Here is a 144,179-nt window from a genome sequence, read left to right as displayed (position 1 = left end):
AAAGCAAAGAAAAGTCAGTAAAACAGAATACACACACACACACACACACTTTCATAGAGGTCGGAGAGGTCTAAAAATTTTGTAAAGTCTTCTCTAACCACCAGCGTTATCTAAGATATACCTCTTCTGTTCTGGTCTCAGTCTACAGTTTCTCAAAGCAGTGCCAGTATAAGAAGTGTACAAGTGGTATCTATCCTGGCATCTACTGCTCATGGGTCTGGTCTGTTCAGTTCAAGTTTTAAAGCAAAGAGACTTTGAAATAGTTTCTCTTCGACTTACATGCTTACTTGCCAACAATGTCAAGTAAGCAAAGTAGCCATATTCCTGCATTATATTAGTATAGGCGACTTCACTCCCTTGGGCATATAAGTACTTTGGCCTAGTGACTGGCTGCTAGGTCTGAGCAGTGTCACAGGGAAGTCGGTCACCACACCTCCATACCCAGAAGCCCTGGATGGCACTGCCTACAATTTTAGAAATACCATCACTATCCAGAACAAGGATTTATATATCTGACATTTAACTTGGCAAGGTCTTGTGTTAACCGATTTACTTTTAAAAATTGGAAAAAAATATTCAGTTCATTCTAGGACATGAAAGATATGTGCCCTATGCCCAGTTCTTGCGTTCAAATCATATCTTATCAATTGATAAGCAAGGTGACCGTTGATCAATTTAAGGGTCAAACTGAACTTTTTTTTGCTATGACAAACACATTGTAAATTACCCATATTTTAGGTTTTTAAGGGAGCTCCTGCTATAATTTCTAAATCCACAGCTCACAGTACATGCATGTGGTGGTCAGTGGACACAAATTGCTCAAGGATTCATATTTAATGTACAGCGCTGCATAATATGTTGGTGCTATATAAATCCTGTTTATGAAGCAACCTTTGGAGGAACCCTGGGGTACCACAGAATTCTGGTGGGGTAAGCTGGTCTAAAGCAATAGATATTCCTATGTAGGCTGCCACATGTGATGCCGAGCTTCTATCACTGAAACACTTGAAACCAATAAATGAAAAGGGGCGGCCAGTCTGTGAAGGAAAAAAAAATATGATGCTGAACATCTTGCAAGAAATGTGGTGGGCTCTGAGTTGCCACAGCTTCTAATGCACACTAGACGCTCAGAATGAATTTTTTCAGTAAAGGAAAGGAGCCTATAAGACTGAAGGAAAGGCTGCAGAACACTTTAAATATTACATTTCCTATACACACCAATTCTGTGCATTTGCTAAAAAATTAAAAAAAAATCTTGTATGCATTAAAACATTTTTTTTTGTGTAAGGAGGATTCCATGAAGGCCTTAGATTACCTTACAGAGATGTCACGCAGGGACACAAGATGCTGTATACTCCAAGCAGTGAGTAATAAGTGGATTAATTAAGGGTAAAGTAAAGCCTTTTAGGTTTTAGATGATTGTTGCTAGAAACGATCTTCCATGATCATCTCCAGTGACAGATGAATGAATAAGCGCTGTACATACAGCAATGTTCTGTTCAATGGGGAGGGAAGGGGGAAACACGTGGCGCCCCACTGTGCTCTCCTCCATAGTGGTGGATTGATGAACAACATTGTACACGATGATGAGCGCGACCATTCATCTCAGGCAACGATCATCTGACATTCATTTGTAGCTTTAGATCACAGTGCAGATCAGAGAACTCTCTGTAGTAACACAGCATAGTTCCCTTTCTTGCTGTATCTGACAATTGTGCCAAGTTACATTTTTTTTTTTATGTGTAACTAGAAGTTTCCCCATCTTATTTTGTTAAAGCATATTAGATTTAGTCAGGTTAGTATTTAAAAAAGTGTCCTGGCATACAGAAAATATCTGACAGCATGCATCTAGATCTGGTGTGACATTACTGCAAAAACTAACAAAAATGAAAATGTTATGAACTCTATAGGGTCGATTTATACCAAGCAATCCAATCATTGGCGGGAATACAATGTATGTCCTGGGAGATAAGAAAGCCATAGCATTCAGTGATTGTACTGTAATTATAGCAAATCACAAGGGAACAACTTGTCCATTTTAATATTATTTTTCTGTTTTCATCAGATTTAGGTTTTCTTTATATTGGCAAGATTGATGGAGCAAATAGGAATGGTTGGCATTAATCAATGCCATGTCTTGGATTATTATATAATAAACAGTAATGTATAGCGCCAACATATTACATAGCACTGTACATTAAATAAGGATGAGACATTCAAGATGGCTGGGTCTATAAAGGTACAAAAGGAAACTCAGCTATCTTATGCCTGATGTGTACTGGGTACTAGTGGTTTAGAAATTACATTTTAAACCAGATCTCTGTCCCTGGGCTTTCCCATCCACAGCGAATGCTTTTGTTCCCTGCTGCACATTGAAGGTACTTCCACTGACCCCCTACTGTGTCCTTCAGTGACACCGGGGCCAGTGAATGAGACAATTGTGCACAGTGACAGGTGAGTATTATTAATAATGTTGCTAATTATTTTTAAGACTCGAGTACATTGTGCAAATCGTAGGACCCCCATTTATCAGGGCCTAAGTATGACAGAGCTTTCCCACAGAATACTATTTTTCAGCAAGATCTATCTTTGTCCCCTTCTTGCCACTGGTGCTGGGCAACTCCTTGCTGCCACTATTCTGCAGTCCAGAAAAATCACCTCATTTACTGGGTCCCATCTTAATGTCATGCACCCTGGTTCTGCAATGGTGGTGAGATGACAGCAATGAGAGGGGTGGCAACAAGACCACCCAGACAGCAGCTTCTGCAAACCGGTCATCAAAACTGATCAGCATGACAAAGAATTACAGGGACATTTTATCATTACTAAACAGTATTTATATAGCGCCAACATATTACGGAGCGCTGTACATTAAATACACAGAAGGAGAGGACCCTGCCTCGAAGAGCTTACAATCTAGAACATGGATAGGGGTTTTGATTGGGAGCGCTTAGGAGAGGTTTGTGGTGATGAGGACCAACTATGATGTTTTTTGGCTGCAATTTAGCTACAGAGGGTCACTTTCACAAGCAATACACACACACCACAACAACAACAATCAATGAAACATAAAACACTTAAGGGAGATCTAGTTTCCATTGAATATTAAAAGCAATCTGATGGCTGGACACAAATTTGCAAATTATTATTAATAAACAAGATTTATATAGCGCAAACATATTACACAGTGCTGCAAGCAGGACTGCTATTCTCATCTCCCAGCACAGGTGTAGCCACTAATTTTTTTTTTTGAAGCTTGAGTTTTTATTAAACATTTTCTTTTACATGTAACAAGTATAAACATAGCAATACAAATTTGAACTCATAAATAGAAGGAAAGCTGTAGGTTACACAAATAAACAATGGTGGCATTGAAACAAAATATATGTCCATAAGTGGGAACTGCTATATTCGGATGTTTCAGATGTCTGCCAAAAATAATACGGTGAGCAAGAGAACCAAATAAAACTATACATTCTTCTGTACATACCAATGGTGGTAGCCACTATTAAACAGTATTTATATAGTGCCAACATATTACACAGCGCTGTACAATAAATAGGGGTTGCAAATGACAGACAATGACACTGGAGGAGGAGAGGACCCTGCCCCGAAGAGCTTACAATCTAGGAGGGGAGATATGTATTAGTGGGATGGGTAGGCAAGTTTGAAAAGATGGGTTTTGAGTGCTCTTTTAAATGAGCAGAAAGTAGAAAGTCGAATAGGACAAGGAAGACCATTCCAGAGAGTCGGGGCAGCTCTAGAAAAGTCTTGGAGCTGTGCGTGTGATGAGGTTATGAGTGAGGAAGTCATTAGTAGGTCATTGGAGGAGCAAAGAGAGGCTGGGGGAGTCAGTTTAAATATTAGATTATGAAGCGCTGGGATGATTTTAAGAGTTAAAGCTGTACATGTTTTTTTTTTTTTTTTTAATAAGCAACTTTTTGTTTTTAATCTTCTTTGTAACAAAATCAATACATAAAAAGAAGATAAACTTGTATACAGGTTGCCAAGTTATTTATCTTTGCTTTACTCTAGTTATAGGAAATGAAGCCTCAGGTGTTTTTTAGTAATTGCCATTTGGGAATATGGTATTATTTTTGCTCAGTGTATGTGCTTTATACTATGAGATGCTGGTGTTGGTACATCAGGGAGCCGGATCACTCGATGAGAGCAGTCCAGGTCTCTAGGGGTCCAATACTCCCCTGAATAACAATACACATGCTCCCTTGTATTGCACATGCAAAGTAGAGCCAGACCAAATCCTTTAGTTGTTGGTTCTAATTCTGCACTATGCAGTTTTATCTCCAAGTTTAAAACGCAGATCAGCAAATTATCTTCATGTGTAATGGAGCAGGACATAGGACAGTTCAGAAGCTCAGATTTCATTCATGTGGATCCCAGAAAACAGTGTTAACATGAACCCTTAGTGGAATACTAAAGTAAGCCATTTTATTTGGAGTAGGTGGACAGAGAGGGCAGTTGGCATATAAAGTCAGCCAATCATCCCAACCTAATCCAACCATGCTTATTATCAAAAGTTTAGAAAGAACTGTGACCCCATGAAACAGGTACACAATGACAGTTTATTGGATTAAAAGCCGTTGCTTTATCTCTGGTATCTGATCTGTGCCAGAGGGAAAACTAAAATAGGAGTGAAGTTCATGGTTCAGTGTAAAGTCTCCCTGCCTCCATCTGTCACACAGATAAAAAAGCAGCACAAACTCTATAATATCGTATATATAGCAGATAAGAGACTGACCCGTCCATGGTCTTCTGCATTGCTCACACCGACTCTGCCCTTTCACACAAATGTTGGGTGCAAGGTGTGCGTAATATTTGTCACAGCCTGTTTAGGTGATCTCTATAAGGTTTATGTGCTTTTATAGAATCATATCTTCAGGTTAAAGAAAATCAGCATGTCATTCAGATTTATAAAACCACTGTTTATTGAAATGTAGTAAAGTAAAAGATTTGGACCAGGATCTGACACCTGGACAATTCTCTGTGCCCTATTCATTTATTATAAGGAACTATAGGACACCTTGCATGACCTAGAATATGGGAAATCATTATTGTACTTATTTTCATACAATTTGTAGGCATGTGAGCATTATAAAGGCATATAAAAGAGAAAATATTTGTTATATATTTTATGAAGGGGTCATTGTAGATACAATAACATATTGGTCAGCTTTACTGGCCGGCCTGTGACCACATTAATCATACTACACACAGATAAAGCTTGTCAAAAGTTGACTTATCCTATAACATTATTTAAGAACTTGGATTATGTTTATACATGTATTTATTTAGTAATATGCAAGTAATGTTAAGTATTATCTCAATCGTATTACATTTCAGTTAATTGTCTTTTGACCATCTTAAGCTATGTACAGATGTCAAATTTCTATTGCTGGAAATAATCTTTAATTATCTTTTCCAGTGATAGTAAAGTGAATGAACAGTGTTGTTCATTTCTATAGAGAGGAGCAATTAAAAGCAACAGGTTTGAATCTTGGCCAGGACACTATCTGCATGGAGTTTGCAGGTTCTCCTCGTGTTTGTGTGGGTTTCCTCCGGGTACTCCGGTTTCCTCCCACATTCCAAAAACATGCAGTTATGTTAATTGGTTTCCCCCTTAAATTAACCTTGGCCTGTATTAAAGACATATGACTATGGTAGGGACATTAGCTCTCCCTCAAAGGGGCTCACAATATAGTGGCATGACTATGGACTTTGTACAGCGCTGCATAATATGTTGTTGCTACATAAATACAGAAGAAGAAGTGTTACCCACAGCCAATTGTTCAGGGATCTGGTGTGGAAGATTCCAGATGTCCCTTGGCAAGATAAATTTGACACAATATAAAAAGCACCTTTGCATATAAAGTATAATAAAACCTAAAAGATGTACATTTAATGATTTTCAGATCCTGAAGGAATTAATCTTGGTTGATCTTTACAATATAAATAGAGAAAGGTCCAGCACCTGCACATAGCGGTGCTGCCCGTCTCCAGTAGGAGATCCAAACAGTACCAAAATTTATGGCAGTTTATGTTTTAGAATATTATTAGTAGATTAGATCAATCAATGGAACTCTGATGCCAGCCTCAAAGCTCCTGAGGAAGCAGAGTCTGCGAAACGCATTGAAATTGAGAAATTGGATATATTTTGTTTATATTTGTACAAGATAATTAATACGTCTCTCTTTTTAATGTTTAGATAAATTAATATTATTAATAGGATTTATATAGCGCCAACATATTATGCAGCACTGTACAATAAATAGGTTATTCTACTTTGAAGGTGTAATGTGATTTAAAGGTGCCTTCAAATTCCATTTGGATACATGCAAACATCTCTTCTAGGAGTTAGATGAGGACTTGCCCTATATGACTCCTATACCAAAAGCTAAAACTGCCAACTGTGCAGGAGCAAAATCAAGTTAAAGATACTTCTGTAAGCTTATTAGCAGTGGACAAAGACACAACGTGTTCAGTGCTGATGTCTAATGACATGGGAACCTATTAAGGGAGATAAAAGCATGTCATGTAGATACACGAGGGATTACACTATATACTAATACCCTGTGTATATTGGGTATTAAAAAAAAAAGAAAAAAAAGGAAAACACCAAATATAAAGCCTATAAAGAGTTATTAAGGGGACCTCAACTCTTTACTAAACCTAAATTCAGTTGACCCACCTGCTTTCCCAACACTAAAAACCTGCCAGCTGCTATTGCAGACTAAAGTAAAGACGGAGTTACATTGCCTCTTCTTTATACAAGATTTGTGTTAGCGTGCCTATGCCATGCAAAATACAAGTAAAGTGCAATGGATGAGAGCCTGCCTGCCTCCTTTGCCTTAGCATTTGCCATGGAACTTACGAATTGCAATGGTGGGCCAACAAGCATGCACATGAAGCAAGGTCAGGTGGTTTTCTAAAAGAGGAAATTGAAGTTTGCAGAAACATAGGGGGCCAAGGGATCATGGAGGGTCCAACCAGGTAATTTGAAGTGAAAAAGATCTGAAAGTATGTGGTACTAGTTGTGCTTTCATTACCAACCTAAATGCCCCCCTGAACCCCCATAGTACTAGAACTGATCCATAGCAGCTGCTTGCTCCTCAGCAAAAAACATTAGCTGTATTGATAACTCAGAGAATGGGTGATGCCCCCTGTGATGTGACAATGCCTTGAAATCACCATAGGTAAGTATGCTCATCCATATGTACCAGGTATTCTGACCAGTTGTAAAAGAGGAAGAAGCTGCAACCAAAGAACATTGTAAGGCGAATATATGAGGATTGGGGTTCCCCTTTACCATAGTCATGGTGACCGTGTCTCTTTAAGGTCCTATACACCCACATTAAAATAGGGAGCTCAGTGGTTGTACAACATCAGGGCCTAAAACAATAAATTGATCAAAATGCCGGCAGCAAGCAGCCTACACATTCACAGAACTGGTATTTCCAGAACACCAGATTACTGTAAACATGACAGAACAGATTATATAGGAGAAGCCCTCAGCAGAATGTCTGCAATGTACAAATAAAAGATACAAAAGTAAAGTAGATTAAGTTAATTTTTGTAGTGTAAAACTACCCTAGCAATGGAGCGCCCCCCCCTCCCCATTACCTGAACTGCTACACATTCAATGGAAGTTACAGGGAAAAGAGGAAGACTAAGAGCTAAGTAAGGGTAAAACGGCTTGTTATGGGTACATTAGACAAAAATTAGCATAAAAATCTTTAGGGTGAAAAGGGGAAGCTACACAACAAGGGTATCATTAATATTATCATTGTATATTTATATAGCGGTGACATATTGTGCACAGCTCTAGAGAGTCCAAAGGGCAGTTTTAAAATTTTCCCAGTTTTCATATATAAATTCAATCATGCATGATCCTCTTTGGTGATTTATTATGTTGTGCACTGCATTGTAAAGACTAGAAGTTATTGTCTGTTGCCACTCCTGGGTGCATGTAGAGCCCAAACTCGTACAGAACAAGATTGGGTGTCCTGTGTAATATTCTGCAGCCTCCTGGGATATGTGAACAGAAGTCTCCCTGAAGGCTGCGCAACTATCCATCAATTTTTTTTACAACTACTATAACACTGGAAGTGTTAAAAAATGTTTCTATTGACATAAAAAAAAAATACAAATAAATGTTTTTTTTTTTTTTTTTTTTTAAATTAAAGTAAGGAAACAAGTCCGGTTATCTAAAGTTATCTGTACAATGCTCAGCTCACATATTCAGACACAAAAAACTTTTCTACATTCTGATGACGTTTCATATCTGACCTGTTGCTCCCAAAGGATGGCCCTTCGAGATCAATCCTCCACTTGGATTGATGACCCACCGACCACCATATGTGTTGTCTCCTCTGTCAATCAATTCGCCAGCTCGACCTTAAAAAGAAATCACACCATGTTTAATTGAAACTGTCCTTGCATCACATGTCAATTGTAAATATAAACACATGGGGGAAGCCATTATTTTAGCCATCTCTTGCTCTTATATATACTACCTTTGGTTCTAGTTAAATCAGTCTGACGGAGAACACATTACTATAGTTCACATCTAGATTTGTAGATGCCCCCCATAGCACTCCTCCAATGAGCTAATAATGACTTCCTCTCTCATAACTTCATCACACACATGTCTGCAGGACTTTTCTGGAGTTTCCCCAGTTTTCCCCATCCTTTTCGTCCTGCTCCTACTTTCTGCTCATTTAAAACCCATCTTTTCAAACTTGCCTACCCTTCTTCTGTCTCTTTAACCCTCACTATTCCATGTCCCCCCTTCTAATGTGTGCTGCTCCCCCACCTCTTAGATTGTAAGCTCTTATGGGCAGGGTCTCCTCCTATGTCACTGTCTGTAATTTGCAACCCCTATTTAATGTACAGCACTGCATAACATGTTGGTGCTATATAAATCCTGTTTAATAATAATCGTGGCTACACCGGTGTTAGGAAATGAGAATAGCAGCCCTGGTTGTAGTCTGTTAAGAGAAACTCAATAAGCCCCATAAAATGTCTATTTTCATTCAGGTCAGACCTGGCACACTGACTTAACCCTAAGAGCAATGCAGCTTTGCAGGGAGGCAGCCATGGTGTCCTAAATATATTTTATAAAAGTTTGTGAACACCTGACCATCAACTCCTATATCTATCCTGTCCGGCATCCCATTCCAAAACGTTGGATAGCAATAAGGAGTCCCCTGCCCCAGAGCTACAACAACCTGCACTTCTATGGGGAGGATTTCCACAAGATTCTGATGTATGTCTACAGAATCAACCAAATGAACATTAGTGAGGAGAGATGCTGATATTGGACAATGATACCTGACTCGCAACCAACATTCTCCGAAATCAGTAGGGATGAGATCAAGGATTAGAGCAGGAAAGAAGGTTACATACTCACGCATACCTAGATTACTAAGATTTTTAGAGAAATAGAAGGGCGGTGTCAGGGGGAAAAGGGGGACACAGAATCTAAAACCACAGGTTTTTTGAGCTTGCAACAGAATCAATCATTCACTTACACTGAATGATCTAGATCATAACCAGAAAGTTACCCTAAAGTCAATAAAGTCACCCTCTTCAAGCACAATAGGTTATGATAGTGTAACAGTGGTTAGAAAACAGGGCTCACCTATAGGACAGAGTCCCAATGCTTCATATGTAATGAGCTCATTAGCAGAGAAGCAATCATGAAGTTCAATCACATCCACATCGTCTGGCCTTACACCGGTTTTCTCATAACAACGTTGGGCTGCAATCCTAGTCATGTCAAAGCCAACCTGTGAGGAATACAAGGACAAGACAGCAATAAATAGAAGTATATAACAGATGTATAAAGATATGGCTGTCATCAGAATTGTGATACAAGCCCTATGAGTGAACTAGAGTCAAGGAAGTGATATGAACTCTACAGAACCGCTGGCGGTGCAAAGGGCCATTGTTATGCTTACACTAGGGTCTCTCGACCTTCTTAAAGTGGGGGATCCGCTTGAAATAACTTAGGTCTCAGGAAACCCCAGCTATAATTACTATATCTACACCTGACAGTTCATTAGTGTTGGTGGTCAGTATGGAGAATTCCTCTTACATTACTGTCCATTGGGAAGAATGTCACCCCTACTGATAGCCAAAAAAGAGCATTGGGGTCACCTAAACTGACCTAAGAAAAAAAGGTTGCTCAAGGACTTATACATCAAATGCCTATATACAAATTTCAAGTCATCCTTACCACTTTAATGCAGCTCTCCTCCTCAAAAGTAGTGGGGGTGTCAGTGACCATCTCCTGTGCCAGGATCTCTACCGCCTGCTTCTCCAACTTATGTTTATGTACAAAGTCCTCACTAGCTAGAACAGCAGCAGCTGCTCCATCTGAAGTTGGGCTGCAAGACAAACAAGAAAAAATTTATAGTGATACATGATATACAACCTTACTAGCAGATCATTTTAGATGCAGGATAAATATCACTGCAGCAGAAAGCAGTGTCTTTATGTGTTGATCAGGTTATTCCGGGTCTGGAAGTTTTGCATTACATGTTTCAATGTGGAGTCTGCAAGTTATCAGTAGCAAATGTAAGCGTGTGCAGCAGAACAAGAGTTAATTGGTATTTGGGCTTAGTTTTAGTGATTAGGTGGTAAAAGGTAATAAGAGAAATAGAGAAAGTTGTATTTGCTGCAGTGGCAGATTTTATAAAGTGCAACTCTGGGTTGGAGTTTAAATAAGATTGAGAGAAGAGGCAGTAAATCACAACCAATGTCTGCAACTGCAAAGCAGAACCTGCATACGTAATGAGCAAATAGAGATGCCTTCATACACACACACACACACAATCACATATACAAGGTATTTCAAACATTAACAGAGTGATAAGATTTACAACAAGTTGAACTTTTACATAGTTGTAGCAAAACAAAGCTGATCTACAAAATAAGTTCCAGTGATCTGGAAAAGCTCACAGGGATTTAGCACACAAGTATGTGTTCCAAATAAAACTCCCCCCCCCCCACAAAGTTCACACATTTACAATCCACCAAGGTGTTTCAGCCTCTAAATGTTCTAATCATTGCTGGCTGCTAAAACTAAAGATACATAAACAGGTCAAATATGTGTTCCTGGAAATGTATTTTTCGTGATCATTACAAACACAGCACTGTTTAGTTCTATGGAAAGGAGAGGATGAGCAGGAAGCATCTCACTGTGTCCTTACCAAGAGGAAACTATAGAGATCATCCAGAGGTGGTCAAGTGATACACGAAAGGGAATTGCAAAGACATTGGGGGAGCACTTTATACACGCTGCATTTAGACAAATATCTAGCATATGTACAATAACCTGTGCCATGACTAATGGCCAATACCCCTTCTCACACAGGTGGTGGCGGGGGTACAATTAAAACCTAAAAATGCTAAAAAAAAAAAAATAAATAAAAACAATTAACAAAAGATTCCTTTAAACTTCTATGCTGCAAATTAAAGTTACACAAACTGTAAGGTATACATATAAAGAACCTCCAGCAATGACTCAGGTAAGGAGGCATTCTGGTGTATAAAGCAAATATACAGTACACTTCCAGCTCTAATTATTTTATATGGTATTCATAACAATAGTAAAGGCGCTAAATTCCATTTAACACTTTATTATCTTAAACTTTTTACTTACCAGCACTGAAGAACCGTAAGATAATCAAAGACTTTCCGGGATTTTCGCACCTCATCAAGGCTGTATTCCTCTTGGAACTGTGAATTCCTGCAGTAAGAATAAAGTAGGTAACATCTAATCTGAACATTTTGCAGAAGGGTGAAAACCCCATATGAATACTTAGACACAGACTAACAGTGCCCTATAAAGTCAGGTGAGGTTTAGGCTGGAGGGGGTGCCTCTTACTATTAGGGTGCCTCTTTATACAAGCTCTGGGCCTGAACTGTGTGTGCCAAGATTTGTAGACAATCCTTAAGGTGAATATACAAGCTGTAATTAGGTAAAATACTTGTGAGGCAACAGATCTGAAGAAACATCTTAAGCAACTTATGAGAAGCAAGAGAAAAGGTTTGAAGATAATACTCTAAACATTCACTGTTGATGGTACAGTACAGCCCCATAGGTGTGTGGTTCCAGGAACACCACACGATTTACAGACACTCCAGCTGCTGTCTCTATCAGTATAGGACAGGGACTTAAACATATAAAGGAATATTAAGAAAATATATATAGGACTATGGGGAACATCACACCACACTTACGGGTTGTTGATAGAGTGCTTGTGGTTCTTCCATGCAATCTTAGCAAAATGTTCTGGCTTTGTTCCTAAGTGGGGAAAAAAAAAAAAAATTAAGAAATATATAGGAATGACGAAAGACTACGCTCAGCCAATATAAAGAAATCAGTTCACATGCCATCACACAAGCGCAATTTACCAACATATATTCATTTCTGATTAATGCTGGTAGATAAGCAACCCATTCTTTTATTTTATAGTGCTTTAAAGAGACAAACTATTCTAACAAAGTAAGAAATAGTTCAGTACAAGTGGCCTTCTTTAAGCCCAACTGATCACTTTTATTTTCTGCTCTATCAGGCTGCTTAACTCTATATGGAGGGATTCTGGCATCATGACATCACTCTGGGGTAAGTTTTTTGCCCTTTGCGTGACACACGGCTCCCTATGCATGCGCGGCCTGGAGTCTGTCTATTTAGTGGTCCGCGAGCTCCAAAAGATTGGGGACCACTGATCTAAGGCACTGTTGTCTCTTGACAGTTGAAAGGGAGATTTTTGATCTGACTGTTCACCTTGCTGGAGGCTGTGACATGAGGAAGCAGAGCCCTCTTTCTACCAAGATGGTGAAATTCAAACAGAGATACAGCGCAGAACAAGACATGGAAAAAATCATCTGCAGGGAGAACACAGGCAGTGCTGACTATTTAATTGCCCTTCATTTGGCTTCTTGGGTAGGGCTTTCAGAGTTTAGTTCATCTTTAATATAAATGTAGTATATGAAACATATTGGAATGTGTAATGAATTGCCTTCCATTCTAGGGGCTAAATGGAGTGCAGCTACTGCTACAGTTTATTTCATCCCTGCACACAATGAAGTATACACAGCAGTTTAGTAATCAGGGAACAGAAAACAGAAACATTTTCCTGACTTTACCGCCTCCAGCTAAAGCAAACTTCATTAGTTTGTTCTCTGTGGTGTTAAATGAGCTTGGGGTGAAAGTATACTTCAAAATATATCTCAGGTATTTAACATGTTTGATAATATAGTCTATTGTTTCCCATAGTTAACCTGCAGCATCCTCTTCACAAATATTTTCTAGGCTTGGCTGAGTTGAATGTACAACTTTATATGGCATCTTGCTTTGTCTGGGGGGGGTCCAGTTTTACTTGCAAATTTGACCATCCAAAGTCTAAAGACACCTTAACCCAGCAGAAGAACCCTATAGAATCCTACATCCAAAACCACTTTCTATCCTATACTGGCCAATAATGCATTTAATATTTCCACATCTGTACATTATTGTATTTCCAAGCTATTAAAAATACTATTTATGGTTTAAATGCTTTTAAGAAGTTATGGTCAATAAAAATAAAAATACAATTCTCAATTTTCAACCTTGGGCGTCAGTGATCCCCGCTCCATCTTCTCAAAACCCAGGGCTAGAACACAGTCTGCCAGATCTGCAGGGAAATTAAATTTAAAAAGTAATGAACAAATGAGCTTTAGGATGATGTAAAATCAATGCATCTTCTAGGTAAAATGATGATTTGGTTCTATCAGACAATGACACAGGACATTAAATGTGCACCAAAATTTAGGACATAGGAGGACAATGGACCACATTTCCTGGTCTCTACACTATGCTTCTTGGCTTGCAGTATACAGGAATTAGGGCACCAATAACGAATAAACAGTTTAAGGATTCATAACAGATCCCTACCGGTTAAACAGACCCCAACACTTCCTTCCTTGGCCCAAACCCTAACAAACTCTAAAACTTACGCTCCCTTGACCCAAAACCAAAAACTAAACCCTTCCCTGACTCAAACAAACTTTAGTCCATAAGGACCCAACCCAAGTAAATACCTAACTCTCCCCTGTTGTTCTACACTTTTCTGTCCAAACTTTAAAACCAAACCAACTTGATCTATCTAATGCTATATAATGGATATTGATTTACCTACACCTTTACCTCACCTGTAAACATAATCCTTGGCATGTCCCTCAACCTGAACCTTAGTACTTGACCCATACCTAAATCAGAACATCCCTTCTATAATACTTATAACCACAGCCCACAGTACATTAGCTTGATGGTCAGTGGGAATAATGCTTCCTGCATTGATGGCAATTGGGAAGAATGTCACCCTTACAAGTAGCCACAAAATCATTGGGGTCACCTAAATTAACCCGAGAGTCACTCCTAATCTAGATTGGGACATTAAATTAAGCCCTGCTGCAGAATCATTTTAATAACTGGCAGCATAACCATCAGTGTCTAAGGTTGTCCGACGTGCATTAATATCTAACAGTGATGAGATCTCAGTGCTGGAAAGTACCAGTTTGTAAGTAAACTGAATAGTTAATACAAAAACCAGAACAGAATATCTATTTCATTTATCATTCAGGTGAGAATTCGGTTTAGGACTTTGGCAGTTGTGCTCACCTCCCTGCACCAGCTGTCTGGCCATGAAAAGGGCGGTGGAGCCAGTGGAGCAGTTATTGTTGACATTGATGATTGGGATTCCTGTGAGCCCCAGGCTGTGATAGATGGCTCGCTGTCCACAGGTGGAGTCACCTAAAAAACAAAGGATAAGGATGTGGATTTTCATATCAGCACATACACTACAGAGGACTTCTCTAAAGCCTGCAAGTTTGTGGGGGGAGGAGGTCATTAAACAAAGCAGTGCATTATTTGCCATCATTCCACATGGATTGTGTTTCACAAGGAATGTCACAGTTGTAGGGATTGTCCACATTGATGGCATGCAGTGTGTTACTGTGGGGCAATCCTTAACCCTAGCTACCCCTGGCTGCATGTGCTTACCCAACCCTAGTTCCCATAGGGTTAGCCAGAGCTAATTATGGTTATGGTCAGGGATTGCTGCTCAGTAATGCAATGCAAACAATAAAGGCTCTATTTATAAAATAGGGAATACGACATTCCCTGGTGGAAATCAATTACTCCCATTGAAACACATGAATCTGGAAGATTCCAATGAGGGAATGTGCGTTTCTCTGTTTTATAAATAGAACGCTCAATGTGGTTTTCCCTAAATTTCCATCATGGTTACCGTTTATTACACATACCTTTCAGACCTATAAAAAATTCTTGCTGATCTATAAATAAAAAAAAGTCTATTTTTTATCTATATTTTATATCTTTGAAGAGGTTTAGTAGGAAGACAACAGGGAAAACGATTGTAGTCCACTCCCATATCTCTTTATGGATTTCTTCAAACAATGTTCTCACTTTTCATCTCGCAACTACATACCATAGACATAGCCAACACAAGCCTGCTCCACCAAAGAATATGGAATCCCGGCATCCGCAAGAGCTTTCTGACCTGTAAGGGGAAGAGGAACACAAAGCAGATGACAACAATATAAGTGACACAATCTATTTATACATTTTGTAACTTTATCAGCATGTTCTCATATTGCTGTACAATGTCAAAGTATCGGTTTGGAAAGCTGATGATGGTTTGAATCATTTTAAACATTTGAGATATCTGAATTCACTCGGTTTGATAATCATTAACAAAAAAGTGCACAGCAATGCTGATGAACGGGGATTGTTGCTGGAAACAAAAGACCGTCCTGGCGGATCTGTTTGGGCGACGATCGTTTGCCATCTAGTGTGTGTACGGTTGTTCAGTGATCGTAGATTGTACCGGAGAAAGTTTATCACAGAACATGTCACTTCCTGCATCGTTCAAACGATTGTATATAGTGTGTACATTATTGGTGGATTATATTTTGAACATATGTACGCACGTACAGAATCATCCACTATGTGATCATTCAAAATAATTGTTAACAATTTTGATCTGTCATTAGTCGTTCATTTTCTAATGACAATTATTGCACATGTGTACCTGAACCATTATTTGTAAAGTCCAGCACTTTTTATCAGGACCCAGTACGAAAGTACCCCTTGTCCTTCCCCGGATAGCCACCCTGATCACAGGTAATGAATAACCTGTGTATGGAAATCTGAGATCTCCCATTGTATCTGATGGGGTGACTGCAGTGTACAGTGTTCTTATTCACAGTAATCACAATATAAATACAGATCTCTTCTCTTACCAGCTTCCTTCGCCATGTCTGGATAGTCAACGGAATCACGAGGCTTCAGAAACTGCAATAAGAAAATTTTCAGTATTGTTATTTTGTATATTGACATATAGGAGGGTAAACCGAAAGCATCATACACCTCATATCAGCTTTTCCCAACCTCTTTAATATGGGGGAACACTTGAAATAACTTTTAGCTCTTCAGGGAACCCCTCCTATAATTACTATATCCACAGCTCACAGTACATAAGTGTGGTCAGTAAGAATAATCTCCTATATTGCTGGTCATTGGGAATAATTTCACCCTTACAGATAACGAAAACCAATTTATGTAACTTAAACTAACTGGAGACACAAACTGCTCAAGTGACCCCTAGCAACCTCCGGAGGAACCCTGGTTGAGAAACACTTCTTTACAGTGTGTCCCCAGGCTAAACTCTATTCTTAATTTTGGAGTTTGTAAAGTTTGATCCTCTGTCAAGTTTTCAATCCTGTGTCCACATCGTGAAGTCATCCTGCCATACATTATCATCAGTACCAGATAAGGGGAAATATTCCATTGGTAACATCTGACCAGAAAGGATAACTTCCCTTTTTTACTTGGAAGATTCCTTCTACTTTTCTGTAGTATACAGACAGCAAAAATAACCATATAGAGTTAAACTATGTTGAAGCGGGGAAAAAAAATTAAGTTCTTGCTAAACAAACACTCAAAGTACATCCAAATTGACACAAAAAATATTTTGTAACTGACTAATAATTGTTTGGCATAAGTGATGTTGCAAGCAAGAGTTTGGTAAATGTATTACAGGGTGTTTCCACTTACTAGTCTGAGGTGGCTATGTTTCTGGCTGAATCATCCAATGGAGTGTAGCCACCAAAATGCTAAATCCCAGAACAAACTACAGGTAGGTGCCAACACAGCAAGTGCCCAGGTGGCCTACACTATGCAATGGGGGTTTCTCCTTCCTCCCAGTGCCAACAATAATACCGGCCCATACAGGGCAGGGAACTTCTCTCTCTCCCCTTTCTCCTCATTATCACTTCCTTTATGGCTACTGTGCTTTGTTCTCCTGGACACAAACATTATGGGGCAAATAATGCAGAACCAGGACTGAGTGGTGAATAGGAGCAAGGTGAAAAAACAAAAAATGTAAGTTTAGCACTATTATGCAATGCAAAATGATAGAAGCCCCTTGCTGTTCAAGAACAATCTCAGTAGCAAGTACTCTTCCTTTGCAGCACTAGGGCCCTAGGATTGAACCACAGCCAGAATGCTATCTGCATCTGGATTGGTTATTCTTCCTATATACTTTCCCCCACCATCCAAAACACATACTGTAAGATTATTAGCCCCCCATATTGGCTATAGACTATGGTTATGGTATGAACAGGGGCAGACATAGAGAGGTGCAAAGTGTACCACTGCACAAGGGCCCTGGGCCCTCCTTAGCCAACAGGGCCCCAAATGCAGGGTTCTGCACTGGGACCCACTGTTGGCTATGTCCACCACGCATTAGATTGTAAGCTCTTCTGAGGGAGTCAGTTATATGACTATGGACTCTGCACTATATAAATACATGATAATAATATTCTACTGCAGCAGTTTTCTGTTGTAGCTCTAGAATGGAGCAAGCATCCTTAAACAGGGTCTGGGGGCCTGCAAACCCATCTGCCACCCATGTATAATGTGTTACCATCTCACCCCAAGAGGCAATTCACACCTTCAACCTCGTACTGCACCTGTCCCGGCATTCATGGAACAATTACTGGATTAGGAACACAGAACTTGGTGTTTTCACAAAACTCATTAATTATAATATTAGTTCCTGGACCATCAATATCAGCCTGGTCACATTCCATGGGGATTGGTCTGATCTATAACTTTACCCTAAAAATGAAATAAATTGCAGCTTACTTGTCCATAGACGTAATAATGGCTGCATTTGTTTTCAAAATTATTTTCATCAAGTACAGAAGAGGCCTAATAAGAACCTCTCCCCTTTTCTTTATACTACTAGTCTCACCAATCCACCTTGTAAGGGAGGGGAACCAATGCAGACGCCATAGCAATTGTATAGAACCTCATCTGTAAAAAACTGCTGCCCATAAATTGTTGCTTTCCCCATGATGAAGCAGAATATGATGGGTAGCAGAAATTGACACTTTGGGCTCTATAAAAGGGGGAATTCTATCAAACATTCCCTTATGGGAATCTGCTACGTTCATGAGTTTTAATGGCAGCAATTGATTCCCTCCAGGGAATGTTTGGGAGAAAGTCAGATTACCCGTTTTATAAAGAAAGGCCTCTGAGAAGCAGAGTTTGAATAGAGGTAAAAGGTCAACCTTCCCCCACCTCCTAGATTGTAAGCTCTTCGGGGCAGGGTTCTCTCCTCCTCCTGTGTCACTGTCTGTATCTGTCTGTCATTTGCAACCCCTATTTAATGTACAGCGCTGCCTAAAATGTTGGCGCCATATAAATCCTGTTTATTATAATAATAATTATGGTTACAGGGGCACCGATCACCATATTTTACAATGGTATGAAAGAAAGGGTATTCCTTTAATTTATGGGGGAGGACACCTCCTCTTCCGTCTTTACTGCCACGAGCGCTGGAAAGGAGAGGGAAGCTGAGCCAGCGGCGGGATTCACTTTGTGGATAGATCAATGGCTTGTAATCGGTATAACTTTTTTTTTTTTTTTTTATAAATGTTTCAACTTTAAATACCGACTTTAACTTAGGGTGAAGAAATAAGCAGAAATATATCCCTTCTCCCTGCTACAGGCTTTCTCTCCGCCACACAACTGATCCACACATTTTTTTTTCTTTTTGTGCTCAACTGCTTGTGGCCTCTCCATTGGTATTACAAAGAGTGCAGGAGCTGTGGTCCTGCATTGTGCTGAGGAGTAGGGATGAGCGAGAGAAATTTTAAAATTCAATCTTGTGGCGAATCCAGCCGTTCTGGCTTATCGAACATGTAAGCGAGAACAGCCTGTGTAAATTCGGTCGTCAAGATAAAAAATTTTTGGGACCTGCAAGAGCAATCAGGGGTGCAGAGCCGTCAGCTCTGCACCCCTAATTGCTCTTGCAGCTCCGTAGTATGTGTTCTTGGATAGAGATTCTCTATCCAAGAACGCAGAGTCCCGCAGCTGTGCTCATCATGAATGAATGCAGCTGTGGGAACCATCCTGTGCGCGATCACAGGAGGATTCCATGGTGGCATTCATGAATGCATCAGCGGTACTCCTTCTGTAATGATTTCCTCGATCTTCCGATGGGACACATCGGAAGTTCGAGGAAATTTTCGCGAGAATGTCAGAGGCATTTTCGCTCATCCCTACTGAAGAGGTGAAGAGCTCGCAACTTTCAAAGAGTGTTAGATTATGGGAAAGTGCACCACCTGCTGGAGAAGGGAGGAATATGATACATATTACTGTTTATTCCTGTACATATAGACCAGCAGTAGCACACCTTTTGGACCTCACGGAACACTAAATTCCTCATTTTAAATCCCATGGACCATTATTATGAATTTTTATAAAGTAAAATACATTTGTGAAATAATAATCTTCCTAATGGTGCCTGACGAGGACTGCGGAGGCTCTGATTTATTGATCAGCTCACGGTTGTTACTATTATCATTAGTTGCATTAAAATATCTTTGGTATTACTAAAGAAATGCAAAATATTTATTTTCTTTTTCTCACTCACTATGGGTTTATTTCATTCCAATCGAAGACCAAACAAGAAATGATGGTTATCAAGGTCAAACTATTTGCTATTAAATATACCAGTTAAAAAAATACACAGTTAAGGCCATACGTACCTAAAAGAACATCTGAGAAATAAATTTAAAAATAAAACAATCCAATGAGAATCGGTATTGGCGGAGCGGGGTGTAATGGTGGAAACAATACTGAAGCGTACGGCTCGGTAACGGTTGCCTCATACAACTAGAAGTGCCTGGAGTTAACCCCTAGTGGTGCCTGGGTAGGGATTTTAGGGTAAATTGTGGTTACCCCCATATGACACTTATTAGCGTTTTTTCTGATGTTACAGCCTGATAACTGCTCAAGGTTAGGAGATGGACTTGACTAAGGCCAAGGAGGGTCAGATCAGCGTATGATGTATAATCCAACCTTTAGTGATCCTGGGAGTGCTTTGATATGAGCACTTTCAGTTTGCAGCAGTCATTTTCTCACTGTTTAGCCAGGATGAGAAATAATGGTGTACAATGATCTGCTCCAGTTGTATGGCAGCTGTGCAGGGGAGAATCTGGTGCCTACATCACATTCACACTTATGGTCCTGTCAGCCTTTTTTGTAATAGCAAAGAAGTATGAGTACAGATAAAGGTCAATAGAAATTCACCAATACCCAACAAAAGTAATATTCTAATAAATTCCTATATTCTGAATGACAATTTTCACCTTTATATTGCACTAAATTCACAAACTGTACTAGAGATGGAAAAACAAGGAAGGCGCAGCGTGATGTCAGTGTAGTGTTAAGTTGTATGAGGAAGTCGTTGCCGAGCCGTACGCTTCAGTATTGTTTCCACCGTTACAACAGTCACCCCGCTACGCGAATACCGATCCTCATCCTATTATTTTATTTTATTTGGTTATTTCTCAGATGCTCTTTGAGGTAAGTATGACCTTAACTGTGTATTTTCTTTACCTGTTATGTTTAATGCCATCAAATAGTTTGACTTTGATAACTATCATTTCTTTTTTGGACTTAGATCCAAATTAAATAAAACCATAATGAGTGAGAAAAAGCAAACAAATATTTTGCATTTCTTTAGTAATACCAAAGATAATGCAACTAATTATAAAAGTAACAATAGTAATACTTCACTTACCTGATCAATGAATCAGAGTCTCCACAGTCCTTGTCAGGCACCATTAGGAAGATCTTTATTTTACAAATTAATTTATCTTTTTATAAAAATGATATTATTGGTCTATAGACCCCAAGAACTAAAATGTCATCTATTGAAAATATATGTCTATTCACAGATAAGCAGTTTTTAAAAAGAAGTTGGTGAAAGGGGCAGGTTAGTATGTTTTATTGCAGATGGGACATCCCTTGTTCCTTCCTATACAGACTGCCTGCTCACAAACCAGAACCAGGTTAAAACATTTTGGCTGCACCTGGGGAATCATTGCAATAATAAATTAATGGGAAATTCTATTTGCAATGGTTGACAGTCCCCCTCATACAATAACCATCAGCATGCCAACAGTCAGCTTAAAAGGTCTTTGGTTTCATGAAGCCGGCTCTACCAATTGGTGTCGCACCAGATCTATGCAGGCATCATCAAATGGTAGGTCAATCATCCACAGCTCAAAGAACTCTAGTTGAAAATGGCTGCTTTAGATCACTCAATAGGTCTCTGTACATGCAGCTTTTCAATGTATTTATTTATTAGTTAGACTCAATTAGCTAGCGTCATTTTTTTTATCCTGACTACCTATATAGATTGGGTCAGGCACTCCCCATCACTTTAAAACAAGGCAATAACTTGCTTGTCCACATTACTAGGTGACAAAGGTTACTTACTAGAGATAGGAATGCATATATGTGCTGCTTCTCTATACACAAGCTTTTAGCTTTATTGTAAGTGAGTTTTACATTGATTCTAAGGCTTGCACAGGACAATTCATTACAGTTAATAATGTAAAACAGTGTACAGAATGAGACAGCTTGAAATATTGTATGTACAGCATGTACAATGAGGTGGAATAGATTAGGAAATGTGCAACCCATCATACAGAAGGAATACATAATGTAGCATAGGGAATGTACAGTCCTGAGAGCAGGATAAGGCGTTGTAAGGGACATTGGGGTTCCCACATACTTAATTGTCATAGACGTCCTCTAGGCACTTTATTGCTCCCACCTGGGATTGAAAAATCAGATTTAACTCATCTGTTTTTTTAATTATTATTTATATACATTTGCACACAAGTTTTAGGAACCTTGAGTATATACTGTACCACAACACAGACTACATACATTTCTAAGTGTTTTTGTTTTTGTTTTTTTATTACGGAAATGCTATACCCATCACTACTGCAGATTTTACATATTTTCTGTCTGCTTATCACCAAGAAAGCAGGAGGGTAAAGATCTTTTAATATTGCTCTGACATACACTGTACATGTTACAATTATAAAAAAAAGGCATAATTTTTCAGAATGGGTATAAAACTTGTCTGTGTGAACTGGGCTGAGCTTTTGTTTTTAACCGGACCCCATATATAGAAATCTCCATAAAGATGCAGAAAAGAAAAACAAATTCACAGTCAGCCTATTAGTATTTTTTTAATTAAAAATATTTGTAACTATTAACAAATTAGAAAAACATTTTGTTATATTCGAGTCCTGAAGAATGCAGGGTATATATCCAGGTACAGAGCAGCAAGATTCCAGAATAATGGCTCATATCTGTCTGATCAATGGAATTAGCTCAATTATGGATACTATATTAATCTGCTTCAGGCATAATTCAGATCCATTAGTGTTCGTGAGTCGGACAGAAAACAGAGCACAGATAGAGTGATGCCTCCATACAACCCATGTAATTTATAGAGAGGCCGGCAATGCTCATCTCCGGTATCTTGAACAACACACAGGTGTAGTAATATATTACTACAGAGATTCACAGTACTGTGTCTGGTATTGGCCTCTCTAGAAATAAAGGGGAGATGGTTGATCACTTCCCAGCCGCATAATAGCAGCAGTTGTTGTTAATGCCAAATAAGTCCGTCCTATGTTTTCACGACAACCGTTGGACTCCAGCATTGTGGGTTACAGTTGTCCGGTAGTGGCTTGTCACTTTAAAGCTTGGCTTTCACTGGCTGCAGTTGCAGGCTCTGCAGTTTCATGGCCAGTCCCATATTTCCTACCTGAGTCATAGTGCACAGAGCCCTTTCCATTCTTCACATCAACGACCCATGTTGCCTCCTTTCCTCCAGGCCCATGTTTTACCTTGAAGGCAAACACTCCTCCAATCTTCTTCACAAATTGCTCTCCTTCCTGTAGGACAAAAGCAAAGAGAAGTCAGTAAAACAGAATACACACACACACACTTTCATAGAGGTCGGAGAGGTCTAACAATTTTGTAAAGTCTTCTCTAACCACCACTTTTTGTTCCAGCGTTATCTTGAGTACCTCTTCTGTTCTGGTCTCAGTCTACAGTTTCTCAAAGCAGTGCCAGTATAAGAAGTGTACAAGTGGTATCTATCCTGGCATCTACTGCTCATGGGTCTGGTTTGTTCAGTTCAAGTTTTAAAGTAAACAGACTTTGAAATAGTTCTCTTCAACTTACATGCTTACTTGCCAACAATGTCAAGTAAGCAAAGTAGCCATATTCCTGCATTATATTAGTATAGGCGACCTCACTCCCTTGGGCATATAAGTACTTTGGCCTAGTGACTGGCTGCTAGGTCTGAGCAGTGTCACAGGGAAGTCGGTCACCACACCTCCATACCCAGAAGCCCTGGATGGCACTGCCTACTATTTTAGAAATACCATCACTATCCAGAACAAGGATTTATATATCTGTCATTTAACTTGGCAAGGTCTTGTGTTAACAAAACTAATTGACTTTTAAAATTGGAACAAAAAATAAAAACTGTACTAAAAGTTTATTCTAGGGCTTGAAAGGTGTGTGTGCCATATGCCCAGTTCTTGCATTCAAACCATATCTTATCAATTGATGAGCGAGGTGACCATTGATCACAGAATTTAAGGGTCAAACTGAACTTTTACAATGTGTTTGTCATAGCTAAAAAAAAATTACCCTCTACAAATAAATCATTCCCCCTCCCCAGGTTACCTCTTGCAGTTTCTTCTCAATCTCCTTAAAAACATATTGGGCTTTAAACCCATCTTCAGCGCTGGTTGGTGTCAGCTGGATGCGGGTGGATCTGGAAAGACAGACATCGCTTAATCATGCGGCAGTAATAGATTGCATTGCTCAGTGACTGCAACAAGTTCAGCCCCAGACACAGAGCAGGGATTTCTTTAAAGTGACCAGTCAACAATTAAACATTTGAAGTATCTATACCCCAAACTCATACTTTTTTACATTTTGGATGGAGCGAAGGATATGGAAGAATTAGAACTCTGGTTAGGTTTTACTGCAGTCGGAGTGATTAATTTTCTGTCTGGTAAAACTGGTGTCACCACCAGGACAGGAAGCAAAGCAACAGCAACATAAACAGTTGTATTTCTTGTCCTTTATACTATGGGGGAACAAAAAAAATCCAAAACATATTTTAGGGTTTTCAGGGAGTTCCTGCTATAATTTCTAAATCCACAGCTCACAGTACATGCATGTGGTGGTCAGTGGACACAAATTGCTCAAGGATTCCTATTTAATGTACAGCGCTGCGTAATATGTTGCCGCTATATAAATCTGGTTGTTATTATTAATAATCTTTAGCAACCTTTGGAGGAACCCTGGGGTTCTACAGAATTCTGGTGGGGTAAGCTGGTCTAAAGCAATGGATATTCCTATGTAGGTTGCCCTGGGTCAATCCCACATGTGATGCCGAGGTTCTATGACTGAAACTCTTGAACCCAATAAATGGGCAGCCAGGCTGTGAAGGAAAGAAAAATATGATGCTGAACATCTTGCAGGAAATGTGGTGGGCTCTGATCTGCCACAGGTTCTAATGCACACTAGAAGCTCAGAATAAATTTTCAGTAAAGGAAAGGAGCCTAGAAGGCTGAAGGAAAGGCTGCAGAACACTTTCAAATTTTATATTTCATATCCACACCATGAAGGCCTTAGATTACCTTCTAGAAATGTCAGGCAGGGACACAAGATGCTGTATACTCCAAGCAGTGAGTAATAAGTGGATTAATTAAGGGTAAAGTAAAGCCTTGTACAGGTGTCAGATGATTGTTGCTGGAAACGATCTTTTGTGATCATCTCCAGTGACAGATGAATGAATAAGCGCTGTACATACAGCAATGTTCTGTTCAATGGGGAGGGGGAAAGACGTGACACCCCACTGTGCTCTCCTCCATAGTGGAGGATTGATGAACAACACGATGATGAGCGCGACCATTCATCTCAGCCAAAGATCATCTGACATTCATTCGTAGCTTTAGATCACAGTGCAGATTAGAGAACTCTCTGTAGTTAACACAGCATAGTTCCCTTTCTTTTTTTCTTCTTTTTTTTAATGTGTAGCTAGAAGTTTCTCCATTCTATTTTGTTAAAGCATATTAGATTTAGTCAGGTTTGTATTTTAAAAAAGTGTCCTGACATACAGAAAATATCTGATAGCATGCATCTAGATCTGGTGTGACATTACTGCAAAAACTAATAAAAATGAAAACGTTATGAACTCTATAGGGTCGATATATACCAAGCAATCCAATCATTGGTGGGAATACAATGTATGTCCTGGGAGATAAGAAAGCCATAGCAATCAGTGATTGTACTGTAATTATAGCAAATATTAGCGATAGATTTTCTATATATTGGCAAGATTGATGGAATAGGAATGGTTGGCTATAATCAATGCCATGTCTTAGTTTTTTATTAATAAACAGTATTATATAGCGCCAACAGATTGCATAGCGCTGTACATTAAATAAGGATGTTACATTCAAGATGGCTTGGTCTTTAAAGGTACAAAATGGGAACTCCGCTATCATATGCCTGATGTGTACTGGGTACTAGTGGTTTAGAAGTTACATTTTAAACCAGATCTCTGTCCCTGGGCTTTCCCATCCATAGCGAATGCTTTTGTTCCCTGCTGCACATTGAAGGTACTTCCACTGACCCCCTACTGTGTCCTTCAGTGACACCGGGGCCAGTGAATGAGACAATTGTGCACAGTGACAGGTGAGCAATATTAATGTTGACAATCATTTTGAAGTCTGGAGTACATTGTGCAAATCATAGGACCCCCATTTATCAGGGCCTAAGTATGACAGAGCTTTCCCATAGAATACTATTTTTCAGCAAGATCTATCTTTGTCCCCTTCTTCCCACTGGTGCTGAGCAACTCCTTGCTGCCACTATTCTGCAGTCCAGAAATCCAGAAAAATCACCTCCTTGACCTGTAATTGGACAGTGAAGCAGCAGGCTCATAAGGTCATCTCTCTGCTCTATCCTCATGTCAGCATGCTCTTTATACGCAAAATAGGTGATGGAACAGTCAACAGGTGCCTGCAGCTTTGTTACCCGACGCGTTTTGCCTACATTAGGATTCTTCAGGGGTAGCTGTGCGCCTTAGCCAGTATAATCTGAGTGCATTATTAAAATAAGAGAAATTATAAGTCTAACATAACAGTATGCTGCTAGTATATACAGTCAATATAGGTAACATAAAGCATCTTAATCACATAAGAACGTTGGTATAATATATATGAGATACATTGTGAATTTTTTTTAGAAAAAATTGTAAAAAATTACCATAGTCATGATAGCGCAGTTATAAGTGTTAGGAAACGTCACTTACGTTGACCTGGATAAGGATTATTATGAAGTAGGGGAGTTGTGTTGAATGGAGATACAATTGTCATTAGTTGCTCTATATATATTGGAATAGATATATGTTAAATTGGAACTATATTATTATTAGGTAGAAAGGTTTTTTTTTAATGAAATTACAAGGTTACCTGGTCTCAGGAGTATGTCAGAGAAGGAGAGATGAGGGTCACCTATATGGCCTACCCATCCAACGTATTGGGATCCCACAGTAATGGAATGTGACATAAATGGTAATAAATAAGTTGCTAGATAGTATATCATCTAGAGTACTGTAAGTATTGACCCAGTATCATCTATAATGTATTGACTATAATTTCTATTGATGTTTAAATTGGAGTACTAATTGTTGGCTCATATTGGAATAAGGCACATAAAAAAGTAAATAGTAAGTACTGTTGCATTTGCAGTAAGTCTAACAGAGCAAAAGTAGGGGCATTAATGAAGGTAAGGGTACATACCGGATGGATGTCACCACCTTGATAGAGTGCTCTTCAGCAGCAGCGTCCTCCTGAGGATAGGATGCACGCCCCAGGGGATTCCGGAGCTTGCTTTAAAGGCATGCGGGCGTCAGCGTTCCAGATCTCCCAGTGACGTCAGAACGTCTGGGACTCAACAAGAGTCTCGTCGGTTGTCTGGGCAATACATCAACCCTGTCCTGTGAGTGTCATAGTGATGCCCACAGGGCAGGGTTAACTCGGTCGGGTTTTCTGCCTCCGCCAGCCGGCTTGATCGCGGATTAGAAGGCCACTAGTTGCGGCCAATCTGTGACGGGTGCCTGTAAAACAGTGCTGCACCAATGGGGAGATAGCAGAGCCAGACAGTGTGGCTCCACAGGGTATGCATCGGGACATTAGTCACGATGCCCCCGTCCCCATAAGCTGGCTGGTGGGGGAAGAAGCAGTAAAACGAATGGAGGGGGTGGGGAAATGGTCAGGGACATACATGAGGTGTAGACAATTGCGGTTTATAGCAAAAAAGTGAAATGAAAAAGAATGTAAAAATAAAAATTCTGTATCCTAATACAAGAACAAACAGTATTTAAGTCCAGTGGTTTTTAAGTACACTATATCTCATATATAATGTGAATGTAGATTGAAGTAAATGTTGTAATATAAGTGCAGTTTAATACAATACAATTTAGAATTCATCAGTTACATTTGATATATTCAAACATGACAATGTTGTACCCATAGTCCATTGAAACTAAGAACAGAGATTTAATCTTACATTATTGGAGCAATGACAGAAAATCAGGATATGCTGAAAGTTATAATAATGCTTTGAAGCTAAATGCTTTGTTTAATCCAGGTGGGTAGATAGCTTCTAATTAAAAGATCCATTTGCTTTCATGTTGTAATAGAGTTTTGTCTAGGTTACCCCCTCTAGGTTTAGGGGGGATGTGTTCAAGGGCAGCAAATTTGATGCAATGTGCATCAAATTGATGTACGGTGCCTACGTGAACACTAATAGGTGTTAGCATTTTGCCATTTGTGATACCATATACATGTTAGTAAATGCGTTGTCACAAAGTTCTTTGTCTTTCCAACGTAAAAGCGCCCGCATTTATAGGTAATTAAGTGTATAATGCCCATGGATTGGCAAGTAACATGTTCTTGAAGTCTATGTATACTTTCATTAGGTAGTTTTAATGTTTCGTTCTCATGAATCCAGTTGCATTGTCTGCAGTGGCCACACTGGAATGTGCCATTTGTCAAAGTGGTTTTAGATTTTGTATGTTCAGGATCATAAGGACTTTGGACTAAGAAGTCCTTTAAGGATCCTGACTTCCTGCAGGTTATTTGGGGTTTCATGTTGATGTTAGCTGACGCCCGCATGCCTTTAAAGCGGGTTCCGGAATCCCCTGGGGTGCATCCTATCCTCAGGGGGACGCTGCAGAGCACTCTATCAAGTTGGTGACAACCATCGGGTATGTACTCTTACCTTCATTAATGCCCCTACTTATGCTCTCTTGGACTTACTGCAAAAGCAACAGTACTTTTACTTTTTACTATTTGCTTTATTTCAATATGAGCAAACAATTAGTACTCTTATTTAAACATCAATAGAAATTATAGTCAATACATTATAGATGATACTGGGTCAATACTTACTACTCCAGATGATATACTATCTAGCAACTTATTTATTACCATTTATTTTACATTCCATTACTGTGGGATCCCTCAACTTACCAATACCTTGGATGGGTAGGCCATATAGGCGACCCTCATCTCTCCATTTCTGACTACTCTTATGACCAGGTAACCTTCTAATTTCGTTAAAAAAAATCTTTCTACCCAATAATAAAATATATCTATTCCAATATATATAGAACATCTAATGACAATTGTATCTCCATTGGACACAACTCCCCTACTTCATAATACTCCTTATCCAGGTCAACGTAAGTGACGTTTCCTAACACTTATAACTGCGCTATCATGACTATGTTAATTTTTTACTATTTTTTCTAAAAAACTTCACAATGTATCTCATATATATTATACCAACGTTCTTATGTGATTAAGATGCTTTAAGTTACCTAAGGATTTATATTGACTGTGTATACTAGCAGCATACTGTTATGTTAAGACTTTTTCTTATTTTATTAATGCATTCAGAATATACTGGCTAAGGCACACAGCTACCCCTGAAGAAGCCTAATGTAGGCGAAACGTGTCGTGTAATAAAGCTGCGGGCACCTGTTGACTGCTCCATCTCCTATTTTGCGTCGGCGTACAGCCGGTTTTCGCTAAACTTATTTCTGATGACTAAATATCTGTACAATAGGTGATAAATGTCTAGTCTTGCTATTATATAAAAAATTGATGGGACCGAAGATAGGAAGGTCTTGTATAAATTTTCTGCCAATTAGGTGAAAACAAACCGATTATGGTTTGTATATTGATTATTGAATATAACTGAAATTGCCTCAAAAACCCTCTTTTGTCCCCTCTGTTTTGTTCTGTTGATTATACTACCAGGGTTGGCAATCATCCCACTCGAGAGATTGTACATATTTTGCAAGTACGTGACTCCACTGGTCCCCCTTTTTTATACACTTTCATGTTGTGAGATGACAGCAATGAGAGGGGTGGCAACAAGACCACCCAGACAGCAGCTTCTGCCAACCGGTCATCACAACTGATCAGCATGACAAAAAATGACAGGGACATTTTATCATTACTAACCAGTATTTATATAGCAAAAAAAACAACCAATGAAGCATAAAACAGTCAAGGGGGTTCTAGTTTCCTTTTATCATTGAACGCAACCTGATGGCTGCACACAAATTTGCAGATTAATATTAATAAACAGGATTTATATAGTGCAAACATTACACAGCGCTGCAAGCAGGACTGCCAAAAATAATACGGTGAGCAAGAGAACCAAATAAAACTATACATTCTTCTGCACATACCAATGGTAGTAGCCACTATTATTAAACAGTATTTATATAGTGCCAACATATTACACAGAGCTGTACAATAAATAGGGGTTGCAAGTGACAGAAAATGACACAGGAGGAGGAGAGGACCCTGCCCGAAGAGCTTACAATCTAGGAGGTGGGTGATGTAACACACAATAGGAGGGGAGATATAGAATGGTGGGAAGTAGTGAGGGTTTAAGAGACAGAAATAGAAGCCTCAGGTGTTTTTTAGTAATTGCAGTTTGGGAATATGGTATTTTTGCTTAGTGTATGTGCTTTGTACTATGAGATGCTGGTGTTGGAGCCGGATCATTTGCTGAGAGCGGTCCAGGTCTCTAGGGGTCCAATACTCCTCTGAATAACAATACACGTGCTCCCTTGTATTGCACATGGAAAGTAGAGCCAGAGCCAGACCAAATATCCTAGTTGTTGGTTCTAAATCTACACTATGCAATTTTATCTCCAAGTTTAGAATGCAGAACAAATGCAGATCAGCAAAGTATCTTTATGTGTGATGGACCAGGAGATAGGACAGTTCAGAAGCTGCATTTGACCTGCTTTGCATTGTATTTCTTTGGATGCAGCATGTCGTATAGAGGTGCGTTTGACCTGGAGGTCAGATGCAATCTTCTTTGTCAACATTGTTTTCTGGAACCCACATGAATTAAATACATATTCAACATATATCCTTAGTGGAATACTAAAGTAAGCCATTTTATTTGGGGTAGGAGGGCATAGAGAGGGCATTTGGTATATAAAGCCAGCCAGATCTCTGGTACAATCATCCTAATCTACTTATTATCAAAAGTTTAGAAATAAAGAACTGTGACCCATGGAACAGGTACAAAATGACAGTTTATTGGATTAAAAGCCATTGCTTTATCTTTCGTATCTGATCTGTGCCAGTGTGGAAAACTAAGATAGGAATCAAGTTCAAGGTGCGCAGTGTAAAGTCTCCCTGTCTCCATCTGTAACACAGATAAAAAAGCAGCACAAACGCCATAATATCGTATATATAGCAGATAAGAGACTGACCCGTCCATGGTCTTCTGCATTGCTCACACCCACTCCGCCCTTTCACACAAACGTTGGGTGCAAGGTGTGCGCAATATTTGTCACAGCCTGTTTAGGTGAGCTCCAAATGTTTATGTGCTTTTATAGAATCATATCTTCAGGTTAAATAAGGTCAGCCTAATGAAAAATCAGCAAGTTATTCAGATAAGATTTATAAAACCACTGTTTATTGAAATGTAGAAGTAGTAAAACATTTAGGCAAGGATCTGACCCCCGGACAATTCTCTGTGCCCTCTCCCTATTCATCTATTATAGGGAACTATAGGACACGTTGCATGACCTAGAACATGGGAAATCATTATTGTACTTATTTCCATACAATTTGTGGGCATGTGATTATTATAAAGGCATATAAAAGAGAAAGTATCTGTTATATATTTTATGAAGGGGTCATTGTAGATACAATAACATATTGGTCAGCTTTACCGGCCGGCCTGTGACCACATCACTCATAGTACACACACACAGATAAAAAAAACCTATTTTTAAAGGAAAAGCTTGTCAAAAGTTTACTTATCCTTTAACATCTCTTATGTACTATTGGCTCGGCAACCACTCTAGTGGTATTTTCTATCCTTATCACTGCGGGATAGGCTTCCTCTCCTTTAACATTATTTACAAACTTGGATTATGTATATAGATGTATTTATTTAGTAATATGCAAGTATTGTTAAGTATGATCTCTATTGTATTACATTTCAGTTGACTATGGACCATCTTAAGCTATGTAAATGTCTGCTAGAAAATAATATAGTGATACTCAGCATGGCTTCAAGAAAGACAGAAGTTATCAAACAAATTTACTCTCTTTTTATGAGGAAGTAAGTAGACAGGTAGATAGTGGAATAGCAGTTGATATAGTGTACTTGGACATTGCTAAAGCATTTGACACAGTACCACACAGATGGTTATTGTGCAAGTTAGGGTCGATAGGTTTAGAAAAGTCGATCTGTAAATGGATAGAGAACTGGCCTAATGATCACATTCATTCAGTAAAATTAATGATTCATACTCTGAATGGTCTAAGGTTATTAGTGGTGTACCCCAGGGATCAGTGTTGGGACTTTTACTGTTTTTTAACACAGGGGTTGGCAAACTTTTTGAACTACTAGGCCATTTTAGGTCAAGAAGACACACTAGGCCAGAAGAAACAAGGTGTCCAAGGAAAGTTTTTTTCCCCAACTGTGACTGCAAGCAAGCAGCCCCAGTATTCTGCGGTGTAGTCTCTGTAGGCGTGCGCGTGCTTGGTATTGAAATGCCCCTTGAGATTTGACCACTTGAAAGTGCTGTTGGTGTCACTGCACACTAATTACAGGGCTTTGTTGCTGCGTTGGACAAAGTATAATTCGTCAGTCAATTCCGGGTTGAAGACACAACATTCGAGGTCAGCCTTCCGGAGACTGCTAGCTGCGCATTGCTTCTGCTCTTTAGGCATTGTAATTGGGGTTACTGTGTGGGAACTCGATGATATCGATATTGTGGGAACTCGCAATAACGCAACAATTCAATTAGGCTGGATCCAACAATAAATACCTAGGGGGGCCTTAGGCCGGACTGCAATACTGGCTAGGTCGTATTCGGCCTAAAGGATGTCTGTAATCTACAAGCAGACCTGGATGTACTGTTTGATTGGGCAGCCAAGTGGCAAATGACATTTATTATAAATAAATGTAAAGTTATGCACTTGGGGGCTAACAACATGCATGCTTCATACTGTTTAGGGGGAATACATTTGCGGGAGTCAGAAATGGAAAAGTATCTGGGGGTTCTGGTAGATTATAGACTTAATAACAGCATGCAATGCCAAGCTGCAATATCTAAAGCTAGTAAAGTACTTTCTTGTATTAAAAGAGGAATAGACTGCAGAGATAGAGACATAATCCTGTCCTTGTACAAAGCATTGGTCAGACCACATCTGGAATATGCAGTCCAGTTTTGGGCACTAGTGGTATTGGAGAGAGTGCAGAGAAGGACAACTAAACTAATAAAAGGAATGGAGGAGCTCAGCTATGAGGAGAGATTAGCTGAACTGAATCTATTCTCCCTTGAGAAGAGATGTATAAGGGGAGATATGATCACCCTGTAAAAATATAAACGCTCCATATAGAGAACTCTCTTCCCAATTATTCACTTTGAGATAGTTGAGGTTTTAGAACGTTATTATTAGATGAGATCCATCAATGGAACTCTGATGCCAGCCTTAAAGCACCTGAGGAAGCAGAGTCTGCGAAACGCAATGAAATTGAGACTGGATATATTTTGTTTTATATTTGTACAAGCTAATTGATAGGTCTCTTTTTAATGTTTAGATAAATTAATGTTTTTCAACTTTGAAGGTGTAATGTGATTGAAAGGTGCCTTTAAAGTCAATTTGGATACATGCAAACATCTCTTCTAGGAGTTAGATGAGGACTTGCCCTATATGACCCTTTTAACAAAAACTAAAACTGCAGGACGTACAGGAGCAAAATCAAGTTAAAGATACTTCTGTAAGCTTATTAGCAGTGGACAAAGACACAAAGTGTTCAGTGCTGATGTCTAATAAGATAGGAACCTATTAATAGGGAGATAAAAGCATGTCATGTAGATACACGAGGGATTACACTATATACTAATACCCTTTGAAAAAAAAAAAGAAAAACACAGCTGATTATAAGGAATATAAGTAATGCCAGGTAGTAACCTAGTACAGTTATTAAGGGGACCTCAACTCTTTACTAAACCTAAATTCAGTTCACCCACCTACTTTCCCAACACTAAAAACCTGCCAGCTGCTATTGCAGACTAAAGTAAAGACAGGGAGTTACATTGCCTCTTCTTTATACAAGATTTGTGTTAGAGAGTGCCTATGCCATGCAAAATACAAGTAAAGTGCAATGGATGAGAGCCTGCCTGCCTCCTTTGCCTTAGCATTTGCCATGGAACTTACGAATTGCAACGGTGGGCCAACAAGCATGCACATGAAGCAAGGTCAAGTGGTTTTCTAAAAGAGGAAGTTGAAGTTTGCAGAAACATAGGGGGCCAAGGGATCATGGAGGGTCCAACCAGGTAATTTGAAGTGAAAAAGATCTGAAAGTATGTGGTACTAGTTGTGCTTTCATTATCAATCTAAACTCCCCCCGAACCCCCATAGTACTAGAACTGATCCATAGCAGCTGCTTGCTCCTCAGCAAAAAACATTAGCTGTATTGATAATTCAGAGAATGGGTGATGCCCCCTGTGATGTGACAATGCCTTGCAATCACCATAGGTAAGTATGCTCATCCATATGTACCAGGTATTCTGACCAGTTGTAAAAGAGGAAGAAGCTGCAACCAAAGAACATTGTAAGGCGAATATATGAGGATTGGGGTTCCCCTTTACCATAGTCATGGTGACCATGCCACCTTAAGGTTCTATACACCCACATTAAAATGGGGAGCTCAGTGGTTGTATAACATCAGGGACTAAAACAGTAAATTGATCAAAATGCCGGCAGCAAGAAGCCTACACATTCACAGAACTGGTATTTTCAGATCGCCAGTATGTAAACATGACAGAACAGAATATATAGCAGAAGCCCTCAGCAGAATGTCTGCAATGTACAAATAAAAGATACAAAAGTAAAGTAAATTTAGTTAATTTGTGTAGTGTAAAACTACCCTAGCAGTGGAGCCTTCCCCATTACCTGAACTGCTACACATTCAATGGAAGTTACAGGGACAAGAGGAAGACTAAGAACAAAGTATAAGTAAACAGCTTGTTATGGGTACATTAGACAAAAATGAGCATAAAAATCTTTAGGTGAAAAGGGGAAGCTACACAACAAGGGTATCAATTATTATTATCATTGTGTATTTATATAGCGGTGACATATTGTGCACAGCTCTAGAGAGTCCAAAGGGCAGTTTTTAAATTTTCCCAGTTTTCATATATAAATTTAATCATGCGTGATCCTCTTCGGTGATTTATTATGTTGTGCACTGCCTTATAAAGACTATAAAGTTATTGTCTGTTGCCACTCCTGGGTGCCTAGCAGTTCTAGTAAATGCTACAATTATGTAGAGCCCAAACTCATACAGAACAAGATTGGGTGTCCTGTGCAATATTCTGCAGCCTCCTGGGATATTTGAACAGAAGTCTCCCTGGAGGCTGCGCAAATATCCATTAATTTTTTTTTTTACAACTACAATAACGCTGGAAGTGTTTAAACTTTTCTATAGGAAAAAAAAAAAATAAAAAAAATAAATACAAATAATGTTTTTTTTAAATTGAGGTGAGGAAACAGTCGTATCCAAAGTCATCTGTACAATGCTCAGCTCACATATTCTGGCACAGAACTTTTTTACATTCTGATGACATTTCATATCTGACCTGTTGCTCCCAGAGGATGTCCCCTAGAGATCAATCCTCCACTTGGATTGATGACCCACCGACCACCATATGTGTTGTCTCCTCTGTCAATCAATTCGCCAGCTCGACCTTAAAAAGAAATCACACCATGTTTAATTGAAACTGTCCTTGCATCACATGTCAATTGTAAATATATACACATGGGAAAAAAAACACTACAAATACTATTGCTTGCTGGTCTCCACAATCTTGTTCCTTTATTTTGTATCCATTATTTTAGCCATCTCTTGCTCTTATATATACTACTTTTGGTTCTAGTTAAATTGACAGTTTGACAGAGAACACATTACTATAGTTCACATCTAGATTTGTAGATGCCCCCCATAGTGCTCTCTTTGCTCCTCCAATGAGCTCATAATGACATCCTCTCTCATAACTTCATCACACGCATGGCTTCAGGACTTTTCTGGAGTTTCCCCAGTCTTCCCCTTCCTATTCGTTCTGCTCATTTAAAAAAAGCTTTTAAAACCTCTCTTTTCAAACTTACCTACCCTTCTTCTGTCTCTTTAGTCCTCACTACTTACCCACCATTCTATATCTCCCCTCCTATTGTGTGCTGCTTCCCCCGTCTCAGAGTGTAAGCTCTTCTGGGTGGGTCCTCTCCTCCTCCTATGTCACTGTCTGTATCTGTCTGTCATTTGCAACCCCTATTTATTGTACAGCACTGTGGAATATGCTGGCAATAAATAAATCCTGTTAAACAGAAATAGTGGCTACAGCGGTGTTAGGAAATGAGAATAGCAGCCCTACTTGTAGTCTGTTGAGAGAAGCTCAAAAAGTCCCATAAAATGTCTATTTTCATTCAGGTCAGACCTGGCACACTGACCTAACCCTAAGAGCAATGCAGCTTTGCAAGAAGGCAGCCATGATGTCCTAAAAACATTTTATGAACAAAGGTTTGTGCACACCTGACCATCACTCCTATATCTATCCTGTTGGGCATCCCATTCCAAAACTGTGGATATCAATAAGGAGTCCCCTTCCCCAGAGCTATACCCACCTGTATTCTTCTGGAAAGGGATTTCCACAAGATTCTGATATGTCTACAGAATCAACTAAAGGAACATTAGTGAGGCCAGATGCTGAATTTGGACAATGATACCTGGCTCGCAACCAATATTCTCTAGATTATTAGGTACAGGATTTCTAGAGAAATAGAGGGGGTGTCAGGGGAAAGGGGGACACAGAAGCTGAAACAGCAGGTTTGTTGTCCTCGCAACAGGATCAATCATTCACAAAAACCTTTCCACCATGACTGATGATAGTTTGGAAGACTGTTTGAGGCTGGCTACCAGCAACTACTGTCAGGACTATGCAACTTTGGCTGATTCCAGTCAATTAAAGATGTCATCAGAGTAAGGTAATAACCAAAAATGTACAGAATTGTATTGTGCCATACATGGTAATGCTGTTATGCAAGGTAAACAGTATTTAATTTAAATATAAAGTATACTCAGTATAAAAAAGTTATAAGTTTAGCATTTTTATTTTTGGTAGATCATTTTGACTTGGTCATTTTAAAAGTAGCTTGCAAGCCAAAAAAAGCGTGGGCACCCCTGATCTAGATCATACCCAGAAAATTACCCTCAGTCAATAAAGTCATCTTTTCCAAGCACAATAGGTTATGATAGTGTAACAGTGGTTAGAAAACAGGGCTCACCTATAGGACAGAGTCCCAAGGCTTCATATGTAATGAGCTCATTAGCAGAGAAGCAATCATGAAGTTCAATCACATCCACATCGTCTGGCCTTACACCAATTTCCTCATAACAACGCTGGGCTGCAATCCTAGTCATGTCAAAGCCAACCTGTGAGGAATACAAGGACAAGACAGCAATAAATAGAAGTATATAACAGATGTATAAAGATATGACTGTCATCAGAATTGTGATACGAGCCCAATGAGCAAACTAGGGTCAAGAAAGGGATATGAACTCTACAGAACCGCTGGTGGTGCAAAGTGCCATTATTCTGCTTACGCCAGGGTTTCTCAACCTTCCTAAAGTGGGGGATCCGTTTGAAATAACTTTTAGGTCTTAAGGAAACCCCAGCTATAATTACTATATCTACACCTCACAGTTCATTAGTGTTGGTGGTCAGTATGGAGCATTCCTCTTACATTACTGTCCATTGGGAAGAATGTCATCCTTAGAGATAGTCATAAGATTATGGTGTCACCCAAACTGACCTAAGAGGCACACATTGCTCGAGGAGCCCTCAGCAGCCTCTGGAGGAACACTGGCTGAGAAACACCAGCTTACAGTATATCATATAAAAACAGAGGTGTATTACATTTACATGATCACATTACAAATCGCTAATAAAGCAAATGCCTATATACACATTTCAAGTCATCCTTACCACTTTAATGCAGCTCTCCTCCTCAAAAGAAGTGGGGGTGTCAGTGACCATCTCCTGTGCCAGGATCTCTACCGCCTGCTTCTCCAACTTATGTTTATGTACAAAGTCCTCACTAGCTAGAACAGCAGCAGCTGCTCCATCTGAAGTTGGGCTGCAAGACAAAAAAGAAAAATTTTATAGTGATACATGATATACAAGATTTGTACAACCTTACTAGCAGATCATTTTAGATTGAGGATAAATATCACTGCAGCAGAAAGCATACATCACCTACGCAGTGCAGGCAGATATATTAGTATTTTGCAGATCCAATACTAATAACAGTCCATGTATTTAGGGCGCTCCAAATTATAAAGTCAATTATGATTTGGATATTTATAAATGATTATAATTGTGTTTTATGAATGTTGTCAGAGTGTTTCCTCTTAACACAACATTCTCCATTTTCCCAGTGTAAGGTCAAAAAGTTGACAGGGTAGTGTCAAGCTGGCCCCTGAGCCACTAAAAGAAGCTGAAAAGTCAGACTCAAAAGTAAATAAAGATAAATAAGAGGGGCAGCCTAAATATTTTATTATGTAAACGTGCGGATATGTAGACTATAAGCCTAAGTAATCAAACAATTGCATATTTATTGTAGTGACTGGCTTTCTTCAAGTGTTGAGTGTGAACAATAAAAGGTTATATTACTGGAAGGTAGAGAAAAAAGGAATAAAATCAATTTATAGAACAGCAATGTCTTTATAGAAAAGAAGATCTTTATGTGTTGATCAGGTTATTCTGGGTCTGGAAGTTTGGCGTTACATGTTTCAATGTAGAGTCTCTGCAAGGTATCAGTAGAGAATGAAAGTGTGTGCAGCAAAAAAAGGTTAAGATGATAAGAATTAGATAGGGTGAAGTTTGAGACAGTTGTAGCAAAACAAAGCTAATATACTTAATGGCAACAGAATAAATGGATTTAGCAAGTATCTATTCACCCCCTAAAGTTCACACATTTACAAACCACCAAGGTGATTCACCTTTAAATGTTCTAATCATTGCTGGATGCCAAAACTAAAGATACATACACACATCAAATATGTGTTCCTGGAAATGTATTTTTCGTGATCATTTCAAACACAGCAAAGTTTTAGTTTTATGGAAAGGGGAGGATGAGCAGGAAGCATCCAGCCATGTCCATCCCAAAAGGAAATTATAGAGATCCACAGGTGGTCAAGTGATGCACCGAAATGAATTGCAAAGACATTGAGGGGACTACTTAATACACGCTGCATTTAGACAAATATCTAGCATGTGTACAGTAGCCCAAACCATGACTAATGGCCAATACCCCCTCTTCGCACACAGGTGGTGACAGGGGTACAATTTAAAACCAACTGCTAAAAAAAATAAAATAAAAAAAATAACTAACAAAAAAATTCTTTTAACCTTCTATGCTGCAAATTAAAGTTATACAAACTGTAAGGTATACATACAAAGATCCTTCTGATTCCGGATATACATTCCAGCAATGACTCAGGTAAGGAGGCATCCTGGTGTATAAAGCAAGTATGCAGTACACCTCCAGCTCCAGAATTATTTTATATGGTTTACGTAACAATAGGAAAGACTCTATATTCTATTTAATGCTTTTTTATCTTAAAACTTAGATTTTACTTACCAGCATTGAAGAAGTGTAAGATAATCAAAGACTTTCCGGGATTTTTGCACCTCATCAAGGCTGTATTCCTGTTGGAACTGTGAATGCCTGCAATAAGATTAAAGTAGATAATAACTAATCTGAACATTTTACAGAAGGGTGAAAACCCCACATGAACACCTGGACACAGACTGACAGTGCCCTATAAAGTCAGGTGAGGGTTAGGCTTTTAACATGTCAAAACTTTTAGGGTGGGGGGGTCTCTTATTAAGGTGCTCCTTTATACAGGGAAAGCCCTGGGTTTGAAATGTTTATGTTAAAAATTTCTGACAATCCCCAAGGTGAATACAAGCTGTAATTGCTAACCTCCTTCTGAAAAGTACTTTAGCACTTTTTGGGACACTAACCTAAAATAAGCTTGCAGCGAATCGATTCAGAATAAAAGCATCACTTCTGACGGACATGCCTGTTCCAAGCCAGTGCAAATGTACTAAACTAGCATATCAGCATAACAGCCAGGCAACCCAAAATTATCAATTGAGAGAAGCACAGTACATTCAGATATTACTCAAGTTCTCTTTTAGAACTGCAGAATTATAAAAATTCTGTGTAAAATACTTGTGAGGCAACTGGACTGAAAAAACATCTGAAGTCAACTTCTAAGAAGGAAGAGAAGAGGTTTGAGGATATTGCAATACCCTAAGTGTTCCCTGTTGATGGCACAGCCCTATAGGTGTAGGTTCCAGGTACAGAACACCGCACAATGTACAGACACACCAGTCGCGGTCACTATCCATATAGGACATATTAGAATATATATAGGACTATAGAAGACATTACACCACACTTACGGGTTGTTGATAGAGTGCTTGTGGTTCTTCCATGCAATCTTGGCAAAATGTTCTGGCTTTGTTCCTAAGTGGAAAAAAAATAAACAGTTTAAGAAATATACAAGAATGAAGAATGACTATGCCCAGCCAATATAGAGAAATCAGTTTTGACATGCTGTCACTGAAGTTTTAATCAAACACATAAGCTCAATTTACTAACATATATTAATTTCTGATGAATGCTGGTAGATAAGTAAAGGATAAATATAAAGGAGGACAGAAAAAGGGTTTGTTGGCAAATATTCAAACCTGTATTTAAATGTCATACAGCCTTATGAAAAAAATACATATATCCCACAATAAAGATGAACCAATTCTAGTATATTGCTTTACAGCACGTTACATTCAACAGATAGGCACATCTCAGTTCCATCCTTCAGGGTGATAGTGCCTGATAACTATGCAAAAGCAACTACCGTATATATTTTCCAAACATATGCACAAATCCTGATGCGTTTCGTTGCTAGGCTTCCTCAGGGGACATATTGAGAGTGCTACATCATTGTATTTGGATGTGGAAGGTAAGAAGTCTTAGGTGCAGGTGCCAACGTATGGCATATGTAGATTGCAATCTTAGCACCAGCACCTAACGCTGGTTAGCATAAGGATATCCTTATTATCAGGATCCTAACATGAAGACCTGGATTGCTGGAGCAATTGATGTAACTGGAGCAATGTTTGGGCTAGGTGCTAGACCGCTGGGTTATTGCTACTTGTAAGAGAAACCTTGCTTGCCCCCAGAGGTATTGAAGCCATTAGACCATTGTAACAACCAGGCAGGTAGTTTTTTTAGAAGCAAAGGGCAGCAGTCTCCTTTCTCTCTTAGAACATTTCCTTGAACAGGTTGTACACTTACCATATTTCTCCATGTGCTCACGTCCGGCTCTTCCAAACATCTGCGGAGCTAGTGGAATAGGCTCCAGGCCATATTTATTTACCATAACTTCTACATGTCTATCCACGGGGTTGGTTCGGTCAAACTAAAAACAGAAAAGGGCATTACGTGCAACAAAAAATTTAGTGCAACCCTGCAGAAAAAAAGAGGAAACTCAAAAACAAAGACTAGGTTATGGGGCACATGTTTATAGTACATGAGACCTGCTAATTAAATATATACATTCTAGTCTGAATTCCTATGATATGTGAATGTGATTACACAGCAGTTTAGTCTTCAGGGGACAGAAAGCAGTAACATTTTGCAGCCTTTACTACTTCCAGCTTGTTTAGTGAGCTTGGGATAAATGTATATTTCAGGTTATGAACAAGTTTGAAATTCTAGTCTATAGTTCTCCGTAGTTGAGTCCCCATCTCCTCCCCACAAATATTTTCTAGGCTTGGAAGACTGGAATGCACAGCTTTATAAGGCATTCTGCTTTGTCTGGGGAGGAAGGGGGTTTAGTTTCACCTGCACATTTGACCATACTAGGTCTAAAAACACCTTACCCCAGTGGAAGCACCCCAAAGAATCCTACATCCAACAGCCAAAACCACTTTCTATCCTATAAACGGCTAATATATCCAATATTTCCGTGTATCCACATTTGTTAATACATGTATTTCCAAGCTATTAAAATGATATTTATAGTTTAAATGCGTTTAAGCAGTTATTGTCATTAAAAAAAGAAAGGAAAAGAAATTCTCAATGTTGACCTTGGGCTTCAATGATCCCTGCTTCATCTTCTCAAAACCCAGGGCTAGAACACAGTCTGCCAGACCTGCACAGAAATAAAAATGAGCTTTAGGATGATGTAAAGTCAATGCATCTTCTAGGTAAAATGATTGTTTGCTTCGATCAGAAAATGACACAGGACATGAAATGTGTACCAGAATTTAAGACATATTATTAATATTAAACAGGATTTATATAGCGCCAACATATTATGCAGCACTTTACATTAAATAGGGATTGCAAATGACAGACTAATACAGACAGTGATACAGGAGGAGAGAACCCTGCCCCGAAGAGTTTACAATCTAGTAGGTGGGGAGGTAGACATAAGAGGACGAAGGACCTCATTGCCTGGTCTCCACACTTCTTGGATTGCAGCATGCAGGAATTAGGGCACTAATAACCAATTATAAGTAAACAGTTCTACATTCCTTAACAGATCCCTAACTGTTAAACAGAGCCCAACACTTCCTTACTTGGGCCAAACACCTAACCTAAACATACCTCAACTTTAAATCTAAAAACTTACCCTCCCCTGACCTAAAACTAAACCCATCGCTGACTCAAACCCAAACCTTTAGTTCCTAAGGACCCAACCCAAACAAATACCTAACCCTCCCCTGTTCCACACTGTCCAAACTTTAAAACCTAACCAACTAGACCTATCTAATGCCCTATAATGGGCGCCTTACCTTGACTTACCTACACCTTTACCTTACCTGTAAACATAATCCTTGGCATGTCCCTCAACCTGAACCTTAGTACTTGACCCATACCTAAATCTGAACACCCCTTCTATAATAATTATAACCACAGCTCACAGTACATTAGTGTGGTGGTCAGTGGGAATAATGCTTCCTGCATTGATGGCAATTCGGAAGAATGTCTCCCATTACAAATCAATGTTACCCAATGGGGACATTTAAGTTGACCTGAGAGACACAAATTGCTCATTGCTCAAGGAACCTCTAACAACCTCTGGAGGTACCCTGGTTAGAAACACTGATGTGCCCATTCCAACTATAGGCAACTGTATCCAACATAATCCCGATACAAACTAAACTCCAAATCTAGACCATGACATTAAATTAAGCCCTGCTGCAGAATCATTTTAATAACTGGCAGCATAACCATCAGTGTCTAAGGTTGTCCGCCATGCATTAATATCTAACAGTGATGAGATCTCAGTGCTGGAAAGTACCAGTTTGTAAGTAAACTGAATAGTTAATACAAAAACCAGAATGGAATATCCATTTCATTTATCATTCAGGTGAGAATTCGGTTTAGGACTTTGGCAGTTGTGCTCACCTCCCTGCACCAGCTGTCTGGCCATAAAAAGGGCGGTGGAGCCAGTGGAGCAGTTATTGTTGACATTGATGATTGGGATTCCTGTGAGCCCCAGGCTGTGATAGATGGCTCGCTGTCCACAGGTGGAATCACCTAAAAAACAAAGGATAAGGATGTGGATTTTCATATCAGCACATACTATATGGAGGACTTCTCTAAAGCCTACAGATTTTTTTCCTTTTTTGGGGACGAAGGAGGTCATTAGACAAAACAGTGCATTATTTGCCATCATTCCAAGTGAACTGTGTTCAAGAAGTATCACAATTGTAGCACCTATGCTTACTGATTGTCCACATTGATGACATGCAGTATGTTACTGTGGGGCAATCCTTAACCCTAGCTACCCCTGGCTGCATGTGCTTACCCAACCCTAGTTCCCACAGGGTTAGTTAGCCAGAGCCAACTATGGTAATGGTCAGGGATGGCTGCTAAATAACGCAATGCAAACACTAAAGGCTCTATTTATAAAACAGGGAATCTGACATTCCCTTAAACAGTCCTTGGTGGGAATTAATTACTGCCATTGAAACCCATGGAACTGGAAGACTCCAATGAGGGAATGTTGAGGTAATGTCTGATTCTAGGTTTTCCCTGAAATATCCATCATGGTTAGGCATGGTTACTGTTTTATTACTCATTAAGTACCTTTCAGATCTATAAAAAGAAGTCTTGCTTTTCTTTTATATTATAATTTATAAGAGGTTCAGTAGGAAGACAATACACCAGGACAAATGATTGTAGTTCACTTTCATATCTCTTTGGATTTCTTCACACTACTTTCTCACAACTACATACCATAGACATAGCCGACATAGGCCTGCTCCACCAAAGAATAGGAAATCCCGGCATCTGCAAGAGCATTCTGACCTGTAAGGAGAGAAGGAACACAAAGCAGAAGACAATATAAGTGACACAATCTATTTTTACATTTTGTAACTTTCTCAACATATTGCTGTACAATGTCACAGTATCAATCAAAAAGCTGATCATGGTTAGAATTGTTTTAAACAATTGGGATATTGGAATTAACTTTTTATCAGGACCCAGTACAGAAATACCCCTTGTCCTTTCCCCGATGGCGGCCATGATCACAGGTAATGAATAACCTGTGTTCTGATTGACAGTAATCACAATATAAATACATATCTCTTCTCTTACCAGCTTCCTCCGCCATTTCTGGATAGTCAACCGAATCACAAGGCTTCAGAAACTTCAATAAGAAAAATTTCAGTATTGTTATTTTGTATATTGACATATATGAGGGTAAACTGAAGGCATTCTACTCCTTATATCAGCCTTTCTCAACCTCTTTAAACACTTGAAATAACTTTTAGCTCTTCAGGGAACCCCTCCTATAATTACTATATCCACAGCTCACAGTACATAAGTGTGGTCAGTAGGAAGAATGTCCTATATTGCTGGTCATTGGGCAGAATTTCACCGTAACAGATAACCAAAACCAATTTATGTAACTTAAAACTAACCCAAGACACAAATTGCTCAAGTGACCCCTAGCAACCTCCGGAGGAACCCTGGTTGAGAAACTTCTTTAAAGTGTGTCCTTAGGAAAAACTCTATTCTTAATTTTGGAGTTTGTAAAGTTTGATCCTCTGTCAAGTTTTCATGTGTCCACATCGAGAAGAGAGGTCACCCTGCCATACATTATCATCAGAACCAGATAAGGGGAAATATTCCATTGGTAACATCTGACCAGAAAGGATAACTTCCCTTTTTTACTTGGAAGATTTCTTCTACTTTTCTGTAGTGTCTCTAGAACAGAAAGTGCAGGGAAATCTCCCCAGTGGTACACAGACAGCAAAAATACCCATGTAGGGTTAATACCCGTGTAGGGTTAAACTATGTCCAAGCAGGTACAAATTAAGTTTTGGATAAACAAACACTCAAAGTACATCCAAACTAAACGGACACTAAAAATATTTTGTATCTGACTAATAATTGTTACAGTTTGGTAAATGTATTACAGGGTGTTTCCACTTACTAGAGGTGGCTATGTTTCTGGCTGAATAATCCAATGGAGTGTAGTCACCAGGCGGGGAAAGTATCACACAATAGGAGGGGAGATATGGAATGGTGGGAAGTAGTGAAGGTTTAAGAGACAGAAGAAAATGGGTAGGCAAGTTTGAAAAGATGGGTTATGAGTTTTCTTTTAAATGAGCAGAAAGTAGTAGCAACCCAAATAGGACGAGGAGGACCATTCTATAGAGTTGAAGCAGCTCTAGAAAAGTCTTGGAGCTGTGCGTGTGATGAGGTCATGAGTGGGGAAGTCAGGTGCATATTAATAGGTTGCAGCTTACCTGTTCATTGAGGTAATAATGGCAGCATTAGTTTTGACAATTATTTTCAGCAAGTACAGAAGAGGCCCAATAAGAACCTCACCCCTATTCTATAGTCCCATCATCCCATCTGATCCTATATCAGTCCCATCAATCCAGGAGACACCATAGCAATTGTATAGAACCTCATCTGTAAAAAACTGCTGCCCATAAAATGTTGATTTCTTTAAAATGTTGTTTGGAGCAGAAAGATAATGGGAAAGAGAGGGCGGGGGTCTATATATCCTTGGCTTGAGTTATTAAAGCCTACCCCAGAAATGTCAGATAGATATAAAAGAAAAAGAGAAAAGGACAGTTTTTTTTAGGCAAGATTATAGTTAATATATTAAGTTATATATTAATATATAATATATATATAACTTATATTAAGTTAAATATTAGTATAATTATTGAGTTATATTCATAGCATACAACACACATCATACAGTAATATAATAAATAGGTTATCTTATGTTATATTACTGTATGCTATGTGCATTGTATGCTATGAATATAACTCAATGAATACATTAATGAGTAATATCTTGCCTAAAAAACCCCGGCCTTTTCTCTTTTTATTTTATATCTGTTTGAATCAGAATATGATGGGTAGCAGAAATTGACACTCTGGGCTCTATTTAAAAAAGGGGGAATTCTATCAAACATTCCCCCGTAGGATTCTAGCAGGTCCGTGAGATTTAATGGCAACAACTGATTCCCTCCAGGGAATGTTTGAGGGAATGTCAGATTCCCCGTTTTATAAATAAAGCCCTCTGAGAAGCAGAATTTGAAAAGAGGTAAAAGATGAACAATGAATATTTACATATGAAAATGGCTTCATGTAGTAAACAAAATTTCATAGTTTGTTTCCTTTTCTCTTGGCCTTAAATTCCCAACATGACATTTTATATAATTTTCCAATTTAATGAACAAACATTTCCTATTAATTAGCTGCACCATCTACAATATGGCAACCAATCAAGATTTAGTTTATTATCCAGAAAATAAATGAAGCGTGATTGGTTACAATGGGGAAAGTTGGGTTCCCAATATGATCAAGTGATGCATGTCTGAGGAGGTCGTTCTCATTAGTATCCATTGCCATTTAAAGGAATCGGCAGCCCAAAGCACCACGCTGCACAGAGACATTGGGTCTGATTTATTAAAGCTCTCCAAGGCTGGAGAGGATACACTTTCACCCCCATCTGAACTCACCTTGGTCATGCCAACTCCCACCACGTACACCTTCCTCCGGACGGGCCCCATGACTCCGGGCGATGATCGGATCTCTTCCCGGACTAACAGAACAAAAATCAGGACTTTCTGCCCGACTTCAGCTTCTTAAAGCGGCGACACTAATTCCTATTCTGGAGCAGCCGGTATTAATATACTGTTTTAAGGGGCGGGGCCTGCTGTCACCGCGCAGACCAATCAAAAGGCAGCGGCGTGTTAATGACAAGTTTAGACGGTGCCTCTGTTGTGTTTGGTTGATTCTTGTGTGTGACAGTAGGTGGCGCGCTTTTACACTGCACGGCAATGGGGAGCTTGGCAAGGCAGCTGGCTGTGGCTCGGAGGGTTGTGCGGCGCGGGCTGAGCTCAGCTGCGGGCCATGGAGAGGTGCGGGTCACCCACCTGGAGGGGCCCAATGAGGGTGAGTGTGACTTACACATGTGACTTTGGGGGGGGGGTAGCAGAGGAGGGGGCATAAGGTGCAAGGTGTCTGCACCCAGCACAATGCCCGGACATAACACCCACAGGGGAGCCGCCTGCTGCGCCCTTCACCCCTCCTCCATGGTCATTGGTAACTTTCCACTTCCTGCACACTTTTCACCCACCGCTGTGTTGTAATATCTCTATTCATTAACCAGGGATGGGTGTGGTGGGACTTGTAGTGCCATGTGTGGTTATATCACTATCAAAGCTCAATTCACATACAATAAAACTATATAATATTAATATAAAGAAAAGGCAGAAAATAACCCTAAGGTTGTGATGGAAACAGCGCTCACTAAAGTGGCCAATGCCCCCATCAGAGCTAAGTCTCAAGGTAACTTTCTCCTCCATCTTTTCTCTGCCCTTCTAATACAAATCATGCTTCCATTGGTATTGGCGACAGCGCTCTCTTGTGGTTTGCTTCCTATCTGCAAGTTTACAAGCCTCACTTGAACCCATATTACTGGACTGCTTCTTTTGTACTTCAGTTTACCACATTGTTTGTTTATTGTACGCATATGGTTCCCAATTATCTGTAAAAATATATTATTCACCCTGCTCTCTCTTTGTTGGTACCACTCCCTGCACTCCCCAGTCTGATAACTCATTGTCACTCTGCTCCTTCCCTCTTCTTATTTCTCTGTGCTCCTGCATCTTTCCTTCTCTGCACTCTCTCCAATACCACAATGTCCTTTTTGTGAACTGGTGCCCAAAACTGAACTGCATATTCCAGATGTGGTCTGACCAATGCTTTGTACAGGGGCAGGATAAAGTCTCCATCTCTGCAGTCTTTTCCTCTTTTAATACAAGAAAGTACTTTACTAGCTTTAGATATTGCAGCTTGGCATTGCATGCTGTTATTAAGTTCATGATCTACCAGAACCCCCAAATCCTTTTCTATTTCTGACTCTCCCAAATGTATTCCCCCTACCCACAGTATGAAGCATGCATGTTGTTAGCTCCAAGTGCATAACTTTACATTTATCTATATTAAATGTCATTTGTCACTTGGCTGCCCAATTAAACATTACATCCAGATCTGCTTGTAGATTATAGACATCCTGTATGGACATAATTCCATTACATAGTTTGGTGTCATCCGCAAACACAGAAATGGTACTTTTAATCCCAAACTCTATATCATTTATAAAGATGTGAAACAGTAAAGGTCCCAACACTGATCCCCGGGGTACACTACTAATACCCTTAGACCATTCAGAGTATTAATCATTAACTACAACTCTCTGGATGCGATCTTTAAGCCAGTTCTCTATCCATTTACAGATTGACTTATAAACCTATCGACCCTAACTTGCATATTAACAGTCTGTGGGGTACAGTGTCAAATGCTTTAGCAAAATCCAAGTACATGATATCAACTGCTATTCCACGGTCTACAGGTTTACTTACTTCCTCATAAAAAGAGAGTCAATTTGACAACTTCGGTCTTTCTTGAAGCCATGCTGACTATCACTTATAATATTATTTTCTTGCAGAAACTCCTCTATGTGTTTCTTTATCAAACTCTCCAAGACCTTTCCAAAAATGGATGTTAAACTAACGGGTCTGTAGTTACCTGGTAATGACTTTGCTCCCTTTTTGAAGATAGGAATCACATTGGCCTTACGCCAATCCATTGGTACCTTGCCAGTGACTAAAGAGTCTCAAAAATGTGAATTTAGTGCAAAATAAAGGCGAAAGTTGTCATTCAGAACATAAGATTTTTTTAGGTTATTATTAAAGTTTTATTAAAATAAAAATTGCAAATAATGTACAAATTTTTCTGTGGACCACCAAAATTTTATCTCGGGCCACTGATCTAGACAAGTGTGGGTTTATCCCTGTCTGTACAGAAGGAGGACAGAATAGAGGGGTTTGTATTTGTTCTTCTAGCTGGGTATTAAAGGGACATTGTTGGCCCATCAATGTCTCCATGAACATGAAGCTTGTAAAAAATTGCCTCCCCTGCTGCCTGTAATACTCTTTTGAAGAGCAATTGTGACCTTATGTTCTTTTTATGAACGTAAACTTCACTTCCAGCAGCATGGATTTTCTGTGGTTCCTGGCCATCACATCAGTATAGGACTTGTTGGTGATCCCAGGGGTCAGCAGTAGGAACCATCAAATGCTTCAGGGAGCAGGGGTTTCACATTTCCGGAAGCGTCAGCTTCAAAGGGATACTTCGGGGGATGATTACTCTTCAGCAGGGATGCAGCAGGATGCGTAAGTATTTCCTAATGAATTGGTAAGGGCAGCACAGTGGCTCAGTAGTTAGCACTCTTGCCTTAGCAGTGTTAGGTCCCAGTTTTGAATCTCAGCCGGGACTATCTTCATGGAGTTTGCATGTTCTCCCCATGTCTGCATGGGTTTCCTCCGGGTACTCCAGTTTTCCACATTCCAAAAACATGCAGTTAGGTTAATTGGCTTCCCCCAAATCGGCCTTAGACTGTATTAGAGACAAATGATTATAGTAGGGACATTAGATTGTGAGCTCCTTTGTGGGGCAGTTAGTGACATGACTATGGACTTTGTACAGCGCTGCATAACATGTCAGCGCTATATAAATATTGTATATTAATGGAGACCTTAAAGAGCCTGTTTATTGTTCTGACAGGGTCACTTTTAAAAACTAAAAAAAGACCCGTCCGTGCCAGTGGCAGATGCACAGAGATAACTACTAAAAGAATATATACTTACCTTCCCATTTACTAATAGTCACAGCTTCACTGGTCACATTGGGTTGACTTGCCTGCTACCCCTACAATTTTCTGTGGTTCCCTCCACTAATACATTCAGTATAGACAAGTAAAACAGTGGAATAAACCACAGCAAGTCATTGTGGGGACAGGGTGAATCCTTCCGGTTGGGATTCAGCTGCAGTCATCTGAAATCTCGGTTTACTTTTAGCTCCTGTTTTTAATGGAATACAAGTAAGTACGTTTTATTGCCAGTAACATAAGTGCTCTAAGGTGGTTTCAGTACCCTAAAGAAAACCGATCTGGTTCCTGTTGCAGCTTTGAGACAGAAAGCAGGAAATTTCTCAATGAGCCAAAAAAACCCAAAAAACTTTTCTGAAAGTGGCTATACCCCACCCTCAAAAAAAAACATGTGCTTCTTGGTACTAGGTTACTGACAATGATACCTGTTGTACTTGACAATCCTGGAGTCAGATAAATCCCCTAATGTTACATGAAAGATGAAGTCCATTATTGTTTTCCTGACCATTTACTAATTTGGATGGGGAGCAGTTATATAATCTATGGCAGCCAATAGAAAATCAAGGTTTAATATTGTATGTAAGTAATGACTTGGGTGTGGATCTGCTCACTGACTTTTTAGCATTGCCCATCTATATTTCCAAGTTTTTGGAAATTTTCCACGTGCCCATCACCAATGAAAAGATGGTACAAAGGTGATTAACGCTCATAGACCTTTTCAGGTCATGGGTCAAACCACCTGAGAGGTTGAAAACCATTGGTCAGATATATCCTGTCCAGGCACAGATGGGGCTTTCATGGAATGATTGCTGTTATCCAGTTTGATGTCATTTTCTATCTTACATCCTCCAGGAATTGCAGAGATTGTCATGTCCAGGCCTCACGCTCGGAACTCGTTGGGAAAATTGTTTGTCAATGAGGTAACATCACAAACATAACTAATGCTCTGAGAAAAAAAAAACTGTATTCTTATATAGTCTTAGATCTGTAAGCTCATCTCTAGCTTCAGGTTGGTTCCCATTAGCACCCACACCTACTTCAAGGTGGATGACCATGTGTGCTTGGTATGGCCCTGACACTTATTGATTCTAAGCACTACTTATCCAGGCAGATCTGACAGTAGTATAAGTAATTGAACTTCTTCAACATTATAGAACAAGTCCATGAATGTGATAACTATTCACCATATATCAAGATCTGAAGAAATGAAAACTATCACGGAGACATTTAATTTTTATTTACGAAAAAGATTTATACCATATGAATAAAATGAGTCCATTGTAAGAACCCCTGTATGTAGTTAATCCATATGTCTTAAACCAGCGGTCGCCAACCTTTCAGACCTCATGGACCACTAAATTTATCATTTTAAATCAAGCGGACTAATAATATGAATTTTTTACAAAAGATAAATACATTTGCAAAATATTGATCTTCCTACTGGTGCCTGACAAGGACTGTGGAGGTTCTGATTACTATTGTTATTATTATCATTATTTGTATTATCTTTGGTATTACTAAAGAAATGCAAAATATTTGTTTGCTTTTCTCACTCATTATGGGTTTATTTCATTCCAATCTAAGGCCAAACCAGAAATGATAGGTATCAAAGTCAAACTATTTGATGCCATTAAATATAACAGTTAAAGAAAAAACACAGTTAAGGTTATACTTACCTAAAAGAGCATCTGAGAAATAAACAAATAAAATAAAACAATTAGATGAGAGTCAGTATTCACGGAACAGGGTGACGGTTGTAATGGTGGAAACAATATTGAAGCGTACGGCTCGGCAACGTTGGCCTCATACAACTTAAGACTACACTGACGTCACGCTGCGCCTCCCTTGTTTTTCTGTCTCTAGTACAGTTCATGAATTTAGAGTAAAAAAAAGGCAAAAATTGTCATTCAGAATATAAGAATTTATTAGAATATTATTTTCGTTTTATTAATAATAAAACATAAAAATTGCAAATAATGTCCAAATGTTTCTTTGGACCACCAAATTTTTTCACGGACAACCAGTTTGCGACTGCTGTCTTAAAATATATCTAAACTCAAAAACTGTAAAATTCTGCACAGGCAGACAGTTCAGAGCTTACCCAAAACATGGGTGAATGGGCATGTATTGCACAGATTATTAATATGTTGTATTTATATATCACCAACATATTACTCAGCACTGTACAGAGCTTTAGTCATGCAATCAACCTACCAGTATGTTTTTGGAATGATGGATGGAAGAAGCTGGGGTACCTGGAAACCTGAGACTTGGTAAGGCCAGAGTGCTAGCCCCAGGACCACCATGCTGTTTTTTTTTTTTTTTTTTTTTTTTTATTCTAATAATAAACAGGATTTTTTATAGCGCCAACATATTATGCAGTGCTGTACATCATGCTACTCCAGATCAGTATTCTCTCCAGATTTATTTTTAAGCTAGATGGGAAGTAGCTGTAGCTGGGTGTCAACCCCTGTATTGTGACCCAACTCTTCAGTAATGACCCAAACCCAGCCAGGTAGTTACTGAAAAGTGTTGGGTTGGGTACTAAATGAGTAAGTACTAAACGCCACATATGACCCCATCAGACTATTATCTATTTGGAATTTTAAAGAAATACCTAAAAGGGAAGAAATTTGACTCTGATGTTGAGGAGTTCATTGAGGGCCAAGATGTTGAGATCTGAAGTGTGCATTCTGCTTCATGGAAATTATATTGAAATTGAATGGAAAATAAAGTTCCTAGCTTATGTCTTTATGGTTGAGGCTCATTACTTGTCAAACAGCTCTTGTATATTGTTAAATAATCATTTTTCCCCATCATTTCCCATATATCTGGTTCCAGTTCTTCAAGTCTGTAGAAAGTCTCCGTCATGACAGTGGTGTCCGCGTGGTGGTGGTTAGGAGTGCAGTCCCCGGGGTGTTCTGTGCTGGTAAGTAACAAACCGTATTCTTTTCTGTAGATAATTTGCATCTTTTCACATTGGGTTGTAGTTACAGTTTGGTCTGTTGATTTTAGGCATTTTGTAAAGATATTCACAGTTTTTATTTTATTTTGTTGCTGCAATGGAGCCAATCTTGTGAGTATTACAATGTCAGGTGTCTGTGGCCTGTGGTTTGCTCATGCTAATAAATCTCAGGAATAAGAACACATGTGTATGTCCATGTAAATTATGGATAAGTGAACCAAACTTCTCAACTGTGAAAAGTGATTGTGTCTTACTTAGATACATCTGATCATACTGTGACTGAACCCTAACTGTGGCCCTCAATGATTCCTCCGGACAAGCATGCTGAGGTTTTCTATTGCCATGTGTTCCCCATGAGATATTCCATGCTGCATTCATGACCATTTAAAACCTCCGAATGCTTCTGTACGCATCAGTACTGATGATATAAGTGTTGTCAGTGGGTTCTAAGCCTTGGCTGTCTCAGACCTGGTAGATAGCCCAGGCATGGCACATGTCATTCAGTAACAATTAAGGAACTGCAAGATTGATGTATTCTATTGTTTTAATTTAAAAATCTTTAAAGCAGTTATTCTTAACCAGGATTCTGTGGAATCCCAGGGTTCCTCAGGAGGTTTCTTGGGGTTCCTTGAACGGTTCTTCATTGAGCTCATATTTAATGAAGCCTGTGTAGCTTTGGGACGGACACCATTTAGATGCAGGACTCTAAAGATGTTTTTAGTAGTCTGTAAGGGTGATATTTTACCCAACAATGTTAGGGGGAACATTCTGGATACTTGTATTTGTATTTTGGCTTCAGCAGGGGTTCTTTAAGACCCCCAATACATTGTTTTTATCAGGCTTTCCCTATGACCTGAAAATCATATCAAGGGTTCTTTAGGGGTAAAAACGAAAGTCCGCTCCAAACCTTGACCCTACTAAACCTTTCTTTTCATATAGGCGCAGACCTCAAGGAGAGGGCAAAAATGTCCAATTCTGAAGTGGCCCTGTTTGTTCAAAAACTCAGAAAACTAATGAATGAAATTGGTGAGTGTTCCACACAAGGCTGGTAAGAGTGACACTGTAATAATGATAATAAACATGTGTTTTGACAAGTTACATATAACATCTTAGTACTTGCATATGGTTGGGATTATTATTATTATCCAGTATTTATATAGCGGCGACATATTATGCAGCGCCCAAAACCCACAGTTGTGTCACTAACTATCCCTCTAAGGGGCTCATAATCTAATTTCTCTACCATAGTCACATGTTATTAATACAGTTTAAGGCAAATTAACCTAACTGCATGTTTTTGGAATGTGGGAGGAAACCAGAGTACCCAGAGGAAACCCACACAAACACATGGAGAACCTGCAAACTCCATGCTGATAGTCCTGGCAGAGATTCAAATCTGGGACCTAACACTGCTAAGGCCAGAGTGCTAACCACTAGGCCAGCATGCTGCCCTTACCAGTCAAGTAGTAAATACGTACCCATTCTGTAAACCCCATACAGATAGTGTCCTGGCCAAGATTTGAACCTGGGACCCAGCGTTGCAAAGGCCAAAGTGCTACCCTCGGCGTTGCCAACAGTTAATAGGTTGTTAAAATTCCTACATGTAGGCTGTTTTGCTTGTCAAAGGATTTGTAACTATGTTCAGCTATTGAAACCTTTCCTGCATTAGCAATTCCGTTATTGACTTTATTTGTTGCCCTTTTAATATATAAATGTTCTCTGTTTCTATCCTCTCTGTTTAGCTGCCCTCCCAATGCCAACTATTGCAGCTGTGGATGTCCATGCTTTGGGTGGTGGTCTAGAACTGGCATTGGCTTGTGATCTCCGTATTACTGGTATGTTATTATCAAAGGAGAGATGCAAAAAAGACACAGGGGGCAAATGAACTATTCTTCAGAAGAGGGTAAGGGTGCTTACATCATTGCTGCACCTGAATCTGAACACCAGGCAGCTATAAATATAACAATAGATGCAGCTCTGTATCCATTATTCGGTCACTAAATGCCACTATTGTATTTACCCCAATCTGAGCTGGTATCAGCCTTTTGCAATGCTCCGATACAGAAGCATTTAAAACTGAGTGAGGAATAAGCAAGACTGGCAGCCAAATAGGTGTGGAAATATTTAAGTGAAGGTTTAAAGGTAAAGTTTTAGATTGAGAAACCTTTTCTAAATGATGGAAGGTCCGCTTTAATTTGTAAGCATTTAAAGGTCATACACTTCAAAATGCTCCTTCAGAGCAGGGGAGAAAGTGACCACAACCATGGCTATTCTGCAGGTAGATAAGGTTATGGGACCATAGCCACATCTGTATTTTCTATTCAGTCATATTCATAACATACAAGTGTTGCTGGTTTAGCCCTGCCATGGAACTATTTACTCTGATTTATCTGGGACTTAAAAATGTCTGACCTATCCTAATCTTCTTCAGCCCAGAACACTCAGTTCAGTTTAACAGATCTAACAACAACATTCATTTCTGTATTGCAGCATCTTCAGCTAAATTGGGACTGATTGAAACTACAAGAGGATTACTTCCTGGAGCTGGTAAGGAAAAACATTACTCTACTATTATTAAACTGTCCACCTTGCAATGCAAAGTGTATAAAGCAGAGTCCTAACATAAAGAATTTCATTATTGGCAGGAGGGTCTCAGCGCCTTCCCCGGCTGATTGGAGTTGGTTTAGCCAAAGAACTCATCTTCACTGGGAGACAGATCGAGGGGGCGCAGGCATATGACATCGGACTAGTGAATGACGCCGTCCCACAGAATGAATCTAAGGATGCTGCACATAAGAGAGCCTTGGAGCTGGCCCAGGAAATCCTGCCACAGGTACAATGAATGTCAGATTTCCTATCGCTATCTGTCCCATTATTAATGGTCACAAGCAAATGGAATAAATCTCTGCACTGGCAACAATGATATGTCCAGGAAATACTGGACACAGTTGTAACACTTCCCCATTCAACCCAAATGCAGATGCAGTCTTATCTTTTCCATTTTACCTAAATGAATAAAGTTGCGTGTTTTAAATGAGTCCCATTTGTTATTCACTTATACATTTTACAGTAATCTTGATTGTAAGCTTTTGTGGGCAGGGTCCTCTCCTCCTCCTGTGTCATGGTCTGTCGTTTGCAACTCCTATTTATTGTACAGTGCTGCGTAATATGTTGGCGCTATATAAATCCTGTTTATTAAAAATAATAATCTGTTTGAATTAGCAGGCAGTGCATTTCCCAGCAGTAAGAAGTAATTTCTTTTTTTTTAGGTTGCTTTGCTGTAAAATGAGCTGATGCTAATAAAATGATTGCTGTTCATATCCGTGATAGAAAATATATTAGAAAGATAAACCACAATTATGTGCTGGATTTTAAAAATTATGCTTGGCCCCTAGCAGTATAACATAAATAGCAGGACTTCTCTTTAGAGCTGCCCTCAGCAGTACCTCTTTTCCACCACAAGATGTCTTCCATTTTGGGTGCTTGACACCCAGCCTTGTCAAACCCTGGAAGATTAATGTCATGTGTGAAAACAGGGTGTCATGGTCCTGCCCATGTCATCCCGTTGCCCTTCATTCCCAGTATAAAGGTGTACAGAGAGGCTCTGCATTACAAAGGACAAAAAAGTTGAGTTTTTATTATGGTTTTAGTGTTATGTAACCCCTTTACTCTTTTGCAGGCTCCAATTGCTGTCAGAATGGCCAAGCTGGCCATGAACAAAGGAATGGAGGTAAAATGATGTCCATAGCATTGATTTTACCCTTACATAAGTAATATTCTGCTTTATCCTTGTATGCTACATTTGCAAAAAAAAAAAAAAATCTTTTAAGAGTAAATTTACCTCTAATAGAGTCATTGACTAGGAAGAGGTCAGTAGCTGTAGGGATTTATAGCGGGGGAATTAGGAAGTGCTGCCCTCTGATTTAATTTATTGTTATATAAGCATATTCCAAGATACAGAAGCATGTCTGTCTGCTAGCTTTATATTTTACTGATTCTGTACAGTCACCTGCTCCAATATGGCTTTCAGCAGGTTTCACCCGCACAGCCTTATATAAAAAGTCATGTTTATTACAGCTGTTTTAATTGCTATATAATTAAAACTCCATACAATTACATTTGGAAGATCCCTGTTTTATAGAACATTGCTTCTGTCACAAGAACATCTGTAATATCTGCAAGTTCATACTTGCATAATCAGCTTACAGGAGTCTGCATTTTAATGTAAATGGTATATGCAGTACTTTGCGCAGGAACATCTCTCATTGTAGGTTTATCCTGGAAGAAAGAATAAGTATCAGAAAAAGTATTTCAAATCTATTATTCCCTGGAGTCTGGGTGGGTGGTGAATTTGGTGTGGTAGATCAATGAGAAGGTGCTATAAAGGGCTGGATCAAGTGATGACCCCTTGTGGCCATTTATGTGCACTACACAGATACAGCAAGCCCAGCAAACATTACATTTAAATCATTAACACAAATTCTTTTCCATTAGAAGAAATGAAAAACGGACCTATCCAGATAATTTGATGGGTTAACATGATGGATTGTATGTAAGTCGGAAGTTATGCGACATTCAAGTCGGCCTTCAAGAACAGATGTTGTTCAGTGACTTAGCAGCGAGGAAGCTTTTTGATTTTTGGGCCTTTTCTTACTAAAATCTGCGCAATTTGTGCTAATTGCAAAACAACTCTAGCAAGAAAGTAAAGTATAAAAGTTTAATAACTCAATAGTAAATGTTGTGTGTGGAAGCAATTGGGTCAAAGGTTCTGGAAGTGCCCCATGTTAAAGTATGCTAAAGTGCAAAGGTGCTGGAATCCGACAGTTCAACATTATCCAGTAATGGGAACTATGGCCCTGATTTAATAAAGCTCCCCAAGGCTGGAGAGGATACACTGTCAGTGAAGCTGGGTGGTCCAGCAAACCAGGAATGGATTTCTTAAAAGTAATTTGTTAGCAATTGTTTTGAATCCTGGACCATATCCATTACAGGCTTGCTGGATCACCCAGCTTCACTGATGAAAGTGTTGGAGAGCTTTAATAAATCAGGGCCTTTGTGTGAAGCAGACTAAATAGTTAATTTATGCTACCTACCTATGTGGAGTTGGTATGTGACCCTTTACAGCAGGGGTGTCCAAACTTTTTGCAAAGAGGGCCAGATTTGGTGAGGTGAAAATGTGTGGGGGCTGACCATGAAGCACGTACTTGGTTACTGTGGGTGTGGTCTGTGCGGGTCCCACACAGTACACGCCCACTTTAATGGCGTAGGGGATTCCCGTCCTGCTGATTATGCCCGCTGATTATGCCCGCTGAGTGGCGGGCCAATAATTGCAAGGAGGTTGATCATCTCCAATGAAATAAAAAAAGCTTTTTTTTATACGCTTGTATTTTGTACTGTAGTCAACAGTGCTGGCGGGCCGCATATTATTGATTTTTTTGACAGAGGCTACGGGCTGGTGGAAATATGAACACGGGTGGCAATTGGCCCCCCGGGCCTTACACAGAGTGTGACAATTTAGGGTTACTGAGTTGCTGCCATCAATGGCAGACCACACTTGATGATTAGCAGGCCAGGCTGCTGTCAAACCTCAAGTGACATCTGAGAGCCAAGACGAAGACCAACATAAAGGACATAAAACCATCATCATCATCATATTTATGTATTTTTCTTTTAGAATAGCCAGGAGAGCAATCCTTCAATGTGATCAGATTGGTGGTTTTCAGCTATCTTAGAAATTGCCTATAAATAACATGTGTACGTAAAATGTGTATTTTATGGGATGTGTCAATGGTGACCACTGGTGGGCTTCATGAAGTGTTGTGTATTGGCAGGTGGACATTGCATCTGGAATGGCCATTGAGGGAATGTGCTATGGACAGGTAAGTTTTATTTCTACTTTTCAAAGACCTACAACTTGGGAGTCACACATTTGTCCCACAAAGATGTGGGGAAAAAATAAATCGGTTCAGCATGTTTGATAGGTGAATGAATTTAAAGTGGAACTATCACAAATAGAAAAAAAATACACAGGTCTTACAGGTGGTAAGCTGCCAATCCCTCTGTAATCCTAGTTGAGTTGGTCCTGTCTTCCTTCTTGATCCCAGTACAGGCTGCACACCAGGCGCCATCATCTTCTTGCATCACCCGCTCTCATGCTGCACAGGAGTGAGATCGAGTGATGTGCTTCCATAAAATGTAAAAAAAAATTGTTCTAATCTCACTGCACATGTGTGATATTGGCACTTTTACTTTTTTTAAGTGGAGGAAAGCCCTGTCTCCGCATGCATGATCTTGTGATATGAGGCAGGCTTCCTATACAGTGGTAAAGACAGAAGTGGGCCGTCTTCCCTTTAAATTTGAAAAAAAAGATTTTTACCCTTTATGGGTTATTTACTCTTTTACATAAAGTAAAAAATATGATCAGTCCGCTTGAAGTAATAAAGAATGTAATAGTGCAAAATACATTTTTATTTGCCATAACCTGCTTGTGTCTCTTAGGTTATTCCTACCAAGGATCGTCTAGAAGGCATGGCAGCATTTCAGGAGAAGCGTTCACCTCACTATAAGGGGGAGTAAGAATCCATTTATCAACCTGCCTCCATTCAGGAGTTCATGTCAATATCCCTTCTAGAATTGACAATTTTTATACATTTCTGTTAAATACATTTCTTATGAACATTATCAGTGCAACAGTAGTGCTTAATTTTCAGGTTTGACGAAGCTGATTTTGAACAACTGTAAACTGTTGGGGTTCACGTGTGTTATGGTCTATTGTAATCGGTGGCTGTGACCATGTTGTTGCAGTAAACAGCGGGCAGGTGGTTCTGCCTTTGACAATCACCAGACAATTGGAATGCTGCCTGCTGTTTACCTTAACACCGCATTGCCATCTAAGCAGCCGGCTCCTGAACTCTAAGCTGCCATACTAGCAAACTTATAAGTGATCAACTACCCTGAAAAACAAGCACCAAATTCAGTGGTTGGGTTGGGTTTGTGTCCAGTACAAATGAGTTAATAAAGAAGCTATAATAATCACAGCACTGAATTTGGTGTGCAATGGCTTGGAAATGATTGCCTCTTATCTGAACTTCAGTATTAAAAACCGGTACTATACAAACATTAAAATCTGGTGAAAAATAATTTGGGTCCCTTTATGAAATGTATCCAGGCCAAGAACAGAAATATAATATCTCTGCTTTGTCATACTTCTATAGAATGGCTTCAATAGTTTTCTTTATTCAAGCTTTTCTCCTTTTTCTTTTTGCACCCTGGGATTCTGCTGATAATATACTTCCTGTATCTATGGAGGTGCAGAATTGTCACCTCAACACTGGACTACACAACACCTCACCCTCCTCAGGTATTTTGTATTCCATTGAGTGCTAGGAAAAATATAAATGAAAAAGAATGCAGCAGACAATACAACAGAAAGTTATCATCTTACTTGATTTCTATTAGGACCAACAGCTGGTTTTTGCACTTCTCAAATAAAGCATCTCTAATGGTATATGTACAGACCCAAAAAGCATTGTTTTTTAGGGTTTATGTACACTTTACCAGGTTTCTAATATTTTCTAAACTCCATTTGAAATATGTGATAATTTGCAATAATATCCCTGCTTTGCATCCTCTGACTTGTTTGTATGTATGTAGTGTTCAGATCGGTCATTAAAAGGTGAACTGCAGTCTGGATGGAAAGTAATCTATGGGTTCCAAAATCAAAAGGTTTACTTAATAATCACAATATATTTACATCTTCTCCATACTGTATATTCCTGAATAACCTCTCTGGAATAACCTCTCTAACCAATGCTATGTTGTACTTGCAGGGGTAAAGTAATGCTATAGCAATTTTTTTTTTCCTTACATTTTGGAATGATTTGGATTAGGCAATGGGAAGAATAATTCTCACAATGTTTTTCTGATGGACATAACCACAAAGACTGAAGTTGATGGAACAGCCAACATCCTAAATTGTTACCAGAACAGGAAGATTTCCTCTTTAAAAAAAAAAAAGTGATAGCCATTTGGATGAACTAATCCTTGAAAGAATTACTAGCTAAAATATTCAATATTTCTGTACATGCATCGAGCAGAAGTTGAATCCAAAGTCCTCAAATTTTACAAGTAGTGGTCAAAATTGTGGAAACCTTTTGGTAAAAAGTGTGTTTTTGAGGTTTCATGGCTCATAACACCACTTTTGGAGTAATACCATAAAATTATAACATATAAAAATATATCAATGGAAGTAATTTAAACAAGAATGTAATGCAACAAAGTTTGTTCACTTATCTGTATTCTATCAAAAACTATAGCCAAGTAACCTTTTAGTGAGCTTGTACTAAATAATAAATAAAGAAATGGCACAAAGAGATGACTGGTCACCCAGAAAGTGATATAAAATAGTACTATCAGCTGAACAAGGTTTTAGTTATGAAGAAAAAATGGTGGAAACTTAACCAAAGGTGGCATTTCTACATTTATGAAGAGGTATAAGGTGACTCAGTCACTACAAAAGGTAAATGGTGCACAAAGGCAAGTGATGATAGAAGAATTAAGAGACGCACGTGCTAGGTGACAGAAGAAAGTCATCTGGGTGTATACAAGGGGAAATAGTGCAATGTGAAGATGAATGCAAGGACTGTTTGGCATAGACTACAGGAATTTGTCCCAATGCTAAAATTTCACACAAAAACAAAAAACAAAAACATTTTTATCTCCCAAGCAAAGGTGTAAAAGATGAATTAAACTGGGCCAAAACTCGTGTTAACTGTGAACAATGGGACAGTTCTATTTGGAGTGAGGAGAGATTTGCACTCTGATTGCATTACAACTATCGTGAAACACCCAGTGAGTGTTATGATCTGGGGTTGTATGACATGGAAAAATGTGGGCAGAATGTGCGCGAGCAATGGGAATATAAATGCCCAAAAATACATAAATGAAATACTTGAGCTCAAACTGAAGCCTTCCCTTTGTGATATTTTCCAAGATAAAGAAGCATTTTTATTTCAACCGGATCCCTGTCATGTTGCTGCTGCGTGAAAAAAGTGGTTTCAAGTATTTCACTGCTGGAAATGTCCTGGGAATAGCCCAAACCTTAACCCAATCCAAAATCTATAATGCTGACAAAAGAAACTTGTTAGTCAGAAGCAACCCAGCAGTAAAACCCAAATAATAGAAGAAAAAATTCATATCTAGTTTCACATTACAACAGCTGCAGAACTAAAAAACTTGGATCATCCTTCATAAAAGTTATTGCATTACATTCTTGTTTAAATTGTCTTTCCATTGATTTATAACTTTATGGTATTACTCCAAAACAAGTGGTGTTATGAGCTATCAAACCCCAAAAATATACTTTTCCAAAAGGTTTCCACAATTTCCGCCACTACTGTATATAGCTATAAAAAATATTGCCATCTTTTTCTTCCCCTTGAAAGGTCTGCAGAAATGAGCAATGTACGGTTCTGCATCAGGCTGCTACTTGGTGTACAACATCAGCATCCCGCAGCATCAACCCCTTGATTTCTCTGCCCACATCTATATTTACAGCGTGGCAGCTGCCTTATTTACCATGCATATTTTTTTTTTTTTTTTTAATAACCAAGTTACTGTTAAAGCCCAACTCCAGGCACTATTTTTTACTATACATTTTTTTTACATTTTGTAAAAACTTCTATTTTTCTTTAGTTGTTTCTAAGCTTTGCTGCATTGGAGCTGGAAAGTACAACATCGGTTCTCTGCTGCATTGGAAAAGGGTCTATGATAGACTATGATTGTTCTTTACAAAGCCTGAGATGATGATGTGGCATTACTTTGAGGAGAAAAGAAAATGTGGCAACAATGGTTTTCATCATAAATGTCTCAATAAATTGTGCTATGGTTGTATATTTCTACAGGTCTATTAAAACAATGACTCGTTCTGACATCTAGTGGCCAATCGCTAAAAGTGCACAGATGTCACAATAGGAAAAACAAAAGAAAGGAATTGAATTTTATCAGCAAACTGAAGAGGGAATTCTCTATATATACAGCCCATAGACTCCTTTCTGATGTAGCAGAGTGGAAAGTAAGGGTATCACTACTTCCCCCCCCCCCCACCAGCTCTGTGTAGCTTAGAAACAGATATTTTTTTTTTGTAATACTAAATCACAAGTCAAAAGTAACATGCAAATATTAAAAATTTAGGTATTTAAAAATGTAAAAGTGCAGTGTCTGGAGCAGGGCTTTATTTGGGAAACACAAATTGTTTACTCACAAAAGAGCACAACTGAAGGATGCTACAGCTTCAGCTGTCTATGATGCTATCATGTCATACTGGGGTGATAAAGAAGACGCAATGAACACACTGCATACATGACCAATTTACAAATAGGACTCTTCCCAGTCAGGGTCAATGCAGAGTACAAACTTAATTTTTTGTGACATACGGATGTTACAGCCAAATGTATTTTTGCTGCCAAACTTTTCCTCATTATACAATGGCTTACTCACTCACTTTGTGCAACTTGGCATATGTGCTAATGCTGAATTAAAGCTTTCAACATCCAATCTCTGACTGCAACTTTCCACTGAGGTTTGCCAGTTCGTCTTCCTGTTATTTGTTGGATTCTGATGCACGTGAGCTAGTTAATAAAAAAAAAATCAAACTATATTTTCCTACAACATAATCTCCTAAAAGGACAAATTCACAATTTAGGCTCCATTGATGGTTTTATCCTCTTTCAGAGCTGAGACAAGCATTATTTCTCTCCAGGATATACATTTCTCTGTATCATGTGTCAAACACGGGGAGATTCGCTCCATAAAGTGGAAGGTTGAGGGAAATGAATTGCGGTATTCATGCTCACAGCAAATGGTGTAATGTAGCAGCCATGTGTGTATTAATACTGACATACTCCTCCTATACATATTCTTCTATTTATGAAACAATCAAAAATGCATCATCTACTCCATTCCTGAACTGTTCCATATATACAACACACGGACATCTGATACTAGGCAAATTCATACAGATGACTCCACGGTCACTTGCAGGGTGGTGGTCTTTGAAATACAGAATTGCCATGCCTTGTAAGATGCCTTGCGAGGTTATCCAGAATGGCAGTGGTAATACGTAAAACATCTGGGTTGGCATCTGCATGGTCTCGGATATTGTGCAGTTTTGCCAGACCGCCCTCTTCGATTAACATGCTGCAGTATCGAACAGCTGGAAAAATAGAAGCAATGAGGTCAAGAAACAAGGATTTTGAATAGTGAACACATTCATTTGCCTATGCTAGGGGGGACATGCAATTTCTTCCAGTACAACCACGAATATACAATTTAAAATGAACCTGCAACTTTCCTATGCAGAGTAAATACCAAAAAAAAATAATATCCCAAAGTTATATCTGCAGCCCAGAGTACAGCATCAGGGCAACACAAGCTTGAAATTTAGAATATTTCTTTCAACCCCAAACTATTTCAGTTTACCAGCCCTTGTATTCAGTCAGACCTTCCCCACTGCCCCCTAATTGTTTTTAAGCTGGTGATCCTGCCAGTAGAACACACACACTGTCTCAGAGTGACAGTGATCAGTGACTGTATCTATGGAGGCTTCTAGCTCTTGGTCTACAAAACAAACATCCCATCTTTATTTTCAGTACATAGGGTGGAGATATTTTGTTTACAGAGGTGTTCGAGACGTTGGTTCAGTGCATAGAAAGTTACAAGGACAATCTGGTAAGATCAACTGAAATGTTTCTGTATTAGCAGAAAACATTCTTAGGCCCAAATAGAAAAACCAATGCAGCCACTATATAGAAGGACAATAAGGAAAAAATATATCACATTGTTTTTCTTGGTTTTAGATATTCTTTATTTATCCAATAGGTACAACTATATGCAATGGAATATAATGGATGGCATATACAGACCATACTGGGCATTCAAAAGGATATTGTATAATACAGTCACAAGCATTGTACAGTCACAAACATTGTGACTGTCAGGTGTGACAACTGAACAAAGAATATTGCACATAAGAAAAGTAAACATTTTCAGGGGAACGTTTCTTTCTCAAGGCAAGCTGCAGACTTTTCTGCACATGCATGCTGAATGAACAGATGTGTTATATCAATAAAACAAAAATAATAAGGATTTAAAAATATATAAATATTCCAGAAATACATACGATTTTTGCTGCAAACATGCTGCATAGCCCATACAGCCCAGAGCTGCACACCCGGTGTGTTGAAACATGCCAGCAGTGGGAAGAAAGGATTAAATGATCTGCAATGAGAATAGGTGGTCGTTCAGTCCAGGTCTGAATTGAGATGGGGTGACTAGCAGGCAGCTGCCCCTTAACCCTTGCTAGCCACCCCCCCTCCCCAGTTCTAGCTGCTTTAAAATAAAAAAAAATAGGGTAAAAAACTATACTTTCTTGTAATTTGGTTTTGAAACCTTTAACTGCACTAATTTTGAAAATACTTTCATTCTAAAACTGGTTGTTTATATGAAATCATCCATCCTGCCTCAAATCTTCAATAATGAGAAACCACACATAGCACAAGTATAACCAGAATATAACTACTATCACTTACCTATAGGCAACCATTTCACATTCTGGTGTTGGCCAGCCAAGTATGGCAGAATGCTGCAATGATAAACAAGAAGTCAGGAACAATGCTATAATGATGCATACAATGTATCATAAAACAGACAAATCAAGTTATGATGGGTTGTCCTTATTAAAAGAAATCTGTAAGAAAAAAATTGGCATGGATTATGAATTACAAAAGGTTTGTATTTCTGTCCATCCAGTTCAATATTTGTACAAGGCTCTGCCAGCAGTTCAGTCTAGCAGGTTTGGGCACCTGATTTTTCTGCTGTAGAGAAATCTGCAACCCTGTGGCTGGACAGTAAAATGATAAGCAGCAGACTAATTTGTTGTTTAGTCTGCTTTCTTCTATCAGCATTTCCCTTAAACGGCAGCACAACTGATTGACTGGGGGAGAAGCAGCACAAGGATTCAGAGTGCTGCTGTAAAAGGACTGCATGGGGCAGGAAGTTACAGTACATTTTTTTGAAAGCAAAGGGAGCATATAACAAATACAGAGCTGGAATAATGTGTGTATTTTTAGAAGGCAATTAGTTAAGCAAGCCCATGTGGTTTTGTTCAGCACACAGAGTGAAGCTGTGATCTGCCCACACAGGGAAAAAAAACTGTTTTAGTTTAATGCCAACCCTTATGTCATATATAATTTTGCTTCCAACGGGAATAAAGAGAGATCACCTTTGGGAAGAATAAGGTTGCCAATATATAATTGTAAGCAGATATTGGTACCTGCTATATACCAAAAAATTACTCTACAACACAACTTGTATTTTATAGGTCAATTATAACATGCAGCCTGTGGTATTTAAAGGAGCTCTGCTTAATACAGAAGGGTGATTACAAGACTGACAGATCCCCTTCACACATGTCATTCATTCCAATGGTATTCACTGGGTTTCAGAGCCCCAAAGCCAGCAGCATCAAGCACATTTGTGGTTATAAATACAGTTTGTTGTGTCGTAACGCTACTTCTTCACAATGGACCATGGAAGCTTGGGTTTTAGTTTATGAAGTAGAGCATGGAGGTAAAGTGATACAATCATGTGTAATGAGAGAGTTCAATTCTCTATTCTACTTACCAGTTGCTCCAGTAGTGTTTCCCGCAAACTTATACTGAGGGTCCAGGTCTCCTCCCCCCGTGATACTAGATGTGCAATTATTCCTGCCGCAAAATAACTGACCTCCACTTCTACACTGTGCAGGAGCTTACTGATCTGATCAATGAAGTCCTTCCACATGAGTTCAGAATGCAGCTCCTTCACCTCTGCTATGTTGTTCTACAGGGAACATGGGATATTTGTTAAGTTAAAGAACACACATATACACACACAAAACATTCAAAAATATAAAGGATTTAAAAAAACAACTTGAACAAAACAAACTAGAGTTGAACACTACAACCAGATATTTAACTTCTCTCTAACTCTTAGTCATCCCCCCATTATACTTCCCCATACATACATTTTAAAATCATTGTGAGTAAAAATGGAGTCATGCTGCTTGCTCAGTTACAATTATGGTTTCTTTAAATGCAAAACAGTTATTGTGAAACATTACAGAAAACATAGGTGTTGCTCTATTTCCCCAGGCCTTGGCTGCAGAATGTTGATATCACTTGAAACACGAGCCAATCATTGCACATAAGCAGTGTTCTAACATGTTTACCAGGAGAAGAGTCAGCACCTAGGCTGGTTTAAACAGGGCACAAATTACAGTGGCAAAGCTTAAAAAAAAGCAGCCAAGACATAAAGAACAAGAAATGTTTTTTTTTCTTACCAGCAAACCTAGAACTTTCTGCTGGATTGACGACTCCGTTGGGAAAGTCTTAAACAGAGAAAGAAAAAAAAAAAAAAAAAGAGAAAGTAAATAAAATTGAGTAAGCTTTTAACTGTATGTCAAACCGACTACACACAAAAAAGTTCCAAAAAATTACAACTGTGAGATGATATAAAAATACCCTGTAGTATAAACAGATCCAAGAATTATGACTATGAGCACTGGTCACAAGCCATTGTTTAAGTGGAAATTCTCTTTAAAGATTTTACATAGTTATCCTTTAAAAACCCTTCCCATCTGCAATCACAAAAGATCGTTTCCACCTACAATTTTCTGACATTCAAGACATATTGCAACTTTGTGACAAAGAGAAATCTTCATGTACTTAAACCCCAGCAAGAAAAAGCAGCGACAAGGGGATATTTTATTACAGGGAAAACGCAAAGAGTAGCTTACTACACTCAGAGGATGATGTCAGGTCGGTGCCAAATAATATGCCATGCCCACCATTTCTATTGCAAAACTAGCAGAAATTGTAAATACAGATAATTAGGTACTTTCGTAAATAGGGTAGCTCCTGGTGTTTAACCCATGTGAGACTTCAGAGATTGAGCAACTGAGGCAATGACAGTGCAATTGGAACTAGGAATTGCTTCACAGCAGAGTCTGGAAAGTGCTCTACATGCATTAAAGCCCAATGTCACTTCCAGGCTATCTTGGAATTTCCAATCTGGACCTTGTATTCCAAAAGCCAGGCTGAGGGGGCCCAATAAACAGATACAAATAAAATAAAAATAAAACTTCAGCAGTGAAGTTGAGAAATAAAAAAAACATATATTGCATATAAAAAAAATGTAGCAATGCAAATTATTCATACTGTCAACTTCGACACATTTTCAATTCTACATTTGGCCTGGGCATCCAGACATCAATAACCTTTGCTTTTAAATCTCTGGAAGGTTAAAAATTATGATTTTTACCTCAAGGACCTTCATGAAGAGCTCCAAGCCCTGGTTCTCTATAAAGTGGCGGCATGTGGTTGGAGATTCATCTGTCAAGTTCCACAAGGCACTGAGGGTGAACTTTAAAGTGGTGTCCACCAAGCTCTGGCTTGTCTTCTGTCGAACTATTTGCAAGAGTTGCTGAATGAAAGAAGGGCACAAACATGTTTATAAACAATCAAAATGCTAGGAATAAATATAGACAGTTTATGAGGGAAAACCTCTTATATAGTAAAATACATACCCTTACAATGAAGAGTTCTGCTCCTAGTTGAGCTGTCTGTTCTGTCGAAAGCTGAAAAGCACATTAGATTCTAAGCATGAAAAAAGAAAACATGTATGCAGTGAAAACACAGTACACTAATATACTCAAACCCATGGCTTCTAGGAGGTTATGCCATCATTAAAATGCTTTTATAAGTGGATGTAATTCTGAGGTGGGAATCCTAGTCAGGCTGTATAAACATGAAGACTGCCTATGTGAAGCCGAGTCTGCATGAATGAAAACTAAGATCCAAGAAAGGGGTAGGCCAGGGACAGTACAGCTGGGAAGAGAAGAATATATGATGTTACATGTACTATACCCAGGAAAATAGGTGGGAAGTATCAGTCTTACTACAAGTTTTAAAAACATTTTATAAGCAGTTTGCATCCAGGACAGGAGCCTGTACAACTGTGCAAGACTGAAGGTAAGGGGGGCTGGTGTTCAGCATTAAAACAAAATAATGACTGGCATGGTTGCGATGCAGAGAACCCAGGGTTACCTACTAACAGAGGGCCTCTGCATAAATATTTGTGTGGGTTTCCTCCAGGGGACAATACCACCTCTTAAACATACTGCAATACCATCTCTATTAAATAAATATGGAAAACAGACATTCCATTTACATTGCAGAATCATACAGCTACCATAGTCTTCTACTACTAATAAACAACCAGCACATAGACCAATGTTTCTCGACTTTTTCAACATAGGGGAACCCTTCAAAATCACTTTCAGGTCTTGGGGAACCCCTTCAGTAATTTCTATATCCGCAGTTCACAGCACATTATAAAGTGGTGGTTATTAGGTAGAACACATCTTACATTTCTGGCCTTTGGGAGAAATAACACCTTTATAGATCGCCAAAAAGATCATTGGTGTCACATAAACTGATCTGAGAGGCAAAAAGTGCTCATTGCATAAGGAACCCCTAGTAACCTCTGGAGGAAGATGGACGCCTGGCATTTAAAGCAGGAATGCGTAACACAAATTGCACATAGAATTAGCTCAAAATGGTTTAAGATATCTGGGTATATAGTTAACAGAATTACAGACCTTTGCAGCGAGAATAGAGATAATGGCCACTGCCATCCTTTGCATGTTCTGGTCCTCATGATTACACAACCATTGCATTACAAGCTTTGCTGCATCAAATCTGATAAATATTGGAAAATATATGTAAAGAAGCTTAGTATTGCACACAACGGTTCAGAATATGTATAAAATACTAATATGCAACATTTTTGATTTAGCTGACATTTTTTTCCTTTCTGTTTTTTCGATCTAACTACAAGATAAAAAAATACTGAAATACCCACTGCTTGGAAGCTTTGGTGATCCTGTACACTGCATAATGCAACAGTTTCTGCTGCACCACAACACACTTCCCCTTAAAGGTTATTGCACCTCCATTCTTAGACATCTAGTCTCAGCTGCCCATTCTTGTGTTCCAGTATTGTGGAAATCCTCCAGCCCACCTACAGTGGACATGTGGCTACTTAGGTTGAACAAAATCATGCTCAAGGAGGATCTAACAGCCAGCATACAAGACTACCATTAAAAGTTTCTGGCAAAATGGTACGCACTCTATGCCGTTTCCGGATTCCCAAGAATATACACGCCACCTGGACCCTCCCTCTTTGTAAGATGCGGGGATTGATTTTATTTGTAACCTACTATAAGAAAGATTGTGTTAAATATTTTTACGAGGTTTAGCTGTTAAGGCCACTGCATAAACCCAATATCACAGACACAGACTTGATTCTCTGGATGAATAGTCTCATTGTATGTAATATGCTAATGTCATAAGATCTTTATGTTCTCACCCCCTTGGCATATATAATATCCCACCTCCTACCTGACTTTCATTTTCTTATATTATTGTTCTGTACTGGTATAGTTTATAAAAATATTTTCAGTAAATGTTGACAACCATGCTAAAATACCTGTTAAAGGGAACATCTTGCAAGATTCTATCACTGCAAAGGGAGAGGAGACAGTTTTTCTGTAACTAAAACACAAAAAGGACAAAAATATGATTTTTATAATTTGAAGTTGCTAAAGCTATGCAAGAGCTTCTAACATTCAGTTTACTTTTCATATTCAGAAGCATGTAATCCTTTGTGCAAGGCAACCATGTGCAAGAATCCACAGACAAGCTTACCGTTAGCAAATAAAGATTAATTTAATTGTTACCGTAGACATGAGAATCATTGCACACAACAGACAATAATGGCTATATTGGGCAACAGTACCATGGTTAAACACACTCCCTGTTGTCTCCAGATATACCCTGGACAGCCCTTCCAGGTTTTTTGTTCATTTAAGCAGGCTGTGCTTCCTTTATTTAACGTTTATTGAACTACTCTTTAAATTCTTTTATAAAAAGCAATCAATCAGTCTTCTAGATTACCATGTGCATTGTGGGGGCTAGCCCTTCTAAAAGGAATTTTTTACTAATTTTGTTTTCCCAGGTTAACATTTGTTAAGGCCTAGGGGAAGTGTAAATGGCAAGATGACCTATTTAACCCTCCGTCTGCCAGTGCAGCTCCTCTTCCATATAACTTCTGTTGACCATATAACAAGTTGTTGACTGGTACTCAGGACCTAAAGCTACGTACACACGTCAGATTTTTATCGCCCGATAATCGGCCAATTATCGGGCGAAAATCTGCCGTGTGTACAGTCGGTGTCGTCCATCGTCCGGATGACCGACCTGCCGGATCCACGGACGATGGACGACAGCCGATCCTAATGAAAGGGAAGGGGAGAGCGCACAGCAGGGTGCCGCTCCGTCGCTCTCCCCCTCCCCTCTCCATAGAGCATAAACGGTGCTGTATGTACAGCACCGTTCATGCATCGTGCACTCCCTTGTCGTTGGAAAGGATCGTGAAAGATCCTTTCCAACGACAAAAATTGCAAGTGTGTACGCAGCTTAACTCTTCTGCATTGCAAGGGATAACATCAGTGCCTTTGAATTGCATCCTAGGATAGCCAGTGGAGGATGCGTGGGATCTAGTTCAGAGTAGTAGTCTGCACGAGCCAGGGAATAAGACAAGTAATCTTGCAGTTTACATTGCCCTCAGACCTAAATGAGTAATTAACCCCCTGCAGTGTGAGGGTAGCCCTAATGCAATGGAAGACTGATTCATTTTAATCCTGGAGATGTGTTAAACAACAACCAAGATATCAAATGACAAATATCTCATTTTATTTTGAAAAAAAAATTGTAAGAAGTAAAGATATAATATATATTAGTACAGGATTATGGAGATATAATGTTTGTTGTTTTTGTTGCGGTAAAAGTTGCTGAGTCACAGGTTTAGGGTAGATATCAGTGTGTGGCACTTTTCCAAGTTATTTTTAGATCGGGGAAGACATTTCAGTCTCAGCCAATTGAACTGCTCATAGATATCTTTAGAAATATCAAAAAAGGAGAGCAAAGACAGGTTTTTTTTGGCATATATTAATAAAATGTATTTCACTCAAAGTTCAGTGGATAAAGTGATTACAATAGTCAATTTATAAAAAAACAATAGTGAAACTGTATAATCAAAATACAATCCTGGTGAGGCAGTCCCAGATGTTATAATAGTAGGGATATGCCTTACTTTCTAGACCATTAATGTCTGACTAATTAGTTGCAACAGGTTTACATGCTCCAAAGACTCTGTCCCGATGCATTTCACCATTGGGCTTCATCAGAGGGTACAAATAGAGACTGTCAGAGCAACCGTGTAACAAAACATAATAATGCACGGTATCACCAATCAATTGGAAAATGACAAAGTTAATATAGTAAATATAACAATTATGACAATGTGTACAATGCACATGATTGGATACAAGATGATAAAGATTAAAAACACATGCGACAATGTAACGATCAATGTGCACAGTCATAATGAAATGACATTGTAATTCATGATCACCTAGTAAACTTGAAAAATAATGATGAAGATCATCCTGAACATATGTTAAAACATAGTATCAAGGTGATAAGTCATAATGAAATGATGGTATGGTTCATGATCACATAACAAGGTATACTGAAGGAGGATGAGGTCAACCAGTGTTATTGGAATAATGAAAGTATTCTATTTGCTTTACATTTCATATATGTGTATCTAAGTGTGTCTACATATCATATAAGTGTATATTTCTGTGTAACTTTTTAAGAAAACAATGTTCATATTATCAATGTGTGTCTTAGTATAAGTCCTTCAAGAGATATTCGAACATACTACTTACATCAAAAAATTTGTGCCGAGAGGCTCAGATAAACAGCAAAATAAAAGTAATCATATGTAAATAAATATTAGTGCTCACAGGCTACATCTTTATAACTGTCCAAGCTAGTTAAAAATAAAATGGAATAGATTTCAATAGTAATCTTACCCTTAGGGGACTGTTAGTAGTAAACGTGCAGTTAAACCAGAAGGCTGGATTGGATGTCAGAGCCGTTAGGGAAACTTTGGTAAACTTGGTTTATAAAGAGACACGGGGAAGCGTCTCTATCAACAGCGTAAGTGGACGTCAATTGTGACGTCACTGCGGATAGTTGTTGGCTTGAAGAATTGTACTTCCGCCCTCACTCTGATGCCAGCCTTCCGCGTCCAATCGAGCCGCCTATGAGTTTGAGGAAAGGGCTCGATGAACATATGTTAAAACACAGTTTCACTATTGCTTTTTTTATGAATTGACTACTGTAATCACTTTATCCAAAACTTGAGCCAAAAAGAAAACCCTGTCTCTGCTCCCCTTTTTTGATATATGAATCACTACGGGGTTGGCAGTAAATTCTGATTGACAATTTAGGCAGGGTCATACTTTCTTTTCCTTTTTCTCATATCTTTAGAAATGAACAGCAACTGGGTATAACTTTTTAGGCTGGCGGTGTTAATATTATTTTAAAAACAGGATTTATATAGCGCCAACATATTATGCAGCTCTGTACATTAAATAGGGTTTGCAAATGACAGGCAGATACAGACAGTGACACAGGAAGACAGTGAAAAGGGAAGGACCCTGCCCCACAGAGCTTACAATCTATGATGTGGGGGAATTAACATACAATAGGAGGTGAGAAGCCACCTGGAACACACTCTGTCCTGTGACTGATGTATGTTTACATGGTCCTACCTGCTGGTGATTTGGGAAATGTTTCATGGCTTCTAAAAGTAAATGAGTCACATCAGCCAGGAGTTTCACAGGCATCCCTGCTGCTAGGTCCTGCTTGGTCAGGTTAAAAACACAGGCGCTGGCTGCTAGTTGTACAGGAAGATTGGTTGGGTGGTTTCTCATTCCTACCACCACTAACTGCAAAAAAAAAAAAAAGCAAATACCATATACATGTATTACAGAGAGAAAACACAGCATAGAAGTATAAGGTTCTTTTGTCAGAAGCCATTTATTACCTTTAGCATCTCAGGGTTGGCTTTATCCATGATGTGCGTCAGACTGAACAGGTGAAAGAGAGCCTCCCGTACAAAGAAGGAACGCTCGCTGTATCGGCGTAGCGCCTCAGCAATCTGCGTCTGATTTGCTTCTCCTGACACCTTTTTACATAAACAAGTGTTAATCATGATATGTTCATCACAACCTAAAAGGGTCTTAGAAAAACAAGGTATGTTCTACCACAAAGACAAAAATCAAATTAAAATACTGCATAAAGTTGGCACTGCCATGCACCACTTCCATCACTAGGCCCTTTAATTCCTATTGACACAAAATTCACATTACTTTTTTTGGCTAAAGAACATCGACACATTGCACAATCATACCTGTACACATGCTTTAATATGCATAGGTTTAAATTCGCCCTTAAACAGTTTTGCTGCAAAACTTTGTAATTTAGCTTACAAATTTACTCAAAAGAGAGCTAAATCTGCACGTCTCATCTATCAGTGTTCCAGCACCCGACACCACCACCAGACAGCCTGCACAGGAGTTCATTCATCCGAGCACATGCATGGGAAGTAGGAATCGGGAGTAGAGTCTCAAACACCTAGAAATCATTGTATATGCAATGTATAGGGGTGCTAACTTTTCCATGGTCATGTTAGTTGTATTTGTGGTTTCAGAGTAGTAAAATAGACATTTTAATGAATAATGAAAATCTGTTAGAAAGTTGTAAAAAACGTGAAAAAATACTTTTGCTGCTGCCTGCTAAAAATGAATAATTCAATAGTAATAGAACATAAATACAGAAATGACATTCACACCTTCACATTTCCTTCTCCAGAAAGAAGCTCTGAATATCCAGCCTCTGTGGCCAAAAGACCAACAAACTGGATTTGAGGGCGCTGCAAGATAAAAGTCTCCACTGCTTTATCCGTAACATGCTTTCTTCCAGAAATGTCCAATGATACCAAGTTGAGTAAAATATCATTCTGTTCTAGTAAACGGCAAGCAATGTCCGAAGTGAACTGCTTGTCATCAGATATATCTAAATGGGTAAGATTATTCAGTTCTTTGATTACTTCCAGGATTTGTGTGGTTGTCATCTTTAAACACTTCAGATGGTGCATAGTGAGCGATTTAAGTCGGTCTTTGCATCCTAGAAGAGCAGTAATGTCAGTCACTGAGGTGTTGGAGATATCCAGGCTTTCCAACCTAGGAAGTGAAGCAACGTCTGCCAGGTCTTCATTATAGAAAAGAACATTGGTGATGCTCAGAGCTCGAAGTCCAGACAGGCGGCTAAAGCATCGCTCATAAGGATCCTCCAATGAAAGAGTTAGAGAATTTAGTACTAGACTCTGAAGATTTTCCCGGATCCATTTACTGCTGCTAAGTCCACTGATAATGTCCGTAATTGTTATATCAGCATTGACACCGGTAGCATCCAGCTCTACCAACTTGTGGTGGCAGAAGGCCCTACGAAAGGCTACAGCAGATATTTTGGCCTTGCGGATGCAGGCACGCTTTAACCTCAACTGGTTTCCACGGAAAATTCCTACAGTTACTTCATTTAGTTTTCCTAAAAGAAAAAGGGCAAACAGTTTATCAAACCATAAACCGTGAGCAATTACAATTCCTTTATATTCACCTTTAAAGCGGACATTGCACTCAACAGAAAGTCATTTATTAGTCATTCATTAGTTTTTCACAGCAGCTCATGCCACAACCCTACAAGAAAATCAGCAAGAGCCTAGGCAGCATTGCCTCATCAATCAAGAATGAATGGGAGCACAGAGCCTCCCAGGATACCTAAGTCAGGCTTCCCAGGAGGCTCCTGGCTGCTCCTTCTGCACATGCCCGAGCATCTCAGGCATGCGCAGAAGAAGCCCTTTCATAAATAGAAAAAAAAACTGCAGATCTCACGCATGCGCAGTGAGATTGGCAATTTTTTCCCCAATCTAAGCCACCCGATCTCGGACCTGCGCAGTGCAAGATCAGGTGACACAGGAAAAAGAACCCGGAAGATGTCAGCGCCCAGCACTCTCCAGGACGACGCAGGACCCGATAGAAGAAACCTCCTGGCGGATAGACTGATCTGAAGGATTGAAGGCAAGTGTGATTTTTTTTGTTTTGGGTGTACTTACGCTTTAAATCATTTGTCCCACCCCCCACAATGCTCAGTAGTTTACCACCAACCTCCCTGTTATCTGAGAGATACCAGAGTGATGTAGAGATCAGGAAGGAACCATTGACACAGGAGGATAAAGAAGCCCAACACTTTATAACAATGTATATATTAAAAAAGAAAAAATCTTACTTTGAATTGCCATGGTTTGCAACAGTCGGTCTGCAACTTCCTGTGGAAAGACTGCAGCATCTTGTAAACAAAACGTTCCATCTGGTCTTTCCCAGCAAAACTTTTCTAAGTTGGAGCTCAAGTAGTTTAAAGTTATGTCAACTAGCGAATTGGGAGAGGCTTCCTCCTAGAAGTATAAAATGGGAAAAAGTGTGGATGAACAGGTTAGAACATAGGTGAAATAATAAAACGGGCTTCTAAATAGCTATGCCATAAGTGGAACTGTGGTATCATACTCTTACTTATATTAGGAAGTGAAAAACAAAAGAAGTATTTTTTTGAATAGCAGCAGAGTTAGTAATTCAATTTCAACCCTTTGTGACTCTTCTAATACCCTACAATGCAGATCACAAGGTGAGGAAAACAGACGAAGCATGAAAGCCAATCAGCTGTGTACAGGTTAAGACTCATATGGAAAGGAGGAGACTGACAACAGAGAGATGAGCTCATCTATCTGCTGCTTATTCTTCTACCCCCTTTCCAGTTACAACATGGGGAGGAACAATACCTATGTGTTGATAAATGTCAGCAAGAAAAAAAAATGCAAATCTTCTGGATACACAGAAATACAATTACCTTAGACATTTGCAAAAGCTTATTACAAGATATTGTACTTCCATTTATTCTGAATGGCTCCCTAATAAACTAAGGCAGTGCACCGGCCCATGTATTGTGACCCAACTCTTCAGTCACCACCCAAAACAACCAGGTGGGCACTGAAAGATGCTGGATGGTACACCCAGGTAAAACGGGCTGGGGAAAACACAGAGATATATATACTATATGTGTGTACACAACTGCATTGCATTACAGAGAGCTGAGGTTTTATTATACAAGTTTAATGGCACAGCTCTATGTACAAACATTCCTCCCAGATATGAAAGGCAGCCATGCCTTGGGCTAGTTTGTTATTTGCTTTGAGAAAAAAAAAAAGCTCTCCACAAACTGTCCTTTCCATCTGTTAAGTATGTCAGTCTTCATATGACATTCTTCATCAAAACTAAAGTAGATATTCTGTCAGAATTCAACATGTATATTGAGCCTAAAGGGGGAATGTCCATTTCTTTTTAAAGACTTTCACTTGGCGCCTACTGCACCTTTAGGCCAGGAGGTCTTCTGAGCAGGGTACAATCCCATAAGAAAGAAATAGAAAATACACTAAACGAGTTTCAAACCCTTTGCAATTTACTCAATACAAAAAAAAAAAAGATTGTACGTTTGTACTTTGAGCCCTGCTCTATTCAATGTAGCACTTGTGTAATATTCCTTCACCTAAATATTCATGCTGAGTTGATTTCCGGTAAGATAAAATCGCTTTTTGGGCAACTGGGTAAGTTGTGAGAAAACACAGAAGAACATGGAAACACTGAAAACATTACCAGTTGTTACATAATCCAAAACCAAACACTAGCAGTGAACTAGCAGTAACCATTTAGATCAAAATCAGCCAACCTAACAGACAATATGTTAAAAGACAAAAAAAAAAAAAAAAAGAATGATTTGTAACACCAGGGAAGCTTTCTCCCCTTCACTTTTATTATGATCGTTCCTCCGTCCGTGAATCCGCCAGAACGGTTGTCAGAATGACGGACGACGAGCGCTGTACACACAGCAGATTCTCTTCCAATATCAGCCCTGAAACAATCGGATTAGGTTCTTCTGACGTGCGTACATAGCCTTACATTGGGCCTGATTTATTAAAGCCCTCCCAAGGCTGGAGAGGATACACTGGAGAGGATATCAGTGAAGCTGGGTGATCCAGCAAACCTGAAATGGATCTGGTTCAGGATTGAAAACATTTGCTAACAAATAGCAAATGATTTTTAAGAAATCTATTACAAATTCAAGTTCACTGATAAAAGTGCATCCTCTCCAGTCTTGGAGAGCTTTGATAAATCAGACCCATAGTTTATGCCTAGCCAAGAATTCCAAATCCAGAAAAGAACAGTGAGGATTTTGGTGCTAGAGAGAGATGAGGAAAGTTTGCTTCCATGGGTCCTTCGGTTAGCTTGACTTAAGTGGAACTCCAGAAAACTACAGCTGAAATAGAGATATAGGAAACACTTTATGATTTGCACATTTATAAAGGTTTTTTTTAAAAACAAAATCTGCACTTTTTGAGTTCTGGTCAAAAATTACAAAGTGATTGAAGGATAAGGACAAAAAATATACCTAAGGTGCAGCCCTGCACCCTATCCCTATCATGAATATGCAACTGCTACTTTTGCTTAAAAATGGGACTTTAGTGAACCCTCTAAATATAAATATGATGTTGGTTTCACCTGCTAGATTAGTAATTTCATTCAGAGAATTTTTGTGATCCCTATACTTCTGTGAAGCCAGGGAGGCAGCTCCATTATTTAACTGCCTGCCTATTGTGTCCAATAAAAAGGTTGATGATACAATGAGGACACAAAATGCATAGGAGGTCACTGCCTGACTGTACAGAGTTATGCGAATCATAGGACTTGATTGAACAAAAAGTAACTTTGGAAAGATAGAGACAGTATGTACTGGTGTAAAATTACCAGCTGCTGTCCCAATTCATTGCCTTTCACAATTTCCAACCTGAAACAAACGGGTACACCTGGAGCTGTGACTTTACATGTATGCTACTTTTGGCCAAACACTCTTAAGAATCTATGCAGCCCCATGCACTTTGCAAACGCTGTATACAACCAGGGATTCTTGGCTTGACAATACATGTTAATGCTAGCCAAATTCACCAAAATGATCCTTTTATAGCCAATCCCTACCCTATCAGAAATATAACCAATTAATTAATTTATCCTTTTTAAATGACCCTATTGTGCCAATATGAAAAAAGCTGACAGATTTAGTTTCTAGAGTTGGGTTTCTCAACCTTTTTAACATAGAGAAACCCTTAAAAAAAACTTTCAGTTCTTGAGGAAACCCTGCTATAATTACTATATCCACAGCTCACAGTATATTAGGTGGTGGTCAGTAGGAAGAATGTCTTATATTGCTGGCCAGTGGGAAGAATGTCACCCTTACAGATCTCTAAAATGATCATTGGTGTCATTTACACGGATCTAAATGTCACAAACAAACCACCTAATGACCTCTGGAGGAACCCTTAGTTGAGAAACACTGATTTAAGGTACACAAGTCGGGTCATGTTTAAGCCAATCAGACCAAGGGGTTTCCAACTTGTCCTGTAATTTACCCCACCCCTGCAAAGTAATAGAAGAGCAGAACATCAAACACCTGAGACATCTAACCACCTACCAATCTGAAAACCAATTGGACTGGTTGGTCAAGTGCAAAATTGCCAGTTGATCGGTTCATGTGCCTATCTATGGTGTTCTCTGTGAATTTGTAATGAATTTGTCTAAATTGTTCATCATTGCAGATGCAAATTATCAGCTGCACCATATAACACATAGAAAGTGAAGATGGTGATTCTATTAGATTCAAATGGAGTACATTGCTCACAAAAACATCCAGAAAATGCTATAATTCATACAATAAACTGGACTTTTTTAGAGCAATTCTATCTTAGCATCAAAACACTACAAGACAGTAACTCAAGGCTAAAACCATGTGGCATCAGAAGTGATATCAATATACAGAAAAAGGATTACTGTACTTCTTGTTTTGTGATTGAATAATTTATAGCTTTCTGTCTATTCTAAAAATTCTTCAGCAAATATTAGTTCTTATGGAAGAAATGCAAGAAAAACAAAGCAATGCAGCAATCTATAAATACACAAACATCATACTGAAAGATCTTATATGCAGAACTTGTACAAACAAATCTGGCACAACTATAGGCAAAAGTTACAGTATAAACAGTCAGAACAAGAATGGGCCTTTGGAGTGTTTAGAAGTTGAAGTATGTAGTTTGAAGAAGAGATAAAATATAAGCACACTTTTTCCAACTGACCAGCAAAGGCGGCAGCCTAACTTTTTTAACATGTGGGAACCCCTGCTATAGTAACTGTTTCTACAATACATTGGTGGGGTGGTCACTGGGAAAAATGTCACTCTTACAAATAGTCAAAAAGATGGGATCACTTAAAACTGATTGAGAGGCACAAACTGCTCAAGAACTAGCATCCTCTGGAAGAACTTTAGGCTTCCACATTGAGAAGCATTGCCTTAACCCCTACAGATCATCATGGACTGCACAGGTGGGGGGTCCAGTAATGGTGGTCTTTTCTCCATAGATCACCCATGTATGGGGTTCTTCTCTAATGACCAACAAAGTGAAGGAGCAACATTTTTTACTGTTCCACTCATTCAATTGTGGAAATAAAATGTTATCTGGAGAAACCCTAAATGCCAAATATTCTACACCAACATTTCTCAACCTTTCAAGCTCTGATAAGCGCTTCAAATAATAAGTCCAAAGGGACCCTCTGCTAAAACTAAATTTAATTGGAGTCAGTGGGGGGGAAGAATAACCGGCTCTACAAAGTGGTGTTGGCCCCAGAATCACGAAGACATCAAATGGGAGGCCAATAAGCCATAGTATGAGGGACCCCGAGCAACCTTTAGAGGAGCCAGGGGGATACACAACACATACCCCACCTCTTTTATACACAGCAAGTACCATGTTGGGGTAAATTGGGGTGGGGGGACTTAGGCATTATAGTAACCCATCTCTAATATACACAGTACATACAATGTTGGGGTAAGGGGGGAGTCAGGTAGTACAGTATTCCACCTCTAATATACACAGCATGTACCATGTTGGGGTAAGGGGGAGGGGGTAGGGCAATATAGTAACCCACCTCTAATATACACAGCACATACAATGTTGGGGTAAGGGGGAGTCAGGCATTATAGTAACCCATCTCTAATATACACACATACCATGTTGGGGTAAGGGGGGAGTCAGGTAGTACAGTAACCCACCTCTAATATACACAGCGCATACCATGTTGGGGTAAGGGGGGGTAGTACAGTAACCCACCTCTAAAATACACAGCACATACCATGTTGGGGGAAGTCAGGTAATACACCCCCCTCCCACCTCAAATATACACAGCACATACCATGTTTGTAAATGGTGGGGGGTTAGGCAGTAGTGTCTGCCAGTATGTACCATATTATAGAAAATGGGGACAGGTGTGCTGTTGGGTTCGGGCCCGGGGACCTGGGCTCGGCCCGCTTAGAAGGTGCAGCCTCCAACCCGGAGTGGGAGGCCCGGGCACGGCAGGCCGGGAAATGAACGCGTTGCTATGCAACCCTTCTTAAAGGGGCCGTGCAGTATAAAGGAGAGCTGGGGTCAGCCAGGACAGATCCCACTTACATAACTCTTCTCCGCTGTCACCCTGCACATACAGGGCATGAGAGGTGACCATAGATACATGAAAGAATGAAAGCATTTATACAACAAAACCATAGAACTGTAGAATTTTAGAAGTGTCTGAGATTAATATTGACTAGCTTGCCCAGTAACCACAAACACAAAATTATCTTGGTGAAGCATTGCCCTGCCCCCTCTATATCAGTGACTAATAGTGAGGTATTACATGGAGCAGGCTGGGCCCCTCGGAATGGTGGGCAATACATTGCTGATTGACGAGCCTGAGCTCTGACTAAACGGAAAGCATGGCAGACCTCTGCAGAGGGACCACTGCTTCCACACAGAGATCATACATTCTGGCAGGGGACATTCCACCAACTGTAGGACTGCACATCTTTTGTTTAAAAGAACCTGGAACATAACTGTTTAAACTGGACATTCAGTTGGGTGGTAAAGTATAATGTTCTTCCCAGTCTACAGTTATCCTCCACAGATTCATATTTACAGAGATTCTGGAGACTATGGCTCTTCCTCTGTTTACATGCAGTGGCATCTGCTTAGCAAAGACTCACAGACATCTATAGAGTGAGTGGATGGATAGTAAATTTAGTGTTATTATTAAACGGTATTTATATAGCGCCAACATATTACGCAGTGCTGTACAATAAATAGGGGTTGCAAATGACAGACAGATACAGACAGTGACACAGGAGGAGGAGAGGACCTGCCCCGAGGAGCTTACAATCTAGGAGGTGTTCTGTCTGCCCTCTCCATACAAGCCTGGGTTGGCTTAGGCCGGTTTTACATCTATGGCAGCCACATATATGTGCTTGCAGTGTATGGCAGTGCAGGAAAGAAGTGAATGTGTTTACATTTGTAGCACAACATGACAGATGCAATACCATAACATCTCCAAAATCCTCCCCTACCTGTCCCCAGAGACTACCAAACTTCTATACGCGCCCTTATCATCTCTCGTCTGGACTACTGTACCCTCCTCCTCTCTGGTATTCCACTAACCCGACTTTCTCCTCTACAATCTAATATGAATGCTGCAGCCAGACTCATCCATCCTTCCCACCGCTCCTCTTCTGCTGCATCTCTTTGTAGTTATCTTCACTGGCTTCCATTTCACCTTAGAATCAAATTCAAGCTCCTGTGCTTTGCCTTCAAATCCCTCCAAAGTCCCACTTTGAACTTTAGCAATTTATGCAGGTCAATAGGGACAGGCAATGCCCCTACTACAATACACAGCTGTCAATCAGGATGGCTGAAAATTGTTGCTGGGCAGAAGAAGAAAGATGGCGGCACCCAGCAGTGGTAAGTGCAGCAGGGTTTAGTTTTGCTTTAACATGAGCAGTGCTATAGTTTACAGGTGTGCATATGGCCTCACTGCACAGGTACCACTGGCTGTAGCCGTCAGGATCTCGGGATGAATCTATGGAGGGGCACAATGACTGCACTTTGTTTGGAAGTACGCTCATCCTTTAATGTTTTGGACAGTGCAGGGATAGAGGAGACTATTGGTCTGCACTGCTATCCAAGGCTCAGTTTCAGAGATTTCCCTTCATTTGATGTCTCAGTCTGCAACAGGAACCTTCTGTCCTCTGTAACATAGCGACCATTCTGCTTTATTGGTATCTTCCTAAGACTTGAAAACCACTTCAATAAAATAAATGCAAGACCATCGCTATGGCGGTGCCATTAGTCAAATATATGTGGCCTTTTGTTAATGGGTTAGAACCAAAACCCACTGAGTGAGATTTTCCCCCCATTTCTGCTGTGGTTTCTGCCTATGGCCTCTATGGCACTATTGTATCCTAAGGGTGAGTGGAAGGTACCACTGCATTTATCGGGGGTGGCAAGGGTCACTTTTTTAACAGCTCTATGTTTTTTCTTTAAAGGGTAACATTTTTTCTAACATTCTCGGTTGCTTAAAGAGACTGAGCAACAATTGTAAAAGTGGAATTAAAAACTAAAATTATAGTAATCCCTGCTTGATTATATTTTTAGGTTTTGGGGAATTCTCAGCTCTCTGCACTGGGTGCGTTGTCATGCCAACAAAAGACTGTGCCTATGTTATAACCTCCCTGTTGGATTATATTTATAATACAGTACAATGGCATAGTTATCGCACAGCAGTTATCAGGGGGTCATAGACTCCCATTGACACTAATTGACAATCAGCTGTCATTACGTTCCATAGCAAAACACGCCTAACCTCTTGTCATCGCAACACTTCTCTGGCTCCGCCTTAGCTCCTCCCTACTCGTTCTACGCGTTCTGATTGCTGTTTCTAGGTCACATGATGGTAATCGGCACGCAAGCTAGTTTCGACCAATCAGCTCCTTATGGGGCGTATAGAGACGTGTCAGACTAGAGAGCCCGCCCCAAACTTTCGCTGTTTCCATAGCAATGATCACATCCGGGTTTTATGGAAGCAGGCGGGGCTTAAAGGTCATTGTGACCGGTACATGTGACTGTCATGGCTGGGGTTGTGGACTTCAAGGATGAAGAGGAGGTGAAGGAGTTCCTGGATAACCTGGGTGTGGAATACTCGTATGCCTGCTACAAGGAGAAGGATTCTGATGGTGAGAGCAGGGCTTAGTGTGGGGTCTGGGAACCATAGAGTATGGTACTGATTACATTAGGAACATTAGAATGCTGAGCACACTACATGTCAGAGTAGGTACAGATCGTGATACATTGAGCTGCGGTGTGCTGATCCCCCACATGGCGCCGCAGTGTGCTGATGCCCCTCTATGGTGCTCCGGCGGAACAAGCAGTGTCAAGTTTCTGCCTCTGTTTGATCCACATAAAATTTCTGCCACCTCTCCATATCAACTTAGGCTTGACGAAGAACCTTGTAAAGGCCATAGGTAAATCAAACTCCACGGGTTTTCAGTACCTTGTTGAGAAGTTTCCAAACATAAGCACTGCAAAAATGAAGGAACGGATATTTATAGGGCCACAGATCAAGTCTGTTTTGCAGTATGATGTTTTCAAACAATCTCAGCAGCTGAGCTAGAAGCTTGGGATACATTCAGGTGGCTGTGTGAAAATTTCCTGGGCCGTAAGTCTCCTGCATACAAGGAAGGAGTTCAGAATCTGCTTGTTTCATACCAGAAACTGGGTTGTCACATGTCATTAAAAATAAATTTCTTGCACTCACATCTAGAATTCCTCCTGGAAAATCCTGGTATGGTGAGTGATCAACAAGGGGAATGTTTTCACCAGGAAATTCAGTTAATGGAGCACCGCTACCAAGGTTTCTGGAATGAAAGTATGATGGCTGACTACTGCTGGATTCTGTACCGCAATAATCCAGACAACGAGTACACAAGAAAATCATACTCTAAGCATTTCTGAAGAAACAATTGTACCTGACTGACACTGTTCCGTAGATCTATACCACAGTGTGCATTATTTTACTTCACACTGAAGATGTATTAACATTCACTTCAATGATGCTTACGTTTTAGTACAAAATATATGCACGTACAATGTTAACTATAATAGTACTCTCAACTTAGAAACTGTACGTGTTAGGGAAACGTGTTGACCTGTGTAATTATCCGTAAGACCATATTTTGGTTTCTGGATGGTTCATCAGTAAGCCCTTTCACTTTCCTATAATACGCCCCTTTTCAGCACTTCAGCATGGAAACTGCTTCATTATAGATAATATTATTGAAGTTTACAGGTGGTATTTATCCTTTAGCCAATCACTGTCTAGTTTTCAAAGACAATATGAATTGCTATTGTATATGTATCGTAACATTTGCAGGGATTTTACTTCTGTGTGGAATGTATAATTCATTGTCGCCCTTCTTTTTTTCCAGGTTGTCATCGCCTAGCCGAATACTTGGAGACTATTAAAAAGGATTTTGTAGCAACGGCAAAAGTACTGAAAAAGAACTGTGAAGAGTTCGGGCTCAGCGAGAGTTGTTATAAGTTGGGGTCTTATCATATTACTGGGAAAGGTAATTAGCAGATAAGTATGTCTGAAGATCATTGTATATTCCAAATGTCTGTCCTGCTCTAACCTTGAGGTGCAGATAGATTTACAGAAGCAGGAGAAATACTTGAAACTAATTTTCCACTTTTATGTTTGTATGAGCAGGCAGGTTACTATTACAGAAAAGGACAGGCGAATTGTCCTCTGCAATAATGTGTCCTAGCTGCCCAATCGCTCCGGTTGTTTGAAATGGAAGCTGAGCTGTGCATGCGCAACTTCAGCTTTGGTTGGCAGGGAAGATCTTGTGTGTTCTGGAATGAATAAACCACATGGGAGTTACGTCATCCTGGCACAGCCAATCAAGATTGCTGAAGATTGGTCGGAAGAGAAAGATGGTGGCGCCCGGCGCTGGAATAGGGACAGATGAATCGTCCAGGTTTAGTTCCACAATCTAAAGTAGCATATAAAAGCAAAGTAATGCTGTCTTCCCAACAAAGTCAGAATATCTTCTAAATGCAGTAAATATGCAAACTGCAACTTCCTAGGCATAAGCTAGATTTACAAGTTAGATCATTGTCACTGGAAATGATTGCTTGTGATTGGCCATGGCTCTGGCCGGTCTGCCCCCCAGCAGGGTCAGATAAAGGAACCCCTTCTTCTGACCCTGGCGAGGAGGGTTGCACCAGCCAGAGCATGTCCCCCGTATGTGTCGCAGGTTTAGGGTGGTGGGCGGGTTGTGTCTCTGGAAGCAACCAGCCCACTCTCCCATCGCAGGCTCAAAGCAGATTGTTTTCAGTCACACCAAGCTAGTAGGGGTTGCAGTGATGAAGGGTTAGGAGGAAGAAGCCATAGCTTTCAGTATAGAAAAAAGATGTTTGACTCTAAAAACTGCTGAATCCTGAAAATACTGATGGAGGCTTAAGCACCTAAAGTGCAACTAAACCTACAAATCAAGAAATTGTGAGTAGGCATCCCTTTATTGCAAGGAAGTAAACCTGACTTTCTGTTCACAAACTTTTGTTGAATGTTCACTGAGCTTTATGTGTACAGTTCATTGTATAATTTCTGCATATCTGCTGGGTTCCCAGGAAAGAATGCATTCCCAGACACATATTCAGGTGTTATATTACTCCATATTGGCCAATCAAGATGGCTCAAGAACCTGGAAAAGGATCAGGTTAAGAAGTGGTGAAGAAGCTGGTAGAGTTGCATTTAGCTCTTTCATAACCTGGCAAAATTTAGCGCTAGAAAAGGGAGCTCTTCTGTTGTACAGACCATCATCTTTATTTTTTGTTGACCTGACAAGTTCCTTTTCAATGTAGACTTATTCCTTAACCTTTTCGTACAGCTTTAGTCTCCTGAGTTGAAATTTTATTACCTGTTCCTTTTGTGCCCTGCAGGTGGCGTACCATTGGATCTGCAAGCTGCGTATAACTGCTACCTGAAATCCTGTAACAGTGGAGGAAAGAAGTCATTGGATTCCTGCCATAATGTGGGCTTGCTCCTCCATGACGGTCATGTAAATGATAAGAAACCTGATCCCGTTGCTGCCAGAAACTATTACCAAAAGGCCTGTGAAGGCAAATTTTCAGCAAGCTGCTTTAACCTGAGTACAATGTATTTACAAGGAGCTCCTGGGCTACCCAAGGACATGAATAAAGCCCTACACTACTCTGAGAAAGCCTGTGATATGGGACACATATGGGCATGTGCCAATGCCAGCCGAATGTACAAACTAGGGGATGGGGTCAGTAAAGACAATGCCAAAGCAGAAACCTTAAAAAACCGTGCTAAAGAACTACACAGAAAACAAAAGGAAGTGGAACAAATATCCTTTGGAGAATGAAGGGCATTGAGAAAGATTGTATATAAAAAGATGTATATCTACTTCTCCTTTACCCCTACCTCTCCTTATGTATGAACAGAGTATCACATCCAAGAGACTTAAAATGTAATGAATTAAATGCGTTCTCATCTCTGTTTTTTTTAAATAAAATCTAATTATGCCTAACTGGTTATTTTTTTTTTTTTTCATTCCTTTACCTGACTAAAGCTGAACTTAAGGAAAGTGCCAACACGCTCCTATGTAACTCCTATGTGATACTTCCCCTACCTCTTATATTGTAAGCTCTTCGGGGCAGGGTCCTTTCCACCTCTTGTGCCACTGTCTGTATCACAACCCCTATTTAATGTACAGCTCTGCGTAATATGTTGGTGCTATAGAAAACCTTTTTATTAATAGTGGAGCTTCCTTCTTATTGCAATGCCAATTTTTGTTGACAGCCTTGCTTTACATCCCCTAAAGCCTCATTCAGTGCTCTGTTGGCCTCCACTCCTCTATCATCATGTAATGGGGATAGAGGAATGCTTTAATGGGAAGAGGTACAGCTGTCAACTTACTATCAAATTATATTTTCACCTCTCTCAACTAGAAGAAATGTTTGCTAATGTCTGGTTCTGTGCCCAAGCTTACAAGAGTATAAGCCATTTTCCTTGCAGACTTGTACTTGTCATTCCAGCAATTTTGTAAGTTGATGACTTTGGATATGTTATTATATAAGGTACTAAGCTATTCTAGTGTTTAAAAATAAATATTAAAATGTGCGATTTTAAATATTCTACTTGTACATTTCATCCCCAAACTGCTTCTGTGGAGGTAGCCAGTAACATTTTTGAACACTAGTGCTTATGGAGTAGTGGGATTCTAATGTTGATCTTTATTTATAAATTCCTAGATTATACCTATACCTTTTTAACCCCCATGCTTTATATCTTGTAATATATAAGGTATCCCCATTATTCTTGGTAAGATATTTGTTGCTGTTACATATTCTTTTATCTCACCACATGGGGGCGGTAAATCTTTATTAATCTTTCAAATTTCTATCACTAGCTACATCAATATTGGAAGAAATACTTTTATATATATATATATATATATATAAAAGGAAGGGAGATATTAGGGTGTGCTGCAGGACTTATGGGCTAACAAGGGTAATGCTGATAGGATATAGTAGAGTGACAGAGAAAAGCTTTAGTTGTCCTGTTTGCTGTGTGTCAAGCTACATGGATAACAAATTTTGCTTTCTGGGAATAATCACAAAAAATCATTTTTAACGACAAGTGAAAAACAAGCGCTGTACAAACAGTGCTGTTTAGTTCTGGGGGGGGGGGGGATAAGGACAAACGAGGGTTACTGGTCATACCCAGTCAGCCATTTAGTGGTCTGCCACTGCGGATCGGGACAGTTAATCATGATCATAAAAATCTAGTGTGTGCATAGCTTAATTCTCAGGATCTGCTTTTATTCTGTTTACAAGGACTGCACAGTACCACTTCTCATATGCTGGGTGTATTTTTCAGAATCTGGTCTTGTTCCATATGTATGGACTCTGCACAGTGCCACTTCTCATGTCCTGTAGGCTGGGTGTAATTCTCAGTATCTGTTCTCATTCTGTATGTATGGACTCTGCACAGTAGCACTTCTCTTGTTCTGTATGCTGGGTGTAATTCTCGGTATCTATCCTTATTCTGTATTTATGGATATTTTTATTGTAAGAACAGAATATAATACAACATAACATATCACAAAATTTACAATACCCTGTACAAAACACTTCTAGGATAAATTCAAATGAAAATCCTATAACTCTTGGCTGTGATAAAGAAATATTAAAGCAAAGTCTGTTTTCCTGGAAATGGAATTTAGAGATACACATCATTCAACAATTTAGCATTTTTTCTGGATTTTCTGATCTCTAATGATTTTATCCATCTTAGCTCAGAAATAATGCAATCTATCACCTTCCCAGAAACAAGGAATTCATTGCACATGGCCACCCTGGTCCTTGCAGTATCTGTTCTTATTATGTATGTATGGACTCTGCACAGTAGCACTTCTCTTGTCCTGTATGCTGTGTAATTCTCAGTATCTGTTCTTATTCTGTTATGTATGGACTCTGCACAGTAGCACTTCAATTGTCCTGTATGCTGTGTGTAATTCTCAGTATCTGTTTTTATTCTGTATGCATGGACTCTGCACAGTACCACTTTTCATATCCTGTATGCTGGGTGTAATTCTCAGTATCTGTTCTTATTCTGTAAGTATGTACTCTGCACAGTAGCATTTCTCTTGTCCCATATGATGTGTGTAATTCTCAGTATCTGTTCTTATTCTGTATGTATGGACTCTGCACAGAAGCACTTCACTTGTCCTGTATGCTGGGTGTAATTCTCAGTATCTGTTCTTATTCGGTATGTATGTACTCTGCACAGTAGCACTTCTCTTGTCCTATATGCTGAGTGTAATTCTCAGTATCTGTTCTTATTCTGTATGTATGGACTCTGCACAGTACCACTTCTCTTGTCCTGTACCCTGGGTATAATTCTCAGTATCTGTTCTTATTCTGTATGTATGGACTCTGCACAGTAGAACTTCGCTTGTCCTATATGCTGTGTGTAATTCTCAGTATCTGTTCTTATTCTGTGTGTATGGACTCTGTGCAGTACCACTTCTTTTTTTCCTGTATGCTGGGTGTAATTCTCAGTATCTGTTCTTATTCTGTGTGTATGGACTCTGCACAGTAGCACTTCTCTTGTCCTATATGCTGTGTGTAATTCTCAGTATCTGTTCTTATTCTGTATGTATGTATGCTGGTTGTAATTCTCAGTATCTGTTCTTATTCTGTATGTATGGAGACTGCACAGTAGCACTTCTCTTGTCCACAGAACAAAATAAAGATTTTTTTTTCTTTTTTGTTTTCAATAGTTTTTTATTAGAGGAAAACGTTTTTTTAATAACAAGAATACATAACAAGGGAACTAAAGCATAATGGAGAAGGGGCAAATGAACAAAGAGACCAATATTACAGTTTGGCCAATAATGGCAATTGCAACTCCCGTTTGGAGTCAAGAGCTTATAAACATACATGTACCACATGTGTACAATGGTACAAAAATCCAAAACTAATTGCTACATGTCAATAAAGGAAAAGAGAAGATCAAAAAGAATAGAGAAAGAGGAGAAGTAGTAAGAGAGGAGAAAAGATGGAAGTATGAACAGGAGGGGAGGGGGACCCAAGACTAAAAATAGAAGTTGATTTTTTTTTCTTTTTTAATGAGGAGCTATTGCAACACATAAATACAACAATATTTTATAGGATCAGCAATTCCAAAATCACTCCCTATCTTCCAATACCTCATTATACAGGAATTTGTAAACCTCTAGTGAAAATCAGGCACATTGTGGAGGGTTAATCCAAATGTAATAATAAGCATTCATTATGACATAAAGAGTTTATCCGACTTGTCTAACCAGTCATCATTCATTTTCTTCTCATTCTCATATCTATGCTGTATCTGTTCAGCCCAGCTAGGGAGATGACTGCAGCAGGATATAAATATAATTAATAACATTAAATTATTATATACAGTGAGCATAGGAAGAATGACAGGAGCTAATCACCCATGCAATGAGTTGATACAGTTTTCCAAGAAATAAAGAATTAAGTGACAGATTCAGGTTGCTATAGAAGCTGTTCCTAGATCGATTCATCTCTTCTAATAACACTGGTTGGTGTTGACTTTTAATAATTCTCACTTGTTTCTTGGAAAGCTATTGTTAGACAGCAGCAGGGGATCCGTGACTGAGGATTCCCAGGGTATATTGGTGACATAATCTGATTATAACATATCTTGTGTGTAAGATATGTACTGCACATGCTGGCCATTAATTGCTGAAGATGACATGTTGTGCATATATGTTGCAGAAAGAATGATGCACACAATCCATGGGGTTGTCAAGAGAGAAATACAGGTGGGTAGGTAGGTGGGCTTGACATGGCCCGGCATAACTGCAAGAATAATATAGGAAATTTCATAAAAGACACAGGATGCCATTGCTAACCACATTCTTCTAGTTTAAGATTGGGGACATCTTAAATTTGTGTTCCGCAAACTAAACAGCTAGGCTCACAGATTTTCTGATAAAATTGCTTATGAGTCCAGTTAAGCTTTGATAACAATTTGAGCCCTGAGGAAGGGGAGTGCTATGGGCTCCAGTAATGCGATGGCTGTCCTTGGTGATTGCAATTTGAATTTTTAATGTCATCTAGTGTACTTACACAGCTTTGTAATGTGCTGTCCTTACATTTTATTCTTCTGTTTCCTTCTTTGTGTTACCAATTCAAGGTGAGCCATCAATGTTGCCATTGTACAAGTGCCCTCTGTACCATTAAAGTCTCAGAACTTCTTGGATTTACTCCAAAGCTCCAAAGTTTGGAAAGAAGTTTTGGCAATAGATACACTTTCAGAAAAATGTAATAATTACCAAAAACAATAATAATGTTGACTTAAGTCATTGTAATGGTCAATGTCAATGGGCTTTGTTAAGACCAGATCTGCTTTCCTCCCTGTACAAGTAAATGTGAATAAAAAAATCATCTTTAAGCAGGTTAATGCAGCTTAAAAAGACTTTAAATACAGGTCGGAAGGAGATCAACTGCAGGTCAATTGCACCTCGGAATAAACTGGGAATGAATGCAAAAGTGTCTCAAACTGATCTCAAAACAGGGTGAATCTGCAATATGCATCTGCAAACAGGCACTTTATAATATGAGCAGGGAGATTCTTGATTGTGAAAGGGACAAATCATGTCTCTTGTATATTATATCTTGTATATGATTGTATCTTGCATAGTTGTATGATTCTGATATAGGTGGCTGCTAGGAAGGAATAAACTCCCATGTGCATGCACAAAAGTTATGTCATTCTCAAAGATCCAGCACCCAGAAGCGGAGTGAAGATGTTTGTGCTGGCAAAGTAATGAGAAGAGGTGAGTTTAATTAGAAATTGTGAACAGGTATGTAAGTTTCTTTTATTGCAGAAAAGACCTAGCCTGTCCCTTCTGCAATTAAGAATCAACTTGCTCTACTTTTTAAATTTGAAATTTAGTTCTGCTCAAAGTATTTAACCCTTTAAGTCTTTAAGTCCAAGGACCATTAAAAAGATCCAACGATGCTCTGTTATAGGCAAAAAATGACTGCACAGGAGACCTCTAAGTTTGTAAATTTAAGGGCTGCTGGTATCAGGCACCCAAAACTAAAAAGCAAATTGATGTAAATAGCAATCCACATTGAACATTCCAATTACATTTTTTATATTGCACAAAGCTCTCGTTAAAGTTTACTGCCAGTTGTGCAAAAGGTTCCAAGATGTGACCTTACCATCCATACATACAGAAAAATCAGCCAGCGGAAACTTTAAATGAAGCCAAAGTGGCTTTCCCTAAAATCCTCCTGGTCCTGAGCGCTAGATGGCACTTTTGTACTGATATAAATGTGAATAAGTAAACTGTGTTGATAAATGTACTGATCACATTTTTCTAATGTGGAGTGATGTACTGCTTGATCGCTTCTGGCTTTACTTCCATCTCTGGCCCCATTTAGGAGATATTTGCATTTACTCCTGCTAAGATAGCAAAGGTTCTGCTGGGAGCTATTTCCCAGTCTCTCATTTTGGAGAGCATATTACTAAAAATAATTCAACAGGTAGTGGCACCCCTATGCCCGTGTCACCAGCCCATTAGGGGATCCTGCAATAGATTTAGCTAACAAAAGACACATTTTGGCCCTTGTTCAACTTATTCAGAGATCAGAATATAATTCACACTGTGCATTTACCCAACTGTTAATGTGCTTGGCAGGGAGATCTGAATTTGCATGTAATGAATAAAAATTTGTGAAGTTAATGAAATAGCTCACATTTAACCTTGTGGCTGGAGTGTTGGGGTACATTGGTCAGGAGACAGGGTGGCGTATTGTGTCAGAGTGGTTATAGTGGATGGTGGGTATTGTGCCACAGTGGTCAAGGGATAGGGTAGGGTATTGTGCCATAGTTGTTAGGAAAAAGAGTATGAAAAGTGCGGTACAGTGGCCAGGGGAGTGGATGGGTATTGCGTGACAGTGTTGAGGAAGAGGGTAGGGTCCTGTTTCATAGTGGTTTGATGAAGGAGTGTGGTATTATGCCACAATGTTTAGGGGAAAATGTTGGGTGTTGTCCCACAGTGGTCTGGGGGGAGGGTGGGGTATTGTATCAAAATAGCCACAGGGTAGAATGAGATATTGTGCCCCAGTGGTAAGGGAAAAGGGTGGAGTATTGTGCCATAGTGGTAAGGGAAAAGGGTGGAGTATTGTGCCATAGTGGTAGTGGTAAGGGAAAAGGGTGGAGTATTGTGCCATAGTGGTAAGGGAAAAGGGTGGAGTATTGTGCCATAGTGGTCTGGAATGTGGATGGGGAACTGTGCTCCAGGGGCAGCAGAGAGTGTGGGTGAAAAGTCACGGTGGTCAAAGAGGGTGGAATATTGTGCCATAGTGGTCTGGGGTGAGGTATTGTACCATAGAGGTCAGGGGGTGGTTGAATATTGTGCTAATGTAGCCAGAGAGAGGGTGAGGTATTGTGCCACAGTGGTTGGGGCAAAGGGAGGAGTATTGTGCTATGGAGGTCCGGGGAGAGGGTGGGAAGCTATGGTACATTGGTAAGGGTGGAGGGTGGGATGTTGGGGCACACTGGCTACAAGAAAGGGCGGTGTAGCATAACAGACAGGGGAAAGGGTTGGGCACTGTGTGCTCTGATGGGGAGAGTGTGGTCTGAACACTGTCTGCAGGTTTTGGACCCTGTCTGCAACGTAAGTAATCTTTCCTCCTGAAATACAAATTATTCTGAATATCAAAGATATACATAACATTATTCACCATTTTTGCAGTGTTCATTGAAACAGACTGGCGCTGTTGCAAAGCAGCTATAGCAATGGGGTAGAGGGGGGGAATGAAATCACTGGTCCTTATGTGTCTCTAACTTTTATGGCTTCAGTAGTAAGTTTTCAAGCTTCCTTTACTCTCAGTACCCATTTATTGTCTATTGCTTCATTAGAAAAAAAACACCAAAACAACCTTTGTTTATTGTTCCCCTTTGACTATAATGGATTTTGCCAAAATGATAAATGGACAATTAATCCCTAGTCCTTACCAATATGTCCTCACAGCAATAACTTCCAATTTCACTTATCCCTACTAGGAACTTGGTGACTATAGCAGCTACCCCAGCACCTCTGTCTGCTTCCCAGAGAAGAAAAATATTCGGCCAGCTGTAGCAAATTGCTATACATGAAAACACAGAGCTCCTTCGTAGGAGGATTCAGAAACTAAGAGACCTTTATGTTCATTTATTATTTCTTTTTACTGGTCCTCACAAACATCTACAGAATCAGAAGAAACAGTGATCACAATCTTGTGCTCTCATACTCTCCTTTCTTCAGCCTTAGAACTAAAAAAAAATCAAAAGCATGACCTTCATGCCAACTAAGTTGTCAAGTAAGTTGAATGATGTGTTCGTTTTATTTTTACAGTTTGACCTGATACTAAAGTGGACAGAAAACGAAAAAGTTTTATATCAAAGCAGGGTACAGAAAAATTACCAGATTTTATCTATCTATCTGTCTATTTATATATATATATATATATATAATCTGGTAATTTTTCTGTATAGCGCACACATAATATATAATATATATATATATACACACACACATAGTATATCAGTTTGTAGTGGTGTAAAAATGTCCAGACACTTGAGTGGCTGCTTTCCCTTACCAAAAGGCCCTTAGGGTTCCTATGTAATGTGACTGGAGAACTATATATTTCTTGGAGTGCCATGCCAAAGTATTGATGAAATTTAACTTGCTTAAAGGTTCACATCATTACCAACAGCTAATGCATTTCAGTGGTTTAGCAAATGAGCATAACGTCTAAGGCAGTTGACTTAAGGTTTTAGGTTCAACATGGGCCTGATTTATTAAAGCTTCCTAAAACGTAAGCAGATAGACTATCATGGGTGAACCTGGGTGATCCAGCAAATCAAGAATAGATTTGGTCCAGCATTTAAAGCATTGACCAACTAAAAACAAACGATTTTTAAGAAATTAGTTTCAGATCACCCAGGTTCATCAATGATAGCCTATCTTCTCCAGTTTTGTAAAGCTTTAATAAATCAGGTCCAATATTTCAAGAGGCCCGATTATGGTTATCATTCGTCTTCAAGATGCAAATTGTTAGCACAGGTGCACCGAAACGGAGCCTGGTGTCAACTCTTCTTTCCTTCCCTTCTGGGTCTACAAAGCAGATATCAATACTGAAGTATCTCCATTTGCTGCATTTACAATATACACAAAATACATTTATTCCTGAATTACATTTTTGTAACCTGGAAAAGCGTTCCTTAAATTTTCTGGGAATATTGAGAACTGTCTCTCATCTATACTTGAAATATCAAAACTGAAAATTTCTCTGGCTTAAAGAAAAGCAAGCAGTGTAAATCAATATCCTAATCTGCTGAATACGGGACATAGATCTGTAGTGGCTGCTTTTCTCAGTCCGCCGTAAACTAGTACATGCCACAAAGAGTGCCCCTGGGAGCCCATATTAAAGTGCCCGCATTCATATTGTAGCACGTTTATTTTACTTACAACAGTGCTCAGAATAGAAGCAGAATGAAATAAAATGGACAACTTATTCAGCTTTTTTATACAAACCTTGTTTTTACATAAAGTCTCTTGTTCTCTGCTCATGTATGATTGTCCTAGATATAATATATAAATTGATAGCAAATACAATGTAAAGCCTTCTGTCCAAAATTATGAAAAAGAGATAATAAAAAGCCATGGTGGAATTGATTGCACACTAGGCTGGCCCACAACTATAGAGCTATGGTTCTCAGGTTGCAATATTTCATAATTCACTTTTAATTAGCAGTGTATGTTCAGGTTATGCTATCGGTCATAGAGATTAATAACTCATCTCCTGAGTTTCTCTAGTCTATGAGGGTACTCTTCTGAAAACCAGTGAGACTTGGAGTGAATTGGGAATGGTATAGCCTACTTATACTGCTGCATTGCAGTAATGAAAGTCCCTTTAACATGCAGTGTTTGCTCATTTCAGTTTTACCACATTGCACTCATATGGGTCTATCATACAAGATTGGATCAAAATCGTCCGGATCTGAACTGTAAGGACTCAGGAGGGTTTGAGAAGATGCTGCCTTGCAGCTTGTATGCAGCAATGGCAGCAGCTTATTAATATTTGTGATAAAATAGGATTAGAATAAGATACAATGGCTGCATTAGTTTTTTTTCCTATACCTGGTAATCTCTGCCATTAACACATTTCCTGTCCTCATAAAGACTTAAAAACGGGGTCAATTTAAAAAATTGCAAATTTTGCCTAATCTGCCTAATAAGTATTAGAGACTGTGTTTCTATCTCCTAAACAAAGCAATGAGAACGGATTATGCGCACTTGCCATGAATGTGTAAACTTCTCGAAACCTGCACATCAAACGACGGCACTCTCTGCCTTTGAGTTCATTAGTTAAAGTTTAATGCAGATGTGTTTCCCCTCATGTGCTTAAATCGTGGGAAATTTAAAAGTTGTGCAACACATCTATTTGTAATTTTTAGTAAAATTTTACACTAGAGCAAAAAGAGCACAGCAAGGAAATTTGCAGCAATTTGAGGTGGACCTGAACCTTTCTCGTAAAGTCATCACTTGTGAGGAAATCTGGATCTTCCAGTATGATCCTGAAACAAAACCACAGTCACTGGAAACACCTTCATCACCAAAATGCAAAAAAGAGCATCAAAGCCTTGTGCATCTTTTTTTTTACATGAAGGGCATCATTTTGGCAGAGTGGGTTCCAGAAGGCACAACAGTGACCCAACATTACTATAAGGAAGTTTTGACAAAGCTGAGAGAAAGAGTCAGACAAAGATGACAGAAATGGTGGGGTGGGGAAATGGTTTCATTCTTCATCAGGACAATGCTCCTCACACAGCACTGTCTGTGACCGACAAACACATTAGTACGCTGGAAGAGTCCCCATATTCACTAGATTTAGCACCTTGGGACTTTTTCTCTTTTCTACATTGAAATCAGTGAATAAAGGAACACGCTTTGAGTCAATGGATGCAGTAATGAAAAAAAGATATCCTGAAACAGCTGCTAGAATCTGATCCGTGCTTTCCACCAGTGGAGAACAAGATGGCATTGATGCGTAATTACGAAATGAGAGAATTTATGAAAAGGAAAAGCATTAGAATTGTCATATAAATAAATAAAAGAGAGATAGTATATCAGACATCAGACAGACATCTTGGTGTAAGCTGATTCTGCACTTTTTTTAATAGATATGATCTATCAACGTGGCCATGAAAGTTTTAAAAAGGTTTTTAGATAAGCCAAAAGAAATGACACCCAGAGAAGACACCATAAAAGTGTTTGGACAACACTTGAAATGAAGGACAAATGAAGGACACTGGCATAAGAAGTCATCTAAACAATTTCACCACCAACAAACTATTTTAGACTCTGGACTATGATCTGCTAATCTAGTAGATCCCCCTTCTGTTGGAGATTTTAAAACCACTATCCCACCCTACTAGAACCAGAATGCATTTTTGTTAAGATTGATGTATTCTCCATGTACACGTAATAAATATCATCTAGTTAGTAACCCAGTCACATTCTAGGAGTCCTTTGGCCCCCCAAATTTTAGGTGACCATGACAATGTTTATTCATTGTGCTGTCTGTATGAAGCAGTAGGGTTGTCCCTTTACACCAGTGGCCCCAACCTTTTAGAGCTCATGGACCACTAATCTCACGGACTCTGGACTGTGCATGCTCGGGGGACCATGTGTCACTCAAAGGGGAAGAACCTTGATGCACAAGCAGCCCACTGCTCTGAGCCTGCGATGCGTACGGGAGACATGGTTTGCGGCTCTTGCCGGTGCTCCCCCCAAGTGGGGTCCTTCTCGTGACTCCACTGGGGGGTACATCAGCCAAAGCCGTGGCCCTCTAGACTGCGGATTGGGGACCCCTGCTCCACACAAAATCCTGCCTTCCCTCATCTCCATAGGAGGAAGGTATTCTGTAGTCTACACAGATGAACTAGACAGATCTAATAGGACTGCTTGAGATAACGCTACACAATGAATAGGGTAGCACTGGAATCCTGGCAAAATCAAATCATATTTTAAGTACTTTTGGAAGAAATAAGAACTCTTCATGGTATATTAATTAAATCAAAAAGAAGAAAAGAAGACAAGTTCATTGTAAGGTTTTACATATACTTTATACCTGCAATGGTTTTATTTTTAGTCAGAGACAGAGTTGAGTGAATTTTTACATGTATGGTATGCTCAGACATTCAAAAAAGGAAAATGCAAGTAAAGATTGCTCATGTTCCAAGGAATTTTCGAAGAATGCATTCATTACAAAGAAAAAATACCTTTCCCCCTTTCTATTACATGCACAGATCACCTGGAACATCTTTCATTAATAGAGATTGGCACAAGCTTTATCCAAGCAATTCAATGTGCCGAGCAATGTCAGAGCTCATTCCTATTTACATTCAAGGCCATTACAAACACTGCTACATTAAGAGGTAAATTTCCAAAGAATACATTATGTGATTTAAACAATTAATGTTTTCTGGACATTCATCCATCTGCATTATAATATTCATTTTCAAAATTTTAGGATTCACCATATGTATAATGTTACAGATTATAATTTTTTTTTAATTTTCATGTTTGTTATTGGAATGAATTTGTTCATGGGTGAATTTTGTTTAACATTAATGGGTGAATGCTCTTTAAAAACGCCAGGCCAATAGGGCAAATTCTCTTTGAAAATGTCAAGTGACATCTGAATACATTTCTGTCAATAGTGTTAAGGTGGACGTATACCCAAATGCTAAGTTATGCTAATAATCTCACCAAATTGAATACAAAATTGACAGAATAACTGAAACACCTTAATCAGCTTGTAAAAAACCAAACTCCTTTTATACGTGCAAACCGGTTTTAAAGAGTCCGGGCAACATATGAAATGGATAAGTGAGCTACTAGTACTGTTCAGTAAGCTCTGCAGCTGCTGAAATGAAAAAAAAAAACATTCAGTTTACCTGTTTTTAGCAACATGTAATTAAATGTTCCTTCAACATACTTGAAAGTGTGACCAGGAACATTCTTTCTGAAGCCTGTGCTTGCTGTGTTGGGAATTTTTATTTAATTTTTCAAAGAGAGTTTGGATATCACAGCTTGGAAAGATTTTTAGCATTGATGCTGGCATGACAGTTACTATGTAGGAAACAACTGTGGCCTAATTACCCTGGTTATGTCAAGAGGTGTCCCCTGCTGTACCTTATCCTCACCACAAGATGTCCTCAGTCTTCAGGTTGAATGATGCCTGGAGTCATATTGTAAGTGCATGGACCACAGTGCCGTGAGTTTATAGCGATTTGATGCAGATAGTGTCCACATAGCCCAGGAGAAAATCCATACAGGAAAAGTACCTTTCATGTTACATGACCACTCTGAGGACATCTGTAAAAAGTATATAAATAAAAGGTAAAACGACTGTAAAATACAGTCAGGAAGGAGTGGAGTGTTCTCCAGTAAAGTTGGGCTTTGAGTTATAAAAGACCAAAATACAGTTGACATAGGTATGCACCTTCATATTGTTTTCTTATTAGCTATGTTATATATATATTCTCTGATTAAATACTACATTGTGGATTAAAAGTCCTTGGTGCTCTACACATTGTTTTTGTTGCAGTTGTTGAATACAGTGGTAAATATCTCCTTCTAGTCTGTAATCTGTTTATTGACCAATGCCACATGTCATAGACAGGGTAATATACATTCTCCCCTTTCAGAACCAGCAGCTGACACTTTGTATGACTGTTGGCTCTCAATCCCATTTGTCACTGACAGCCAGCATCCCAGTTAACAACCAGGTGCTTGTAGTGATTACTACTGCTCAGTGATCACATGTGGATCAGAGGGTTCAATTATAAAAAAAGGAAACTTAAAGTCTGCAGAAGAACACTTCCATTTGCAGTGTTCATCTGCAGACCCATTAATGTAACAATGTAACTGTGAGATCAAGTTGCATTATTAAACATTAAAAAATATTACAACAAATTTGTAAAAATAAAAAATATGCAGTTTCATATTTGATGATTAATTAGATAGATAGATAGATAGATAGATAGATAGATAGATAGATAGATCAAATATTTCAAAGTGAATTTATCATGGAGTATTAACATCAGTGTGAGAACATGACAAGGAAGGGGTTGCATTGGTGTTTGAAATTTCTATTACATTTATCCACCTGAATCCTATTTAGATTTTGTATAGTCTTGCTGGGGAAATGTAGAACTTTACAGGTGAGTTTTCAGATCTGAATGTGGCTGTTCTGGTTATTGGGAGCAATGAAAAATACCCATTTAGGAATAAATATGATGGACTTACTATTCCTACTTTCATGTAACATCCCTGTTACTTTGTGATTGGCTTTTCAGACACAACTTACACAAGAATTTGCTCCTGTCAAATAAATAAAGCCCCAGGGATGCAAAGGAAGTTCTGTGCTGCTGGTGGGTGAGCAATAAAGTGAACTATTTTGCCTTTTGGGGGTGAGAGACAGATAAATGAGAATTAGTAGTGGATTTTTTTTATTATTGCATAGTTTTTTTTCTCAATACTTAATGTGGTCAGAACTTTGGTCAGAACACATTAAATCACAAATCACATTAAAAACAAAATAAAGGTTTACATTTTGAATGTAATTTTTACCTGTTTAGGCTCATTTTTTAATAGCTTGAGCACAAATTCCCCAATACCAAAATATATAGGTGAGCCACTTATCCACCTTCTTTTATCCCCATGATTAGTCTTTACAGACAAACCATAGGATGTTTAATGTAGAGAAAGAAAGAGTTTGAGGGCAAACAGCTCCAGATATGGAAAATATGTAAATATATATATATGTAACCATACCGCTATCACAATAGAGAAATTGCCCAGAATCTCAATTAGCCCCAGTAAACCGGTTGACCAGTATGTGCCTGGCCTCAAAAAATTCTAGCGATTCGTTAAGAAAGAAGGAAAGGGAAGGCTATTTGAAAGACACCCTCTGGGCAAAACGTGTCGAGAAAGGAAACCGTTTTCTTTTCTATGCAAACATAGCAATATCAAGCAAAGAGTGATTTTATCTATTTGTACTGTATGTTTTTTGTAAGTTATACATTTTACTGTTTTATTCTTATAACAATATTCATTAATAAAGCTCTGTTTTATTCTATTATAATTTTGAATAATGGGTGCCTTTCAAAAAGCCTTCCCTTTCCTTCTTTCCTAATGAATTTCTAAAAGTAAACATACACTAATAAAATAAAACCATGGTTTGCACAGCAAAGTAACTTCAATAAGAAATACTTATACAGGAATATAATTTTTCATTTATAACTGTGGAATTAATGAACTATATGGCCAAATGTGGGTGGAACTCACTCTAATTTCTGGAGTTTAGGAGTATCTAGTAAAAAGTGGGATGCTTTGGAATGATGATTGTGAGCAAGCTCTTCTCATTCAACATTTGTGTCTGACTTGTTTTGCATGAACAGGCTGACATTCTCCATGACATATTCTAAAATGTTGTGGTAAACTATCCCAGAAGGATCCTTATAAATTGCCATCCCCAAGGCTGTTATCCTTATCCTCTACTACTTAGTAAATTGGTTCTTGGATAAAACAGCCCACACTACTGATCATTGAATCAAAAACATATGCTTGACAAAGCTTAAGCTTAAATCTTTAAAAAGAGTACAGAGATAATAACTTTTCTTTATTATAGCACTGGTATAAAAATAAAATAAATATTTTACTATACCATATTTGTCCATTTCAGAACAAATTATATGTGCTGTGCAATTCAATTACCGTGCATCTCCAAGGACTCCAGAAGACAGTAATGTATAATCATGAATGTTTAATGATAAATGAAGTTCAATAACCTGGTCATCAAGAACCAATTGAAGAATTCCATAGCCAATAGACAGTATGGAAAACAAAGCAGCTCTTGTACAAGCAGACAAATGAATTCCAGCCAAGCCTGATCTACAGATCTGCAAATTATATTTGTGAATACAGCTGAATGCAGAACCAATAAAAACTTCCCCGAAAATATCTGTACTTTCTATTCAGCCACATTCCTTGCACAGTTTTTAGGGTGGCAGCATTTGCTTTGTTAGGGAATGTACAGGAGTTGTGTCACTTCAATCATGGTTTCCCCAGACTAGAGAATCTTGTTCCTCAAAGTCTAATGATCCTTCATGTGCTTTTGTACTGAGGAGAGGCCAGTCCCAATTGGTGGAGAGCTGCTGTTATGGTTGTCTTTCTGGATCTCTGGTTCTTGGCCATCCTGCTCACTAAGGACCTGATTTATTAAAGCTCTCCAAGGCATGAGAAGATACACTTTCATTCATTTTTCTGGGTGATGCGGCAAACCTGGACTGGATCTCTTAAAAGTCATTTGCTATTTGCCGTTCAAGGTTTGCTGGATCACCCAGCTTCACTGATGAAAGTGTATCTTCTCCAGCCTCAGAGTGCATTGTTAAGTCAGGCCAAGTCCCCTCTCTCTCAATTGATAAATTTGGCTGGGCGACCAGCTTTTGGAAGAATCCTGGTTGTGCCAAACTTCTTCCATTTAGAAACCCTAGGTGCAGCAGACATGTTTTGTAGTGTTCTCCATTGATATTTGCATCAATCCAATTTCTTAGCTCTGAAGGCTGTTCCATTGATCTCATGACTGTTTTTTACTCTGATATGCATTGGCTATGAGACCTTCTATAGAGAGGTGTGTGACTTTCCAAATCATGTTCAATCAATTTAACTTTGGACCCCAATATAGTGCAGAGACATCTCAGCAGAGTTTAGGAGAAATTGGATGCACCTGAGCTTTAAGTTTCAAGTGTTGCAAAAGATCTGAATACTATTTTAAAGGTGATATTTAGGTTATTTCTAAAAGTTGTTTTCACTTTTTCATTATGGGGTAGATTACTGAGAAAAAATGTAAACAATTGTAGCATGAGGCAACAGCCAAAAAAAGTGCAAAAAGTGAAAGGGGTCTGAATACTTTCTGAAGCCACTATACATATACAATAATAATAATAAATAATAAATATTTATTATTATAAATATTTTATAATAATAATACAAATAATAATAATAATAATAATAATAATATATAATACAATACATACAATAGTAATAATAAATACAAAATAAATAAATAAATAATAATAATATATATAATAATATATATTAATATATGTATAGAGTATATAGTCTATGACTTTTCGATGTGTTTATTTCCTTAAAAACAAAAGCTAAATTTATCAACAAAAATTCTGTTACAAAATCAGCAGGACAGTTACAATGGCATCTCTCCTCCTGTAAATGTGTTCATAATATTTAGACAGCGTACACTATGCAATACAGATTTGCACTATTGCTTTCCTCTGCCTGTTTGTGTCCTGCAGTGCTGGATATGAAATTTTATCATCAGCAAGGCGCACTCAATTTTGGAAAATGTTAAAACTAAAAGGAAAATGTCAGATGCAAATTACATTTACTGCACAAGAAACAATAAATAAAAAAAGTTCATGACAACCTTATGTTAACAATGGCTTTCCAGTTCTATTTTGCTTTATGGGAAAGCTACAGAAGTATTGAAATTCTGCTGTGGTAAGATAACACACAAAGTACCCACTGTGCAAGACTTTCTGTGCTCTAAACTGCAAAATCCTCCAACCAATTACAGTTTATATAGTCATCACAACCGAGACTCTTCTGCCAGAAATTGTAATCCATTGCAGTTCAATTTTGCATGTTTAGAATTCTGCAGCCATGTTTGATCCTTGTTACCTGTACACACCTGTACACACCTACACATCTTGCAGTGATTTAAGGTCTCATGCAAGTTATCATTGGATAACAGATTAAAATCTTATCGGGGACATTATTTGCATGGAGATTGCTTGTGTGGGTTTCCTCCAGGCATTTTGGTTGCCTCCCTCATCCCCGAAACAAGCAATTAGGTTAATTGGCTTCCTCTCAAAATTGTCCTTAAAAACTGTGCTAATGACATATATCTTTAGTAGGGACATTAGATTGTGAGAACCTAGAGGGTGACATGACTATGGACTTGGTAAAACACCATCATACCCAGGAGCTTTATAAATACAAGGTACTAATAATAACAAGAGGCTCAAAAAGAATTGCCAAGACAAATGTAAAACAACAGTTTTAGTGTTTTATTAAATATCTACTTTTTATAGGTTTTATAAATTGGGGGATTTAAATGTCTCTTCATTAGTTGAGGTATCTGCATGCCAGAGAGGGGAGGTGGCACAAATACACAGGAAAGGTTAATGTGATATAGAACGGGAGAAGAGGGGGGAATCTACTCATTCAAGGCATGCAGGGTGCTTAAGAAATGCTTACGAAATCCAACAATACTAGATTAGGTAAGAAAAACACATTCCAGGCTTGCTTTAAAAACATGCCATCACAAAATACAGTGGAGAGTAATAATCCATGTGAATTTTTTCCCTTTAGTAAGCCTATGGCAAATTCTTTTGCTTATGCTTAAAAAGCAGCAAATAAGCCAAAAATGAATTATAATACTAATAACAATTTCTATGTTTCACTAGAAAATAATTCCAAATTGAGAAGGACAAAAGGGTGAAAATGGGAATCCTGTTTTTTGTTCTCTGATATAGAGCTCTCTAATAAAAGGACTGCAGATAAAAAATAATATTGAAGGAAGGGTCCTTGTATGATGTATTGGTATCAGGGGGCACCCAGCAGACCACCCAAACATTTAACTTATTTTTTATACAAAATTTGCACATTAAATTAACACATTTTAACAATGGATTTAAGCTTTCTCTTTTACAATTTCCCAGAGCAGGCGGATCATTATTGCAGATAAGATCAGACAAAGTCCCTTCAGGAATAATGTGTCTTACCTGCCTGATCGCCTGCTACGTCATCCCGGCATGGCCAATCAAAATGGCCAAAGATCGTCTCTGAGTAGGAGAAGAGGAGCTAGGTGAGTTGCTCCGCTTTAGTTCAACTTCAAATAAAAATGTGTGAATGAATTTGAAATCATGATTCATACATTTTTCTAATCAAATCCAACGTGAAACGTGCTAATTTGGGTAACCCTTGGGTGAAACTTGGTTGAAAACATTTATAAATATACTCCTAAAATGTAGATATTGTTTGTTCCCACACTCTGGATGTCTATACCAACACAGGAAACGTATACCAACCTATACATGTACAGATAAAATACTGGGCCTGATTTATTAAAGCTCTTCAGGGCTGGAGAAAAAAATACACAATATACCAACAGATTATTTTAAATGAACATTCAGTTCATATATATATATATATATATATGAACTGATTGTTCATTTAAAATAATCTGTTGGTGCAGGTAAAAATATAATAGAAATTTACTGATCAATGGTCTTCTAAGTTGTTTGGAGCAGTTGTTTAGAAGTGAAGGATAATTTGCAATTTATCATAGATCAATCAATTATTGGTATTCATACGGGCAATGGAATTAGTCCAATTAAAGCTGACATTTACAGGGGGAGAATCTAGTGGGAACTGTAGATTACTACAGAAACCGACATTGCCAGAAGTGTTGGTTTTCAATTAAACTTCAGGAGACCATGTCTATTAATTGGAAGTATGGGATAGATATTTACCACCTTTCTTTATAGATAAGAGAGGCTTTACCAAAAATAAATGTCATGATAGGGTCATGGTAAAAACAAGCACATTTTTCAGTAATTCTTTTGCACTTACATTACTCATATAGATCCATTAGGAGGGATTAGGAAGTTATAATCTATATTCAATATTAGTGATCAATTTAATTTCCACTAGAATTATTCCTGGATTTTATCTGTTTTATTATTTAATCAAATGGGAATACACAGGTAAATATCATTACTCTTTTCAATTCTATTTTAAAATGAGTAACTATATAAACATTTATATGGTTTTCCTTAATAACAGGGAGAAATGTGTTTTAAATGGTTGGATTTTTTGTGCTATCTCCACCAGGTAAAAGTTTGGTATATGAACTGCTTATGTGGTCCGCATTTGCTGTACCATGATATGCTAGGGATCAGGAGTGTCCATGAGATGTCTTAGGCTTCGTACACATGGCTTTCACGATCCTTTCCATGCATCATGCAACGACAAACGATTGCATGATGCATGAACAAGTGTTGTACATACAGGACCATTCTGCTCTATGGAGAGGGGAGAATGATGGAGCGGCACCCCTCTGCAGTCTCTCCCCTTCACTTGCATTATGATCATTTGTGGATCTGCCAGGATGGTCATTTGGACGATGGACGTCGAGCACTGTACACACGCAAGATTCTCGTCCAATATCAGCCCTGGGCTGATTATCAGATAAGAACCATTGCACGTGTGTATGTAGCCTTAATTTCTTTGCATTTTTCTATCTGTCCCTCACTGTTATAGATATCAGGATCTCATATTTTCTAATACAGAAATTAGATTGTTATCTGCTCAGGTTTAATGTGAATAGTGGGTATCATATATATATATATTATATATATTTTCACACAACTTACCTTCATGCTGATAAAAGAAAACTTTTCCTATTTTTGCTTATCAGCATTTACTATTCAAACTATGGATGGGATTGCAATTTATGCTCCCGACAGTGAGCGAAGATAATGTTATTCTGTTGAAGTTTGTTAATCTGCTTCACTTGGAAAGGATTTTACAAGTTTACAGTACATCTTATTCTAGCTAGGAGAAGTCCCCCTGTAGACAGCGGAGTATTTGCATTTATTTCCCAAAGCATTTCGCTGATCAAATTCTGTCTCAGTTCTCTCATTACTCCTGTGCATAGACAACTACAGTTTAGTTGGTTTCTTTTGTTAAAATTGTGATTGGTTGGCTTTGTTGTAACCATCTGCTATAATAATGGGTTTTATGATGCAGATTGCTTTTTTTTTTGCAGTAGTAATAACTGAAGATTAAAGAACTGTTTCGGGCAAAATTGATTTTGCGGGAGACTTTTGCTCCGTAGGTAAAACATACTTAAAAAAATCCCCCTCTAAATTTGGAAAAATAAGTAGTAGAGTAGATTTTTTAAAATGTATTTTTTTAAGTTGGGGTTGTTTCTAGGGTACTTTGTTTTTTTTCCCAAAAGCCTCCTGTTTACAAGAACGTTCATGGTTACTGGGGGTTAAAGCGGATATAGACTCCAGTGCCAGCAACCAGGATTTTGCTATATTGTGGTTTTATGTTCTGCATGTTTATTGCACACTTTGCTTCCAAAGTGTCCCTCTCCAGTGGTGCAGTAACTGCAATGTCCCTTGTCTCCCAGTCACTGCCATCTTCGTCCAGTCTTTTTTTGGGTTTGAAGTCTTTGCCCATCTTCATTTGCCAGGTAGGGAATGGTGTGCCTGTGCACAGGAGCTGCATCATCTCAACACAGATTTGTGTTCAGCATACATTGTGGCGTTCATGTGCAGCTCGGTTTACAGAAAAAGAAAAAGTCATCGGGCAGAAGAGACTTCATAGTAAAGTCGTTTCTACAAAAAAGGCAGCCAGTCAGAACTTTTATTTAGCAGATGGTACTTCCATCTTAACCTTTCTAGCCCTAATGGTAAACACAAACCTTGGAAAGAATGAAAGATTCTAGTTACTAGAGTGCTAGTTACTAGGAGCACTGACATGAACCTCCGAAAGAATATAGCCTGCAAAGAGCAGACTTTATTCATCAATACGGATACCAATGTTAACATATAGTTACATAATAAGTCGGGTTGAAAAAAGGCATCAAGTTCAACTACTAGAGAAATAAACATATCCCAGATATAAACCCTATGGGAATAGTTGATCCAGAGGAAGGCAAAAAAAAACCCTGGTACATTTTGCTCCAACAGGGGAAAACATTTCTCCCTGATTCCATGAGGCAATTGGATGTTCCCTAGAATGACAGTCTCTTTTATCTTTACTTTACAGCTTTATTCCCCAGTTTTATTCTTTGCTTCTGAAAAAGCTTCTAGCTTTTTCCTAAAGCAATCTATAGTAGTTGCTGAAACTACTTCCTGAGGGAGCTGATTCCACATTTTTACAGACTTTACAGTGAAGAATCCCTTCCTTATCCGGAGCTTAAATTTCTTTTCATCCAGACACAGAGTGCCCTCTTGTTCTTTGTAATGATCTCAAAGTGAATAATGGGGAAGAGAGTTCTCTATATGGACCATTTATATATTTATACAGGGTGATCATATCCCCCCCTTATACGTCTCTTCTCAAGGGAGAATAGATTCAGTTCAGCTAATCTCTCCTCATAGCTGAGCTCCTCCATTCCTTTTATTAGTTTAGTTGCCCTTCTCTGTCCTTTTTGTGAACTGGTGCCCAAAACTGGACTGCATATTCCAGATGTGGTCTGACCAATGCTTTGTACAGGGGCAGGATTATGTCTCCATCTCTGCAGTCTATTCAAGAGCCTCCCGGGATGTGTGACGTAGGTATCCCGGGAGGCTTTGCGCTCCCATTCATTTCTTGACCACCTAGACGGTTGAGAATTAGAGGGCGGTGCTGCATCCTTTTTAAAAAAAAAAAAAAAAAAAAAAAGGGTGTTGCACTAAAACAAAAGGATTGTCTATCTATGACCTACCAGAACCCCCATTGTTACAGTGTATTTTTGGTAATATGTATATGCAAAGTAAAACAATGTCCTTGATCTGCACATAGGGCCTGATTTATTAAAGCTCTCCAAGGCTGGAGGGGATACACTTTTTTAAGTGAAGCTGGGTGATCCAGCAAACCTAAAATGGATCTTGTCCAGGATTAAAAACATTTGCTAACAAATAGCAAATGACTTTTAAGAAATCCACTCCAGGTTTGCTGGATAACCCAGTTTCACTGTGGAAAGTGTATCCCCTCCAGCCTTGGAGAGCTTTAATAAATCAGACCCATAGTGTCAGTCCCAGCAAACCTTACAACTGTAAAAGGAAAGGTATTATTACATGTAATACTACTGTTTATTATTCAGAGGTTGGACTAAGGCCTCACCCTTCAAGTCCAAGTTGAGTCCCAAGTCATTGACAGTAAGTTCCAAGTGAAGTCTTAAGTCACCAAGAATTCTTCCAAGTCAGGTCCCAAGTCATGTCCCTTTATTTATCAAGTCGTTAGCTGAAGGGGCATTCTAAGTCTACGGCTTTCCCCTCTGACAGCTGAAGGGGATGGGGAAGAAGGCAGTGAGGCTTCTGTAACATCGCCTCCCTCCCCACCCCCTTCAGCTGTCAGAGGAGAAATCCTAACTTAGTAGACTTAAAATGCAAAGAAGGCGGGGAGTAAGGCAGTGTTACAGAAGCTTCACTGCCTTCTTCCCTGTCTTCCCTGCATTCTAAGTCCATGGCTTTGTCCTCTGACAGCAGAAGGGGTTGGGGAGGAAGGCAGCGCTGCCTTCCTCCCCTTCCCCTTTAGCTGTCAGCGGAGAAAGCCCGAAGTCAAGTCTCAGATTGAGTTGCAAGTCGCTGGGCAAAACCCCCAAGTGGAGTTGCAAGTTGTTCATTAGGCGACCTAAGTCGGACTCCAAGTCCAAGTCGCGCGACTCGAGTCCCATCCTCTGTTATTATTATATCTTATTATCCCTAATTAGTTCTTTAATAGCCCATTCCACTACTTTTTGGCTTTTTTCTGTTGATTATTTTTGTATATTGTTTTCTACTTTGTAAGAACAATCATTTTGTCTAATTTTTTTTCATATATTTAAAAATTCACAAAATGCCTTGGATTGATAGATTCACATGGACCCTACAAACGTGAATAACAAACTGAAAGTCTAACTCCAGCTAACACTTTTTATTCAGTTACTGAAATGTTTTTTTTTTAATACAGTATTTACCTGAATAAAAATGTGATCACGATCTTTTACTGTACAGATTCAAATAACGTTTAACAATGAGGTGTCAGTCCTAGGGATAGTAGCCTTATTGGCCCCCTGCACTGGTCCAAACCCTCTATGTGCAGACATAATCAGCTCTGAGGGTGGGCACACATAAACATTTTCATTTGGTATTCCAGAGGCCTTCAAAATGCAGCATTTATATCTTATTCCTGCTCATGACACTGTCATGGTGTATGCTGTATGCATGCCATGTTTTGGATGGTCTGGGGATCTGTCAAATACAAAGCTTAAGGTGGGAATATTTAATTAGACTGTAGACTAGTCACAGCATTATTCATTCAAATTACCATGAGATATCGTTTAATTTTCTACCTTTACCATGATAAAACACTGAAACACAATTGTGTGTGCCTTCTACTGCAACTAAATACACTTTCCAATGCAAGCACAATGACTTAATGAATACAGTGATGACTAACAAATGGTTCCCAAGAGAGCATTGTGTCATTTTAGCTCTTAAACTTGTTATGGTGAATCTTTTAACAAAAAAACGCAATTTTAAAACTTTTACTCATACATTTGTCAAATAGTTGACCTCTGTCCTTTTTTTTAGCATGCAAGTTAAAATTTATGTTTTTTCCCAATTTCAACCTATGAAACATCAATATGAATTTTTTATATTCTCAACCACATAAATCCCCATTTTTTTGAGATGTATAAAGAAAAGATAAATTTGTGTGCTCTGCATGTGTTGAACAATGTGGGTCTATTTTCTTTTCCTAAAGTGTACCTAACTCAACATTTTCACTTTACATAAAAGGGTAGACAATCCTTATATGTAAAGAAAAAATAATATTATTTTTTAAAAGTGCAACAGTTTTTTTTTTTAAAAGGTGCAGCACTTCCCCAGGCGATTAAGACTGAATGGGAGTGCAGAGCCTCACGGGATACTAACGTCACGCATCCTGGGAGGCTCTGAGTGCTCCTTCTGTGCATGCCCTAATCTTGGACATGCGCAGAAGGGGAATTTTTCTGTTAAAGGAAAGAGATGCTGATCTCACGCATACACAGTGAGATCCGCATTCTTGTAGCGGGCTACATCACCCAATCTCACACCTGCGCAGTGCAAGATTAGGTGAAGTGCCCAAAAAGACAAGAAGAAGATGGAAGAGAAGAAGAAAGATGGTGGCAACCGACGCTTCCTCAGCTTGGACAAAGAAGAATTCCAGGACAACGTGACCTTTATAACTTGGGGGAACCCTTGAAATAATTTTCAGGTCTTAAGGAATCCCGGCTATTATTACTATATCCACAGCTCACAGCAAGGTGGTTAGGTGGAAGATTATTTGTTACATCGCTGGGCATTGTGAAGAATATCACCATTACTGATAGCCAAAAAGATCACTGGTGTCAGTTAAACTGACCTGGGAGGCACAAATTACTCAATGCTCAAGGAACCCCTAGCAAACTTTGGAGGAACCGTAGGGTTCAACGGAACTCTGGTTGAGAAACACTGCTCTAGAGTAACCATAATATAGCCCACATATATCATACAACAAAATACCTGAATAGTTAACCAAACTTTAGCAAAGTATCAGGATTTTTAGTTCTTACAGCTGCAGCATGTTTTTATCTTTGGGTAAGGATAACAGCCTTGGCAACAGGCTCATGCAAAGTTTTTGTGAGAACAAGTTAGTCATGATAATATATGCTGGTATTATATGTAAATTACAATTTTTCTATGCAACAAGCACCACTAAATAGGCCTATGTGATTTCACCATCTGAATTATATAAATATAAAACAGCCATGGTGGCATCCATCTTGCTTCTCCCAAACCACACCTTGGTTAGGTATTTAATAGGCATTGGGCTTGTGAATGATGAACACTGGATACCAACAGTTAACTTGCAATGCCATTGGGGTTAGCTGATTTGGAAAGTAACCAGTGCAGGAACAACAAATCTATGCTGAGAAATTTAAATTCCTTAATACCATTTTAATGTAAGTTCATATGAACATGCTTTGCATTAAGACTCTGCCATTATGGAGGTGGTACAATTGCTTCCGAAAGCTTGTTGAATAAGGTCCCAAGATTTGTTATTTTTAAAAAGGTTTCCTGATGGCTTTTTTTTTCATTTTTAACTTTTTAGGCAAATAAAGTGGTTGAGCTCCCTTAGGTCCCCAGTCACTGCTTTTCTCTGATGGATAAATAAGGGAGAAAAAAAACTGTAAATATTTTAGATGGAGTGACTAGGACAACTGTATGCTGGAAACGTCTGCAATGTTGGGCCAGAATTGACACCTTCTGGTGGATACCATTGTTGGTATAAAGAAATGCTAAGCAAGTTGTACACCCCTGGATGTTTGCAAATAAAGCCAAGCAAGTCCTAATTGCCCATATCTGGGTCAAAAGACCTTTTCTAGGTGTTTCTTAGTGCTGTGAGAGCCTTTGATGTTTGAGTGTTAGGAGTTACTTTCTGTCCAGCAATGTTATTTGCAGCAGCAAGGAAAACTAAGAAATAGCAGCAGACCCTGCTTCCCTTTAGTCTCGCAGCCTAAGATACTTTATTGGCATCCCCAGCACACACTGTGAGGCTGTGCACAGCTTAAGGGCATTCTAGAGGCAGATGAGTTCCTGACTCTTTTTTGCGACCTAAATATCTGCTAGGGCTTTGAGGCCCCTACTCACAGTCCTCAGTGCCTGTTGTAGTTTTAAGCTTGGCTTCTTCTGATTTACTGTTGCCTACCTTGTCTGTTTCTGATCCTGTAAATTTATGCTGCCTGGACTGACCTTTTGCCTTTTACCCCACTTGTGTTTTGCCCTTGTGTATATCATCTGGTTGATGGATTACCTGTGTATGACCTCTGGCTCTGTATTCTGGATTTGTCTCTGTTGGAATTTTGGTACTGCTTTTAATGTGGGCTCCTGATCCTCTGCCAGCCCATTCCCAGGCACCATCCCTTACGCACAAAGTCCCGGGGCAACCGCGTGCTGGGAAACACAACCACTCTCACGAGGCTGAGCAGGGTTTGGTATAGGTGAAGAGTATGGTGTTAGATTGGGGGACTGGTGTCAGGCGAGGACTGGTGCTGGACAAGGGTCTTACATTGAGACTTCAGAATTGTTACCTGGATGCTTTTGCTTCTGAATTAGGATGTTAATGTCTCATCCTTGGGGAAGGAACACAGACTTTCCCTTGAGAACCTGGTGGTATCTTGGTATCTTCCACCATGGGCATGAAGGGCTTGGACCAGCGTTAAAGTTATTTTACTGACTATGGGTCCACTTTAAGGTGTACGTTTATTAATAAAGAACATAACAAAAGCAAGAATGTGCTTTTTTCCCCTTTCCCCTTAGACGCCAGGTAAAACTATTTGCACAAAGCCATTCCACGGATAAAGTTTCCTTGAAACAAAGACAAAAGCAAAATGTTTTTTTCCCCAAACGGTAACAATAGTCCTAATGTCACTGGTTCACATTCCTTTTTATAACATTTTCTGTTGGTTTTCATTGGAATAAATTCCTGATCCTTTCAGGTTACGATTGTAGTTTTGAAAGTGGTAACAATAAACTCTGAAAATCATTTAGTGGCATTTTATAAGACATCAAATCACTATCAAATATGGAGAAAATCAATGCAGGTCACAGAACTCTGATTTATTGTTTCCTTAGAGAACGCGGATTGTATAGTACGGCAGGTTACAGCACCGCTTTTTTCTAAACTTAAAAGCCCAGTAAACAAACAGCCATCATCAACTTTCCATCAAGTTGAGGGCTCCACGGACTCTATGAGCCGGGCTAAAAGCTATTTAATTGCTCAGGCCCCATCTGGCAGGGACACTCGAAAAAATACTGAAAGCAGAACTAAGAGAACTGAAAACCCACAGCCCAAATAGAAACATGAAACAGACTAAATTACAGTACAATTTCTTCTTTTGGATAAAATGGGAAAAAGCTGCCTCAAATTCATACAGAGTAGTAGCCTGGCTCATACATGTTTAGGCATCCCATGTCATTTGTATTCCAGTTACTGAGCAGCTACAATAAGTCACAGCCATTTGTTTGTACAATAGGGCATAGGGGGTGATAATAAATTGAAAAATAATAAAAATATTTCTTTATATGTTTAACAAAATTACTCTCTCTGTTGAAGATGTTGATCACAATTAGCAGACTTGGTAGATTATATATTTCTTTCCAAAGAGATTCCCTTCAATTTTAGCTTCAAAGGGAAGCTGGAGGTGAGAATAAAAGCAGTATTGTGGGCATAATGAGAAGTGTCAGGCAGGGTTTGGGTGTGTCTTCTTTATATCCCCTTCTTATAGTCCCATAAATTCATCTTAACCCTCCCACCTAGACTGTAAGCTCCTTTGAGCAGGGTCCTCTCCTCCTCCTGTCATTGCTTATATCTGTCATTTGCAGTCCCTATTTAATGTACAGTGCTGCATAATATGTTGGCGCTATATAAATACTGTTTCTTATTATTATTAACCCTGCCCTGGAAATGCACCTTCTAGTGATGGTGTTGCAAAAATGTTGAACTTGCTCTTGAAAATATATGGTGGTGAGCGGTGAGGTTATGTGCATTGTCACTTTGATTTACAATCCTGTGGGTCAGCATGCAGTCACACATAGTCCTCTTTCATGCTTTCTGGATTAACAGTTCTACTTTTGATGCTAAAACCCTTCCAATGTAAACTGCAATGCCTGGGAGGGGGAGAGTGAGATATAAAAGAACAATGATTTGGCTCAGTAGGGAAGGAAAAGATTTTTGGTTACTATGTGAGGTTTTTGCATCACATAACTGGATTTGATTCTTGATTTTGTTATACAGAAACCTTTAGTTGTACTTTAAAAACAGCCCTATGTAGATGATCTTACAATAAATAATAATCCCCCATTTATTTTTGCTATATCAGAGTAATTATTATTAGTAGTAGTCCTATACAACTGTATTTATCCCTTGTATTTTGTTTTTTGCTTTTGTTTTTATCAGTCAGTATACCTGAACATGCCATGTCAAACATGTTCGGCAATACCCTTTTTATCCATGTTCACTTCTTCATAATGGAAAAAAAATCTCAATACCAGCTATTGAAATTAAAATAAAAAAGCAATTTACTGAATGTATCATCTAATCAGTCTGTCTGTCATTTGCAACCTCTATTTATTGTACAGCACTGCGTAATATGTTGGCGCTATATACAGTTTAATAAAAATAACATTATAAATGTTCATAATAATAATTAAAAACATATCTGTTGATATAAAAAATAGTATGTGGTCTCCCTCCAGTAGCCAATTTTTGAATAATAATAAAAATAAATAATATTACATTTAATAAAAATCATAATAATAATGCTCATATATTGATTAAAAACATATCTGTTGATATAAAAAATAAAATGTGAGCTCCCTCCAGTAGCCATTTCTGTAACTAATGGCTTAGTATTGGCCACATGGTTTCTGACAATACCCTTTTGAGGTTGAATGTTGACAACTCTTTTATTTATTAATTGCTTCTGATGTTTGCCATACTGATTCATGTTAGAAGTACATTTTAAAATAATAACTCCACTTAAGAGATGTGTACCATAATTATCTGCCCTTTTCCAGGTACCTCTTTGCATAATTTGATGTTGCTTTTAATGCCTCTGTATTCTAGCTGGAGATTCTCTGAGAATAAGATGATGAGTGTCTCTCTTTCAGCAAGTCTCTTGCTGTAAATCACTAGAGTGCTATTTAGTATGACCGAACTGATTAAAGGTTCTTGTAGAATCTAATGCTGGAATTATGCAAATGAATGATCAGCTTAATCGTAACTAGCGGGATTTAAAAGTAGGATGTTACTGTTTAATCTTCTTTTTTTTTTTGGTTACATGTGACAGGTTTTGTGTCATTGGAAAATAGATAAAGCTGTTCTTATTAAAATAAAATAAACAAAACTGCTTTAAAAAATGAAAAACATATACACAATTTGTACACTACACTACATGCATGAAAGGCATATAAAATAAAACCACAGGGTTCTTTCTTCTCCTATTTTTTTAATGATTCTCAATGATTAATGATTAAAAAACAAATCTGGCTGCAATATTCATTTCTTTTCTGGTGCTATAAATTACATCCATCTCTAGATGTGCTCAGTCTTTGGAGCTGAATGATATATGAGGTCATTCAGTCCAGAGGACTGAGAACGTTCTATGAGTACAGAGAGTCACATGCAGTCACCCTGGACATAAAATCATGTAGCCATATCAGGATCTCCAACTTCATTATGGAGGATCACTACCAAAAAGACCAAAATGGAAGAGGGCCCTTATATTATTTATTGTAATCAAATTTTAAAGCTTTTATGTTTATATATGTGTATTTTAAATATATATACAAGTGTTGGTCGAATATCTCACTATTCGATTCAACAGCTATTCGATTGAATAGGGGGATTTTGTTTGGGTGATCAAACGTTGAATTTGAACACCATTAAAGTCCATAGGGGGAAAAATCAGGTTATTTTTAGTGTAGAACTGCAAGAGCAATCAAGGGAATGGAGCTGACAGCTCCGCTCCCCTGATTGCTCTTGCAGTCCTAGCATAACTATAGTATGTGTTCTTGGATAGAGATTCTCTATCACTGTGATAGGCTGGGGAAAGGAAAATCCTGATGACGCTTGAGCTGTCATCGGGGTTTACCTTTCCTGAGCCAATCAAGGAGCACTAGAGGTGTAGAATGGGGAGACTTGTCCCCATATACCCTCTAGTGCCCGGGGATCCCACACTAACAGGAGGATTCCCACGGCTGCACAGCTGTGGGAATCCTCCTGTCAGTGTGGGATCCCCGCGCACTAGAGGTTAAATGGGGTTATCCCACATCCTGTCATTGTGGGATAACCTGTAAAAAAATAAAAGTTTGTTACACAAATCACACAAAAAGTTGAATGCCAAGTTTTTTGGGTCGGGTCTATCTGAATTCGAACAGCCATATTCGGGTTGAATATAAGGACAACCCAAATTCGAACACCAACACTAATATATATCTAATCTTTTTTTTACAAATTCAGAGCACAGCAGTATTGGATATTTTATTGATTGAAGTGAAAGTAAACATAAATTACCAGTATTATTATATATGACCAAAGTATATACATATCCACAAAACAAAAGCATTAGAAGCCGTAGAAAGTTGTAGAAAGTATCTTAGGCCTACCTCATTTTGGGTCTGATGCATTATAAGCAACATCAAGCTCTATCCTACTGATATATGCTGTGCATGGTGGTTATTTTCATCCATATGCTTTCCTTTGTTTCAATCATTTATGCATAGCATCTCGTGTGGGTGTTCAGCACCATCCACACCTTCAGCTTCAAACCTGTATCCCAATTCCTATAAATCTGCATTAATAATTTATGCGGTAATCTCCTCTGGTGTAATAGTTAGCAGTGTTCTATTTTATAACAGATTATTTTTCAATTCTAAAATTTTAGAATTGAAAAATAATCTGCAAACAAAAACTACAAACCTCTGTAGTGCCAGGGCCAGTATATGCAGATCAGGTGAATGGTAGGTATGCCTGGACCCAACGTATGATCAGTGCAGGGCAAAAGAATTCAAAAGGTAGCACCAAGCCTCAGCATTTACAAACTGTGACTAGGTTTAACCAGGATGAGCCATTCTTTCCATTTTTATAGCAGTTGATTGCTATTCTTAGCTCCTAATCACCTGTAGCCTATATTTTAGCACCTTTAATAGCACAGCAAATTCTTTAATATGAACATGGTTCTGGACCTAGAAAAAAAATTCCCACATCGTCCGGCAGTACTACTAAATAGAGGAAGCTTTTCATCAGTATTTCTAATATCTAGATCTATTATCTACTGACCACCAAAAACAAAAGAAAATTGATTTTGATGCACTTCATGAAAAAAAAGACTTAATATGCATGAATGTAGTTTGTGATTGCTTTTCACAGATAATTGTTAATGTAGCTGGAGCAGCAAAGCGACTCAGAAAAGTGTCTTAGTCCTGTTTTGTATGAACACCAAAACTGGTATAATTAAAAGAATAATTAGTAGCAAACTCATTGGTTATAGCAGCTGCCGCTTGCCGGATAATTGCAGTAGCATACATTTTTATAACCTGTTATTTCCTATGAAAGGAAGCATTTCTGTGTAGGTTATTTGTTTACTCCTTTGCAACACGGTCCCTGCATATTATATACAGTATGGGTGTTTTTACAAATCAGTTGTTAGTTATAAAATTGGAAAAAATATGGAATTATACAAAATTGGTCTGTAGTAGGTTGGGGGAATTATTATGAAATATTATATATTACCAGAAAAAAAGATGTTTGAATAAATGTTTTGTATTAAAGTGAAACAGCAGTATTGATGTACTGTATCCTGGCCCATGCAAAGAATATATTCCCCTTTCCCTGGATATTGCCTATAAAGTCATTGATTGGCTTGTCTTCTAAGCCTGGATGTACTGTACACGACAGTCTGTATTCAATACTATGGAATGTTTGCACTTCACCATAACATCTTGACAGTGTTCTTTCTGTGCCTACTACTATCAGGGCACATCTGGCTTCTCCTGGCCCTGGATGGATGGCCATGCTATGGAGAAGATTGTTCCTGAATACCTTCTTTTGAAGATAAAGATTAATCCTGGGCTCATCTCTAAGCATGCCCAAAATAAGACCTTTTTGTCCAATATCTGGATTCACAAAGTTTAGTCTTGAAAGCGGAACACAAGCTTAAAATAAAATGTTGTGCAGGCAGGTCCTTTACCAGATCACATTTTTGTAATTGAACTTACATGCATATGCACTTCAGTCTACTTTAAAAATTAAACTGCAAATAGGTTTTCTTGCAGAAGGGACATCACCTGTTGTCTTGCAATAAAAATCTTGCCTGCTCACATTTTTTAGTGTGGAACTGTAGTTTTACCTTAAAGATCAGGGTTGTGATGTCTCTAAAGAACAAGGGAGAGCAGCAAGAAGTCCCCGCTATGTGAGAGGTTAGAATATGGGAGGTTGTGAACATATTGGCTTATTTTGCCTGGTTTCTTTACATTGGCAGATATAAAAGACAATTATTACAGCTCTGCAATTGTATATTTATATAAATGTAAAAATAAATGTAAGCAGTGGAGGCGCCCTGTAAGCGTAAAAAGCAGTGCAATGGAATTGATTTAGTTTGTAAACTTATTAATGTGAACTTTCTGCAGGGGGTAAACTTTAAGCTTAGTGAATCTGGTATAAATTCACTAGAAAAAGAATATGCAATTATGTGCAAACAAGCCCTAAAAAACATGAATGCTCTTTGCACAACAACTGGGTGGATGCCATCTGCAGAGCTGCACCTTATTTAATAGGCTATGTGAATTATCCTTTGCAACCTTGTAATATAAAAATCTTAAATGTCTCTTGTAAAACAGTTTGAATATATCAGTTTCTGTGCTGTGTGTTGATAGGAAGATAAATCATAGTGATACTGGGGTGATCTCATGTTCTGTGCACTGTGCCTGATCTGTTATTCAAGTTAAGGTTTGTATATTTATAGGTTTATAGTGTTGAACAAGTATACATCTTTTATTGGTAAACCTGTTCAAATGAAATCATTTCATTCATATAGATTCACTTGCAATTGGCTTTCTTTAAAGTTCAGTCTATTGCATCCAACTCTCCCACATAAATCTGCTAGCATTGCCAATGTAATATGCTGTAACAAAGGGTCAGTGAATTGTGTAGGTTGGTGGATTAGCCTCTTGGCTTACTGTTCATTAAATATTAAGGCACAGCACAAATATGTAAATTAATTGTATGTTTAGCAATTACAATTTATTGTAGTATTTACAGATGTGGGGAGCTGGACCCTAGCCAGAACTTATTTGGAGATCTTCCCAATTGGAAGTCCATCAGTTACTAAAACACAATTAGCACAAATGCTACTAGTTAAAATTCTTTCAAGATAGATAAAGCTTTTTGATCTTGCCTTAACATACATTCCAAGGTTTTTACATAAGGTTTACAGGAAAATGATTTTAGTGCATTAAATGTATGGGGCTAGTGGAAGCCTTCATGACTGGGAGGGGATAGGGAACAGGCAGTTGAAGGGTTAAGTTGTGGTGGTTTGGGGGGGGGGGGGTAGTTAATGAGAGTAACGGGTGATGTAGCAGTGGGATGGGAAGAGTTATAATGGCTGGAAACTGAAGAAATAAAATAATTGTTAGTGGGGTAGGGAGAGAAAAAGTTTCCTGCCCATCAGTCCCCGTTTTTGTAAGTAGGATAAGGCGGTGAGGTCCTCAGGGAATTTGGTCTTGTCTAATGTTTTCAGTGGGGGTGAGAGACTATCTTTGGTTTGGAGTCTCTGAAATATGTTGATAAAGGAGGGATGGAGTGGTTTTTTGGATTACAGGGCTGCGAGTATATTGTTCCCGAGCTGGGTGGTTGCTGCTGGAAGCATATATATCACGGTGGTGCAAACATGATAGGGTTAAAAGAACATGTTATTTCCAACTCCTTTTACTTTCAAGTATCGGGAACTCTCCAGCATAATTCTGACACTGTAAAGTGGCAGAGATGTGATGGTTAACTGCGTTGTAAGAGGACCTAATTCCTTCTGATTCCACCAAGAACCATCTGTGTGGCCTCCCCCGACATACAAACACAAGATAAGATTACTGTTATTACCATTATTTGATCTCATGCATTCTGAAGAACATTAGCTCCTGCCTAATACACTGAGAAGGGAAATTATATTAAACAGTGTGTGAATTCATAGGAGAAATTTGCCACAGGCCCATGGAAATGCCAGCACGTTTATCATTATTACTTCTTCATGGCGTCATAAAAGAATCTTATGAAAATGAGTGGGTGAAAATTAGGTAATAAAGAGAACTCATGAACAAAATTGACCTTGGACTATTTGTAGTTACAATTGAATGAAGCGTAGGATTGTGACATGCAGCTGGATTTATCAGGCATGTTAATTAAAACTAATATTAGCCTAGCAATTTGTTCAATTTAAAAGGTATTTTATAGAGAAATGAGAATTCCAAATTAAAAAATAAATCAACTGTTGTACTGTAATTCTTCAACACACATGGTTATCAATAAACACTGCTCACTTAATACACAGCTCACTACAATACTCTCATCAGCCATCAGACTTTTATTTTTTTTACCCAAAATAACCTTTTTTTTTATCTATCTCCTATTTGGCATCTGTAAACGTAATGTAAACGTAATTCTCCCAATGTAATATGTAAGAAATAATGGAAGATATGACGTCATCAATAGCTCACTTTGCAGCCCATTGTGTTTACAAAGGTTCTTCTCTTGCTTCCTCTGTGATAGAATTACTTTTCCTAGGCTTTCTTCCCGAAGAGCGATGCCCCCCTTGCCATTGGTACTATTGACCCATACCTTTCTATCTTATTCCATATGTCTATGAATCCTTTCTTCCTGCTCTATCATAATAAATGCATGCTTTTACATTTCCTAAATTTAGCAGTCATCTATACCAAAGAAAATCCTCTATGACCCTACCACAGCTTTGTCTTTACTCCCATTCTCCTTCAAATTACTTGAGCTACTCCAAGGTAATGGAACCATCTAGGGAAAGATGAAAGTCTACCTAGTATAGACATGAATAAAATGTTGAATGAGGGTCTAACCCTTCTGAACATTATCAAAGGGTTTTAGGCAGACCTCTAAAGTAAGGTTTATGGTTGTTTATTATTTAACATTATATGTTGTGGGGTTACTGTAATTCTTTTGTGTAGGGGTTTATTGCTGTGTAAAAGGTAGCCTATTTAGCATTATGTTTATTTATTCTCCATGTGAATGGCCCAACTTGAAAATGATAATTACAACAGTTATACGTTTGGTAACACAAAAATAGAATATGTAAAGGGATTTTGAAGGCATTAAGCACACATATCTATAGCAATAAAAGGAGAATATTTATTTACAACATAACTAAAATCAACATTCATTGCTAGACAAATTATACTGACATTAGAACATCATCTCTTCCAAAATTGTTTTGATTGAAATTGACGCATTTCGCAGATGGACAAAGCTGCTTCATCAGTAAGAGAGGTTGCAGAAACATGACATGACAAATAAAGTACCAAGAGTTGAGTGTATGGTCAGGTTTGGCACTGCTAGTCTAACATGTCATGTTTCTGCACCCTCTCCTCCTGATGAAGCAGCTTTGTCCATCTGCGAAACGTGAAAAGTTTAATCGTGTGGCAATTTAAATCATAACAATTTTGGAACAAATTATGTTATATTGTCAGTACAGTTTGACTAGCAAATAATGTTGATTTTAATTTTGTTGTGAATAAATGTTATACTTTATTGCTTAATATCAATATATATATATTATCTCAATAAAAGCATAACACTTGAAATTAATTTGTGTATCTTTTTTTTTAGTGTGATGCATTTCTTTTTATGTTGGAATTACTGAAAAATGTTAGAAAAACTGAGGATTTTTAACAAACATCAGTTCTGTGTTTCTTTTAGGCCCAGCAATATACTGAGACAGAGGATTGTACGTCCAACAGACCAAACACCTAAACACAGGCCAAGAACCTGGTATTGCAGCACACGGGGATGCAAAGACCTGAACATCAAGGTGAGAAAAAAAACCTCAATGAACGAATGGCCCAACATATGCAAACGTTTTCCTACATTTGAAGAAAATGGCTATTTTTTCCAGGACAAGGAGGTGCATATTTTGGTAGGAGAAGATAACTGGTTTGCAAGAGGTGTGAAAGAGGCCATCTATGTCAAATTAGATCAACCAACTCAGAACAGGGGTGGCGGGCCTTTGACAACATTCGTCTTTCACCTGTAATGTGGTTTTAACATCTCTACCCCAGTATTTTGACAATAATTCACAGCTACAGATGTGTGATTCGAAGTTTTATCACCTATGCAGACTTCCTGACAACAAAGAACACATTTCACACCTCCTAGTCTTGAATAATCAATATCTGCAGTGCCACATTCCATGGTGGTTTGAATAAGGCATTTGTGCCTTGTGGATATAAATGCTTGGGTATTTCCTGGTAGAACTGATTAAGCAGCTTGGAGAACTGAAATATCATCAGCATACCAAGTCCTATTGAATGGGACTAGTACTAGCTAGACAAAAAAGAAAAAGAGTATATGGAATAAGAAGAAGAAGTATGAAATTCATGCATACCAAATGTTATAGTGTAAAATACTTTTAATAATAATTATTTACCAACTTTGTTTATGAAAAAAAACATACTCAAAACATGACAAAGGATTCCCTAGGCACTATGTCTTAGCTAAAGAAACAATGTAGCATATGCTGCATGTTTGGAGGTTTAATTTTTTTTTTATTGAAAATGTAGACTAAAAGTTTAGTCATTTAAAATGAAGGTCATTTAGTTTTGTATATATATTTCAGTTTAATACAGTGTTTCTCAACCAGGGTTCCCCAGAGGATGCAATTAGCATTTTTTCTTTTTCTTGTGTCAATTACTACTAATACCAAGGATTTTTTTGGTCATCTAAAAGAGTGACATTCTTCCTACTAGCCAGCAATATAAGAGGCGTTGTTCCTACTGACCACCACACTCATGTACTGTGAGCTGTGGATATTCCTTAAAGACCTGAAAGTCATTTTAAAGGTTCCCCCATGTTACAGAGTTAGAGAAAGGCTAGCATAACAACAGGCTTTTTACATCAAACTGCGGAGATGTGAATGTTGAATCAAAAAAAAAAAATGAGTATGCAGTGTTTTGTATTTACCTTTATATATTTTTTCAATTGTATGTTTTAGGCTCTGACCCTAGCAAATAAAGAATGAAGATTCATACAAACTTTACACATTTACTTTACCATAAACTAAGAATCTAGCACCATATTCATTATGACAAAGTGGCAAATTGAAAGCACAGAGACCTTTCTTCTACAATCCTGAAAGCTAGTCTGTAATTGCACTCAGCCACCACAATTTATATTTAAATATAAGGTGGACTGACCCCATTAGGAAGTCAATACAACTCCTGCTGTGCATTCAATGAAAGTTAGAACATGTGAATTAGAGTTCATCTGTCTGCTGGAGTACTATGTACAAAGATGGAATCTTTGTCTTACCATTGTATGTATTTTATGAAATTACAAATAATATTTTGGACACAGGCAGAGTTGAAAATTAATTTGAAGTTGGTAGGGGGCAGTTGGAACAAAAACAAAAGTAAAGATGTTATGAAACTATTTATTAATGAAAAAGCTGTATGCGTCAAAGTAAAGCAAATCTGATTGTTTGTCGTCTGCTTATGCTTCTTTATATTTCAAATGTTCTGGAAAATATATATTAGTTATATTTATGGCTTGTATCTTTAAATGCAGATTATGGAGGGGGGGAGGGTACAACTGCTATGGCAACTGGGGTAAATTTGATATAATTGTATAAATGATGCTTAAAACAGACCAATCATTCTAATTCTATTACTATGTAAAAGTGTGGCTGTCCCACAGGTTACTGTGTTTTGTTATTTCTTTTTTTACTACCTTTGTCAGTGATTCCTACCATGCCTAACAGCACTGATATTGCTTCCTCACCTTTATCACGTATTTTCTCTTTTACCCTCACACCCCCTAATAAAACTCACAGGCCACAATTTGGAACTAAATGGTCTTGTTTTATACACAACTAATTTATACATATAACACATATACTCACATCAATAACCCCCATAACACAGCAGAGTTTTCAACCAACATTGTCTATTTTTAAACTAGGGGCACCCCTTATTGGTTGCAGGATTTTGAGGGCATTGACCCAAACAAAACACTGCTTTTGGGTCCACCCCCTGGAATGATTCTCCCGTTCCCAGGCACCACCCCTGCTTCGGGAATTAAATTACTCAGATCCTCGACTTCCTGAACCTTGACTTCGCCACTTGCACAACCATGCAGGGAAACGTGGGAAAATGCCCCATTAAAATCAATGGACACGTTTACCCACATTAACCCCTGCGGTTTAATTTTTAAAACGTTGCAAGGAGCGCTAGGTGCTTGGTCTACACGGACTGTTTCCCCAGTGTTAAACCTGAGGCTTTAAAGCCCATTTTTGAAATTTTCATGCATTCCAATGGGCTAATCTACACATGTTTCCTTGAGGCATGTTTTTGAGCGTTATAGATAACGTTCCTTGCAGCGTTTTAAAAATTAAAACGTGGGTAAACACAGGTAACACGGGTAAACATGTCCATTGATTTTGATGGGGGCGTTTTCCTGTGTTTATAAATGCTTGAAAAAATAATCGTGGTAAAACATAGATGTTTTCCAGTGGTTTTAAGGCAAGCTTAAAAATGCCAGAATTTCAAATAAAGGCTTTTAAAGCCTCAGGTTAAACACTGTGGAAACACTCAATGTAGACTAAGCCTTTAGTTGGGCTTTAGTTGGCAAAAAGGAGATATCAATCTGAAGAGTCAAAAAGTAGACAGAATGCTTAAATTGTAAAAAAAAAAATTGTGGCTTATAAAACAATTACTATGTATATTTTAATGCTATGCTTTTGAAAAATATTTTATTCAATAATATATATATTCAATAATATAGCTTCAGCTTGACTAGACATGGATGGTACGTATGGTGAACATAGGAGAGAACATGAAAGTGTGACCTTACATGTCAGTATATATGAAGATAAATGGATAGCAATGTTGGGTTTTATGAATGTAACATATGTAACTGTTTCATTAATTAGATCCCTAATAGACACTGATTGCATGTCCAAGATGAACAGCCCTTCAAAATGTGATCCAATTAACAACACTGCAAAATGTGCTGTCATTAAAGTCACTGGTCATTCATGGTTCTTGACTTCAATAATGCAATTTAATTGTGTTCTTAACCATTGTCCTAGCAATTCAGATTATATTAATATCCCTGCTCTGATTTTGATGAGAAATGTGTTTCTAAGGGCTTTAATTGTTAGCCTGGTTAGAAAGGAATAAAGCTGAAGGTTTTACCTTCCATGATTTTTCTATTTACACATTATAAACATGCTAATGACATTTTTAAATAAACCTTTCAGTTCTCATTACATGCAATTTTTTCAGAGCCAGTGATGTCATCATTGAGTCTCTGAGTTTCTTTATGCAATGCAGGCAGATCATTCTTGGATAGAGGGACCGGCGTCTTCTTTAAAAATCCTTCTTTCAACATGCAAATATCACATGCAAAGTATTCCACTTCAAGGTTATTGCAAAGGAAATGGGAAGCTCTTTAGGTCTGTAGGAAAGGTTAACTTCTACAAAAGGAATTTAAAATGTGCTAGGTTCTAGCTATCCCTTTAGATTACTTTTGTGCATTTACTTATTATTGTAAATGCACAAAATAAAATCAAAGCATTCATTTCATACACGTTCAATAAAAGTAACACCAAAATTTGTTGTTTCAGGGAATATCTAATTGCTTTGTAGCAGGGGTGCCCAACAGATGGATCACGATCTACCGGTAGATCGCAAAGGCAACGCGAGTAGATTACGGAGCCCTGCCTTTCAAAATGAAAATTGTTGGTAGATCATTTTGACTTGGTCATTTGAAAAGTAGCTTGCAAGTCAAAAAAGTGTGGGTACCCCTGGTTTATAAAGACCAGGAAGGAATTTTTTCCCCTATTGGAGCAAATTGGACCATACGTTTTTTTGCCTTACTCCAGGGCAAGCTGATGGTTACACTGTTTTGAGGATGCAGTTTTTGATTTGTTTTTTTTCTTTTTTGTTACGCTTGATGGACATGTCTCTTTTTTCAGCCTATTGCTATGTTCAGATTGGTGGTGAAGTTCCTCACAATCCTGAACCACTTCCTTAGGTAAGACGCTACATCTAGCATCTCACCAGTGGCCACCTATACAGAATAAATGGGGATGACAGTAAAGGATTTAATAGCCAGATTTGTTTTACAACAAACCTCACCCTGCACTCTTCAAGTCAGTTTCTTTCTCTATAACTTTTATTGGTGTCTCCTAGCTCTTGTAATTGCATAAAACAAATCTCATACATGACAAGTAAATCGTGGGCAATTACTGTATTTTATAAGCAAGAGGGAATATTTAAATTCTTGGATAAGCCCAATTGTCATGGGTTATATCGAATATAATTATGACTTCCAAGTGTGGAATGCATATAAGATACACTAATCCTTTATGTTTTTAGTAAAGCATGACCTAAATAGACTAAGCAGCTCATGGGAGCTCATATTAGACCTCAAATGCTCCCACATGCCATCCATAACAAATAAAATAGTAATTAAAGCACAACATGTACACTACCAGTTCCAGCAGTGTTATAACACAATTTTTGGAGTTCATTTCTTTACCACATTTCCTAACTTTTTAGATATAATTAAGCTTTTTTACTCTTTCCATCAAAGAATACTTTGGTTCTAAGTGCTAACAGTTAACCCCTGTTTATGTGTAGGACTTTATGCACACGTATCAATAGTACAGAAACCTAGATTACACTAACAAGAAATGATTTAGTTGATGTGCACTCACATACTGGTAAAATCTATATACAATATCTGTGTATCTATATTCTGTAAATTTTTAATGTGTGTGTGTGTATGTATAACATGTTGTGATAGGAGCACTGGAAAATCCAGTTGGGGTAGAAAGAATGCCATGGGTACCTGAGAAACCTAAATAACAAGTGTGTCTATAAATATCCTCCCATCCATTCCACCCATCACCCTTACTTTAAGATATTTTTACCAAAACCGGGTAGCTTGGTGGCTCAGAGGTTAGCGCTCTGGCTTTTACAGGTTCGTATCTCAGCCTGGACACTAACTGCACGGAGTTTGCAGGTTCTCCCCGTGTTTGCGTGGGTTTCCTCTGAGTACTCCAGTTTCCTCCCACATTCCAAAAACATGCAGTTAGGTTAATTGGCTCCCAACCAAAATTGACCTTAGACTGTTAAAAGACATATGACTATGGCAGAGACATTAGATTGTCAGACCCTTTGAGGGACAACTAGTGACATGACTATGGACTTTGTACAGCACTGTGTAATACGTTGGCGCTATATAAATACTGTGTAATGATAACAATAAAAAAATCCAGCATCCATGACCCTTACCAACAGTTTTGCTGGATGTCCTCCTTTAGATCCCATGCCAGCTATCAATAAGAGGGGGTGGGAAGGTAGTTAGACTTAAGTTACATTCACACGTCCAATTGTTCTCGCCCGAACATCGGCTCAGGGCCAATATCGGATGAGAATCTGGCGTGTGTACAGCGCCCATCATCTATCGTCCAAATGACTGTCTTGGCGGATCCATGGACGATGGACGACGAACGATCCAATGCAAGCGAAAGGGGAGAGTGCGAAGCGGGGTGCCGCCCTGTCGTTCTCCCCCTCCCCTCTGCATAGAGCAGAACGGTGCTGTTCATGCATCGTGCAGTCCTAAGTCTCTGGAAAGGATCGTGAAAGATCCTATCCAATAACTGTAATTGCAGGTGTGTATGCGGCTTTATTCTGAAGAACAACTTAAAGTAAAGGACATTTATGCCACTTCAGTGATTCTCTGATGGAAAAGGGAAGGGTATTACAAGCAGGATAGGATAGGATAAATTTGGCCACAGGGAACTAGTCGGTTCCTCCTAAAACCTCCACTCCAGATAAAAGCTTTTTAGTTTAGCTCAAGCTGACAACGGCACTATTTCTCAAATACATGCTCTCTTTAAATGTCTTAGTAAGCCGAATGTATGCACCAATGGGAAGAGTAGTTTGGGATAGGAAAGTGTGTCTTACCAGCACCTTTTCATGAAGCAGGGGACACCTAATCTAGTGTTGCAGATTTCTCCTTTGGGATCCAATGCCAGATATCAGATTGAGGGAGGTGGTAAGATAATAACATTTTGGCACCATGAAGTAATCAGGGACAATTATGCCACTTACTCTTTAAAAGTATTGAAAATCATGGGAATGCCAATGCATGTTGCCATTGGAAGAAACAATGTAGTCTTTCAAGTCACATCTACTATTTTTTGGGACACCTGGTTTAATGCGTCAATTTTTCCTGATGGAAGAGGAAAGTTTATTGCATAAGGCCAGGTAAGGACAAGATAGCATTTGTTTTTATGGGTTATGTTTTATTGCTGTTGACAAGCTGTCTTTATGTAAAACTGCAAATGCTTCTGTGTGATATATATGAATTTATGTGATGTATATAGAGAACCTCACTAATGGCTGTCTAGCCCAAGAGATGGCAAGTGTAAAATTGATGTCATTAAATATGTAATAAAAGTATGTATACAAAACTGATTCTATAGAAAGTAATCTGTCCATGAGACGATTATGGGTAAACCGAATAATGAGACAGAATAATAATACTCTGTTATGAATTATCTACTGTAAATTACATCATTTAGGTAATCCAAGAAGTAATAACACTCTTGTACTTATCTAGTTTTCAGAAATGTTTCACAGCTATGAATAATGGATGAAACGGAATTCTCTAGCAATTCTGAAACTCTGGAAAGCCCATGAGAGGGACTTCATCAAAAATTCCCTGTTACAGACCCTCACCTCACTTTATTAAACACAGCAATCACTCAACCACTGAAAAAATGAACAAGTATCTATCAGCTTAGGAATCAAGTTGGACAGAATGATTCATGCCTCTTAATTTGCTTGATTAAACCAGTAAAATGATCTATACATCTCTTTACCAGTGATCAGGACCATGCGTCCCAAATCCCAGATCAGACTAGCTTTTTAACCACAATAGAACCATGTGAGGTATATATGTTTCACAGAAATATTGAAAAATTCTGGTCCAGGATTGGTCCAGGTCCAGGATTCTGGTCCAGGACACTGATGTAAAGAAGTGTTCCTTTCGACAACTTTTATTATTCTTCTTATATTATTATTAATATTAATATTATTAATATTATTATTATTAACAACTTGTTTTTTCTACTGACTTCCATAGAGTAACGGGTAATTCATTTCATTGATCACCATAGTAGTGCTGTACTAAATCACGTTTGAGTTTGCTCCGGTTATCACTACACTCCACGTGGTAGGGGTGTAAAAAATGAAAACTTCTGTTGCAGTACAAGTTATGTCAACATCTCAGGTTTTAATTATTTTTTTAATAAGTCGATAGAACCACCCTGTGTGTTGCTAGCATTGGAATTGATGTAATGACAGTTTGTGCCATCAATATATATTTGTGTATACCACCCTGCAAAGGTATGTGTGAACAAAAGTCGAAAAACTCCCCATGAGTAATTATCAAATTAATTTTATTATAACTGAGTTGATTGTGTACTATGTATTGATTCACATATATGCTTATCATTAGAATTCTACTGTCTTTCATCTCACCCTCCTGATGAAGTTGAAATGAAAAGCATTGATGACTGAGAATACACTGTACTTGTGAGATATAAGGACGTTATATTCATGGTGGAGATTTTGGATATATATGGGTTCTTTCTGTACAAGTGTTTTTATATAATTTTTATTGTATTTGTTAATAAAATGTATGGGTTTTATGAATGGTTGTAAGTTTGATACTGTAAAAATCCCTATATGTTACAAAATAATTTTATGAGTTAGCTTGGGCTATGGTTCGAAGTTACCTAATATTTGGATACCATATTTTTGGATTTTGGTGCTTCCAGTGTAAGGAGGCACTGCCCTGACCACCAACGTAAGGTAATACACTGACTCCAGTGGTGTAAACATGATTTATACTGATTGGCAATGTAAAAGGGGCACTAAACAGACCACCAGTGTAAGGGGCCCATTTGACCTTTTGCATTCAGTTGCAAAACATTCTGATTTTTTTTATAGCAAATTTTACTACTTGGATCAACAAAGCTAGATCGAGTGTAAGTACCATCACAATGCCCCTTTTTTGCCCCTTGAGGTTCCACAGGTTTAAACCTAACTACCCTTAACCAGGCAAGGCTTGTGCCTCCTTGGCCTTAGCCTGCCTTTTAACAAACTGTTCCAATCTGTGCTCCCTACTCAGTTTTTTAAAGCATATAATGATGGCTTAGATATGCCTACCAGCTCCCTGCAAGCCCACCTCAATTTAAACCTGAAGGAAAGGAGAGATCCCATGATCTGTGCCACGATAGGTTCTACTTTAAAACTTCTACACGTTTACCTGTACAAAACACTGGTCTCTCCTCAATCCTCTCCCATGACCCTGAATATAAGCCACCCAACATTTGCCCCTGGTATTTTAGACCCACTTTTTGACCAATGAATTGTTTTAAGACGTTTCCAGGCACCAAGACGTTTCCAGGCATGCATTTTTTTTGCCACAGGGAGCTAGATCTCCACTCCCGATCGACCTTTTAGATTCTGATCTCTTACTGGGCTGCGGCCTCTCATGTCTTATCACAATTTTCTCACTTTTACAAATATATGCTTTTCCTAACTGTCCTACATAGCCTTTTATCACCAAATTAATGTGCTAATGAGAAGAAAAGCTCTCTTACCTGTGCCAGATAGACCATACTGGTATTTTTGCTTATAAGACACCTATAGCAAATAGATCCCAGGAAATGAACTTAAACATTTTAAAGCAGTGGTTAGAACCCCAGCAGTTTTGCATAAATATTATCTATCCACCTTGAATAGATGGTGGAGATGTAAGACCGCAGTGGGCTCCATGTTGCATATTTTCTGGTGCTGCCTGAACTGGAAGAATTTTGGACTCAAGTGTATTGAATCACTTGCCACCTTATGGGGCTTCTCTTATAAAAAAAAACCTTCCTCTATGTGGCCATCAGACCCAATCCCTCTCCTTTTTCACCTTAATTTGTTGTCTTATAGGATATACAAAAGATCTCGTTTTGATTCACTTTAAAAGGAATCTCTGTACAGTTTCACTTGACCTAGGACTACTGGAACACGTACAGGTCCTTCCCAGAATACAGATTTCTAATGCTGACAAAGCCCAAACCTTTGGTAGCTTAGTTTAGCAGATGGTACCTTAGTGAGTCCATTGTACAATTCCATCCTTTCCTATTTTCCCAAACCTTAATATTTACCTGGTTGCGTCCCTTGCTTCTTCTAGACTCCTAGTATAGGTATCTCAAAGTTGTGATAGAAGCACTGGGAAAGCCATTTGGAATAGGAAATAGTGCCACGGGTTCCCAAGTCTGGCAAAAATTGACCTTCCTCACATTCCTCCTATCACCCTCTAACCAATCCTACATGTTTTTCAGCCCTCAGTCCCTCCGCAATTGGTTTTTATTCTTCTCTGCACCATCCTGTATTCTTTCTTTGCTCCAGTAAGGAGAAACCAGCAGGCGCTGCCCTCGTCGTCTGTCCTCTTCCTGCTTCTGGTTACATCACTTGACCTCGTACTGCGCAGGCGTGATATTTGGTAACATTTCCTCCTTAAATGTAAAAAAAAGCTAACTGCTCATGCGTGAGATTGGCCCTTTTTTTATTGCCTGGAAGGCCCCTTCTGCACAGAAGAAGCAGCCCGAAGCCACCTGGGATAAGTGAAGCAGGTATCCCAGGAGGCTATGGGCTTCCCATTAAGTCTTTACTGCCGTGGCAGAAAAGGCAGAGGGTAGGAGGCCTCCACTACTATTCTATTAAAAGAGTTTAAGGGAAAAAAAAAACAGTTTTTACTTAATAAACAATAAACAACAATAACAATAAAAGGGTTATCTATCATTTTGTTTATAGTAAAAATGTAGTGATAGGTCCGTTTTAAGAAGGACATGCAGATGTGTTTTATTTAATCTCATGCCAGCTATCAGTTAGAGGGGACTGGGAAGGTAGTAGTATTCTGCAAAACAGCTTGAATCAGGACAAATAATATGTTATTGTCCTTGATAGTAACCTTTTTCAAAATGTTGCTAACCTTGGGCATTCCAATGCATGTGGCCATACGGTGAGTCACTGTGGCCCTTCAAGTCACATCTACTGCTTTTGGGGACTTGGACGACTGTTCTATTAGGTATGTTTTGGTTGAAAAAGGGAAGTTTATTACATAAGGCCAGACAGAATAAGATATGATTTACAGGATAGGACTATAGGATTTAATTTTATGTGTTATGTTTTATTGCTGTGGACAAACTGCCTAAATAATGTAAAATTGCAGATGCATCTGTGTGGACTCTTTCATCCTTTATATAGTACCTCACTAATGGCTGCCTACCCAAGAGATAGTAAAAACAAAATTGATGTCATTAAAACACGTAATAACATTTTTAGTGTTCAAAACTGATTCTAAAGAAAGTAATCTGTCCATGAGACTATTATGGGTAAATCGATTAATGAGACAGAATATTATTTCTCTATTCTGATTTATCTACTTTAAATTACATCATTTAGAAAATCTGAGAAGTAATAATACTCTTAGGCTGTTTTAGTTTTCTAAAATGTTTCACAGCTTTGAATATGTAATGACATGGAATTCTCTAGTAACCCTAAAACACTGGAAAGCCCAAGAGAGGGACAATACCAAGAATTCCCTGGTACAGACACACTTTATTAAAACATTACAATCAATCAAAAATGGGAAAATGAACAAGTGTCTATTAGTTTGAGAATCAAGAGGGACAGAATGATTCATGCTTCCTAATCTGCCTGAATAAACCTGTGAAAAATTCTATATATCTGTTCACTAGTGACTGGTCAGGACTATGCAGCCCAAATCCCAGTTCGGAATTTGCAGCTATTTACCACAAAAAGCATGTGAGGTATATACTGTAATGTTTCAAAGAGCTGATATATAGGAAATGTATTTTAAAATGACATGGATCACTGCATTAAAATTGTGAAATAAATGAACAAAAACAAGAAAAACTGTAATGAGAGAAGCACAAGATTGCTACACTCCTTCTAAAAATGCTGGTTGCATAGCTGTTTTTGACAAACAGAAATTCAGAGTAAACTCAAAACTTCTGATTTTTGTACGTTTTGCAAGTCAGCAACCTAGAAAATATTTAAATTATTGAATTATCATGGCATATGGGCAACTAGTATTTTAGATATGTTGTCAGAAAAGGCCTTCAAGTCAAAACTCCAGATTTGGATAATTATTGCAGGTCAACGACTTAGAAAATGTTGAAGACATGATGGCAGGGCAACTAGTATTTTAAGGTGAGGTCAGCAATTGCAGCTTCCATATGTTGCCAGTACCATCTTCCTTTAAAATGAGTCCCCACTTTCCTATTTCAGAAATGATACAGAATATAGAAGAGTACTACATTACATCTGGTTAGTAATGTTACTCCCAAATTTTATTTTATTAATATTAACTAGTATTTATATAGCGCCTATATATTACGCAGCGCTGTACAAAGTCCATAGTCATGCCACTAAATGTCCCTAAAAGGAGCTCACAATCTAATGTCTCTACCATAGTCATATGTCATTATCACAGTCTAATGTCAATTTTTTGGCGAAATCAATTAATCTACTTGCATGTTTTTGAGATGTGAAAAAGTGCCCAGGGGAGACCCAGGCAAGCATGGGAACTCCTTGCAGAAAATAATCTGTCCGAGAATGGAACCTGTGACCTAGAGTGCTAGCTATTGAGCCAACCATGATGTACACATTTGAGCATTATTTATTTTTTTTTTTCAAACAGGATTTATATAGTGCCAACATATTACACAGTGCTGTACATTAAACAGGGATTAGGAGCTTAAATGTATATACAGTTTCCTATATACACCAATGCAAGGGGTCCCTTCATTAACAGGTAAGTTTTTGTAGCACTACACCTATTTAAGGAGGAACTACATTTAACACTACTGTAAACTGGCACTACACTGAACAACAATGTAAATAGGCATTACACTGACCACCATTGTAAGAGGTACTATATTGACCTCAACATAAATGGTACTTTAATTGCATCTCCCATCCTATTGTGTGTGAAATTCCCTCACCTACTAGATTGTAAGCTCTTCAGGACAGGGTCCTCTCCTCCTGTATCACTGTCTGTATTAGTCTGTCATTTGCAATCCCTATTTATTGTACAGCGCTGCATAATATGTTATAATATCGCTATATAAATCCTGTTTATTAATAATAATAATAATAATAATAATAATAATAGTCAATGTACAGGAACACCACAGTGACTACCAATTTAAAGCTGAACACTAGGATGACAGTCTGTTTTCACCTAGTCACCCCCTCCCCAAACACAGTACATTCATTTTTATCTTTTGCTTTAGTTATAAAACAATCAGCATAAATCTGAGCATTTCTTACCTATGTCATTATAACTCTCCAATTTGGAAAGTCCTCGGGCAGAAGAGGAACCCTAAATAAAAGAAGGTAGATTTAAAGTAGGGTACATTTTTGTCAAGTTTTCTGGAACACAAAAATAAAAATATCACTGATTTTTGAATATAGTATTATAAAAAATGTAATGGGCATTTTGAAATCTATTGTTATCTGTACAAATTGATCTAGTGTAATGACCAATGCCCAATTAGCATAGGGAATGCAGATTACTATCACTAAGAATACTACACAGACCACCAATCCAACTGAAAACTAGTTTTGTCTGACAAATGTTCAGGCATCAATGTAGGCAAATTGGAAAATTCTAAAATTGATTATTTGAAGACATTGGTAAGAAAAAACATGCGTGTTTTACTTTCATAGTAGGAAAGATATGTAAAGAGTTAATAAGGAACCAAATTCAAAAGTATATAAAAATAATTTGTCATATGTGAAAAACCAGCATGGATTCATGAAAGACATGTAAAAAATATTTGTATTTGTGGATGTTGCACACTGGGCTTCGGCAAAGAATTTGACGCGGTTCCTCATGGACATCCATTGTATTAAAGGGGCATTTGGTTTATCAGTGACAATGATGGATGGATAGTTTCTCTTCTACGGACTCTGCTCCCAGTCTTTTATTAACAGTTACTGATGGATCACTGGTGAGCCAAGGAAGGATGTACAGAATCCATATTGTATATTCACAACTACTACAATTATTTGCTGTCCCCCAACAAAAACAGGTCCCTGATGTGACATGGCTCAAGTTGCTTTAGAATATAGCAAGTAAAACCAATTTATCATTGTCAGTGTAGAATAGTCTGGTGCTGTTACTCGCCTAACTAAAAATATTATAGTTTCTGTAACTTAATAAAACACACAATATATTGGTCATGTATCTGCCTCAAAGTCACCTTCCAATGTCTTAAATATGGAGTATCAGTATTTGTCCATCAAGAAATGGGTAAGCTCAGTTAACCAGAGGAACTGAGCACAGAACAGTTTTTACAACTCTGGGTGCACAAACCTGAATTCTCATATCAGCCAAATTTAAAATAAATGGAAAACCAAAACATTTTTTGTCTTCTGTGCCCCATTGCAGACATAGACCTATAGACAGTCCCATTATGCTCTATAGATAAAGCATCAAGGTAGAGGAAGCCTCTCCAAAGTGAAGACTTATTCTCTTCTTCTCCTTATCATAAAAACACATGCTTCTGTTAGAAGGCCCCCCCTCCATTTCTGTTCTGCTAATAACTCAAAAATTTTCCCCCACTTTTAGAACAAATAAAAGACAATGAATTTTCAAACAAGGCTTCTAACCTTTCCCATCAAAGCTTACTCTTCTCTTTTCTTTATAAGACCTATTTTTGCAATATGTATAATGCTTTGACATGCTCTGGGCAGGGGGTTGGTGGGAAGCTTGGGGTATATTTGGGTAACATTTAGATTTACACCTATAAAAAATATTTTGAAAAAATTTTAGTTTGCTTTTAAAGGACATTTATCACAAACAGCAAGGGCTGAATAATCTCACTAACTTGTCTTTTAAAGACCCCCAATAGTTTGATTTTTTGACAGTATTATATGTCTCACAAGGGCCTCTCAAAGAAATCATTAGTCAGAATTTATGGTATTTATTCATACATGTTATGCCCCGTGATTCACCCAACTAGTACCCAACACTTACACTTTTAACATTGGATTAAACAAGGAAAATGTATAAATTGTGAATAAAGTTTATTTACACATTTTTCATTAAAGGAATAATGAGAAGAGGATTTGCTCACTAAAGAGGTACTTAATTATTATTATGTATGCCAAGCCTGAGATTATTTATAAAAAGTATGAAGAAGAACAGAAACCGACAGGCTTTTGTTGGCAATAGATTTTGTGTGAATTTTAGTGTTCATTTATGTGTTTAGATTAAACCTTGGTAATGGGGAAAGTTTCTTTAAGGAACTTTTCTAAACATGTGATTCCCATATTATCATGAAATACATATTCTTCACATATGAATTACAAGAGCAATGAAGATAAACAATGCATAAAATAAATAAAATGTTATATTCGAAAATTCTAATTGTCTCAATTTTATCCAACGCGTTTCACCCAAAAAGTGGCTTCTGCAGTGGATGAAGAGACTCAAGTAGATATAAACTGAAAGGAAAAAGAAATACATCACAAGCTTACATAAACCTTACATAAATATATATATATATATATATATATATATATATCTATCTATCAGGTACACATGTCCCTAATTAGGTCATTAAATAGATATTTTCCGTGCTTAACTTGAAAAAAGTTTTAACCTAGTTGGACTCTTGATGATGGATATTTATCCAACTAGGTTAAAACTTTTTTCAAATTAAGCACAGAAAATATCTATTTAATGACTTTGATAATTATGGACATATGTACCTGAATATATATATATATATATATTTGTATTATATTTCTTTTACTATTTTTTGACCTTAAAAAAAATAATATGTAAGCCTGTGCTGTTTTTCGTTTTCATTTCAGTTTATATCTACTTGAGTCTCTTCATCCACTGCAGAAGCCACTTTTTTGGCAAAACGTGTCGGGAAATTTATAGACCCAATTTAACTCTTTGAATATAAGATTATATGTATGCATTGTTTGTCTTCTATGTTCATGTAATTCACATGTGAAGAATATGATATTATGGGAATCACATGTTTAGAAAAGTTCTTCTAAAGAAACTTTGTCTGTTACCAATGTTTAATCTAAACAGATAAATAAACACTAGAATTCACACAAAATCTATTGCCAACAAAAGCCTGTCTGTTTCTGTCCTTCTTCATACTTTTTATCCATTTATAAAGAGACTTCTATATGCCTATTATAAGTAATGTTGAATACTTTGTAGGGCGGACACCTTTATCTGTTGTGGTTGGCCAGAACTGGTAGGTTGGTTTAGGAATAACATAAGGAAAGAATAAATAAAGAATTTAGAAGGGTTTGAACCTTTGTCAGGTTTCTGTTGTTCTCTGTGGATATTGTTTCTCCCTTGATGAAACAGAAAATTGGGGGAAATCTACTTGTACTATAACACCAAACTAGATATAATAGACTCCTTTTTATAGGACGTTTTGTAAAAAAATAAATTTCTCCACTTTAAAAAAACGTGTTATTTTTCTTGTATTGTCTTTTTCTACATCAGCACCTTATAAAACATTTATTACTTTCTAAAAATACAAAGTTTCATTAGAAAAGTGCAGGCTCAGCTGTTTGGGAACACTTTTATTTATTTATTATAAGATAATAATTTCACATGCATAGTGTTTTGAAATCTGTACAGACTTCAAGACGTAAGAAGCAATAAGAATCACAAAGTTCAAAGCTAATGTGTGTGTTAGGAAGAAAAAATGCATTAACAAGGTGAATACATTTCTCAAGGTTGAATGGCATATCTTGTTCAGATATCCATTCTCAGCTTTGAGATGCATTTAATGTAATAGAAGGACTTCTGAAAAATGCAGATCATTTCAATTTCTTTATTGGAATTCTGACATCACAAAAAGAAACACAGGAACCAACTTATTTTATAAAGTAACTGTAGGAATTTAGTGATGGACTGCTACTTTTCTCTAGGAAGCAGCACAACTATGCTTATGTAAGGCACTTAACTCATTCTGCAGTTTTTCACCCATAACCCCTTTGTTCCCACATTCTGTAGTGGTTTCTGATCATCAAATCACTATGTCAGACTTGACATTGTGATCACTTAAAATTAACCTTCAGCCAATATAAAGCATGGCATTGTACCTCTGTTTAATACTGTATTTGTCAATTACAATATTATTAAATAAGCATTATTGACATACCTCCTATCTTGTTCTAGAAGCATCAGTTTCTGTCTTGATACAATTTATGTTTGATTAGATCAATGTTTTTCAACCACAGTTCTATGAGACCCTAAGGTTCCTCCAAAGGTTGCCATTTGCTCCTGGAGCAATGAGCAGTTTGTGACTCTTAGGTCAGTTACCACTTACACCAATGTCCTTTTTGGCTTTCTTTAAGGGTAGCACTTCCCACTGGCCAGAAATGTAAGAGGCATTCTTCCCACTGATAACCACACTAATGTACTGTGAGTTGTGGATATAGTAATTATTAAAGGGGTTCCCTGGTGGCCTGAGTTATTTCAAGGGTTCCTCCATGTTAAAAAGGTTGAGGAACTCTGGATTAGGGTGGTTGAGTTACCTGTATGGCTAGACATAATAGGGTATGTTACTGACACTCATGAAAAGCTGCTTATCGTAGTGGTGAAACTTCTTTACCATCACAAAACACGTTCAGATGAATGAGACCAAGTAACACTACCTAGCTTACCATCCCTGTTTGAGTTCTTGCAATCACTGACCCTTGGACAAGCATTCAGAGTAGAAGGTCAGAATGAAGTTTGAACATCTGATATGCCTACTTAGTTTTGGTCGGTGATCACAAAATCTTTGAAACTACAAACTCCACAATTAGTGGCATGACTATGAGCTCCTATGTATATATGTCAGACCTACATAATAAAAAAGAGAAATGCCCATGTCACCAGTCATTAACCCCCTGTTGCCAGCCTTTCACTCTGGTCTCCTGGAATAATTTCCTAGCAAATTATTGATCTAAACTTTATTTGCAATTGAAAATAAAAAAAGGACAATGTCAGATGCACGGTGAACCACAAAGTTCTCTTGCTGAATCAACTGTGGTCCCAACCTCAAGTGAATTGGACCAGTTGGGAAAGTACATTTTTGCACATGGCTGCAGCAGGTCACAGCATAGTTTCAGCGAGCAACAAATTGCTTTTGGCAGCTGCAATAACAGCCACAATTGCATGTGTCACCTGCTGGGGGGTTTGCTGTTACAGGGGCAAAGCCGCAGTTTATTATGTGCCTTGGAGCAGATACCATGAAGTTTTACACCATAGGTTTAAAAAGGCCCTAAATGTGCCACCTGGACATTGGCCTCAGTAATACCAGCTCTTCCTTAGTGAGTGACCCCGGGATTACAGAATGGAGATAGTATTGAATCTGCAGTATATAGGTACATTTTTTTTCACATGTCTTCATCCATATGAAGGCAATAACAATTTATCTCCCATACGCCTATTACATGGTTTATGAGATAGAAGCAGCTGCTACATGGTTTGTTATCACAAACTTATTGTTGTGTAAAGCAATCCTTAGAACTGAGAAATAAAAGCGGATTATTTGGTGCTGAACAGAGAGAAAGTAATTTTGTTTCATTATTTGTTGCAAAGATCAGCTGCATGGCTATCATGTAGCCAGAGTTTGAATTCACCGTCTTCTCAATTATTTTATTGATATCAATTTAACATGAAGACCATTTGGAATGATTGGTAAACACTCAGCTGCTATTAGTATGTTGATGATAGGTATTATACAGTAATAGGAGCAATGTATGTTTGGAAGCTGATTTGTATACACTTAATGGAAAAAAAGATCAACTGTCATGAGGTACATATTATCGATACTATTGATACTCTCCTAAAAATACTAAATTCATGTCCTGACCACCTCGTTTTTTTTTTTTTTTTCTTGCTGAGCCACTGAAATAGGCCAGGGCCAGGGCTGCTAGGAGGTGCACAGAATTGCCCTCATGTTTTACTGTCCAAGTATATTATGTTTAGTTTTGCTGGTACAACAGTGTACTAAATATGTAAAAAAGCAGCAATACACCTCCAGCACAGCAATACGTTACTTTTCTCATTCCCCCTTCAAATCTGAACTATCCTTAACATCAGAGCCCACCTAACATTAGGGTCCCTTCCCATCACATCTCTATTACCCCCCCAACCCATCACATCAGAGTTCCTACTGACTCACCCACCTCTTGTTTTCCTCACCTTATCCCACCTTATCTGGACTACTGTAACATGCTCCTCTCCACTATTCTCCAGGTATTCCACTAAACTGACTCTCTCCTCTACAATCTATTATGAACGCTGTAGCCAGACTCATCCATCCTTCCCAACACTACTCTTAGGGCTGCCTCTCTTTGTAGTCCTCCTCATTGGCTTTCATTTCACGTTCCATGGTTCTTGTCCCACTTACCTTTCTGACCTGGTGGAAAAATACTCCCCTAGCCGCGCTCTGCTTCTCCAATGACCTACTAATGACTTCCTCACTCATAATCACATCACACGCACGGATACAAGACTTTTCTAGAGTTGCCCCAACTCTCTGGAATGGTCTTTTCCCTCCTATTCGACTTGCTCCTACTTTCTTCTCCTTTAAAAGAACACTCAAAACCCAACTTTTCAAACTCGCCTACACTTTTTCTTCTATCTTTTAAAACCTTTATTACTTCTCACCATTCCATATCTCCCCTCCTATTGTGTGCTGCTTCCCCCACCTCCTAGATTGTAAGCTCTTAGGGGCAGGGTCCAGCACCAGTGCTCACCAGACTCTAGTCCTGCAATTTAACACTGCATTTTTCGCCTATAGCAAACCCCGCTCAGCTTCAGGAGCCTAGTTGCACTGTCCCAGCACACAGCGGCCCCTAGACCACAGCTAAAGGGAAACCGAGGATGCCGCAGAATGCAGAGCAGAAGACTGACAGCTATTTTCTTGATCTCCCTTGCTGCTGTAGGCGACGTTGGAAGGAATAAACGGGACGTGCTAAGCAGTGGTGGCTTACTGCACAAGATAAATAAAATAAAAATATTAATAATAACTATCATATAATTTAAGAATGCTTGCTGCCAGATCTACCAGTTTAGGCACTTGCCTGAAAGGAACCTTTTTTGGTATATACCACCCTGGCATCCAACTACGTGTCAAAATATTTATTATTGTTAAGATTTCCTAAATCTCTGAAGTATTCAAGGGAATGTTATGGAAATATGAAGCCCAGGTAAAAGCAGTTCTAATTATGAATAGATATAAAGAAAATCTCTTTAATTAGCCCTTAACCTTTGAATTGGATTTGCGTAAAAGGTTTTGTACTGCAAACCATAAAAGGAGTCATTAAAGTAGAGAGTACTTAGCCCTGGAGATGAACTTCATTTAAATGTTAAATGTTATTTATGCCACTTGAATTGATAAAAGTATCCAGGAGTCCCTGACATGATGGATTACAGTGATTCTAACATTCTGAATTCCAAAGACGGGAATATAAAGAAGTGTTCTTGTTAGACAATATTAAGATGGGACATTATAGATGACCCAGATAATACAGTATAGAATGTAATAAAATTTGGATTGCCTACACAATGATTTGGCAGCATGGTCAGACATAAAACGTGAATCCAGAAGGATCAGATACAACATATAAATAAACCTGTCTTTAAAACAATGCTGTTATAGCACATGGTAACTTATATATTATTATTACAAATTATATATCTGCTAAAAGAAGTTCCAATAACATCTCTGGGCGTGTTCAATATCTGCACCCCTACTACAGCCCATAGTTGTCACTCCAGAATGTAAAAACCAATGGAAAGAACCATGGAACATGGAATGAAGAAAACAGGTTTGGTGGTATATTTGTGATTGGTACATGGCCAGCATCACTCTGCTGGTTCAGGAACCCTCCTAAAAAGCGTCTCTCTGGTATATACCACCTTGGCACTTCAATACACTTAAAAACTTAGAACAATCGTTGAGTTTTACTAAATCTCAGAAGTACTCTGGGGAAATTTTGAACGTGCGACGCTCACATTGATGAGATTTAAATTATGTACATATATAAAATATTCCTTTAAATTAGCACTTAACCTTTAAATTATGTTTGCATTAAAGGTTTTTGCATCGCAAACCTAGAGGGAATCACTGAAGTAGAGAGCACTTAGCCCTAGAGATGGACACTACTTGAATACTAAATAGTAATAAATGCCACTTGAATTGATAAGTGCATTCAGAACCCTAATGCAATGGATTACAGCAGGGGTGTCAAACTCAAATACACAGTGGGCCAAAATTAAAAACTTAGACAAAGTTTCGGGCCAAACTTGATACTAAAAT

General features: G+C 38.5%; 5 protein-coding genes and 1 long non-coding RNA gene across 8 annotated transcripts in view; 3 read left to right on the top strand and 3 right to left on the bottom strand.

The window, feature by feature from the left end:
* LOC140337176 (sterol carrier protein 2-like) overlaps positions 1–24,277 on the bottom strand; it is a gene marked incomplete at both ends in the record, with an annotated part of 25,213 nt that extends 936 nt beyond the window's left edge. Inside the window, 1 exon segment of the mRNA XM_072420757.1 lies at positions 24,164–24,277. Within this exon segment, the coding sequence (XP_072276858.1) occupies positions 24,164–24,277 (114 nt within the window).
* An 11,233-nt stretch (positions 24,278–35,510) lies between these two features.
* On the bottom strand, positions 35,511–47,443 carry LOC140336504 (sterol carrier protein 2-like). The gene is made up of 11 exons (XM_072419657.1): positions 47,187–47,443; positions 44,797–44,848; positions 44,434–44,505; positions 43,600–43,731; positions 42,273–42,337; positions 41,479–41,602; positions 40,584–40,647; positions 39,754–39,840; positions 38,097–38,247; positions 37,396–37,543; positions 35,511–35,804 (listed from the first exon to the last, which is right to left on the bottom strand). The coding sequence occupies exons 1-11, from the start codon at positions 47,235–47,237 to the stop codon at positions 35,686–35,688; spliced, it is 1,065 nt and encodes a 354-aa protein (XP_072275758.1). The 5' UTR covers positions 47,238–47,443; the 3' UTR covers positions 35,511–35,685.
* A 20-nt stretch (positions 47,444–47,463) lies between these two features.
* On the top strand, positions 47,464–60,506 carry ECHDC2 (enoyl-CoA hydratase domain containing 2). 2 transcript variants are annotated; one of them, XM_072419658.1, is made up of 10 exons: positions 47,464–47,622; positions 51,254–51,321; positions 53,243–53,330; positions 54,306–54,392; positions 55,109–55,201; positions 55,857–55,913; positions 56,012–56,199; positions 57,046–57,096; positions 59,198–59,245; positions 59,865–60,506. In XM_072419658.1, the coding sequence occupies exons 1-10, from the start codon at positions 47,508–47,510 to the stop codon at positions 59,940–59,942; spliced, it is 873 nt and encodes a 290-aa protein (XP_072275759.1). In that variant the 5' UTR covers positions 47,464–47,507; the 3' UTR covers positions 59,943–60,506. The 2 variants fall into 2 exon arrangements, with proteins under 2 accessions (XP_072275759.1, XP_072275760.1); XM_072419659.1 differs by lacking the exon at positions 51,254–51,321 and having other exon boundaries at positions 47,481–47,622.
* Positions 60,507–64,230: 3,724 nt separating this feature from the next.
* ZYG11B (zyg-11 family member B, cell cycle regulator) lies at positions 64,231–76,922 on the bottom strand. Of its 2 annotated transcripts, XM_072419655.1 has the most exons (13): positions 76,724–76,921; positions 75,231–75,985; positions 74,424–74,564; positions 74,149–74,325; positions 70,953–71,017; positions 70,063–70,162; positions 68,989–69,039; positions 68,724–68,885; positions 67,744–67,791; positions 67,047–67,244; positions 65,954–66,006; positions 65,545–65,642; positions 64,231–64,578 (listed from the first exon to the last, which is right to left on the bottom strand). In XM_072419655.1, the coding sequence occupies exons 1-13, from the start codon at positions 76,734–76,736 to the stop codon at positions 64,397–64,399; spliced, it is 2,043 nt and encodes a 680-aa protein (XP_072275756.1). In that variant the 5' UTR covers positions 76,737–76,921; the 3' UTR covers positions 64,231–64,396. The 2 variants fall into 2 exon arrangements, with proteins under 2 accessions (XP_072275756.1, XP_072275757.1); XM_072419656.1 differs by lacking the exon at positions 74,149–74,325 and having other exon boundaries at positions 76,724–76,922.
* A 7,559-nt stretch (positions 76,923–84,481) lies between these two features.
* Positions 84,482–88,006, top strand: COA7 (cytochrome c oxidase assembly factor 7). Its single transcript, XM_072419653.1, has 3 exons — positions 84,482–84,628; positions 85,880–86,020; positions 87,396–88,006. The coding sequence occupies exons 1-3, from the start codon at positions 84,523–84,525 to the stop codon at positions 87,839–87,841; spliced, it is 693 nt and encodes a 230-aa protein (XP_072275754.1). The 5' UTR covers positions 84,482–84,522; the 3' UTR covers positions 87,842–88,006.
* Positions 88,007–133,362: 45,356 nt separating this feature from the next.
* LOC140336201 (uncharacterized) overlaps positions 133,363–144,179 on the top strand; it is a 12,596-nt gene continuing 1,779 nt past the window's right edge. Inside the window, exon 1 of the long non-coding RNA XR_011921829.1 lies at positions 133,363–133,483. This is a non-coding gene — a long non-coding RNA (uncharacterized lncRNA). The remainder of the gene's footprint in view (positions 133,484–144,179) is intronic.

Source organism: Pyxicephalus adspersus, chromosome 8, assembly GCF_032062135.1.
Source record: "Pyxicephalus adspersus chromosome 8, UCB_Pads_2.0, whole genome shotgun sequence".
NCBI classification, from domain to species: Eukaryota; Metazoa; Chordata; class Amphibia; order Anura; family Pyxicephalidae; genus Pyxicephalus; species Pyxicephalus adspersus.
The sequence above is the reverse complement of the archived record's forward strand: the minus strand, read 5'-3'. Positions and strand labels throughout refer to the sequence as shown.

Bases quoted from the DNA above. Each gene is read 5' to 3' on its own strand.
- COA7 (XM_072419653.1), top strand. From the start codon at position 84,523: ATGGCTGGGGTTGTGGACTTCAAGGATGAAGAGGAGGTGAAGGAGTTC. The intron at 84,629-85,879 runs GTGAGAGCAGGG...CTTTTTTTCCAG, and splicing joins CAAGGAGAAGGATTCTGATG to GTTGTCATCGCCTAGCCGAA. The intron at 86,021-87,395 runs GTAATTAGCAGA...TGTGCCCTGCAG, and splicing joins TTATCATATTACTGGGAAAG to GTGGCGTACCATTGGATCTG.
- ZYG11B (XM_072419655.1), bottom strand. The intron at 69,040-70,062 runs GTCTGTAATTCT...TGTGCTTTTCAG, and splicing joins TCTCTATTCTCGCTGCAAAG to CTTTCGACAGAACAGACAGC. The intron at 67,792-68,723 runs GTAAAAATCATA...TCTCTGTTTAAG, and splicing joins TCTTCATGAAGGTCCTTGAG to ACTTTCCCAACGGAGTCGTC.
- ECHDC2 (XM_072419658.1), top strand. From the start codon at position 47,508: ATGGGGAGCTTGGCAAGGCAGCTGGCTGTGGCTCGGAGGGTTGTGCGG. The intron at 53,331-54,305 runs GTAAGTAACAAA...CTTTTCATATAG, and splicing joins CCCCGGGGTGTTCTGTGCTG to GCGCAGACCTCAAGGAGAGG. The intron at 55,914-56,011 runs GTAAGGAAAAAC...CATTATTGGCAG, and splicing joins AGGATTACTTCCTGGAGCTG to GAGGGTCTCAGCGCCTTCCC.
- LOC140336504 (XM_072419657.1), bottom strand. From the start codon at position 47,237: ATGGGGCCCGTCCGGAGGAAGGTGTACGTGGTGGGAGTTGGCATGACC. The intron at 44,849-47,186 runs GTGAGTTCAGAT...TTCTTATTGAAG, and splicing joins TGGGAGTTGGCATGACCAAG to TTTCTGAAGCCTTGTGATTC. The intron at 43,732-44,433 runs GTATGTAGTTGT...TTTGTTTTTTAG, and splicing joins CTATGTCGGCTATGTCTATG to GTGATTCCACCTGTGGACAG.